This window comes from Salvelinus namaycush, chromosome 25, assembly GCF_016432855.1.
Source record: "Salvelinus namaycush isolate Seneca chromosome 25, SaNama_1.0, whole genome shotgun sequence".
NCBI lineage: Eukaryota > Metazoa > Chordata > Actinopteri > Salmoniformes > Salmonidae > Salvelinus > Salvelinus namaycush.
In genome coordinates this window covers 30,232,337-30,356,737 of record NC_052331.1, presented here as the reverse complement: position 1 = coordinate 30,356,737, position 124,401 = coordinate 30,232,337, and the positions used below count along the sequence as shown (strand labels likewise).

The window sequence follows — 124,401 nt, the reverse complement described above, 5'->3', positions numbered from 1 at the left end:
TTTGTAAATGCAGGAGACCGATAACTTAGCAGATGTAAAGTGTATTGGAAATGTATTGATTTAGAATTTGCACTCTTCAGTACTTATAGAGGACTACAATGGATAGAAATTATATTGAAAGTACACTATATAATCTACCGTTCAAAAGTTTGGGGTCACTTAGAAATGTCCTTGTTTTTGAAAAGCACATTTTTTTGTCCATTAAAATAACATCAACTTGATCAGAAAGAAACACAATGTTGACATTGTTAATGTTGTAAATGATTATTGTATATGTAACTGATGTGAAATGGCTAGCTAGGTAGCGGTGGTGCGCGCTAGCAGCCTTTCAGTCGGTGACATCACTTGCTCTGAAACCTTGAAGTAGTGGTTCCCCTTGCTCTGCAAGGGCCGCGGCGTGGAGTGGAGGCAGTTATAGCAGAAAAGGGGGGACCAACTCCATATTAATGCCCATGATTTTGGAATGAGATATTCGATGAGCAGGTGTCCCCATACCTTTGGTCATGCAGTGCGTCACTATATCAAATACAATTATTCTAATCTTACAATAAAGCATGAAATTAATTATTTAAAATCTAAAAATCTAATGCAGTGCTTTGCCAGGCCTGTTTGTGGAATAGCCTACTATTAGCACACAATTGGCAATGTTCCAATACCATCTAATAAAATGATTTCCTAGCTAATAACTGACAGTTGAAATGGCTGAAATAATCTTTGCAGTAATACTTTAAGTTCGGGCCCCTGGATTCTTTCTGACCATGTGACTTGACCAGGAAAAACTCTGGGTTCTAGGCAGCAGTAATTGTACTCTATCACAAGGACCTAGTTCTTCAGATTGCGTCTTTGACCAGCTCAAATTAAACGAGCGTCGGTGAACCACGTGGGGATTTTGTCTCGAATCTCAAAAACTTGTCTGAGCAGCTAAATCCTGGCCAAAGTCCTGTAGTGTACACCCGGCTTTAGGCAGAGACATCAGGAGTAAATTCCTAGAAATGCGTGGAAAGGCACACTTAACAAATCCCTTTAATGAGAGAATTCCGTTAGAGAGTGTTCCACAACTGAAGCTTCTGTACTGTTCAGCTATTAACAATGTAAATAGTCAAAACTAAATAACTAAGTGTGTTGCATGGAAAGATGCCCCTTCCAATCATTCTTCTTCACACCAAAAGGTATCTATACTGAACAAAAATATAAACGCAACATACAACAATTTCAAAGATTTTACTGAGTTACACTTCATATAAGGAAATCAGTCAATTTAAATAAATTCATTAGGCCCTAATCTATAGATTTCACATGACTGTGAATACATATCTGTTGGTCAGATACCTTAAAGAAAAATCAGGATCAGAAAACCAGTCAGTATCTGGTGTGACCATTTGCCTCATGCAGTGCGACACATCTCCTTCGTATAGAGTTGATCAGGCTGTTGATTGTGGCCTGTGGAATGTTGTCCAACTTCTCTTCAATGGTTGTGCGAAGTGCTGGATGTTGGTGGGAACTGGAACACGCTGTCATACAAGTCAATCCAGAGCATCCCAAACATACTCATTGGGTGACATGTCTGGTGAGTATGCAGGCAATGGAAGAATTGGGACATTTTCAGCTTCCAGGAATTGTGTACAAATCCTTGAGACATGGGGCCGTGCATTATCATGCTGAAACATGAGGTGATGACGGCAGATGAATGGCACGAAAATGGGCCTCAGGATCTCGTCATGGTATCTCTGTGCATTCAAAATACCATAGATAAAACGCAATTTTGTTCGTTGTCCGTAGCTTATGCCTGCCTAACCATAACCCCACCATAGGGCACTCTGTTCACAACGTTGACATCAGCAAATCACTCGCTCACACGACGCCATACTTGTGGTCTATTGTTGTGAGACCGGTTGGACATACTGCCAAATTATCTAAAATGACGTTGGAGGCGGCTTGTACAGAAATAAACATTAAATTCTCTGGCAACAGCTCAGGTGGACATTCCTGCAGTCAGCATGCCAATTGCACGCTCCCTCAAAACTAGAGACATCTGAGGCATTGTGTTGTGTACGAAAACTGCACATTTGAGTGACTTTTTTATTCTCCCCAGCACAAGGTGCACCTGTGTAATGATTATTCTGTTTAATCAGCTTCTTTACAGTGCATTTGAAAAGTATTCAGACCCCTTCACTTTTTCCACATTTTGTTACGTTACAGCCTTATTCTAAAATATATATATATACTCTACCATAAAGGCCTGATTGGTGGAGTGCTGCAGAGATGGTTGTCCACAGAGAAACTCTGGAGCTCTGTCAGAATGACCATTGGGTTCATGGTCACCTCCCTGACCAAGGCCCTTCTCCCACGATTGCCCAGCTATAAGAAGAGTCTTGGTGCTTACTGTGTTCTTGGGGATCTTCAATGCTGCAGAAATGTTTTGGTATCCTTCCCCAGACCTGTGCCTCGACACAATCCTGTCTCGGAGCTCTACGGACAATTCCTTCGACCTCATGGCTTGGTTTTTGCTCTGACATGCACTGTCAACTGTGGGACCTTTATATAGACAGGTGTGTGCCTTTCCAAATCATGTCCAATCAATTGCATTTACCACAGGTGGATTCCAATCAAGTTGTAGAAACATCTCAAGGATGATCAATGGGAACAGGATGCACCTAAACTCAGCAAAGGGTCTGAATACTTATGTAAATAAGGTATTTCAGATTTTTTTCATTATGGGGTATTGTGTTATAGATTGATGAGGGAAAATTGTTATTTAATCCATTTTAGAATAAGGCTGTAACGGAACAAAATGTGTTAAAAGTCAAGGGGTCTGAATACTTTCCCGAATGCACTGTATATGCCACACCTGTCAGGTGGATGGATTATCTTGGCAAGCGAGAAATGTTCACTAACCAGGTTGTAAGCAAATTTGTGCACATCATTTGAGAGAAATAAGCTTTTTGATCATTTCTGCAATCTTTTACAGTACTATGCAAAAGTTTTAGGCAGGTGTGAAAAAATGCTGTAAAGTAAGAATGCTTTCAAAAATAGACATGTTAATAGATTATATTTATCAATTAACTAAATGCAAAGTGAGTGAACAGAAGAAAAATCTACATCAAATCAATATTTGGTGTGACCACCCTTTGCCTTCAAAACAGTGTCAATTCTTCTAGGTACACTTGCACAAAGTTTTTGAAGGAACTCGGCAGGTAGGTTGGCCTTAACATCTTGGAGAATTAACCACCGTTTTTCTGTGGATTTAGGCAGCCTCAGGTGCTTCTCTCTCTTCAAGTAATCCCAGACAGACTCGATGATGTAGAGATCAGGGCTCTGTGGAGGCCATACCATCACTTCCAGGACTCCTTGTTCTTCTTTACAATGAAGATAGTTGTTAATGAATTTCGCTGTATGTTTGGGGTCGTTGTCATGCTGCAGAATAAATTTGGGGCCAATCAGATGCCTCCCTGATGGTATTGCATGATGGATAATTATCTGCCTGTACTTCTCAGCATTGAGGAGACCATTTGCAGAAATGCAGCCTCAAACTTGCAAGGAACCTTCACCATGCCTCACTGTTGCCGGCGACACTCATTCGTGTACTGCTCTACAGCCCTTCGGCAAACAAACTGCCTTCTGCTCCAGCCAAATATTTCACATTTTGACTCATCAGTCCAGAGCACCTGCTGTCATTTTTCTGCACCCCAGTTCCTGTGTTTTCGTGCATAGTTGAGTCGCTTGGCCTTGTTTCCACGTCGGAGGTATGGCTTTTTGGCCGCAAGTCTTCCATGAAGGCCACTTCTGACCAGACCTTTCCAGACAGTAGATGGGTGTACCAGGGTCCCACTGTTTTCTGCCAATTCTGAGCAGATTGCACTGCTGGACATCTTCCGATTGTGAAGGGAAGTAAGCATGATGTGTCTTTCATCTGATGCAGTAAGTTTCCTTGGCCGACCACTGCTTCTACGGTCCTCAACGTTGCCGATTTCTTTGTGCTTCTTCAAAAGAGCTTGGACAGCACATCTGTGTCATTTTGCTGTGCTCAGTCTTGCCAAGGTTTATGACTTTTGACAGTAAACTGTCTTCAGCCACCTCACCTTGTTAGCTGAGTTTGACTGTTCCTCACCCAGTTTTATTCCTCCTACACAGCTGTTTCTGTTTCAGTTAAGGATTGTGTTTCAACCTACATATTGAATTGATGATCATTAGCACCTGTTTGGTATAATTGTTTAATCATACACCTGACTATATGCCTACAAAATCCCTGACTTTGTGCAAGTGTACCTACAAGAATTGATGCTGTTTTGAAAGCAAAAGGTGGTCACACCAAATATGGATTAGATTTTCTTCTTCTGTTCACTCACTTTATATTTATCAATTAACTAAATGCAATCTATTAACATGTTTATTTTTGAAAGCATTGTTACCTTACAGCATTTTTTCACACCTGCCTAAAACTGTTGCACAGTACTGTATATCAGCTCATGAAACATGGGACCAACACTTTACATGTTGCATTTATATTTTTGTTCAGTGTACCACCATTTTTTGACATGCCACTTAATAGGAGTATATTGCTGCCTAAAGAATATTGCAATCATAACCGTCTAAAATGCTACCTAGACTCGTAAAGAGAAGCATGTCTACAAGAGCATATCTTCCAATTAGGTTAAATGATTAAGGGGTTTAGCAAGAGCTTAAGCAGAGTCTCATTTGGACAGGAACAGTTCTGGTTGAGTCTCTTAATGCAGAGACCCTCCCATCTTGGATTACACCAGACTCTTTAATCCACAGTGAAAGACATAGTACAACCTACTAGCCCCGCTATCAGTGTTACAACCACAGGAGGTTGGTGACACCTTAATTGGGGAGAACGGGCTTGCGGTAATGGCTGGAGCAGAATGGTATCAAATACATGAAAAACATGGTTTGCATGTGTTTGATGGCATTCCATTTGCGCCGTTCCAGCCATTATTATGAGCCATCCTCACCTCAGCAGCCTCCACTCTTACAACGATTAACACATGGCACAATTCAAGACTACAATTACTATTGACCCTGCTCATAGGTGTTTATCACAGGAAGCTGCTGAGGGGAGGACGGCTCATAACGATGGCTGCCATTACCACGAGCCAGTCCTCCCCAATTAAGGTTCCACCAACCTGTGTTAATTTTATGTTGCAGTACATTTGATACACACTGATGAATCTAGAAAAAAATAAAAATCATATAAAATAAATATCTATTGAAAGTCAGAAATTAATATTGAAATTAAGTTAAGTTATTGTGACACTATTGAGTAGTTTCACATAATTCATTTCATGTTTAAAATTAAATCAAGCTTCTCACAATTACACATTGCAGAGGTCTCAAAAGTATCAGACACAACTGTAATAAAAAAAAGTTAATATTACAGTCAATATTACACAGTAGGCACAGTCTTATGGCACTATGATGTCACAATGAGCTGAGTGTTCACTGCATGTGACATGATGCAAGTGGTGCTGTGTGAGGTCATAATGAGCTGAATGGTTAATAAGGACGATGGGGGTGTTGTGTGATGTCATAATGGGATGGAAGTTTGTACAAGTACACTGCCTTCAGAAAGTATTCACACCCTGGACTTTTCCCAAGTTTTTGTTGTGTTACAGGCAGAATTTAAAATTGATTAACTTGAGATTGTGTCACTGGCCTACACACAATACCCGATAATGTCAAAGTGTGTATTTGATTTACATTTATCATTAATTAAAAATGAAAAGCTGAAATGTCTTGAGTCAATAAGTATTCAACCCCTTTGTTATGGCAAGCCTAAATAAGTTCAGGTGTGAAAATTTGCTTAACAAGTCACATAATAAGTTGCATGGACTCACTCTGTGTGCAATAATAGTGTTTAACATGATTTTTGAATGACTACCTCTTCTCTAGACCCCACACAGAATTATTTGTAAGGTCCCTCAGTCAAGCAGTGCATTTCAAACACAAATTCATCCACAAAAACCAGGGAGGTTTTACAATGCCTCACAAAGAAGGGCACCTATTGGTAGATAACAAATCATTTAAAAAAGCAGACATTGAATATCACTTTGAGCATGGTGAAGTTAATAATTACACTTTGGATGGTGTATCAATACACACAGTCACCACAAAAATACAGGTGTCCTTCCTAACCCAGTTGACGGAAAGGAAGGAAAACGCTCAGGCATTTCAGGATGAGGCCAATGGTGACTTTAAAACAGTTACAGAGTTGAAAGGCTGTGATAGGAGAAAACTGAGGATGGATCAACATTGAAGATATTCCACAACACTAACCTAAACGACAGAATGAAAAGAAAGCCTGTACAGATTATAAATATTCCAAAACATGCATCCTGTTTGTAAAACTACTAAAAAGTTGGCAAAGAAATTAACTTCATATCCTGAATACAAAGCATTATGTTTGGGGCAAATCCAACACAACACATCACTAAGTACCACTCTTCATATTTTCAAGCATGGTGGTGGCTGCATTATGTTATGAGTATGCTTGTCATCGGCAAGGACTTGGGAGTTTAGGGTAAAAAGAAACAAAATAGAGCAAAGCACAGGCGAAATCCTAGCAGAAAACCTGGTTCAGTCTGCCTCCCAACAAACACTGGGAGACAAATTTCAGCAGGACAATAACCTAAAACACAAGACCAAATGTACACTGGAGTTGCTTACCAAGACGACATTGAATGTTCCTGAGTGGCCGAGTTACAGTTTTGATTTTAAATCAGCTTGAAAATCTATGGCAAGACATGAAAATGGCTGTACAGCAATGATCAACAACCAACTTGAGGTTGAATAATAAAAAAATCAAATTATGTGCAAATATTGTACAATCCAGGCGTGCAAAGATCTTAGGGACTTACCCAGAAAAACTCACAGCTGAATTCACTGTCAAATGTGATTCTAACCTGTATTGACTCAGGGGGTTGAATACTTATCTAATAATATATTTTTTTATACAAATGTTAGAATTTCTCTTCCACTTTGACAGAGTATTTTGTGAAATAGTTGACCATTTCTTTTTATCCCACCGTGTAACACAACAAAATGTGGAAAAGGTCAAGGGTTGTGAAAACTTTCTGAAGGCACTGTAGGCTGTGATGTAAGTCAAATCCATATAATTAGGAATTAATTTAATAGGATCTCTATAGTCAAATCTGTGTGGTGTCATAATGAGCTGAAATGTTCAATGTTTCCACATAATGATTCTTTGGTATAGAGATCACAGGCAATCCTGGAGACACCTGTGGACAAAGGCCCTCTCACGCTCCTCAAGCTGAAGAGAGCAACTCAAGTCCAGTAACCTTTTGGCCAGTGAGAGGAGGCTAGGGGCTAGTCCAGCCCTCAGAGGCCTTGGGTTGGAGGGGCAGCGCAGGCAGTGGTGGAGATGCCTAATGACCTGATGGACCCTTATCCGTCCAGCCAACAGAATAAACTCCTCCTTGGATATGGATGGACCTGGAGCCTGAATCATCCCCAGAGCCACTGGCTGTTAAGAATAATAATTTGTAAAAAAGGATTTTATAAGATTTCTAGTTGAATAATTGGGCAAAATGTTGATTTCCGCTTAAATATACACTCACCTTTCTGGTGCAAAATAGTTATAAATTGCTGAGGTGTAGTCACAATTGAGGACACAAGTTCAACTACAAAGTACAAATATTATGAAAAATCATATATTTTTCCCTATTCAACAAAAGTGGGGCAATAGCACTTGAAATGACTGACATGCTTTTAAATATAGTAATAATCAAATTATAAATGACTTAAGATTTCACATAACTGTAAATTAAATATGGTCAGTACAATATTTCATATAACCAAATACATTTTATAACTAACCCAAGATAAACCACAGTGGGAGCAAATTAATTATAGGAGTTGGGCAGAGCCAAGCATGATCTAGAGAGATCCCATTGGCGCATTCTAGCATGTATTTGCATATTTCCATTAGAGAACGCCTACTCTGAAGTGCGCTTGTGCAATAACGCAATTCGCCCTTGCACTCCTTAACACAATCTTTTTGAAACTTTGGCAAAGAGTAACAGTTTTGCAGACTTTACCAACAGATTCTAGTTTTTGGAACAGAAACTGAATTGAGATCAACATTTTCATCAACGATAACAATTGCATAATGTTGGACAAAATCCATCTCGCTCCATCTTCTCCCACTGGGTTTCCTCTCATCACCATATTTGGTGGTGAGTGGAAATACCAACCGGATGCTTCAGACTTTTACATTCAGTGAAAAATCTGTCTGTTTGTTCTATCTTTGACATAACTGCCAAAAGATCAGTTTCTCCTAAATGTCCAGTGAGCGATGCAGAGACACCATTCAAATGTTTGTTGACTCATTACAACTTCAGCTTTAAGGACTCAGTGATTTCCTCCATCCGTGACTAAGAGAAAGTGATCTTAGTTCAATTCTAATAAATTATTTCATATTTTTTCGTGTTGAGAGCTAAATCTGGCTGAAAATATCACAGCGAGATGAAACTAGTATTGTTGCATCCACTATATTCCACAGTTTCATACACTCTACTGCAAGCCCATTTGTGAGTTTCACAGACACAGGAAATCGTTCCCTTGTCTCGATAGGCCAGAAAATGTGACACATCACTGCCTATGCAAATGTCGGGCCTGAAACCTGACATTTCAAGTCAGCCCCGTGGAGAGGAGAGCAGAGAGGTGGGGCTTTCTTGCACTATAAGACACGGGACCCTACAACGTTCACAGGGCACTTTGTACACAAAAATGTCAGTCAGAACCAGTCCAGAACCGCTCAAAGTCCCCCAAATACATCTAAGAGGATATGTGTTGGTGTGGACAGGTGTATATGAATGAGTACATTTGTCAGTGTGAGTTGGCCTATGCTTACCTGCAAACAGGCCCCCACACTGAACTTGGCCTGTTGGCCAGCAGAAAGGAAGGACACAAACATGTGTTCCTGTCCCAGGACCCTCACCCCCAGGCTGCGGTTTAAAGACAGGAAGACCGGCCGCAGGGGGGTGGGCGTCTGGCTGTGGCCTCTCCAACTCCACCTTCTGATCCTGGCCCCCGCATCATTCAGACACTGACCTCCTGACGCGTCCAAGCTCAGCCTGGGACAGATACTGACGTTACGGACAAGACATTTTCCTGAATAAGTACACATTTTCTATTACAAATTACTAATCACAAAGAGTGTCCGTCTTACCAGACATTACCGTTGCCATGGTAACATGTGGCCCTGCCATCAGATTGGAATAGGGCCCTGATTGGCTGCCCAAGGGAGTGGTCATCGTGTACAATGCATACCCTTTCTCTTCCATCAGAGATTATGACCAGGGCCAAGAACCCAGAGGGATAGCTGTTTGGCATTATGATAAGGATGGACGATACAAAATTACATGATCATAGAGTTAAAATCTCCAACAATGAGTTAACTTATGTTGTGAAAGGATACAAAACCTGGGCAGAACCATCTGGGAAGACTGTGAGAAACTTGCTCCCACAGGCATAATACTTCTCCAGAAATTGTGCCCCATCCTGCCAACGCAATCCATATACAAAACGCATTGATCAGTTAAGATAACCTGTATTCATAAGTATTTTCAGGTGTGACCATCAGTGGCGTGTATTCATTGATGCCAAGGGAAGCAAGGCTTCCTCAAAATATTTGACCATAATTGATCATAATTTTCAGTCAATTCGCAAGTGGCTGAATCTCAGAGAAATCATCAGTGCGAAGGAAACAGCGCCCCCCACTGTCTTAGTATGGGTAACCATGTATCTGATGCTGTCTGGACCTAAAGAGTGTAACATGTCGCCACCGTACCATTTGATTGATTGATGCCAACAAGCATTTGGCCTCCCTTGATAAATTAAAAAATTAAAAAATTAGCCAATAAGCATTGAGATGAGCTCAACTGTGGGCTGTCCTGGTGTAACAAAACGCTCGCAAGGGAGGCCAGTTTGGATTTGGCTTCAGACCAATCAAATCACTTAATCACTTAATTTTTAGAAAAACGTGTCAGTTTCTGGTCTGCTAGTGTTGATCCTAAGCCATGGATGGAGATGGGGATTTGGACTTGTGGTTTTACTTAATTCTGTGTACAGGGCAATGATTTTGACGGTGACTCTGATCTAACCATAAATGAATATGTTGTGCCACTAGACTGAGACTATTGAAGCTTAATATGTAGCCTAGTAGGCTCACGTTAACTAGCTACCTAGCTAACTTAGTGGTTCATTGTTGCCCATGCAAGGCAGTCAGTCTCGCAAGCATTTTAGCTAGGTAGCCTATAACAACAAAAACTAAACGTGTACTGTATGACAGAGCCATAGACCGTTTTGACAACATGAAAAAGAGGAGGATCAGGGTATTGGCATTCAACTAGTCTACGAGTAGGGTGAGTCAACATGTTTTGTTTTACTTGCGCGAGCGTGCACACACACAGAGAAATCAGTACAGTGGACAGCCAGATGATATTTAGAAACATTGATTGGACTAAATTGTTTTTGGCATCTTAATTTTTTTTACTTTTAAGTATTATTAAACAAACCATATATAGCCTTGTTGATTTGATGGTGTTTAAATGTTTAAGTTGAAATGGTGCTGAATAGCGGAGGCAGTGTCTGTCTTTGTGCTGACTTGCGGTAACCCTGTAGTTGTAAATCAGTAGTTGTTTAGTAAACTGTCCAACATTAACTTGCTTGACCATGCTTCAGGTGATAACTGTTTGTATGTGTTAGGGTTCGTTCCTGTTTCCTTGTCAATCATTGGTTCATTGGTGAAATTAGCATTATGACAATATCTTTAATTAAATCATTCAAAAACCTTTAATGCAATTGCAGACTGAAGTTGACAATCAGGAACATAGCACGCATGTTTCAGCGTAAATTCTGCATCAAAGAAAAGGTCCCATGTTATTTTATCAAACCCGAAGTCCAGCCCTAGTGATGTCACTGCCTACATCATTACCTTTTACTCCTGAGACCAAAACCATGCCTACAAAGCTATATAAACAAGGCTTTTAGTGTTATCTAACAGCTTAGCAGTAAATGTCCACTCCGCAAAGTTGATTTATTGTGGAATGTCTGACTAGTCTTATCTCCTTCACTCCCCTGCAGAGTTCTGTCTCAGTCACACATTTCTCAGAGGGGTCTCCTTATAAGAAAGAGAGAGAACTATAAAACAACTGTGGAACAATTCTAAACCTTTATAATGAATATATATATTGTTAATCTGTAGACTAGGACCCTATAAATGTAAGGAGGAAGGGGTCTTATAACCCCTCCCCTTCTATTAATACAACATAAGCATAATCAATTATTCTAATACATCAAACATTTGTACAGCCCCAATCATGACCCCTAGGTGAACTTCTAACATATGCATAATTTGCTTTGTGGACTTCACCGGACAGATGTTGCTCTCTGGTTTTGTGATTAAACAAACATGTGTAGTTTAATTTATTACGCCGCTGTGTGACTTGTCTTTTTGTTGTCACGGCCTTATTGTATATCGCGGTAGCGTATGAACGAAAGGGTTATAGAGCAAACACAATTATCACAACAGAGGTTGTAATATGGCTTTTTTACTGGCTTGGCTTGGCTTCCTCAGGGATTTTACCCACGCACCTCTACTGGTGACCACATGATGACACTGTCCTCATGCAAACCTGTACACTAGAATCTCTGCACTTGTCTTGCTGCCTCATCCACCATGTTGTTATATTCAAAGTAAATGCAATAAAGGTTAAAAGTAATTTGTACCTGATGCGGAGAAATGCCAAACTCAAATGACTCATGGTCATAAAGGGGGTCTCCATTTTCTTTTTCCAGGTCCTCCTCAATCCCAGGATGTTGTGTAACAGTCCACTGTCCCTCTTTGGCTGTACAGGTGGACAGCTGGTAGCTGATGGTCCTAGAGAAGGGTGTGTCTATGAAACAGGACAGCAGGTCAATGACATTAAAACTCCATCAGTTTAAAGTTAATGGAAATGTATGGCTTTTAAAATATATATATTTATAAAAATGAACATCCTGAATGAACTTAAAGCAATTAATTGACCATTTCCACAGAAAACAGACTCATATTTAAATGTGTGTTTATAAACTGTTGCGTACTCACAGGTATCTGCAGATCGGAGGGTTGACTGTGTGTCCTGGTAGAGTCGCTCTCGCTCTTGCTCCTGCTTTCTGAGGAGGAAGAGGTGGAGTTTGCTCGTGATGTGCTGGATTTCAGTCCTAAATTCAAACTCCACCCATCCGGCACACAAGGCAAGCTCAATCAAGCACACCTGATTATGCTTATGGGATTGCAGACTATTCTTCCCAATCCCAACGTGTGGAGAACCATAGAGAGTCAGACACTAAGAAACTAATGGCAGATGATCCATTAGTAAGGAAAACCAATGATCCAATCATGTTCAGGCAGCAAGCTGCCTTAGTGGCACCCGTTTCCTAGACAGAGAATCAGACGCACATTTGTCCCTTATTTTGACCTTTCATCCATGACCCCTCATACCTGTGCTCCTCTCTGTCCCGGGCCTGGGCCTGCAGCTCCTCCTCCTCTCTGGTTGGCTGATTGTTAGGTGGGAGTGTTGCGTCATCCTCCTGATCAGGTCTCTGCAGGGCAAGCCACCTTTCATGGGCCAGCATGTCACACAGCTGCTGGTACTGGGCACAGCAGAAGATCTGTGTGTGTGTGTGAGGGCATGTGTGTGAGACAGATAATGAAAGAGAGAAATAGAGTAGGGTAGGGTGTGTGTGTGCATGCATACAGAGTGTGGGGAGGGGCAAATAGAGTGTGGGGAGGGGCATATCATAAAAATCATGTGTCATGCTTTGTTCCACTCTAATATTCCAAATCCCCTATTTAGGTGATGCTTGTTGCAGGGCGTTTCATTTTACCATCCATGACATTCAGCCTTACCTCAGGGTCCTCTGCAAATGTTGGGCCAAGTGGAGGCCTTGCTTTCTCTCCACAGTACTCACACATCACTGGAGAGTCCCTGAGAGGCTGGAGCAGGCCAACAGGGGCGTGTGATCAAAGATGATCACACAACTTACAATAATACAGAGTTATACACCGTCTCCAAAAATGTCTCAGTTGTGCTATTCACAATTTCTATGACATACTGCATATGGGTTGCACATTATATTCATAACATCACAATGCCAGTTGTATCCCTGAGTGGAAAACATCTTCCGAGATAGAAGAGCTGGGTTTGAGGGGCGATACTTTGTGACCTCTCATATTCTGATCATTAGTATCTGGCTGACACATGGAACTAATAAAGTAGACTATGAAGAGATTACGGAGACTATGGTGTGGTAGTGGACAGGTGGGTAAGGTGTTGTACCTCTGGGAGGATGTTCCTTGGGTTTGGTGCTTGGTCCTGGGACTCCCTCTTATATCTAAGAACTCCCAGAAAACCAGATGTGGGAGTTGGTGGACAATCAAAAGACTGTACATATTCATCTTGCAGCCCCTACAGAGAAAACACATAGGGAGAGAAAATAAGTAGTCAGGGAGAGAAGGAGAAAATAAGACCTGTCTTAAATTGTACGTTTCTCTTACATGGCCATCCATGAGCAAAAAGACTTCATTGGGTTCCTGCTCTAACCTAGAAGACTCATCATCTGAAAAATAGACAAATAGGCAACATAACCAATTCAGTATGATATGAGACAGCGTTCATACACAGTGTAAATATGTTGCCATTTATTTATTTTTATTTATTTACAAATTGTGAGTGATGTCTTCTTGCGACTTTGGTTTCAATTAGTGACATTGATCTCATGCATCCTGCTATAATCTCACCCACTCAATTGATCAAAGTTAAAACTAAGCCCAGAACTATACATCGAAGGATATCAAAAACTGTTCCACCTGTCTCTGTGTCTCGCACTTGCTCCTCTCCCTCACTGGGCAGAATAGTGACATCACCCTCACCGTCCATATGCCAGCCTTGATTTTGGGCACCTGCAACTTCAGCCTCCATTATTTCCTTTTCAGAAAAAGACAGAGGTCACAGAGGTAGACATTTACACACACACGGTCATGTATATGCCTAAACAAATTCATACACTCACCGCAGTGTTGTGCTTGTTCAGACAGCATGTAGCTCAACTTGCTGATGTTGTCAGTAACCGTGGAGATGAAATGGTTGCGTGGGGCTTTCTGGACCTAATATCTAACCATATTGCCTGACATTATACATTCCAAAATAAGAGACAGCAATAGCATGCTTAGTCCTAGCAGGTGGGTGGGTAAAAGTTAGGTGTATTATTGTTGTAATGTAATTTATGAAACTTAAAATCAGCAAGGCTGGTTTGAATGCTCGTTTAACTTAATCAATCAGCATAACATAATTCACTATTTTCTATTATACAGGACATAGTGGGAATGAATACAAAGGTATCATCATTAGGATAGCGTCTCGTTCTTTTCCTCTTTCCATTAGCCATGTACGGAATGTCATTCACCTATTTACCTTTAGCCTATAAACACAGCACAATAATGCACATTCTGTATGCTTTCCGTTTAACCTATGGGCTCATTCTTGCAATTATTACTTTCCTCTCTCAACCAATGGGTATAAACCTTTGGATGTATTTATATTTCATCTTACCCATGTTCTCTCACTTGCTGTTTTTCAACAACAGTTTCTGACAACCATCCACCTCCCCACCAATACTACCCTTAAGGCCCACATTTGGAACTCCTTACCCCTAGCAGGGGGATTTCGATGCCAGATTTCCTGCAAAGGGTTACCTGTCATCAGCATCTGGTTCCGTGGAGCATTCACCTGAGAGGAGGCCATACCCAAACTATTTAATAAAATACCGTATTACATTCTGTCCCTGTTATTCATAATAGTTAAGTCTGTACTCAATTGAATTGTGACTTATTGGGCCTGTATGACACATTCACAAACTAGCATTATTTTTTGGTGGGAAAAGTAACCTACCTGAATTTAGCTTCAGGTGTAGAAACACTTCATAAAAACGAGTGAGGCTACATTTAAATTGATTACATAGTAGGCTTACCAACTTCAGTGTACTACTCTGTGTCAAAATACCTGTTTGCTGTTGTGGTTAGGTAAAACGCAACTCGAACATGCAATTCTTATATTTTTAGGTAGTTGTATATCATCTAGCCACAACCTGCACCCCAATTAATTTCAGTGTAATTGCACGTGATTTAGATAACATGTTAATCACGCTTTCAAGCTGTGCTAAGGCAATTAATTAAGAACACAGGTGAGAATGATTATCCCGGCAGAATTCGATTGGCCAGAGAATGCCTATACTATAGCTGTGTTCGAATACCCATACTAATATACTGTATACTACATACTTAATGAGTATATACTACATACTATTAGTTCATTTTAGTATACTGTAGTAGACGAACAATATTCTTTCAGTTGAGCATACTAGCTCTTCGCCTGTCTACTGGAAGTTGATGATGTTGCTATGCAACCTCTTGCTAGCTAGTTAGCATAACAAATTACTAGTTAGACATCTTAAATTCTATCTGGGGTGCCAGAGTGCACTCATAAATTCAGCGCATTGTCAGCTTGTCAGTTTGTAAATTCAGAGCGTTTTGCTCTCGGAGCGCACACCGGATGCTCGGGAAGAGGATTAGGGTTGATTTGAGCGTTCTGACCTTACAACACAACTGCAGCCAAGCACCCAAGCTAACGTTGGCTAGCTTGCTAGCTACTTCCAGACACAAATGAGACCACTCTGACCATTTTACTTGCTCTAGCAGAGCTGGTTAGGCAGTTTTTATGTTATCCAGAGCGTTGGTGACTGACTGTGCTACTGGCAACAAGTTAATTACGCTTAGGTAGCTAGCTAACATATCGGTAATGATATGCTATGTGGTTCGTAGTTAACAAATTGTCAGACAACATAACGTGTGAGGTAACTTATTTTAAAAGTCATTACTTCATTACATTGTTCAACATTTTCTTAACGTTTGTCATAATTAGTTAAAGCAATGAATTTGTATACACTCTCGTTGTACGTTGTATTTTCTGCCAGAAAACGTATCTCAAAGTAAAAACAAATCAGAGTAGGGTTTAGAACAGGTTTAATTGTATTTTGGGAAAAGTTAAATCAGAATGAGTGGGCTTGTCCTGGTTAATTGTGTGTCTGAGGAACAGAGGAAGAGGGCAGTGGGTGTTATAAGAATCGAGTCACCCGTGGTATTGTGCTTCGAACTCCGGAGTAGGGCACCTGTTACAGTTGAAGTCGGAAGTTTACATACACTTAGGTTGGAGTCATTAAAACTCGTTTTTCAACCACTCCACACATTTCTTGTTAACAAACTATAATTTTGGCAAGTGGGTTAGGACATCTACTTTGTGCATGACACAAGTAATTTTCCCAACGATTGTTTACAGACAGATTATTTCACTTATAATTCACTGTATCACAATTCCAGTGGGTCAGAAGTTGACATACACTAAGTTGACTGTGCCTTTAAACAGCTTGGAAAACTCCAGAAAATGATGTCATGGCTTTAGAAGCTTCTGATAGGCTAATTGACATCATTTGAGTCAATTGGAGGTGTACCTGTGGATGTATTTCAAGGCTGTGGTGGTTAATTTCTGTATTATCAAACGAGGAGAGACAAACTTCACACAAGTCAAAGTTATACTTAAACTATATCTTTAATAATAAGAGCTTTGCAATAGCAATGACTTTCAACGATTCACCATTTTCTAATGATCCGTTGAGAGTGACAACACAATGGCTACTGAGATCTTTTATAGCAAAGATCCACCCCCTAGTCGACATAACAAACCACATATATTATGAACAGTTCACAAAGTGAGACTTTATAAATGAGAAAGGAGTATCCCGTAGCCAGATAGCATTCGCTATAAATTATCGTTCAGTTTGGTCCCTAAAACGAGGTTTTAATCTCGTTCCTGGTACTTCATAGCACAAAAACACCAACTCATCCAATGGCATAACTCAATTGTCAACTCTAGATACTCCCATCTCAAGTAAAACCCCTTCTTGACTCACTCCTGGACAAACTTCCTGGACAAACTCACTGAGGGGAGTGAGTCTCTAGGTCATACACTATCCCAGGATAAGTGCAACATCAGAGAGGACATACAATGGTTCCAGACACTGCCATATACCTCCCCTCAATGCCAAAGGAGGGAGTGACTTGCGCACAGACATTGTGGAGACAAGTAATTGGTTCCCCATTAATCATGCCATCCCTTCACATGGTTTAACAGATACATTCACATATGAAGACAATGTTCCCTCCTGTCCTCTTTCCTTTCTGATATTCTGCATGGCACCAAGGACATGTAAAATACAAGCCTGACCTCTCCCCTCTCTGGGCCCCAAGTGACTGAGCCCCAGCTGAGGGAAGAAGTGCAACTGCCAACACCAGAGTCTGAAGGAATACATTCTAATAACAAGTATATCACATAAACATATTATGCAGATAAGACATCTTAATTATCTATGTTACCCAACTAATTCTGATTCATCCACCACAAGGCCTACCTTCAGACTCCGTGCCTCTTTGCTTGACATCATGGGAAAATCAAAACAAATCAGCCAAGACCTCAGAAAAAAAATGGTAGACCTCCACAAGTCTGGTTCATCCTAGGGAGCAATTTCCAAATGCCTGAAGGTACCACGTTCATCTGTGCAAACAATTGTACGCAAGTATAAACACCATGGGACCACGCAGCCATCATACCGCTCAGGAAGGAGACGCGTTCTGTCTCCTAGAGATGAGCGTACTTTGGTGCGAAAAGTGCAAAACAATCCCAGAACAACAGCACAGTAAAACAACCTTGTGAAGATGCTGGAGGAAACAGGTACAAAAGTATCTATATCCACAGTAAAACGAGTCCTTAATCGACATAACCTGAAAGGCCGCTCAGCAAGGAAGAAGCCACTGCTCCAAAACCACCATAAAAAAGCCAGACTACGGTTTGCAACTGCACATGGAGATAAAGATCGTACTTTTTGGAGAAATGTCCTCTGGTCTGATGAAACAAAAATAGAACTGTTTGGCCATAATGACCAAAGTTATGTTTGGAGAAAAAAGGGGAGAGGCTTGCAAGCCGAAGAACATCATCCCAACTGTGAAGCACAGGGATGGCAGCATCATGTTGTGGCGGTGCTTTGCTGCAGGAGGGACTGGTGCACTTCACAAAATAGATGGCATCATGAGGTAGAAAAATTATGTGGATATATTGAAGCAACATCTCAAGACATCAGTCAGGAAGTTAAAGCTTGGTCGCAAATTGGTCTTCCAAATGGACAAAGACCCCAAGCATACTTCCAAAGTTGTGGCAAAATGTCTTAAGGACAACAAAGTTAAGGTATTGGAGTGGCCATCACAAAGCCCTGACCTCAATCCCATAGAACATTTGTGGGCAGAACTGAAAAAGCGTGTGCAAGCAAGGAGGCCTACAAACCTGACTCAGTTACACCAGCTCTGTCAGAAGGAATGGCCCAAAATTCACCCAACTTATTGTGGGAAGCTTGTGGAAGGCTACCCGAAACATTTGACCCAAGTTAAACAATTTAAAGGCATTGCTACCAAATACTAATTGAGTGTATGTAAACTTCTGATCCACTGGGAATGTGATGAAAGAAATAAAAGCGGAAACAAATCATTCTCTCTGCTATTATTCTGACATTTCACATTCTTAAAATAAAGTGGTGATCCTAACTGACCTAAGACAGGGAATTTTTACTGGGATTAAATGTCAGGAATTGTGAAAAACTTAGTTTAAATGTATTTGGCTAAATTGTATGTAAACTTCCGACTTCAACAGTATATCTTGACATTAAAATAAACAAAGAGATAGACAAGATGCTTTTCAAATTTATGTGGAGGAACCGTACCCATTACGTTAGGAAAACTGTTGGAATGAACACTTATGGGTGGGCTGAATTTTCTGGACCTTTATCCAATTTATCTTAAAAGTATTATTTAAAACAATTCCTAACAAGACCCACTTTTCTGTGGAACTTTATTCCTCATCATGTCTTCTCTACTTTTGGTGGCATTAACATGTTTGTTTGCAATTATAATATTGACAAAGTTCCAGTGAAACTCTTTCTTATCAGAAGGTTTTCTTGTCATGGTCCTTAATTTATAAGCATAATTTCTTTCCACACAGATATTATATCTGGACATATTGCATAAAAACACATCTTTATTTTTAGAATATTGGTTCTGAAATAATATCCTATTGTCACGCCCTGACCATAGAGAGCTTTTTATTCTCTATGTTGGTTAGGTCTGGGTGTGATTAAGGGTTGGTTATCTAGGTGAATTATATTTCTATGTTGGCCTGGTATGGTTCCCAATCAGAGGCAGCTGTTTATTGTTGTCTCTGATTGGGGATCATATTTAGGTAGCCATTTCCCCATTGTGCTTTGTGGGATCTTGTCTAGGTATAGTTGCCTGCGAGCACTATTTTGAGCTTCACGTTTCGTTTGTTCGCTTTATTGTTTTTGTTCTTTGAATTTTCTCTTCCTAATTAAAGGGATGGAAGCGTACCACGCTGCATCTTGGTCCAATCATTATGACGAACGTGACAGAAGATCCCACCACAAACAGACCAAGCAGCGTGGCCAGGATGAGCAGGTATCCTGGGCCTGGGAGGATATCCAGGAGGTAAAGACATCCTGGACTTGGGGTGAGATAATGGCAGGAGATGAAAGCCTTCCATGGAAGCAGACGCAAGCGGTGAAGGAAGGACAACGATGACACCGGGGTTCGGCGCCACGACGGAAGCCCGAGAGGCAGCCTCAAATTTTTTGGGGGGAGGCACACGGAGTGGTCAGCGAAGCCGAGGGGCGAGTCTGAGAGCGAAGAGGAATATCGGGATAGACTGAGCGAGGAGTATTGTGAGATAGTTGAGGGGAGTGATGAGGTAGAGTGGATGGTTTGGTGTCTGGAGCAAGACAGTCACTGTGAGGAGCGTGGGACCAGTCAGGCACCACGTTTTGCGGAGATACGAAATGTGTCTCCAGTGCGCATCCACAGCCCGGTGCGTTCTGTGCCAGCTCCTCGCACTTGCCGTGCGAAAGGGAGCATCCAGCCAGGACGGGTTGTGCCAGCTCAGCGCTCCTGGTCTCCAGTACGCCTCCTCGGTCCAGGATATCCTGTGCCGGCTCTACGCACTGTGTCGCCAGTGCGCCTCCACAGTCCAGTACGTCCTGTGCCTCCTCCCCGTACTCGCTCTGAGGTGCGTGTCATCAGCCCGGTGCCACCTGTACCGGTCCCACGCATCAGGCCTCAAGTGCTCCTCCACAGTCCAGAGTTTCCGGCGACAGTTCCCAGTCCAGAGTTTCCGGCGACAGTTCCCAGTCCAGAGTTTCCGGCGACAGTTCCCAGTCCAGAGCTTCCGTCGACAGTTCCCAGTCCAGAGCTTCCGGCGACAGTTCCCAGTCCAGAGCTTCCGGCGACAGTTCCCAGTCCAGAGCTTCCGGCGACGTTTCACAGTCCGGAACCTCCTGAGACGGTCCGCGGTCCGGAACCTCCTACGACGGAACCTCCAGCGGGGGTTCCAGGTCCGGAGCCTCCAGCGGGGGTTCCCGGTCCGGAGACTCCGGCGACGACCTACGGTCCGGAGTCCCCGGCGACGATCTACGGTCCGGTTCCTCCGGCGACGATCACGGCCCGGAGTCCCCGGCGACGATCCACGGTCCGGAGCATCCGGCGACGACCCACGGTCCGGTGTCCCCGGTGACGATCTACGGTCCGGAGTCCCCGGCGACGACCCACGGTCCGGTACTTCCGGCGACGACCCACGGTCTGGTTCCTCCGATGACGTGTCCACGAGCGGAGTGGGTACTTCGCCCCGCACCGGAGCCGCCCCCGATGGTAGATGCCCACCCGGACCCTCCCCTATTGAGTCAGGTTTTGCGGCTGGAGTCTGCACCTTTGGGGGGGTACTGTCACGCCCTGACCATAGAGAGCTCTATGTTGGTTAGGTCGGGGTGTGATTAAGGGGGGGTTATCTAGGTGAATTATATTTCTATGTTGGCCTGGTATGGTTCCCAATCAGAGGCAGCTGTTTATCGTTGTCTCTGATTGGGGATCATATTTAGGTAGCCAATGTGCTTCCCCATTGTGCTTTGTGGGATCTTGTCTAGGTATAGTTACCTGCGAGCACTATTTTGAGCTTCACATTTCGTTTGTTCGCTTTATTGTTTTTGTTCTTTGAGTTTTCTCTTCCTAATAAAAGGGATGGAAACATACCACGCTGCATCTTGGTCTAATCATTATGATGAACGTGACACCTATTTGTGAGCCAGCTTGTAAATGCAGAGGGTCTTTTACTTAGATGTAAAGAATTATCACTTTATAATATCCCTGTAACACCTAAAGATTTTGCAATTGATTTAGATGCCATTCCCTCATGTGTTGCTTTATTATTCAGGAACATGTGAAGACCTGACCCTCAGAACCAACCTTCAATTACCCCTGTTGACTCATTAGTAGGAAAGATTTGTTTTTCTTTTGGTCCATTCAACAACAATATAGATATAAGCATTTATTGGAATGGTTTTATTGATAATATCTGTTGGGAAAGAGTTGGGATGTCTCCTCACACGTACTGTACATACTTATTAACAAAATTAAGGACATTTATTTTTAAATTATGAATAAATATTATCCTGTCACCCACTATATGAAGAAGTAAAAAAATATATATAAATTAATATTGTACCTTTTGTAATGACCACCCAGAAACTGTGTTGCATCTTTTTTGGCATTGTATTCATGTAAGGAATCTGTGGCAAGACATCAGATGTATATTTGAACATATTTATGAAGATGTTACCCTATTATGGAGATATGTACTGCTTGGATGCTTTACCTACGATATAAATAATTAGAAACAATTTTTTAACTTTTTTAAGACAATTAAATACTCTACCAACAAAAAATGTTAGAATTATCAATTTGTGTATGTTCCTTAAGGTCTTTGTGTAATGTCTTATTGCACCCCCTAGCCCAACTGCCCTTTGTATATTCTTTAAATATACTTGTGTTCCCCGTGTATCTTTTGTATTGATTTGTTGTTAATAAAAAATAAAAGACAGCAAGTGAAGTTGAAGAAATGGTAGTGGTTGCACCAATGCCCAGAGTGAAAAAGCCTATTTGTCAACCAAGAGAAGCGGACATGCTGTATGTAAAGAAAGTGGATTTGTGGCGTTCATTGCAACTGTGATAAACTGCACGGCTCAAACAAATTGAATGTGATTGTGGCTGCGGCAGAAAAGTATCTGGGACTTCAGGAATTCACAGTGGAAGATTTAGAAGGGTTATGGGCGACAAGCTGTGCCGCCCTCCCTCCCAGACTCATGAGCCTGTGCAGGGATCAGACAGGGATCATTGATTTTAACCATTGTTCCTGTACCCAAGAATGCAAAGGTAACTGAACTAAATGACTATTGCCCCGTAGCACTGACTTCTGTCATCATGAAATGCTTTGAGATACTTAGGGGTGGCAGGTAGCCTAGTGGTTAGAGCGTTAGACTAGTAACCGAAAGGTTGCAAGATCGAATCCCCGAGCTGACAAGGTAAAAATCTGTTGTTCTGCCGCTGAACAAGGCAGTTAACCCACTTTTCCTAGGCCGTCATTGAAAATAAGAATTTGTTCTTAACTGATTTGCCTAGTTAAGTAAAGGTAAAATAAAACATGTAAAAAAGGATCATATCACCCCTACCTTACCTGTCACCCTAGACCCGCTTCAATTTGCTTACCGCCCCAATACGTCCACAGACGATGCAATTGCCTGCACACTGCCCTATCCCATCTGGACAAGAGGAATACCTATGTAAGAATTCTGTTCATTGACTATAGCTCAGCATTCAACACCATAGCACCCTCCAAGCTCATCATTAAGCTTGAGGCCCTGGGTCTGAACCCTGCCCAATTGGGTCCTGGACTTCCTGATGGGCCGCTCCCAGGTGGTGAAGGTAGGAAACAACACCTCCACTTCGCTGATCCTCAACACTGGGGTCCCACAAGGGTGCGTGCTCAGCCACCTCCTGAACTTCCTGTTCACCCATTACTGCGTGGCCATGCATGCCTCCAACTCAATCATCAAGTTTGCAGACGACACAACAGTAGTTGGCTTGATTTCCAACAACGACGAGACAGCCTACAGGGAGGAGGTGAGGGCTCTGAGAGTGTGGTGTCAGGAAAATAACCTCTCACTCAATGTCAACAAAACAAAGGAGAAGATCGTGGACTTCAGGAAACATCAGAGGGAGCACCCCCCTATCCACATCGACGGGACAGCAGTGGAGAAGGTGGAAAGTTTTAAGTTACTCTGCGTACATATCACTGACAAACTGAAATGGCCCACACACACAGACAGCGTGGCGAAGAAGACGCAACAGTGCCTATTCAACCTCAGACTGAGGAAATTTGGATTGTCACCTAAAACCCTCACAAACTTTTACAGATGCACAATTGAGAGCATCCTGTTGGGCTGTATCACCGCATAGTACGGCAACTGCACCGCCCACAACCGCAGGGCTCTCCAGAGGGTGGTGCGGTCTGCACAACGCATCACCGGGGGTAAACTACTTGCCCTCCAGGACACCTACAGCACTCGATGTCACAGGAAGGCCAAAAAGATCATCAAGGACAACAACCACCCGAGCCACTGCCTGTTCACCCCGCTATCACTCAGAAGGCGAGGTCAGTACAGGTGCATCAAAGCTGGGACAGAGAGACTGAAAAACAGCTTCTATCTCAAGGCCATCAGACTGTTAAATAGCCATCACTAGCACAGAGAGGCTGCTGCCTACATATACAGACTTGAAATCATTGGCCACTTTAATAATGTTTACATATCTTGCATTACTCATCTCATATGTATATACTGTATCTGAGTGTTGTCACCCCCTACTCCCACTCTAGCGCTCGAGGGTGCCAGGCTGCCCTTCATTACGCACACCTGTCACCATCATTACGCGCAGCAGCGCTCATTGGACTCAACTGGACTCCTTCCCTTTGTTGATTGCCCTGTCTATAACTGTCTGCTTCCCCAGTTGTTCCCTGTGTCTGCATTGATGTCGTTATTTTTCCCCTGTCCAGACGCTGTTCCTGTCCTGTTTCATGTCCGTTATTTATTAAATTTTCTCCCTGCACTCGCTTCCTGTCTCCAGCGTCGACCCTCACAATTCTATGCCGCTCTGACATTGCTCATCCATATATTTATATATTCTTAATTCCATTATTTTACTTAGATTTGTGCGTATTAGGCATTTGTTGTGAAATTGTTAGGTATTACTTAGTAGATATTGCTGGACTGTCAGAATTAGAAGCACAAGCATTTCGCTACACCCACAATAACATCTGCTAAACACGTGTATGTGACCAATAACATTTGATTTGATTTGAATAAGGTATTTTTATTGTATTATTTTTTTGCGTAAAAAAATGATTTAATCCATTTTAGAATAAGGCTGTAACAAAATGTGTAAAAAGTCAAGTGGTCTGAATACTTTCCGAATGCACTGTAAATCATTGGTTAATACAATAGAGAATGACAGAGGCCTCTAGTGGCCAAAAGGCTATATTAGCATGAGCAGCGCCAATAGGCTTTCACTATTTTACATAGTCAACTGGGTGGGACTTCCAACTTCATTGGCTCCTTGTGACCCTGTTTGAGTCATGTCCACCTGGGTCATCAGGAGGGGTCAGGTAATCGTGAAGAAGAAATTGTACTACTTCAAATTGAAGATGCTCAATAGATGCGGTAAAGGATATGCATACATTCAACAAATCTGATCTTATAGTGGATATTCGCTAAATCAGTCATGATTTATATATTGTAACAGGCCCACAATGTGGTTACTTAAGTCAGATTTTGATATATTTAGCTGTTTTCCTTGCATAACATGTAGAAGTTGTCTCTTTTCAGGTTTAGAAGTAGTGACTGCTAAATGCCAACTCTTCTTTGTATGTGTGCCATTATAGCCTTTGTGACATCATGGGCAGTGCCATAGATGCGGTAAAGAGGTCAATCAAACTCGAGCAAAACAATGGAATTGCCATTGACTGACCCCTCCTGATGACCCAGGTGGACATGACTCAAACATGGTCACCAGGAGGGATCAGCCAATGAAGTTTGAAGTCCCACCCAGTTGAGTTCGTTTGACCTCTTTGCTGCATCTATGGCGCTGCCCATGATGCAGTACTGTCAGTGTCCTGTCAAGCATATTCTACTTGATAAGCCTACCATAATGTGCAGTGCATGTGAGCAGGAAATTCTACAATGCGGATTGCTTGACTGAGGATTTTCGTTTGCAGGATAGCTTGACCGCAGTTATACACAGGGAAATATTAGTCCATTCGGAAGAGAATAGTTTATGGCTTGGGTGATTGGAGTCTTTAACAATTTTCTGGGCCTTCCTTTCGCTGATATAGAGGTCCTGGATGGCAGGAAGCTCGGCCCCAGTGATTTACTGGGCTGTCCGCACCCCACTCTGTAGTGCCATGCAATCGAGGGCGGTGTTATTGCCATACCAAGTCGTGAAGCAGCCAGTCAAGATGCTCTCAATGGTACAGCTGTAGAACTATTTGAGGGCCCATGCCAAACTTTTTCAACCTCCTGATGGGGAAGAGGCACTGTCTGAGCCTTCTTCAAGACTCGGCATGTGTGTTTGGACGATCAGCTCCTTGGTCTTATTGACATTGAGGGAGAGTTTGTTGCTCCAGCACCACATTGCCAGGTCTCTGACCTCCTGACTGTAGGCTGACTCATTGTCGCCGGTGATCAGGCCTATCACCGTCGTGTCGTCAGAAAACTTGATGGTGGTGTTGGTGTCGTACGTGGCCACACAGTCATGCGTGAGCAGGGAGTAAAGGAGGGGACTAAGCACACAGCCCTGTGGGGCCCCTGTGTTTAGGGTCAGCGTGGCGGAGGTGGTGTTCCTTCCTCTTACGCCCTGGGGTCGGCCCGTCGGGAAGTCCAGGATCCAATTGCAGAGGGAGGTGTTCAGATTGAGATTGTGTCTTCTATTGATCTGTTGGAGCAGTATACAAATTGGATTGGGTGTAGGGTGTCTGGAATGGTGGGGTTAATGTGTGCCATAACCAGCACCTCAAAGCACTTCGCGATTATACGTGGCATGAAGCTTTAGAGTTCTTGAACAGAAATGATGGTGGTCATCTTAAAACATGGGGATTACAGACTGGGAAAAGAGAGGTTGAAAATTACCAAGGATATGCCTGCCAGTTCTGCACATGTTTGAGAACGTGCCCTGGAATACCGTCTGGCCCCGCGCCCTTGCGGGTGTTGACCTGATTTAAAGACCTTTCTCACGTCAGCCTCGGAGAGTGGACCTCACACCTGGCATGATGTTGTGATTGTCAAAGAATGCATACAATGCATTGAGTTCGTCTGGTAGAAAGGCATCGTTGGGCAGATCACGGTTGGGTCTTCTGTTGTAATGGACTGCAGCCCCTGCCACATGCCCGCGTATTCCACCTCATTCCTATATTGTCCTTTTGCTCATTTGTTGAAACTGCGGAGGTCATAGCTGGACTTCTTGTACTTATTCCTGTCCTCAGCCGTAGCCTCAGTGTTGTTTATAATAGCTCTGAGCGATAGCCCTGTCCTTCAGTTTAGCGCCAATCAAGGGCTTTTGATTTGGGAAGCAGTGAACCCTCACTGTGTGGACAACGTCTTTGATGCATTTACTAAGCCAGTGACGGAGGTGGATAGTTCGTCAATGTTATCGGCGGAGTCTTGAAACATATTCCAATCAGCGCTAGCAAACCAGTCCTGTAGCATAATCTCTGATTCTGGTGACCATTTCTCAACGGAGAGAGTCATGGGTACTTCCTGTTTGAGCTTCTGCTTGTAAACAGGAAGCACGAGTACGGGGTCATGATCTGATTTGCTGAATGGTGGACGAGGGAGGGCCTTGTATGCTTGTTTGTGGGTAGAATAACAGCGGTCTAGGACTTTATCGCCCCTAGTAGTGTAGGAGACGTGTTGATGGAAGTTGGGCATCACGTGTCTTAGTGATGCAGATTTAGATGAATCTGCCAACAACCAGAAAAGCAGCCTCTGAATGTAGGTTTTCTGCTTGTTTATAGTCTTGTACAGTTTAAGTGCCAGCTTGTTATTTTTATTTTCCTGAGGTGGAACGTATATAACAGTAACGATAACAGCTTAAATCTCCCTTGGGAGGTAGAAGGGTCGGCATTTGACCATCAGGTATTCCAAGAAGGGTGAACAGTGGTACTTCCACACGCTGGAGTTGGCACACCAGTTGGTGTTGATGAAAAGGGACCCCCCCCCCCCCCGATTTCCCCGACTCCACTGTCCTTTCTGCTCGGTGAATGGAGAATCCATTGAGTTGGATAGCCAATTGTCCGAGAGACATGTTTCAGAAAAGCAAAGAATATTTCAGTTTCGAGAGTCCCGTGGGTAGCAGATCCGAGATCGAAGGTCCTCCATCTTATTATCAAGTGACTGTACATTAGCCAGTACAATGGAGGTGACCGGTTTTCCCTTCGCCTTAATCTCACTAGGATCCCCCCCTCTTGCCTCTGTAATGCCGGGGTTTCCTCTTGGGTAGCCCGAAAATTGGGTCGAAATTACAGAGAGTGCTCAGGGCAGATGAGTCAAAGTTGAAGCCGGAATTTGGGTAAGTAACTGCTGCTCTGATGTTCAAAAGTTCTTGTCGGTTGTTCTTGAAAATAAAGTAAAAATAAAAACAAAATAATCACAAAATAGCAAAGTTGGGTCGGAGTTTGCAAAACGGCAGCCATCCAGTACGGCGCCATCTTGCTATAATATGTTACATTTGGTATGGTTACATAAGACAGATGGTTACTTATTAAGGAAAAAACAAAAGGAGGATGGTTGGTTGTAGCTTACCCTTCTAACCTCAACCCCTTTTAGCTAACCCTAACCTTAACTCTTTAACCAAATTCCTAATCTTAACACAAACCCCTAGCCTAGCTAACGTTAGAAACTTAGCCACCTAGCTAACGTTAGTAACAACAAATTGGAATTCATTACATACTTTTTGCAAAGTCGTAACATATTGTACGTTTTGTAAAGTCTTAACCTTTGTACAGATTGCAATTCGAAACATATCATATGAATTGTCATTTGTGCCATATTATACAAAATTCATGATGGACATTCACAAATTAATACATACCATACGAAACATAACATAGTGTACTAAATGGAGGACGTCAGATTTACATACAGAATAAGAAATGCTCTGAGACCAGGTTGCAACATATGGCAGCCTAAAAGGTTCTATATAAAACCCTTTTGTAGGCTATATAGAACATTTTGGTTATTTGGTCGAAATGTTATAAACTTTCAGAAAAAGGTTCTATGTATCCTACAAAAGGGTTTTATATATTAGTGTGGCAAGTGATATAATAATTTTTTCCCCGAAGATTCTAGCCTAATTTACACTGACTGTATTGGGAATCTTTATTTCTAGAGATGGAAGGAACCTATCGCAAGGATTTTCACCTAACAACACGTGACTGTCATATTTGTTGACATGTAATTGGCTCAAACTCACTGAAGAAAAATAAATATGTTAGGAGGGGAATTGACTGCAATGCAAAGAATATTCAAACCGCGAGGGTGGTTTGATCGTAAGAATCTAACGCTACCATCATTAGCCCACAAAATGATGTTCCGATACTTATGTATATTCATGCTTTTCTCGTTAATTTCCCAAACTGATGTAAAGTCAGGCTCTGAAGGTAAGTAATGTTTTTACAAAATTAATTGGCTAGGGCTGTTTTGAGGTTCTGTTCTGATAGTCTATGTAACTTTTTAATTGAACTTGTTCGTTATAAGGAATACTGTAATGACCTGACTAGATCATAAAGTCGTTACAATACGATACAGAATATCTAGAACATATAATTAGATACGGAAGGGAATGGATTCTATAAATATACTATGTTTGCATCTATTCACATAGGCTACTGTCCACTGCATTATGTACACCATCAGCTACCCAAAATACCGGGTTTGGTATTTTTTAAATTGTTTTATGTATAGTAGGCAACTGAAAAACTAGAAAAATGACATTTTTGCATCACCTTTAGGCTACAAAACATTGGATTCTCAACTGATAAGGCGAAATATCCATTAATGTAAAACGAAAATGAAACCTAGAACAAACTCATTAACGTTAATTGCATACGTTTTATTTCACGCTTATATTATCATAGTCAAGCTTATTCTAACAGTTTATATTGTCGAGATGTTTATCTATTCAGACAAGAAATCACTTACATTTATTTTCAATTTCTCGAATGCACTAACTGTAAGTCTGCTAAATGACTAAAATGTAAATGTAGCCTATTATTTGTTCTGTTTTTTAATAAAATAGTTTTAATTATCATTCTCCCTTTCTCTCCCAACATCCTCTGCTCACAGAGGAACATATACTTGAGTACATGTACACTTTCTTTAATTCTTCCCACTATGAAGTTGTTGGTTTGTTGGATGGGGAACCAATGGATTTCTACAGCAGTGTTCTCAAGTCCCCTGTACCTAAAAAAATCTGGAATGAAAAGGAGAAAAGCTTTGGGAATCAGTACTGGCAAGACAGTATTACAAGTCGACAGAAGATTGATAAGTGGTTTTTATCCAGAGCTGAAGAACTGAAGATGCACATGACAAAAAATCAAAGTGAGTTGCAGCTATTATTTCATAGTTTACCATCTTTGCTTTATCAGCGTTGTTTTCATCCCTCTCATCTTTGTTGTAGGCGGTGCTATTGTGCAGATGAGGTTTGGCTGTAAGAACATCCCTGAACGCAACCCTGTTCACGATGAGGAAACCCTGTTTGCTGAGTTTGCCTATGATGGAGAAACAACAGTGAACTTCATTCATAACACAAATAAATGGTCTCCAGCAGATTATGCTGCTCAGTTAATTATAGACAATTGGAACAGAAAAGAGAGCATCAAATATAAAATATCCAACTTTCTGAATGTGGAATGTTATTCGGCACTCGATAATTTTCTGAAATTTGAACTCAATGCAACTCGGTACAATAACTCATGTGAGTGTAACTGTTGGTTTGTCATTGGTTTTGCATATTTATAATTTCATAAGCTGTTCCAGATGTATGTTCGTTCTTTCAGAACATTTTCATTTACATTTTGTCATTTAGAAGATACTCTTATCCAAAGCCACTTAGTCAGTGCATTCAACTACTGTATATCAAGTCATGTAATCACCAACTGTATGAATCACATTCTTATCACCTATCCCACTGTCAATCATATCTGTATTTATAACCTTTTTTTCCAGGTCTCATATTTATGTTCTGTAATTAACCATGTATTCTTATGTCTCTGCAATGTTGTAGCTGATCCACTTATCTACACTGTCCCTCGTGGCTCTCTAAAACCTGGGCACAACAACCTGACGTGTCTAGTAACCGGAACCTATCCCAGCTCCTCACCCATCGAAATGAATCTGTTTAGGAACAATGTAAACTTAACAGAGATGGAGGGTGTCCGTTCATCAGGGGTCAGACCTAACGAAGACAATACCTACCAGCTGAGAAAGACAGTGATGATTAACGCCTCCGAGTCTGAAGTGTATCAATGTGTGGTCAATCATAAAAGCTTCCCCGGAACACGGAAAAACACTTGGGGTAAAATGTTGTTTTCAATTCAATGTCTTGAAATTACTTCAAAGCATGGACACTGTGATGTTTATGAGCAATTCAAATGGTCTCTAAGGTCAGAATTAGTAAATGTTGGATAATTTTAGTGGACACCATTCAAAGATAATCGTTGGATTTTGTACACTTGTATAACAACTATGCAGAAACCAATGGAATGACTACTGTGTGTTCTTGTGTGCTTACAGAGGTGAAAAAACATTCAGAAGTGAAGAGTCAAGTGGAGGGATCACATCCAGCTTATATTGGACTATTTGTTTGCCTACTGGCTGTTTTTGTTTTTGTTGTTGTTGTATGGTTTTTCAAAAACAGACTGAGATCTGCGCGTAATGGACATTTGGCTGGTGAGTATAGTCTATTAAACCAAATGAATGTCAGCCTAACAGAAACAGAGACAAGGGTGCTCAACCGATGAATACAGTGCATTATATTAACCAAGGTACTAACCATGCTGGTTAATTACTTATTCTCTTTAGTTAGACTCATGTTTTGTTAGAAGTGTTAAAACACTGGCTTGATCAGAGCCATACAGACTCTTCTCCATGTGGAACCAAACATTGTATGATACTGTACATAGAACTTAGGTTCTAGACTAATGGGAAATGATTTTTCCCAGCTAATCCTGAAGAGAATGCTGCCCTGGGATCTCAAGATGGAGGGAGTTTGATTGGTGAGTTTCATTCTTGGGATAGGTGTCTCGTTTCCAGGACCTCTTTTCATTGTGTTTTAATGTCTTTGTGTATTGATTATTTTAGATCAAGGAGGTGAAACCACTTCTGGTAAGTATTCAATTCATGCGCAGTATTATTACATGAGGTCAATTAGAAAATGATAAACAACTCTTAACAAGTGGTGAAAATTAAATAGATGTGTGTATTCCCCTGACTATTTTCATTTTTTATTAGATGTGGGTATCCGAAAAAGAATAATGGCATAAAATGTTTTCTTTTCTTGGCTACTGTAGTCGATCTGTCCTCTGAGAGAGAAGTTCTTACAAATGCCCCCGATGCTGAAGGTGAAAACGGTGAGATCATAACTTCCTGGCCACGTAATGAAAGGTTATCTAGCTCTCACAAATAAAGCTAGATAAAGACAGAATAATATATACTTGTTGAACATAGCTATAGCCATAAGTATTGTGTGTTTTCATGGCCATCACTCACTGTTAATTTTGTCAAGGTCCTGACGTCAGAGTGTAGTATTCTCCTACAGGGCTTTTTGACGCATTGTCACGTTTGCGTCTAAACAAAAAAATGGCTTTATTAAGCCCTAACATACTGACCACACCGCAAAATAAATGTACACACATGTTATTCAATCATTGCATCCACACTGCTCGAGCGCGCCAACGAGCATCTGCGTAGCCAGGCGCTAAAATAGAACTTGGTTCTATTTGTGACGCTTGATACGCTACAAGTCCCGCCTCTCCCATCTCATTGGTTTTTAGGAGCATATACCCACATGGGTGATTGAATGATGAACTGAGGTCCACACGCCAGTCTAGTTGGTGGTGGTAATGCAACTTAAAGTTTGTTGCCAACCGTCATATCAAGAAGGAGGAGAGATTACTAGAAACAAACTCGGTTTACCCTTTTATCTGTGGACGACCTTGTGGGTTTCAGGTAAAATAACAACCCAATGTTTATATCCCAGGACAAATTAGCTAGCAACAGCAAGCTAGCTAGCTAAATTTCCATAAATTAAATTAAATTGCCCAAATTAATATAATTGGTTCAGAGTTTGTTTTGATATTTCAACCTGCGTGTCCTGATCGAGTCTAGAGTGGTTGGACAAAATCAACCTGCTCGCAAGGGTGGTCTAGTCAGCATGTTAAGCCCGTGATTTTCCTTCAGTACAGTACACTATACTACTATAATACTACTGTACTATACTACTAATATTGATTTCTGCCTTTGCTTATCATTTTAGATGAAGCCTATGGAAGTCGTGGAAGCTCTGGTGAGTATTACAGCACTAGCAAGGTTTCCATCCACTTGTTGAAATATTTAAGTGAATTATCTTCTACCTGCATAAAAAAAGATGCACATTTTACCAGCGGAGGTGTGTTTCCATCAAACTGTCTTGTTGCAGATAAAATGCCGTGGGTATTGATGCAGTGCACATATAAAGAACTTTGCATCATGTCTTCATGTCTCAAATAAAAAAAACGAAGTTCAATGTGTTTCCATTGCATTTTCAACTATACTGATGGTTTTGTCACAAATTGTGCTCTGATAAAGCAAACATGCCCATTCTGGTCTTGGTGCATGCTCGCTAGACAACATTTTGCGGAGAGGGTGTGCTACAATTCTGATCTTTTGCCTATTATGGGCAAAAGATCTGATCTGATTGGTCAAAAGTCCAATTTGTGGCAAAATATCAGAATTGGGCTGCCTGTGTGAACGCAGCCACGATGAGGTTATGGATAAGAATCATGTCACCAGCATAGCCTACAAATAATAATCCTTGATATTTAACCTATTGGAAATGACCATCAAGCTCATCGCCGTACACTTTCACAATCCTGTGAAGTTTATCTTAATTAATTTAATCTGTAGCCTATTTAACCCTTCATGCTTTTCCAAGTCATAGTGGGAGGACCACAGCATAGCATCGCATGACTGCAAATATACAACGATAAAGTTTTGCTGTTTTCCTTCAGGCCTGTCATGAATTTTTTTATCTGACAGGTTATTTATTCTTTACTTGCATAAAAATGGTTGGATGGGAACATAGTGTGAGGCATAATTAAATACACCACATCTTTGCATGAAAAGTGTTTTCTAATGTAGATGTTTGTCCCATGCTGCCAATCATAATAGTTCAAAATATAAAATAATCATCAACAAACATTTTTGGACTGACAGTCCTATTTTTTTATATTAGTGCTATAGTAGCCCACTAACAAATCTTTCTTCCATTCTCACAGATTCAGACCTGTCACAGATTCAACGAACCTAATTGGAATTCAACACAGTCACAGATTCAGACCTGTCACAGATTCAATGAACCTAATTGGAATTCAACACAGACCCAGCTGACAACTAGTACAGGGTCTTAAGTAGGTACTTTGAAACACTTTTATCCGATTGTCAATTTCCAAGCGTTTTACGTGCCAACTGAAGATAACCCAGAGTTTATGATTACGCGTTACCTCTGCCCGGGATCAAGTTACCAGAGGTAACTGACTACAAGAGAAGCCGCTCAACGCTAACATGGACTGACACACAATACAGTAAAGAATACTGAGGAAATGAAGGGCTTGTTAGAGACGTTTCCATGTGTTCTGATCGTTGTCTGGCTGTTATCACAGAGCTCATTACTAAGATGGTGATAGATATTTACAGAGCTCATTACTAAGATGGTGATAGATATTTACAGAGCTCATTACTAAGATGGTGATAGATATTTACAGAGCTCATTACTAAGATGGTGATAGATATTTGACTATGTATTTGTAATGTTTCTGTAAAGCAGGCTAGTTACGTCCCGTGTGGCTCAGTTGGTAGAGCATGGCACTTGCAACACCAGGGTTGTGGGTTCTATTCCCACGGGGGAGCATTATGAACAAAGTATGAAAATGTATGCACTTTCTTCTGTAAGCCGCTCTTGTCTCGTGAATGTACTCGGAATTACACGTCATGCTGTAATTGTCCCAAACTTCTTCGACTTGGGGACAGCTCAGGGATCAAGTATCAAAAAAAGAAGTTACAATTTTCTACTTTTTCATGTACTGTATATATTTTCTGCTATGATCAATTTAAATAAATGCTGTATAGCTTTAAACTCCCGATCTTTGACACTATCTCTGACCTCCCAGAAGGAAACTATATGTTCAAAGAACTTTTCACGTCAATGAATACATACATTTATTTAACCCACCACCATCCAGGATAATACAGATTTGTTCATACAGTAAAGTTAATTCTCATTAAATTATTTCCCCCTTTTTAAAATGTCATAAGTCATCTAATTACCGGCTTACACAGTGAATCTAATTACCGGCTTACTGAGACGTGGTTAAGGAAGAGTGTTTTGAATACTGATGTTAACCTTTCTGGTTATAACCTTTTTCGGCAAGACAGATCTTCCAAAGGTGGGGGAGTGGCAATCTTTACCAAGGATCACCTAAAGTGCTCGGTTGTCTCCACCAAGTCTGACCCCAAACAATTTGATTTGCTGGTTTTAAGCATTAAACTTTCAAATAGTTCTTTGTTGACTGTTGCTGGGTGCTATTGCCCTCCATCAGCACTGCCCTGTACCCTACCTGCCCTAAGCTCTCTCCTGGCCCCTTAGACTAAGTCTGAATTTGTCCTGCTAGGTGACCTAAACTGGGACATGCTTAAACCACCTGACCAAGTACTAAAGCAATGGGAATCCCTAAATCTTTCTCAGATTATTACCAACCCCACAAGGTATGACTCCAAACACCTAGAAAAGACTACTCTCCTCGATGTTATCCTCACAAATAACCCTGATAGGTATCAGTCTGGTGTTATCTGTAATGACCTTAGTGATCACTGTTTTACAGCCTGTGTTCATAATGGCTGCTCAGTGAAACGACCTGTCCTGATTTGAAATAGACGCTTGCTAAAAATCTAATGAGCAAGCCTTCCTTCATGAACTGACCTCTGTAAAATGGTATAGAATCAGCTTGATCCCCTCTGTCAAAGATAGAGTGCTATTGTCAACAAACACGCCCCCATAAAGAAAATGAGAATTAAAAACAGGTTCTGCCCCTGGTTCGACCGTGATCTTGCGGAGTTACCGTACTCCACCTTAAGAATTGCATTTGGCGAAAGGCTTGGCACACGCATACTCAGGCTGACTGGCAAGTGAGAAATAAGTGCACTCAGGTTATCTGGAAGGCCAGTTCTCTCTGTGGGTCTAACCCCAAGAAGTTCTGGAAAACGGTTAAAGACCTGGAGAATAAACCCTCCTCCTCACAGCTGCCCATGTCCCTTAATGTTGATGATCTGGTTATTACTGACAAGAAGCAGATGGCTGAGCCCTTTAATCACCACTTCCTTAAATCAGGATTCCGTCCAACACTTCCTCATCTCCCACCCCTTCTAATGTGACTATCCCCGATGCTTCTTCCTTTTTCCCCTACCCCGCTACAAAGTTTCTCCCTGCAGGCAGTCACTGAGTCCGATGTGCTAAAGGAGCTCCTTAAACTTGACCCCAAAAAAACATCTGGGTGAGATGGTTTAGACCCTTTCTTCTTTAAAGTTTCTGCCCCTATCATTGCCAAGCCTATCTCCAACCTTTTTAATCTCTCTCCTTTTTGGGGAGGTTCCCATTGCTTAGAAGGCAGCCACGGTTCGTCCTTTATTTAAAGGGGGAGATCAAGCTGATCCTAACTGTAATAGGCCTATTTCTGTTTTGCCCTGTTTATCAAAAGTGTTGGAAAAACTTGTCAATATCAACGGACTGGCTTTCTTGATGTCTATAGTATTCTCTCGGGTATGCAATCTGGTTTCTGCTCAGGTTATGGATGTGTCACTGCAACCTTAAAGGCCCTCGATATCACCATTGCCCTTGATTCTAAGCAATATTGTGCTGCTATTTTTATTGATTTGGCTAAAGCTTTTGATATGGTAGACCGTTCCATTCTTGTGGGCTGGCTAAGGAGTATTGGTGTCTCTGAGGGGTCTTTGGCCTGGTTTGCTAACGACCTCTCTCAAAGAGTGCAGTGTATAAAGTCAGAAAATCTGCTTTCTCAGCCACTGCCTGTCACCAAGGGAGTACCCCAAGGCTCTATCCTAGGCCCCACGCTCTTCTCAATTTACATCAACATAGCTCAGGCAGTAGGAAGCTCTCTCATCCATTTCTATGCAGATGATACAGTCTTATACTCAGCTGGCCCCTCCCCGGATTTTGTGTTAAATGCTCTACAACAAAGCTTTCTTAGTGTCCAACAAGCTTTCTCTACCCTTAACCTTGTTCTGAACACCTCCAAAACAAAGGTTATGTGGTTTGGTAAGAAGAATGCCCCTCTTCCCACAGGTGTTATTACTACCGCTGAGGGTTTAGAGCTTGAGCTAGTCACCTCATACAAGTACTTGGGAGTATGGCTAGACGGTGCACTGTCCTTCTCTCAGCACATATTAAAGCTGCAGGCTAAAGTTAAATCTAGACTTGGTTTCCTCTATCGTAATCGCTCCTCTTTAACCCCAGCTGCCAAACTAACCCTGATTCAGATGACGATCCTACCATGCTAGATTACGGAGACATAATTTATAGATAAGGGTGCTCTCGAGCGGCTAGATGTTCTTTACCATTCGGCCATCAGATTTGCCACAAATACTCCTTATAGGACACATCCAGGGAAGCAAACTAGTCACCTTTCGGCAAAATTCGCCATTTTTAATCCAAAATAGGTGACCTACATATTTTGTGTAGATCCGATGAGAAAAGGTTGGGGGGGGGGGGGGGGGGTGTTGGATCACTACTGGCTGTAAGCGAACGAGTGATGCGCGTTTGGAGCAATACTGGTTGTATTCAAGGCTCAGCCAATCGTTCACATAACAACAGAATGCAGCACGCAACTGAAGAGAGAAGAGACAACCAACTTGCTAGTTACAGCATAAGCGCGTGCGCCCTGAAAAGACAGCAGAGAGTAGAAAGGTAGTTTGTTAGTTACAGCAGCACTTCCCCTGGACGATAAAGAAGAGGTAGGTGAGAAACCTGACCACGGAGAAGGGGGTGATAAGGTGATGAAGCGTACTTCATGAGTAGTAACCGAAAAACAACTGTCATTTGGAAAGTTAGAGGTGAGGGAGAAAGTGTGATGGAACAAGTATTGTTAGCATTGTTAAGTGTCTTGCTAGCTGGATCAAATTCTCCGCTGGCTAGCCAGAGAAATGTTGAGCAACATTTGCCAACTTAACTGATCAAATAATTGAGTTTATGGTGTGAAAATTAGCTGGCTAATAAAGTCAGACAGGTAGCATTAGCTAGCTAATGTTACAACATATGAGTTAACGTTAGTAACCTAACCAATTCGCTATTGTAATAACTGGTATACGACCTCCTTGCCATTCAAGTTATAACGCATTAGTTGCTTACTGGACCTTGGCAATCTGTGTGAAATGTTAACTAGCTAACGAACAAACTACTATCTCTGAACTAATATTTCCCCTCTACAGTATGTGGTTAATTTTCAGAATGAGAGAATTAGGTGAAAATGAGGCATGGCTTGTTAAACAAGTGCATTCAGTGATCAAGTGTAGCTGGGCCTGGCTTAAGCTGGATGCCACTATAAAGGTGAGGTGAAAGGAACACCACACACTTTCCCTCTTTCAATACAGTGGATAAAAAAGGGTATGCCAGGTGTACTCTCTGCCTGAAAGAGATCAATTATGCCAACAAAGGGTATCATGCTCTGCTGGCACATTGTAGAACAGAAGTCCACAGGCAGAAAGTCTACAATTGTAATACTGTGCAGTGTAGCTTTTGCTTATGTTGTCTTGAACTTGACAGTAACACTTGTGTGTGAGTGAGGGGGGATTATACTTTTTTTTACTCAGTGAACATTATTTTTGCATGCATGTAGCCTTGTGCACTTGATCGATGTCTACTATAGAGGCCACTATAATAGAGTGAAAATAGAATGCCTGTTTGTTTCATTCCATTTCTACTTTAATATGTTTTTTCCCCAAGTGCAATATTTAGATTTGTGTGTGTGGTCACAAGTGTTCTATTATAAAGGCTGTCATGGTAACAAGCGTTCTATTATAAAGGCTGTCATGACTAACTGCAATATTAGTGTATTGTTTTTTCTCAGACTTGACTGTCATTTGCAGTAAAGTCTAGGCAAAAAATAACATTGGATTGCTTTACATTTTTTAGCTGTGAGTTAGGTTCACATTAACCACTTTTTATTTTACACACAGAGACTGATCATGTAGATCATATTCTTTGTTGTTTAATTAGTTAAAACCTGCATTTCCCCCTAGCAGGGATTTTTTGCGTGTTTCAGTGCAAACAAAAGTGTTACCTTTTTGGGCCCTCACCAGTTTGCATCCCTGCACATCACTGTACTCTATACTCCTCTGTAAACTGGTCATCTCTGTATACCCATCGCAAGACGGTTAGCCTGGAGCTAGCCTCGAGCTAGGCCCATCTCCCAGCTAGCCGAAGAGGTCCATCAGCCAATTCTTGGGCTACAATGCCTCTTTTGCCAATTGGCCTGGACCCTTTACTGCCGACACGGAGCCCCGCCGATCCATCACGACTGGTCTGCCGACGTAACCGTCCAGGGTGGTTTCAACAGGCGCTTCTGTTCCGACGTCCCTGGAAGCCCATCTGCTAGCCCCGGCCCGCTAGCTGTCTGAATCGCCATGTCTCCAGCTCGCCTAGCGTAGTAGCGACTACTGAATTGTCTCCCTGACTCATCTATTGCTACTCACTGGACCATATGATCACTCGGCTACACATGCCTCTCCCTAATGTCAATATACCTTGTCTATTGCTGTTTTGGTTAGTGATTATTGTCTTATTTCACTGTAGAGCCTCCAGCCCTGCCCAATATGCCTGCTAGCCCTTTTGTTCCACCACTCACACATGCAGTGACCTCACCTGGATTAACTGGTGCCTCTAGAGACAAAACCTATTTTATTGTCACTCAATGCCTAGGTTTACCTCCACTGTACTCATATCCTACCATACCCCTGTCTGTACAGTATGCCTTGAATCTATTCTTCCGTGCCCAGAAATCTGCTCCCTTTACTCTCTGTTTTCCGAACGCACTAGACGACCAGTTCTTATAGCCTTTAGCCGTACCCTTATCCTACTCCTTTGTTCCTCTGGTGATGTAGAGGTTAACCCTGCAGCCCCCTGCACCACTCCCATTCCCCAGGCGCTCTCATTTGTTGACTTCTGTAACTATAAAAGCCTTGGTTTCATGCATGTTAACATTAGAAGCCTCCTCCCTAAGTTTGTTTTATTCACTGCTTTAGCACACTCCGCCAACCCGGATGCCCTAGTGTCTGAATCCTGGCTTAGGAAGGCCACCAAAAAATCCAGAATTTTCTATCCCTAACTATAACATTTTCCGACAAGATAGAACTGCCAAAGGGGGCGGAGTTGCAATCTACTGCAGAGATAGCCTGCAGAGTTCTGTCATACTATCCAGGTCTGTGCCCAAACAATTTGAGCTTCTACTTCTAAAAATCATCCTGACCAACTTGCCCTCTAAATATACAGTACCTCTGCTGTCTTCAACCAGGATCTCAGCAAAAAAAAAAAAATGGAAATTCAGTACTGAGAGAGACTTGGTCTTAGTCATTTCTTCAAACAATCATCTTTATTTATTTATTTATAAAAATAAAAAAAATGTATCCCCTTTTCTCCCCAATTTTCATGGTATCCAATCGCTAGTAATTACTATCTTGTCTCATCGCTACAACTCCCGTACGGGCTCGGGAGAGACAAAGGTCGAAAGCCACGTGTCCTCCGAAGCACAACCCAACCAAGCCACACTGCTTCTTAACACAGCGCGCCTCCAACCCGGAAGCCAGCCGCACCAATGTGTCGGAGGAAACACCGTGCACCTGGCTCCCTTGGTTAGCGCGCACTGCGCCTGGCCCACCACAGGAGTCGCTGGAGCGCAATGAGACAAGGATATCCCTACCGGCCAAACCCTCACGACACTAGGCCAATTGTGCATCGCCCCACGGACCTCCCGGTCGCGGCCGACAGAGCCTGGGGGCGAACCCAGAAACTCTGGTGGCGAACCCAGAAACTCTGGTGGCGCAGCTAGCACTGCGATGCAGTGCCCTAGACCACTGTGCCACCCGGGAGGCCAACAATCATCTTTAATATAGATGAATTATTGCAATAATGAGAGCGTCAGCCCACCAGTCTTGACTGACTGTTAGGCTGAGAGTCTAGCCTTTACAGACGATGCACAGTTTTTATATAGCTGATAGCAAGATTGCTTAGTCAGTCACTTCTAACCTTCCCATAAGCCACCTTGGTTATCTACACAGGATGGTCTTTTACTTAGTTTCCCAGATGCCAGAAGATGAGACAATGAGGCATTGTTCTTAACTCTTCCAGGCTCTCTCTATATCAAGTCACACACACCACATCTTGTCTACAGAATGCTAGCTTTTACGTTTTTATCACCAACACAAGTCAATTGTCAGCTTCAAGCTATCTCTAGTAGAACCCATGTCCTCAACACCCAGACTAGCTGCAGGGTGCTAGAGTGGAGACCATAAAACACATCATTAGCAGGACAGAAATATCTTACTGTTCGTTAAGTGAATAATTGTTACATATCCAACAAATAAGGTGAATACATAATTTTTCCCTCACAGATCACTGCCTCATTGCCTGCGTGCGTAATGGGTCCGCGGCCAAACTCTCCCTAAAACACTTCATCGAGCAAGCCTTTCTAATCGACCTGGCCCGGGTATCCTGGAAGGATATTGACCTCATCCCGTCAGTAGAGGATGCCTGGTTGCTGTTTAAAAGTGCTTTCCTCACCATCTTAAATAAGCACGCACCATTCAAAACATGTAGAACTAAGAACAGAGAGCCGTTGGTTCACACCAGACTTGACTGCCCTTGACCAGCACAAAAACATCATGTGGCGTTCTGCATTAGCATCGAATAGCCCCTATATCCATCCTGCCCTGCCTTTCTAAAATCTTCGAAAGCCAAGTTAACAAACAGATCACTGACCATTTCGAATCCCACCGTATCTTCTCCACTATGCAATCTGGTTTCATAGCTGGTCATGGGTGCACCTCAGCCACGTTCAAGGTCCTAAACAGTATCATAACTGCCATCGATAAAAGACAATACTGTGTAACCATCTTCATCAACCTGGCCAAGGCTTTCGACTCTGTCAATCACTGCATTCTTATCGGCAGACTCAATAGCCTTGGCTTCTCAAATGATTGCCTCGCCTGGTTCACCAACTACTTCTCAGATAGAGATCAGTGTGTCAAATCGGAGGGCCTGTTGTCCGAACCTCTGGCAGTCTCTATGGGGGTGCCACAGGGTTAAATTCTCGGGCCGAGAATTGACGTCGCTCTTGCTGCTGGTGATTCTCTGATCCACCTCTACGCAGACGACACCATTCTGTATACATCTGGCCCTTCTTTGGACACTGTGCTACCAAACCTCCAAACGAGCTTCAATGCCATACAACACTCCTTCCGTGGCCTCCAACTACTTTTAAATGCTAGTAAAACTAAGTGCATGCTCTTCAACCGATTGCTGCCCTCACCCGCCCGCCCGACTAGCATCACTCTGGACGGTTCTGACTTAGAATATGTGGACAACTACAAATACCTAGGTGTCTGGTTAGACTGTGAACTCTCCTTCCAGACTCACATTAAGCATCTCCAATCCAAAATTAAACTGATTTTGCAACAAAGCCTCCTTCACTCATGCTGCCAAACATACCCTTGTAAAACTGACTATCCTACCGATCCTTGACTTCGGCAATGTAATTTACAAAATAGCCTCCAACACGCTACTCAGCAAACTGGATGTAGTCTATCACAGTGCCATTCGTTTTGTCACCAAAGCCCCATATACTACCCACCACTGCGACCTGTATGCTCTCGCTACATATTAATCGCCAAACCCACCTTCTCCAGGCCATCTATAAGTCTTTGCTAGGTAAATCCCTGCCTTATCTCAGCTCACTGATCACCATAGCAACAGCCACCCGTAGCACACGCTCCAGCAGGTGTATTTCACTGGTCATCCCCAAAGCCAACACTTCCTTTGGCCGCCTTTCCTGAAACGAATTGTAAAAATCACTGAAGCTTGAGTTTTATATCTCCCGCTCTAACTTTAAGCATCAGCTGTCAGAGCAGCTTACCTGTAACGGAATTCGTCCTCCTCATCTGAAAGGTCGGACCAATGCGCAGCGTGGTAAGTGTCCATTATATTTAATAACACTGAACACGACAACAATACAAAAATAACAAAGTGAATCGATAGGAAAATCAAAACAGTTCTGTGTGGAACACACAAACACGGAAGACAACCACCCACAAAACACAACAGAAAACAGGCTACCTAAATATGGTTCCCAATCAGAGACAATGACTAACACCTGCCTCTGATTGAGAACCATATCAGGCCAAACGAAAAACCTAACATAGAAACACAAAACATAGATAACCCACCCAACTCACGCCCTGACCATACTAAAACAAAGAAAATACAAAAGAACTAAGGTCAGAACGTGACATTACCGATCACTGTACCTATACACAGCCAATCTGTAAATAGCACACCCAACTACCTCATCCCCATATTGTTATTTATCCTCTTGCTCTTTTGCACCCCAGTATCTCTACTTGCACATCATCATCTGTACATCTGTCACTTGTTAATGCTAAATGTAATTATTTTGCCTCCATGGCCTATTTATTGCCTTACCTCCCTACTCTTCTACATTTGCACACACTGTACTTAGATTTTTCTATTGTGTTATTGACTGTACGTTTGTTTATGTGTAACTCTGTGTTGTTGTTTTTATCGCACTGCTTTGCTTTATCTTGGCCAGGTCGCAGTTGTAAATGAGAACTTCGTCTTAACTGGCCGACCTGGTTAAATAAAGGTGAAATAAAAATAAATAAAAAGACCCACTAATTTAGTGCTTATTTATAAAATCCTCTTGGCCTCACTCCCTCCTATCTGAGATATCTACTGCAGCCCTCATCCTCCACATACAACACCCCTTTTGCCAGTCACATTCTGTTAAAGGTCCCCAAAGCACACACATCCCTGGGTCCCTCGTCTTTTCAGTTCGCTGCAGTTAGCGAATGGAACGAGCTGCAACAAACACTCAAACTGGACAGTTTTATCTCAATCTCTTCATTGAAAGACTCAATCATGGACATTCTTACTGACAGTTGTGGCTGCTTTGTGTGATGTATTGTTGTCTCTACATTCTTGCCCTTTGTGATGTTGTTTGTGTCCAATAATGTTTGTATCATGTTTTGCTGCTACCATGTTGTATTGCTACCATGTTGTTGTTATGTTGTGTTGCTACCATGCTGTGTTGTCATGTGTTGCTGCCTTGCTATGTCATTGTCTTAGGTCTCTCTTTATGTGGTGTTGTGTTGTTTCACTTGTTGTGATGTGTGTTTTGTCCTATATTTATATTGTATTTGTTTTTTCTTTTTAATCCCAGGCCCCCGTCCCCACAGGAGGCCTTTTGCCTTTTGGTAGGCCGTCATTGTAAATAAGAATTTGTTCTTAACTGACTTGCCTCGTTAAATAAAGGTAAAATAAATAAAGACTTTTATCTCCAAGTGTATATGATATGATACACTTCCAACACACAATTTTAAACCATTCTGGTCTTGACTTTGTTTATCACTCGGAGGTGGTTTAGTCAATTGTTCTGTGAATTATGCTTATGTTTTTTTGCCAAAATAATGCCTAGGCTTTAGCTCAGCGGACTTACACAGTTATGTTTTACACTAACAACCTGGGTTTATACCCGGTTGGACTTTTCCCTCTTCCCTTGCTTCAATTCCACATTTTGTCCACTATGGGAGAATCTCAATTGCATACTCCTTGCGTCCTCTCGCCTTGCTTCCTTCTCAAAACCCATTGGAGGAGAAGGTCAGAGTGGCGGGACCTATGGATTTTCTCATCTTCTGGATTTTTCATCTCCTTTTGAGGAGGTGAGAAGAAAGGACACGAGGACTATGCCATTGAGATTCTCCCTATATTTAATACCGGTCTCTTCTTTGTCTTCATTGTCACCTCCAGTCTTATCGTTTCACTCCTGATGATACTGTTTGACTACACGGAGGCCCCTCTCGTTCACCCCATTCTGTCCACCACTATATATTTTCATATCCTACTCTACAGAACACACACACAGACAATTGAACATTGCTGTGTCGTCATCCCTGGAATTGAGTCACAAGAACTACGGAACATGAAGTGTCAGCGTCTTTGAAAGTCTAGCATAGATCAGGGGTGTTTGTCTTCGTGTATCTTTTCTTGAAAGTCTTGAATGTCAGCTGGTTAGTTGCCATAGGGCTTTGAGTCTCCGGCTCTAGTGATCCAAGACAGATGCTGGAGATGACTGATATCCTTGGGCGATCACACTACATCTCTCCCTGTATCGTCCAGAAGCGGTCTTTACATCCGGCTCAATGGTTTCACTCATCGCTGTACCTCGGTGGGTTGGCATTTCGATCACTAGTCTCTTCAGAAGCAAGTGTGTCTCTGCAATGACTGTAAGTACCATTTTTTGTGTTATTTTTGGCATGGGTAATAGATATGTGATGGCATGGCATGTCAGAATTACATTATATGGTTCCATGATACTCGCATGGTAATTTGATTGTTTACTGACCGTTCTCTGTCTTTGAGTAACACTGTCATAGCAACACTATATCGGTTCTCTGTGAGCCCTCACTCTGAAGGGATGTTTACATACAGTATGTTCAGATGGAGATCCGGTCAGCTTTTTGCTGCTCTCTCAACATCACATTAGATGTAATCACGTATGGGGGCCTATTTGTGAGCGACGTATGATGTTACACAAATGACATCAGAGCCTAGTGTAAACCTTTGCTGTGTTGCCTAATGAGAACATTTGCATACCAATAGCACTCCTTTATCCATCCTCTTCCTCTCAGGAAAATGGAGGAAAGGATGGAGATAAGAATTGACCTCTATCCCAGGCCTGCCTCAGGCCCCAACCAAGAATTCAGCCCCTCCCCCATGCTTGAACCAGGCTCTTTCCACAGTCAGGGTCATTTAATGGAGGACTTTGACATGGATGTAGAGGAAGAGGGCTACATGAAGAAGGTCACAGAGCAGTGGTGCGAGTGCAACAAAGATGCATGTGAGGAGATGGGGGAAGGAAGAAGAGAAAAGGGCAGAGGCAGGATGGTTAACAGTCTGAGCTGGGCTGAGGAGCTGCAGGACATTCTCATTCCTGTGGCTGAGGCTGACTGTCAAAGGAGAACAAGCAGATTATTCGACATCACTGTAAGTGCTCTCTCTCTCTCTCTTTATCTCTGTGTTATGATGGTGGTGATGAAAGGTAGAGAGAGTGTGTGTGTACAGATTGTCTAGTTGATGGCACTGTTTTTCTTTTAGTCCCTTCCACTCCAACAGACTGAATATAACACAGCATACCTCAGCCAGCCAGTGATAGAATAGAGTAAGCAATTAGCTGGAAACTGATCCATCCTTTGACCAATCAGAGGTCATGAGGAAGTGGGGTACCATTAAAGAGTGTTGTGACACATCTATCCCATCACTGGGTTTCAATTGTACCATGTGGACTAGTATTTCCTCTCCAACTCTTTTATAGTCACAGTATATCGCTAATAGATGAGGGGAAGTAATGGAGTATGACTCATAGGTTAATTAGTTTAATCAGCCACAGTGAGCCACTGCTGCATAGTGACACAGCAGCCTCTGTGTGCGTGTGCATGTGCGTGTGTGCGTGTGTGTGTGTGTGTGTGTGTGTGTGTGTGTGTGTGTGTGTGTGTGTGTGTGTGTGTGTGTGTGTGTGTGTGTGTGTGTGCGTGCGTGCGTGCGTGCGTGCGTGCGTGCGTGCGTGCGTGCGTGCGTGCGTGCGTGCGTGCGTGCGTGCGTGCGTGCGTGCGTGCGTGCGTGCGTGCGTGCCTTCTATGTGTCTTATGACTCACCACACGAGGAATGATGGTCAAGAAAGAAGAACAATTCTCTAGGAGGAAAACAAGCAAAGTGTACACTGAAAAACATACAGGAGCAGTCCAAAGTTTTGACACACCTATTAGCCTGGTCTCGCCACCATTGATTTTGTTTGTCTTCCATTCACTCCCATCCTAATTCTTTATCTATCTCAACATGTCCTTGAATTTCTCCCTTCACATTTTTTCATCATGCCATCTTTCCATGTCACGCTCTATCAATCATGGTGTTCCCATGGTGGAATGGAGAGATAGAACGATGGAGGTATAGAAAGACAGGGAGATTTGAGTCAGAAAAGGATATTCATATGATAGGTAAGATATATAAAAACCTCTATGTAACTGACAATCTCTTAGAAAAAAATATAAACTATTGGAATCAAGACTTAAAGATGTCTAATAATGGCACAATATTGAGGGAATATTGGAACATAAATAACGAAATTACAGTTAACGAAAACGTAAGCTTAGTTCAGTATACATTCATGTTTAAAATGTATTATAGAAAAGACGACGGCAGAGTCATGTCTTAATTGTAACACTAACAATGACTCAATAATCCATGCCTTCTGGGAATGCTATAAAGTCAAAAAGTTATGAGCCGAGTTAGAAAGTTGTCTGTCAGAAGTATTCCAATGTAAATCTACTTTGAATCCGTCTGTCTGTATATTTCAAGACATGGCATATGAGGTTACAGTGAGATACCCGATGGGTTGGACGATTCTGTTCTCGTCAATTCTCTTTAAAAATATATATACTTAACTGTAACTCTAGCAAATAATATGCTTCATTATCCTAATATTGAAAGAGTGTGGGTGACGGAGAGGAACAAAATGGTGCAATTTGAGGAGATAGGTGTGAGAACAGCTGGGTCTGGGCAGGTGTGAGAACAGCTGGGTCTGGGTAGGTGTGATGTCGTTTATGTTTGTCTGTTGTATTTTTTTTATATCTTTAAATAGGCAAGGCAATTAAGAACAAATTCTTATTTACAATGACGGCCTACCCCGGTCAAACCCAGACGACGCTGGGCCAATTGTGCGCCACCCTATGGGACTCCCAATCACGGCCGGATGTGATACAGCCTGGATTCGAACCAGGGACTGTAGTGACGCCTCTTGCACTGAGATGCAGTGCCTTCGACCACTGCGCCACTCGTGAGCCCTTTTACTTGTGTATGTTTTGTAATGTTAAAACATGTAAGAAAGAAAGAGAAAGAGGGGAATGGAGGATACAGAGAAAGAGAGAGATGGAGGATAAAGAGAAAGAGGGGAATGGAGGATACAGAGAAAGAGAGATTGAGGATAAAGAGAAAGAGGGGAATGGAGGATACAGAGAACGAGAGAGATGGAGGATAAAGAGAAAGAGGGGAATGGAGGATACAGAGAAAGAGAGAGATGGAGGACACAGAGAAAGAGAGAGATGGAGGGGAATGGAGGACACAGAGAAAGAGAGAGATGGAGGGGAATGGAGGACACAGAGAAAGAGAGAGATGGAGGGGAATGGAGGACACAGAGAAAGAGAGAGATGGAGGACAGAGAAAGAGAGAGATGGAGGGGAATGGAGGACACAGAGAAAGAGAGAGATGGAGGGGAATGGAGGACACAGAGAAAGAGAGAGATGGAGGGGAATGGAGGACACAGAGAAAGAGAGAGATGGAGGATACAGAGAAAGAGGGGAATGGAGGACACAGAGAAAGAGAGAGATGGAGGATACAGAGAAAGAGGGGAATGGAGGACACAGAGAAAGAGAGAGATGGAGGATACAGAGAAAGAGGGGAATGGAGGACACAGAGAAAGAGAGAGATGGAGGATAAAGAGAAAGAGAGAGATGGAGGACACAGAGAAAGAGAGAGATGGAGGATACAGAGAAAGAGGGGAATGGAGGACACAGAGAAAGAGAGAGATGGAGGACACAGAGAAAGAGAGAGATGGAGGAGCAGATAGCAGGTTAGAAAGCAGCAGACATGCTAAACAGTCACACAGAGGAGAGTAGTGGAGAGCGCCTACGTCTTTCCATCAGCTGAGCAGAATCTCTCCCCTCCCTCTATCCATCCCACTCCCTCCCCCTCTCCCTCTTCTTCCCCCCTCCCTTCTGCATGTAGCTGAGGTATATGAGTGGGTCTCCTGGGTCTGGCTCACTGCAGTGTATGGAAGGGTAGGGCTGCTGCCTGTATAATGTGCTGAAGAATGGTGCACCAGGAGAAACGTGTTTACCAGGTGTGTGTTTGTATGGTGTGTGTATGTTCTTGTAGTATAATGTGTTTACATGTATTGAAATACTGTATGTTAGGTTCATATAGCTATGTTAGGTTCATATAGGTATGTTAGATGAATCTGTGGGTTATGTATTTATGTGTGTGTGATTGTATCACACCAGGGTGTGTCCGTGCGTATATTTGACAAGATTGCACGTCTATTTCCGACTACATATATTAGCCTGTAGTTTTTGGTTTGCCATCCTGTCTGTGTATATTTCTGCTGTGTACGTTGTTTGGAGGTGTGCATTTCTGCGAATGTGCTGCTAGGTGTATGTGTACGTGTGAGGTATGTTAGTGTTTCGCCTATGTGGTGTGTACATTTTGGTGTGTACATTTTGGTGTGTACATTTTGGTGTGTACATTTTGTACAATGCGTGAGACTTTGTTTGAGAGTATGTTAATGCCATGATGGTCTATCTACCCAGTAAGACAGTACCTGGCTGTGTGTAGATGGTTTATCTACCCAGTACGACAGTACCTGGCTGTGTGTAGATGGTCTATCTACCCAGTAAGACAGTACCTGGCTGTGTGTAGATGGTTTATCTACCCAGTAAGACAGTACCTGGCTGTGTGTAGATGGTTTATCTACCCAGTAAGACAGTACCTGGCTGTGTGTAGATGGTCTATCTACCCAGTAAGACAGTACCTGGCTGTGTGTAGATGGTCTATCTACCCAGTACGACAGTACCTGGCTGTGTGTAGATGGTCTATCTACCCAGTAAGACAGTACCTGGCTGTGTGTAGATGGTCTATCTACCCAGTACGACAGTACCTGGCTGTGTGTAGATGGTCTATCTACCCAGTAAGACAGTACCTGGCTGTGTGTAGATGGTTTATCTACCCAGTAAGACAGTACCTGGCTGTGTGTAGATGGTTTATCTACCCAGTACGACAGTACCTGGCTGTGTGTAGATGGTCTATCTACCCAGTAAGACAGTACCTGGCTGTGTGTAGATGGTCTATCTACCCAGTAAGACAGTACCTGGCTGTGTGTAGATGGTTTATCTACCCAGTACGACAGTACCTGGCTGTGTGTAGATGGTCTATCTACCCAGTAAGACAGTACCTGGCTGTGTGTAGATGGTTTATCTACCCAGTAAGACAGTACCTGGCTGTGTGTAGATGGTCTATCTACCCAGTAAGACAGTACCTGGCTGTGTGTAGATGGTCTATCTACCCAGTAAGACAGTACCTGGCTGTGTGTAGATGGTCTATCTACCCAGTAAGACAGTACCTGGCTGTGTGTAGATGGTCTATCTACCCAGTAAGACAGTACCTGGCTGTGTGTAGATGGTTTATCTACCCAGTAAGACAGTACCTGGCTGTGTGTAGATGGTCTATCTACCCAGTAAGACAGTACCTGGCTGTGTGTAGATGGTTTATCTACCCAGTAAGACAGTACCTGGCTGTGTGTAGATGGTTTATCTACCCAGTAAGACAGTACCTGGCTGTGTGTAGATGGTCTATCTACCCAGTAAGACAGTACCTGGCTGTGTGTAGATGGTTTATCTACCCAGTAAGACAGTACCTGGCTGTGTGTAGATGGTTTATCTACCCAGTACGACAGTACCTGGCTGTGTGTAGATGGTCCATCTACCCAGTAAGACAGTACCTGGCTGTGTGTAGATGGTCTATCTACCCAGTAAGACAGTACCTGGCTGTGTGTAGATGGTCTATCTACCCAGTAAGACAGTAACTGGCTCGGTCTCCAGTGTGAGGAGACTAGAGGGGGTGGAGCGTTGGCTGCTTCCTCTACAATGGGAGCGTCCATCTGTGATTTATGACGTTACATCACAGCACCATCTCATCACTATGCGTGTGTGTGTGTGTGTGTGTACACATCTGATGTGGCACAGTCTACGAGTGGGCTTGAGGAAGTGTGGGTAGAGTCTAAATGTGTTTTTGTGTGTGTGTGTGTGTGTGTGTGTGTGTGTGTGTGTGTGTGTGTGTGTGTGTGTGTGTGTGTGTGTGTGTGTGTGTGTGTGTGTGTGTGTGTGTAACATACATGTGTTCATACGTGTGTGATGTCCCAAACTGTCAGTGGCCCTGAGGGATGTGGGCGCAGTCACAGACTGTAAACATAAAATTTGGAAAGGAAAATCATGTTTACTGTTGCATGATGCATTTCCATTGGATCTCTATCTGTGTGGTTGCAGGAGCAGGCCTCTATGAAGAAAGGATCTGTATGTCGACCTAAAAGCTATATGACACAAACAACCTGCCTAGGACACAATGTTCTTTGGATGTAGTGTGTGTAGAGTACAAACAGAAAGAACAGAAAAATAGAGATACAGGGAGATCAAAAGTAGTCAGACATGGGAGATGGGACAGACCAGGTAAAGAGAGGAAGAGGAGAGGAGAGAGTATATGAGAGCTAAGATGACAAAAGATATTAAAGGTGAGGACAAAGAAAGATGAGATAAAATCAATGCGAGGTGACTGGACATTTATCTCTGTGTGTTCCGCCTGGATGCGTTGCTCTTACCCTTCTCTTCACGACTCACTGAGTCCGCAGTGATTTAGCATCCCAGCAAGTCAGACTCCATTAAAACGCTCCGTCCATCCCTTCTTCTTCATCCTCCCTCCATTCCTCCACCCATCTCTTCTCTTTGTGTGCTTGTATGACCATACCCCAACTCTACATCTCTCTATTCCCTTGGTTTAAGCAATAGTATACTATGTGTTATTCGTTGTTATACTGACTATAGTTTTCACATTTTATTTAATTGGCCCACCTACTATATATTTTAATGTTGTAGGCTATATTTTAATGTTGTCCAGTCATCTTAGTTTTCTATGCCTCTTAAAAACGCCAATGAACTGTTTTTATCATCAGGGTTTTTACTTCAGGTTTATTGTGGTATTGTTGTATTATTGTACTGTGGTATTATTGGAGTATTGGTCTCTTCTATATGCCTCCACCAGGCCCAGAGGAATGACAGAGAGTCCATCAGGCAGAAGCTAGCCTTTGGCAGTTTCTATGACGACGAGGAGCCAGCCATCTACACCAGCTGCAGCAAGAATGGCATTTCCTCCCGGTGGGTTTGTCTGATGGTGATAATGCATGAGTATACCTGATAGTGTGCGTGTGTTCGTGTGTGCATGTGTCTGGCTGCTTGCTTGAGCTCTTTATCTGAAATAGGTAGGTTCATTTGTAATTTTGAGTTTAATTTAGTGTGTGTTGTAGTATTATGAAATATGGGATCGACCATAGTTTTAAAACAGTTTTAGCTGCTGCGGTATCAGTATGCGATAATAGCGCCATACTAAAAATATTGAGTCAGTTGTGTTGCACCCTTTCCACCACTAGATGGTGTGATGCTGTGGAGCTCAGTGAGTGTTTGACGTACTTTCTAGCGGAAGAGAACTAGGCACAGGTCTAGGATCAGCATTCCTTCTGTTAAAAACTGATCATCGTCTCTAGGGGTAGCCTCATTCTACTCCTTGAATAGAGAGCAGAGACGGTAGAGAAATCGATACACCCCACTCCCTATTTTTTATTTTTGGGGCAGGTCCATTTTGGTCTACTTATTTCCCCTGGGCAAAACATCTCACTGGCGAACGAGAGGGGACAATAAGAGAGTGAACGTTATTTATAATAAGGTTTACATGGAGAAAATCAGACCTCTCTGAAATAGAAATGGATAGCCCTCCCTTCAGCAAAACATATTTTCCCTAAACCCTCCCTGAACGCTTAAAAACAAATGACCCTCCCCTATTCAAAAAATAATAATAAAACATCAAGTGGATAGCAGAGAACATGCCTACCGTTTACTCTCACTTCTTGGACAGACCAGAGCCGTAGATATGCACTTTTAGAAACTGTTCTTTATCCTGTAAGCATTAGATGGCAGCACACAAATTTTGATAGAGCAAAGAACTGTGGGCCAGAAGGTTGTGGGTTTGCAGACCAACCATGGACAAGAGCAGGGGTGGAAATATCTCCTTTATAGTCAAAGCATTGCATGAATCTATCATCGTGTTTGCAGGTCCGAGAAAAAATAGCCTTTTATAAAAATGTCATGCCATGTACATATTAGCTGAATCTTTTTTATTACCACACAAATTACCGAAATTACAGGCTAAGAATGGACAGAGAGATAGGCCTGTGTGTTCATTTGATCATATTTCTTAATGCCAAATCAGTGTGTCGTGTTTGCAACGAAACTGTCCCTGTTTGCAAAATAATTTAATCTGAGATGTCATTAGGAATCTGAGCATGGTACCTTCAAAAATTAGGCCTATCTTTCCACCCCACACAGAGTAGGCCTACTGACGGAAAGAAATGTAAGCGTTAACTGCTGGCTAACGTTACTCTTCTTCCATGGCTTAACCCAACGAGAGAAGGTCACAAGTGTTTCCCTATAAACTGTCTGGGTTAAAACATACTCTAGGCCTGTTGTACAGGAAGTGAATACCTTCATCAATTGATAGTGACAGAATTATATTACTTCCCAAGCAAAGTCCATGTTTTGTCTCCTCGGCTATAGAAGGTTGTAGCTCAGCATCTGAATATCAAAGAAACAGGACAAAATATCCCCATATGCATCCGAGTCACGTCTTTTACAGCTTGTTTCTAGCATAAAGCATTGCGGGCTAAAGCACTAATGAGATCTGTTTTATTTTCTTCAAAACTAACAAGGGGTAGGCCTGTGCATTTTAAAATGTTCTTTAACTTTACAGCCCTTCACCGACACGGAGGTAGGCTATTTAAAGAGTGTATGGCGGGTGGAGGAATTGACCGACAAATCTATGGATATAGCAGCTTATAGCCTAATTTAGTCTGTAAAACAGGTAGACCGACCTCATATTTCGTAAATAGGAAGAAATAGGCTCCAACACAAAGCCCTCTTGTTGTTAGTAAAGTCTAACTAAAATTAAGACGGTTTAAATGAATTATGCCTACTGGAATTTGACTACTTTCAGCACCATGAGCGGTCCATTTCGGATTCATTGTGCTGCGGCTGCTGCTTCAAGTTTCAGCACCACAATGTACGTTACTGAAATCTGGCTTAATTATGATGTCAATAACTCTGATAAATGCATCATGGGCAAGAAACATATTGTTTTTATTCAATCAATTATAGTAGTAGCAAGCTATCAAAGTAGTTCTCTTCACCTTCGCGCTCTCCTCAAACTGAACAGAACATAGGCTATAGACTAGTCCGCACGCAAGATAGTGCATTTTTTTTAGACTAGGCCTAATCAACAATTCTTTTCGGGAGAAGCCTTTGACTCTACTCCTGAACTGCAACCGTAGGCCTACAAAGCACAGCAATTGGTTAGGCACAGAAAAACGTTTTTTGATCAGGAAGAGCAAACAGGCCGGGGCTCAGGGTTGTAATGTCCAATGCAGCCTAGTTTTATTTACACCATCCTAGCAGCTATCTTAGAAATACAACTTTGCTCTGTGCTTCTCCGAGCATGCACTTCGTAGCCTATAGGCTATGGATCATTTGATTGAGACCACACTAAATAGCCTATAGGCGCACTTGATATTGCACAGTCAGCAGAGAATCAGAGATGAGGGGCGGCATCGGGCACACATTGATATATATATCCTAATAAGCAACTGATTCTAAAACACTGAGAAATATAGAAATTCCATCAATTACAATGACAAAATACTAAACCCTCCTTTGACTGAAATGTAAAAAGCGATGACCCTCGCCCATCTTCCTCCAGGTAACCATGCTGTAAATTCTGATCCCTCCCTAAGTAGACCAGAGCCAGGTGTTACATCTCTCACGTGAGCATGCCAGATATTATGGAGGATCCATAAACTCACACAGGAAAAGCATGCTCACAGTACACAGAACCAAAATATTAACACAACAGTTTTGGTCCCATGTTTCATGAGCTGAAATAAAATTTCCCAGAAATATACCATACGCATAAAAAGCTTATTTCTCTAAAATTGTGTGCACAAATTTGTTTACGTCCCGTTAGTGAGCATTTCTCCTTTGCCAAGATAATCCATCCACCTGACAGGTGTGGCATATCAAGAAGCTGATTAAACAGCATGATCGATACACAGGTGCACCTTGTGCTGGGAACAATAAAAGGCCACTCTAAAATGTGTAGTTTTGTCACACAACACAATGCCATAGATGTCTCAAGTTTTGAGGCAGCGTGCAATTGGCATGTTGACTGCAGGAATGTCCAACAGAGCTGTTGCCAGAGAATTGGATGTTCATTTCTCTACCATAAGCTGCCTCCAACGTTGTTTTAGAGAATTTGGCAGTACGTCCAACTGGCCTCACAACCGCAGACCACGTGTAACCACACTAGCCTAGGACCTCCACATCGGGCTTATTCACCTGCGGGATCGTCTGAGACCAGCCACCCAGACAGCTGTTGAAACTGAAAAGTATTTATGTCTGTAATAAAGCACTTTTGTGGGGGAAACCTCATTCTGATTGGCTAGGCCTGGCTCTCAAGTGGGTGGGCCTATGCCCTCCCAGGCCCACCCATGGCTGTGCCACTGCCCAGTTATGTGAAATCCATAGATTAGGGCCGAGTGAATTTATTTCAATTGACTGATTTCCTTATATGAACTGTAACTCAGTAAAATCGTTGAAATTGTTGCATGTTGCTTTTATATTTGTGTTCATTATAATTACCAAGCCATTGAGCGAGTTACTTCTGGGCAACAACAGAACCACTGGCCTAAGGGATAGGGGGAAGTTTGGGATTGGCCCTTTGTCTGGAAGCAGCAGATGCCTTTTTAAAATGTATATTCATGTCAAAGTGTTAGTTTATCCTCCCTGAAATGAGTCATTTAAGCGGAGAAAATCCCACAGGGGGAGACAAGAAAATGTATAGAGAAAGACAGAGTGGCTTCCCGGAAAGCTACATTGTTTTCTCTGTTTTTCACCCAGTAACAGTAACACAAGAGCTTCATTCTAAAGGGCAAGACGAGAGTCACTGACTGTAAATGGCTGAACGGGGAAGCATACAGATGTAATAAGCATACAGCACATGCACACACTGATCAATGTAATCTTCTCACACTGACTTATAAATACTCATCAGCTCATAGCATAGTGCAAACACACAAAAACAAATGCACTATGTCACTTCAAATGACACAAATGTCACACTAAAATACTGTGCATTCACACGTAACCACTGAACCCACAAACCCAAAGCATACTACACCCTCACACTAGGTTTATGAGTATAGACACACAAGATTACGCCATGCCTTCAGAAACGGCAAGTCTCTCTGACGAGTGAACTTGAGTACCTACACATTTTCCTGGAAAAGGGGTTGGTGTTTATCCTAAATAAAGGGGATCGCCCCTTTTCAGTCTAGTTTAGGGAAGTGCTCATCTGTCTGTGGTCAAGCTACTGGAAATAAAGAAGTGTTGCCTCTTTCTGTCCACTGCTCCTATTGAACGTTCTCTAGTCACATGACCCTTAGTGGAGGTCAAAGTGTACCTACCGGTACATTGTAAGGTGGAAATTCCAACGCTAACAGGCTTTTAGGGGTTGAGTGCGGTTCCTATTCCAACTTTGAAGCAAGGAGTCTAGGTTTCAACCAAATTCTCACATCTTGTTTAGTGAGAGCTTCTTGAATGAATGACGTATGGACTGTTATGATGACTGAAAAGTCTTGCTTACTGAAGGTGACTGAGAGTCTGTTTGACTCGTCATCACTGTGGCTGAGAGATTTCAATGGTTCCAATTATTATGTAATTTTATGGGTCTGGTTGTTTAATTTACCTTTTTGTTATTGCTTGTGACAGTATATGATGTTACCAAACGAAACCGCACAATGCCCAAGGTAACATAGTAAACATAAATCCAGGACACTCAAGTTAGTATGATATGTTACTGTTGGTATGGTTGCATAAGACAGAAGGTAAATACAGCGAACTTCTAGCAACCCAAAGGTTGTGTGTTCGAATCTCATCATAGAAAACTTGAGCAGTTTAGCTAATTAGCAACTTACTACTTTTTAGCCACTTTGGAACTATTTAGCATGTTAGCTAACCGTTTCCCTAACCCTAACCTTAACCCTTTAACCTAACTCCTAACCCTAACCCCTAGTCTAGCTAATGTTAGCCACCTAGCTAATGTTAGCAACAACATTTCGGGAATTCGTAAAATATCATACGTATTGCAAATTCATAACATATTATATGAATTGCAATTCGTAACATATATAAATTGTAATTCATAACATATTATACTTAATGGATGATGGACATCCACAAATTAATACATACCATACGAAACATAGCATATCATACTAAATGGAGGGTGACCAATTCACGTTTACTGTGTTACGTTTACCCCTGAGTCCAAGTTGCACACAATCCCTTCTGCCCTCATTCACTCCCCTGTGTGGATCTGAGTGAAGGGAAGGGGAAAGGGGGATACCTAGTCAGTTGTACAACTAAATGCCTTCAACTGAAATGTGTCTTCTGCATTTAACCCAACCCCTCTGAATCAGAGAGGTGCGGGGTCACTTTCTTAATCGAAGGCTTGTTGTCGGGGGCTAGATTTTTCCACCTTTCCGGCTCGGGGATTCAAACCAGCTACCTTTCGATTACTGGCCCAATGCTCTTCACAGCTAGGCTACCTGCCGCCTCTATGACTAGGTTACTGGTGTAAAAGCAATAGCTCCACCTTTCATGTTTTTTGAAAGTCAGACCTCAGATTAGCGAAGGACAGTGAATGAAATGCAGCCAGGATTTGTAGGGGTTATATGGTTCAGGGGTAGGGTTATATGGATCAGGGTTGGGTTATATGGATCAGGGGTAGGGTTATATGGATCAGGGTTGGGTTATATGGATCAGGGGTAGGGTTATATGGATCAGGGGTAGGGTTATATGGAACAGGGGTAGGGTTATATGGATCAGGGGTAGGGTTATATGGATCAGGGGTAGGGTTATATGGATCAGGGGTAGGGTTATATGGATCAGGGGTAGGGTTATATGGATCAGGGGTAGGGTTATATGGAACAGGGGTAGGGTTATATGGATCAGGGGTAGGGTTATATAGATCAGGGGTAGGGTTATATGGATCAGGGGTAGGGTTATATGGATCAGGGGTAGGGTTATATGGATCAGGGGTAGGGTTATATGGAACAGGGGCAGGGTTATATGGATCAGGGGTAGGGTTATATGGATCAGGGGTAGGGTTATATGGATCAGGGGTAGGGTTATATGGATCAGGGGTAGGGTTATATGGATACATTTGGAATTGAGCGATTATCTCGCACCCTTCCTTCATCTAACTGTATGCCTCTCCCTCCTGCTCCCCTTTTTTTCAGACTGTGATTTGATTGTTCAATCTATCTCTCCCCCTCTCCTTTTCTATCTCCTGTCCCTCTCTCTCTCTCTCTCTCTCTCTCTCACTGTCAGGCCTCAAAGCGGTGTGAACCTGCAGGTGTGTTTTGTGAATGACAGCAACAGTGACAAGGACAGCGATGCAGAGGACAGCAGGACAGAGACCAGCCTGGACACGCCGCTGTCACCTGTGGTACACGCTAAAGATGTAGATGTGTGTGTGGCGTGTGTTCTCATTCACACAACTGATACTTTGGAACCTGACATAACAGGACTTAACAGGAGATAAATAAGCTAATTGACTGTGGAATGTGTGTGTGAGCACACACACCAATGTGTTTGTGTTTGATGACTATGAAGTATGCATGTATTTACATTACAATCTATGATTCTGTATAACTAGCATGTGTATGTGTACTTACTGTGGTGTATGTGTGCGTCCATCCAGAGCAAGCAGAGTTCATCCCTGTCAGACCGGGACACGGGAGAGGAGGACTCAGACCCCCTGGAGGATTGTGGCTTCTGGCGGGTGCAGCGGCGGCTCCAAGAGGAGGCACGGGTGGCCCTGGCGTTGGCTCGCCCTATGGCCCGCATGCAGGTAGAGGTGGAGAGACAGATCCAGATCCACCGCCGCTCGCCCGTCGCCGACCTGGTCAGTGTGTGTGTTCTAGACTTGTCATTTCTGATAAGTTGACTTGGCTGGAGGCCATGGTGCAGTCAGAATAACACATTTAATACCTAGGGTGGTGTAGCGGTCTAAGCCGCAGCTTAAGGCACACATGTCTAGTGTTGACATAGGTTAGAATCCAGGCTACTGCCCTTTGACACAACCTCTATCTTTCCCCATGTCAGAAAAATATGTATTTAGAATTATTCTGGGTACATGCATTTACATTCAATATGCAAGATGCGAGATCAAGTTACATCTTAGATGCAAGGGCATAGTACAAAATGAATAGCATGGTATTTCCGTTTACAGTTGTTGGTGTTAAAAGCACTTGCTAAAAAGCCCTAATGTAATGGCTAAGAAGCCAATTATTCTCAAGATCAGATGTTGGTTGAAATGAAACTGATACCACTTTCAGTCAAACAATGAGAACAATGAGACTTTTTCATGTTTCCTGGTACAGAGAGTGAAATTCTGCCATCTCAGCCAGTTCCACATTGGATTGTCATGAGTTCCTGAGGCCTTTGAGAACTCTTTCCTGTGTGATCTGAGGCCCAGGGTGATGGAAAAACACTTGTACTTCAAACCATTTTAACTTACACTACCGTTCAAAAGTTTGGGGTCACTTAGAAATGTCCTTGTCTTTGAAAGAAAAGCACATTTTTTTGTCCATTAAAATAACATCAAATTGATCAGAAATACAGTGTAGACATTGTTAATGTTGTAAATTACTATTGTAGCTGGGAACGGCAGATTTTTAAATGAAATATCTACATAGGAGTACAAAGGCCCATTATCAGCAACCATCACTCCCGTGTTCCAATGGCACGTTGTGTTATTGATCATTAGAAAACCCTTTTGCAATTATATTAGCACAGATGAAAACTGTTGTACTGATTAAAGAAGCAATGAAACTGGCCTTCTGTAGACTAGTTTATTCTGAAACTCATCGGTCTATTCTTGTTCTGAGAAATGAAGGCTATTCCATGCAAGAAATTGCCAATAAACTGAAGATCTCGTACAACGCTGTGTACTACTCCCTTCACAGAACAGCGCAAACTGGCTCTAACCAGAATAGAAGGAGTGGGATGCCCCGGTGCACAACTGAGCAAGAGGACAAGTACATTAGAGTGTCTAGTTTGAGAAACAGACGCCTCACAAGTCCTCAACTGGCAGCTTCATTAAATAGTACCCGCAAAACACCAGTCTCAACATCAACAGTGAAGAGGTGACTCCGGGATGCTGGCCTTGCTGGCCTTCTACGCTCGGAGTCGGGAAGCAAGTACAGGGAGTGAGTGTACAAACACAAAACTCAAACAACGCACCAACATGAAACAGAGTCAATAACACCTGAGGAAAGAACCAAGGGGAGTGACAGATATAGTGAAGATAATCAAGGAGGTGATGGAGTCCAGGTGAGTGTCATGAGGCGCCTGTGCGCTTGACGATGGTGACAGGTGTGCGGGATAATCAGCAGCCTGATGACCTAGAGGCCGGAGAGGGAGTATACGTGACATATTCCATTAAAAATCATCCGTTTACAGCTACAATAGTCATTTACAACATTAACATTGTGTACACTGTATTTCTGATCAATTTGATGTTATTTTAATGGACAAAAATTATGCCTTTCTTTCAAAAACAAGGACATTTCTCAGTGACCCCAAACGTTTGAACGGTAGTGTATGTGCAAGCAATTAACTTATAAGCACACAATTAACTTATGAGCAAGCAATTAACTTATGAGCACGCAATTAACTTATGAGCAAGCAATTAACTTATGAGCAAGCAATTAACTTATGAGCAAGCAATTAACTTATGAGCAAGCAATTAACTTATAAGCACGCAATTAACTTATGAGCAAGCAATTAACTTATGAGCAAGCAATTAACTTATGAGCAAGCAATTAACTTATGAGCAAGCAATTAACTTATGAGCAAGCAATTAAGCAGGTTACTCTTATTATGATTGCAAACAAAGATAAGTAGAATATGGCATCCGGATTGGGTTGTCCTCCGTCCTCAGTGTGTGTGTGTGACTTGTGTGTGTGACTATGACAGTGTGCGTGTGACTGTGTGCGTGTGACTGTGTGCGTGCAAGAGGCCTGACAGGTAGCCGGGGAGGGACAGTGCGTTTATTAGCCTCAGCCGGTCGACCTAGTAATTTACTGGAATAAACTTGGTAGTCGACTTAGTGCTTTTTTTGGAACAAGCTTTAGCACTTCTAAGAAATTGGTAGCTACCTAGATGTAGTGTAATTTTTATATTTTCCCCGCCCCAACGATTGTGGTGAATTAGTTGTAAATACGACCATACAGTCATTATGTGTCAGACCGAGCAAATTCCCCCCTGACTGGAGTTTCACTGAACTGTTGATGTGTGTGTCAGTACCTAAACAAACAATGGTGAGAGGATGGCATTTAACTCACCCCGGTCTAAAGAAACTGCTCTAAGATCAGGATAACAGAAAGGATTGAATTATTTGCATATACAGTGCCTTCAGAAATTATTCACACCCCTTGACTTTTTCCACATTTTGTTGTGTTACAGCCTGAATTTAAAATGGATTACATTGAGATGTTGTGTCACTGTCCTACACACAATACCCCATAAAGTCAAAATGGAATTATGTTTTTATTTTTTTATTTACCAATTCATTAAAAATCAAAAGCAAAAATGTCTTGAGTCAATAAGTATACAACCCCTTTATTATGGCAAGCCTAAATAAGTTCAGGAGTAAAAATGTGCTTAAGAAGTCACATAATAAGTTGCATGGACTCACTCTGTGTGCAATAATAGTGTTTAACATATATTTTTTTATGACTACTTCATCTCTGCACCCCACACATACAATTATCTGTAAGGTCCCTCAGTCGAGCAGTGAATTTCAAACACAGATTCAACCACAAAGACCAAGGAGGTTTTCCAATGCCTCGCAAAGAAGGGCACCTATTGGTAGATGAGTAAAAAATAAAATAAAAATCAGACATTGAATATCTTTGATCATGGTGAAATTGTTTATTACACTTTGGATGGTGTATGAATACACACAGTCACTACAAAGATACAGACGTCCTTCCTAACTCCGTTGCCAGAGAGGAAGGAAGCCGCTTAGGGATTTCACCATGAGGCCAATGGTGACTTTAAAACAGTTACATGTTTAAAATGGCTGTGATAGGAGAAAACTGAGGATGAAACAACAACATTTTAGTTACTCCACAATATTAACCTAAATGACAGAGTGAAAAGAAGGAAACCTGGACTGGAAAAAAATATTCAAAAACATGCATCCTGTGTGCAATAAGGCACTAAGGTAAAACTGCAGAAAATGTGGCAAAGAAAATGACTTAATGTCCTGAATACAAAGCATTATGTTTGGGGCAAATCCAACACAACACATCACTGAGTACCGCTCTTCATATTTTCAAGCATTCTGGTGGCTGCATCATGTTATGGGTATGCTTGTCATCAGCAAGGACTAGGGAGTATTTTAGAAATGGAATATAGCTAACCACAGGCAAAATCCTAGAGAAAAACCTGGTTCAGTCTGCTTTCCAACAGACACTGGGAGACATTCACCTTTCAGCAGGACAATAACCTAAAACACAAGGTCAAATATACACTGGAGTTGCTTACCAAGACGACATTGAATGTTCCTGAGTGGTCTAGTTACAGTTGTGACTTAAATCAGTTTGAAAATCTATGGCAAGACTTGAAAATGGCTGTTTAGTAATGATCAACAACCAACTTGACAGAGCTTGAAGAATTTAAATAATGTGAAAAATTATGTGCAAATATTGTGCAATCCAGGTGTGCAAAGCTCTTTGACATTAGAGAATTTTGTGCGTATTATTGACAACAAAAAAGACAATTAAATCCATTTCAATCCCACTTTTTAACACACACAAAATGTGGAAAAAGTTGGGGGCGTGAATACTTTTTGAAAGCACTGTAATCACCCTAACCCCAAAGGCCCAAATACAGTGCATTCGGAAAGTATTCAGACACCTTCACTTTTTCCACATTTTGTTACGTTTTAGAAATTTGTGTGATTTAAAAAAATATATTTTAAATGTATTTTTATTTTTCACTGAAATATCACATTTACATAAGTATTCAGACCCTTTACTCAGTACTTTGTTGAAGCACCTTTTGCAGCGATTACAGCCTTGAGTCTTCTTGGGTGTGACGCTACAAGCTTGGCACACCTGTATTTGGGGAGTTTCTCCTGTTCTTCTCCGCAGATCCTCTCAAGCTCTGTCAGGTTGGATGGGGAGGGTCGCTTCACATCTATTTTCAGGTCTCTCCAGAGATCTTCAATCGGGATCAAGTCCAGACTTTGGCTGGGCCACTCAAGGACATTCAGAGACTTGTCCCGAAGCCACTCCTGCGTTGTCTTAGCTGTGTGCTTAGGGTCGTTATCCTGTTGGAAGGCGAACCTTCGCCCTATTCTGAGGTCCTGAGCAGGTTTTCATTAAAGATCTCTCTGTACTTTGCTTTGTTCATCTTTCCTTTGATCCTGATTAGTCTCCCAGTCCCTGCCACTGAAACACATCCCCACAGCATGATGCTGCCACCACCATGCTTCACTGTAGGGATGATGACAGGTTTCCTTCAGACGTGATGCTTGGCATTCAGGCCAAAGAGTTCAATCTTGGTTTCATCAGACCAGAGAATCTTGTTTCTCATGGTCTGAGAGTCCTTTAAGTGCCTTTTGGCAAACTCCAAGCGGGCTGTCATGTGCCTTTTACTGAGGAGTGGCTTCAATCTGGCCACTCTACCATAAAGGCCTGATTGGTGGAGTGCTGCAGAGATGGTTGTCCTTCTGGAAGGTTCACCCATCTCCACAGAGGAACTCTGGTGCTCTGTCAGAGTGACCATCGGGTTCTTGGTCACCTCCCTCCCCAAATTGCTCAGTTTGGCCGGGTGGCCAGCTCTAGGAAGAATCTTGGTGGTTCCAAACTTCTTGCATTTAAGAATGATGGAGGCCACTGTGGTCTTGGGGACTTTCAATGGTGCAGAAAGTTTTTGGAACCTTTCCCCATATCTGTGCCTCGACACAATCCTGTCTCGGAGCTCTATGGACAATTCCTTCGACCTCATGTCTTGATTTTTGCTCTGAAATTAACTGTCAACTGTGGGACCTTATATTGACTGCTGTGTGCCTTTCAAAATCATGTCCAATCAATTGAATTTACCACAGGTGGACTCCAATCAAGTTGTAGAAACATCTCAAGGATGATCAATGGAAACAGGATGCACCTGAGCTCAATTTCGAGTCTCATAGCAAAGGGTCTGAATACTTATGTAAATAAGGTATATCTGTTATTATTATTTATTTTTTGCAAAAATTCCTAAAAAACTGTTTTCGCTTTTTCATTATGGGGTATCGTAGATTGAGGATTTAAAAAATTTTTTTTTTTTAGAATAAGGCTGTAACATAACAAAATGTGGAGAAAGTCAAGGCTGCACTGTATGTTGCCTTGTTTCTCTCTAAACATGACTGTACCTAATGTTCCCCTGCTTGTCTAGTTAATGTTCTAACGATGTCCCCATGTCTGTTTGTGTGCAGCTGCCCCACCTGCCCCATATCAGCGAGGGTCTGATGAAGAGGAGTCTGAGGAGGGGAGACATGAGGGACATGAGCCTGGGCCAGCTTCAGGTCATCACCAACGATCTGCACTCGCAGATACAGAGTGAGTACACACACGTACGTATGCACACGCACCACCGGAGGCTGGTGAGGGGAGGACGACTCATAATAATGTCTGGAATGGAATAAATGGAATGGTATTAAAACCCATAGAATGCATGTGTTTGATACTATTCCATTAATTCCGTTCCAGCCATTACTTTGAGCCCGTCCTCCCCAATTAAGGTGGCCCCAGCCACCTGTGGTACACACCCAATCTACCTTTCATCACCACCATCATAACTCTGTTGTTCCAGGGGCTATGAGATGTTAAGATAACGTTGTGGTGACGTTGCAGGCCTGAATGAGGAGCTGGTGCAGCTGCTGCTGATGAGAGATGAGCTCCATGTGGAGCAGGACGCCATGCTGGTGGACATAGAGGACCTGACCAGGTGAAGATCATATTGTACAGTACTGTGAACATAGAAGCACACACACATACATGCATTAAAGCACACACACACACACACACACACACACACACACACACACACACACACACACACACACACACACACACACACACACACACACACACACACACACACACACACACACACACACACACACACTTGCGCTCCAACACCCCTAATAGCACCACCATTAGGCCTCTGTAGTAACCTTAGTTCTGGAGGTCAAATGCCATGGAAAGTCTCAGCTAAAATACAATCTTCTGAAAACAAACTAGTCTTTTTTTTAAAGGATCTAATGATGATTTTTCATGCATTCTTTAATGTAACTGTTATTTGTTGTTCTTTCTTGTCACAGGCATGCTCAGAGCCAGCAGAGACACATGGCAGAGAAAACCCTCTCCAAATAAAACCCATAGTCACCTGTCCCCATCATCACCTATGTCACATGACAGCCACAACCAACTCAGAGCAGTGGTCAACAACCCTGGTCCTAGAGACCAATAAGGCATGCAGGGTTTTGTTCCAGGTCAGCACTTTCACACCTGATTTAACTGGTTAATACCTTTGATGACTAGGCAATTGGTTGATTCAGGGTTGTTTTAGTGCTGGAACGAAAGCCTGGACATGCTTTAACTCTCCAGAACGAGGCTTGTTGTCCACGGCTACAGAGGGACCAAACCCAACCAGGAGTCATACAAAGTCCTGAGTTTTAAGTGTTCAGGCAAAACTCCGGGCCCCAGTCATAAACCATGTGTCGTAGTGACAGTTTGATCACAGAAGATGACTAGGGTTCTGTTTGTTGCCCAGCTCAGCCAGTCATGGTGCTTTGTAGAATACTAAACACACATAGCTGTTTGTGCTGTTGCTAAGGAATTAGCTCCTAGGCTTCCCAGTGTATAAACATTGCGGCAACTACACAGATCTTGTATGAATAATGTAGACACACAAATAGATGTAGTACAGCTGTTGTTGCATAATTCCACCTGTTTAAACATTCTGATGTTTTGAAGCTCTACTGGTTGACCCTTGATTTTGCCAAATGTTTACAGACAGATTGCAATGACCTTATTTGTGTCTGCACTTTAAATTAAATGGAAGATAAGAGTCCTTTTGGTGTTTTTTGTGGCAGACTTCAAATAATGGGGGTGCTTAACTAATATTGATACCCATATGTTCAAAATATTAACATATTTTTAGGGCGCCACCAAAGGTCGGTATGTAATTCGATCCCTGCTTTGTGACTCAAATGCTACTCCACAGAAAAACGATGTATTTTAAGACAAAATATTATTGACAAAGTCAAATCTCAATGGTTAAGAACTAAAGATGTCTGAGCTGACTGTTCTTGACACTGGTAAAGTGATAGCTGGTCGGTCTGGGCTAAATAAAAAAACGTTGTTGAGCAGGAAAGAGACTTGGATGCCTTGTGGCCTGGTTCAAGATGACATCTATGTTCAGTATGATTAGTCCATCTTCAGCATTTAGAGAATGTCATTTTCCAGCAGCTCTTTTTTTAATTATTATTCTCCGTCGTATTATACTAATGTCCTTCAACTGTATTATGCTGCATTCTGAAAACGTTTTGTGTACAGAGATTAAAATTATAGATAAACGTTTGAAGTGTTTGCGTGTCTTTATTAGTTCAATGTTGTATGTTATGGTCAGTATTGATAGCCATCTGAACCAGATCTAACTGACAGTAGATGAGACAGTCCAAATGAATTAATGAATTGTACAGAAGGATGTTTGAGGGACCTAAGAAGGCTACATTAGCCTACATGTGCCTTATAAATATATATAAACACATAAAACCTATAAATACGAACCAAACTACAAATTGGATAAGGTTAGAGTAGCCTACTAGCTGTTTTCTTCTACGGGTGTTAACAATTACATCATTAAATTGGCATTAATGCTATGACATATCTGAATATAGGCAAGTGACTGTTGCATGTGTGTGCAAAACAGGCAGTTTCTTCCCTACTTTCTCATGTTGCACTACAATGCTCCAAACACTTTTGTAATTGAGTTTTGGCCATAGTGAAAGCCCATACTGAATCATTACCTAGACTTAGGCCTAGCCAACCACGAGAAAGCAGAGGAGGCGACCACATATTTTCTACCAAACTGTGAGAAACTGCTGTGGTTATAGTGGCCACAAACAAAACATCTAATACAACCAACTCAACTCCAGTTAATGTTAATTCCAGTTCCACTCTGGGAAAACGTTTCATTATATTGATATCGCTGGCATCTAGGAAAATTACACACAATGACATTGTTACCTGATTTACTTTCAATTTATATTTTCAAACATTGTTATTGTGGTAGGGAATTCCCTGCTAGGGCAAGTATAAAAACACTGAGAGATGAAGCAAGACACACAAAAGAATTAGGATAAACCAAGGATAAACATTGTTATTACCATGATGCCAAACGCCAAGCTTTGTGAGTAATCTATAGCCTATATCTCTTTCTCTTCTAACAAAATTATTGTTATAAAGTAGGTAGCCTATTTATTATTTGCTTAAAGTTAGAATAGGTCAGGTTATCTGAGAATATTTTTTTCCTGCATGAGAATATTGCAAAATCATCTAAAAATTATTGGCATATTATTGACAAATGTATTTGTATAGAAAGTTTAAGTTTTAAGTCTTTGTTCTACGTTGTTCTTGAACCTGTCAGATTTTGCCACTTGGCTGCTCTGGGTCGCGCTCACTTGTTCTCTCTGGCACGTGAACATGTCCAGCCCAGTGGTGTTGCGCAACCACCCGATAACTGACAACTGTCTTACTACTGCGCAAACACTACTTTGGAACATCACGGAGGCGCTTGCACAGGTGAGACACAGGCACATTTTCCAATACTGTTCTTAATGGTAGACTATTTATTTAATTCATATCTGTAGCCTATTCATTAAATTCGTATCAATACTAGGAACACCTGTTCAAAGGAATAAACTGCACGGACCAGGGTATGGAGTTGAACACGAGAACACAGACAGTGCAAGTGTGTGCGCCAAAAGTAAGAAAACAATCACATTCTTTGATCTGTATTCAAATTTTTCAGACAATAATGTGAATTTCCCTATATAAGGCTATATAAGATCAATGTTGAAAGCATTTGTTGAATAATCTATACTTTGTTTTATAGACCAAAAGCACTCAACAGCACTCAACATGTTCCAGAGTGACAAATGTAAAGTTTGATCAGGTAGGCTATTTGCCGTTGTCTATAAATTACATATTACTGTTGTTGCCCAGAGCAACAGTTTTTCTCATAAGAAATGGCATGTTTATTTCCAGTCTAAAGGGGGCAAATCTAACACACTGTCTGCCTGTATTGGTAACTTTTTTACATGTCATTTTTCCTGTGTATCACATAGGACAAGTGTCTGAGGAACATTGAGGAGGATCTGCGTTGTTATAGTGACATGCTACAAGCTATTGACCCTAAACTGCTTGGACCCAATGTGCTGCAGAACATAGGAGAGATTAAGGAGGTAATATCTGGGAAGAACTATGCCAAAATACTGAGGACATGACCTAAAAAATTTCCTTTTGAGATATTTCTAACACAACCAGTTTTGTATACGAAAGTCATTGTAGCTGCAGGTTTAGGATACACAAGTCTACTGACATATATTGCCTCTTCTCTCACCCTTTCATTTGCTTTCGTTTTTTAAACAGAACTGCTTCTCCTCGTCTTTGTTGGGAGTCTGGTCCTCTCAGCAGGTAAGAGATTCTCAAAAGCAACCGTGACTAACATAAAGAGGCCTTTCACGGACTCAGTCTAATTTTAGCAGGGATTACATTGGGATGTGGGTGGTGGAATTAATGGTCCCTAAAATATCTCCTAACCAAATATGGTCATTTGTATGTCAACTGTGTGTAACCAAATAGAGATAAAGTTAACTTGACACAGTGTACACTATGTTTCTTTTCAGGATACACAAGGTTGTAGGCCTACTCAAGGTACTGCTAACCAAAATTCCTTTGATGAAAGGGTACATCTGTGTAAAGTGCTGAAGGGGCTCCAGGTTCGCACCGTAACCATCAACAGAATCATTGGATATATTCATGCTGGGGAACACAATATGTAAGTTGGCATGTCATCATGGACCTGGCAGGCGCCTATGCGGTTGGAGACTATTCCTCATCACCATCATCGTCATCATCACCATTCTCTCAAGGGAAAAAGAATCCAGTTTTCATGACCATAACAAAGTTGCCTTGTCCTGTGGACAAGTGTTCTTTAATATTATCATCAAATAACAGTCTGATAAAGCTATTGAGGATTTACAATTTACAGGAGTCAAATATTTATGACTTAATATATAAGTATTTAATCTAAGTATTTATTTGTTGATTTTTTTAACTTGAAAAGCTAAATAATATTAAATGTGATATTTATTATCAACCTAATGGGTTGTATTATTTATTTGCCTAATTTATGATTTAAAAATATTTATTTTATACATATCAATATAACTTATTTCAATGTTTACACAGTTTTTGTTTAAACATCTCCAAAATAAAATACATTTAGCAATGAATTAAAATAGCCTAATGCCAGGTGTTTTATTTCTCTCTTTGTTTTCATGATATTTTACTCAAACTCTCTCTCGCTCTCTGTCTGTTTGTATGTGTGTGTGTGTTTTTTTTTTTTACTATCCTTGTGAGGACCAGAAGTGTTGGACAAGTGGGGACATATCACCAGTCCCCATTATTTTAGTCTTAGGGGTTAGGTTTAGGGTTACAATTAGGATTAGGAGTTAAGGTTGTGGTTAAGCCTGAAGGCACCTCCGTACCTTCAGGCTCTGATCAGGCCCTACACCCAAACAAGGGCACTGCGTTCATCCACCTCTGGCCTGCTCGCCTCCCTACCTCCGAGGAAGTACAGTTCCCGCTCAGCCCAGTCAAAACTGTTCGCTGCTCTGGCACCCCAATGGTGGAACAAACTCCCTCACGACGCCAGGTCAGCGGAGTCAATCACCACCTTCCGGAGACACCTGAAACCCCACCTCTTTAAGGAATACCTAGGATAGGATAAAGTAATCCTTCTAACCCCCCCCCCCCCCCCCCCCCCCCTTATAAGATTTAGATGCACTATTGTAAAGTGGTTGTTCCACTGGATATCATAAGGTGAATGCACCTATTTGTAAGTCGCTCTGTATAAGAGCGTCTGCTAAATGACTTAAATGTAAATGTAAATGTTAAGGTTAGAGTTAGGTTAAGGGTTAGAGGTTAGGGAAAATAGGATTTTGAATGAGAATAAATTGTTTGGCCCCCACAAGAATAATGTGTGTGTAGAATATTTTGCCATATATAGTCAATACATTAAACTGAGTTAAATAATGAGAAACCGTAAGATTTATTTCCAGGAAAATACACAGTGGTGACAACATATCACTGATTTGGGTGGTGGCCAAACCACACAATATGCTCGTTCTTGTAGGCCTACACTGGTCAATTATACTAATTTCACTTGGAATCATAGCCTACTGTAACTGTGTGCAATATGTGGGCGGTTATTTTGAGGACGAAGTGAAGACCAAAGAGAAAGTTCAGAAAATACCATACATTTGTGTAGGCGTATAGAATAAGCAGACATGATGACATGTAGCTTACTACTAGGCCTTTCTATACTCTATTATTTTCTTATTTTCGGGGGTGGTATGGTTTTGACTGAACACAGCCAAGTGACTCCCTCGCATTGGTCCTTTTTTCACTCTCGAGAAACGTGAGCCCGCATGCAGTCGAAAAGGCTGACTGACACATTGATCGAAAGTCAGAGTTTTGCATTCGGTTTGAGCTCACAAATGGCCTAATGTTCGGCTATATTGGCCTATGTTCTTCCCATTATTAGAGCTAGGCCAGGGCGAACAAGTGCAATAATAAGTTATCCTTCGGGTAATAAATGTCTTACCTCAATAAATTCAAACAGGTGTGAATTTATAAAGACTATGTTGACGAGGAATAACATGTCTATTTGTGGGCATTGGATGTTTTCGAACGATAACCATGGTAGGTTTATGTGATGGGCACGAGGACAAGGTTGGTACATTAGACTGCACCGTCGGTGAAGGGGTGCGGTTGGTCAACAATTTAATGGAGTTGAGAAGATGGCGAGTACAAAGCAGTCTATATTTTGTATATTTGTATTACAATTCCGAACGACATGCTGCCTGGCCATAACAGTTCAATCAAAAGCCTACAGACAAATATCAGTCATTTTCATTCAATGGAAGTGTACCACTGACACCCAGTGGAAGGTGCACGGTACTGTCAAAATAAATGCATTAGGTTACACAGGACTTTTTCATCTTTAATTAGCGCTGATTTGACACAGGTGCGGTAACCCCACCTGTTCTCAATGATTGGTCTATGCTTGGACATTTTTGTCATATAAATGTTTGTATTTCGGTTTAAGAAATTCAGTGGGTCTGCGAAGCCGCCAAAGTACATTCAGATTGCAAGGTCACAAATGGAGTTTCTGCAAAAATCTCCGTGGTTGGTCGCGACCCTCCTGTCAATTTCTTTACTTGCTGATTGTTATCAGCCTTTTAATCCTCGTGGTTATGGTTATAAAGATGCCAGTCTGGCCCAATCCTTTAAACCGAGTGCAGAGCCAACCAGTCCTCCTAGGACGAGAACAGTCCTCGTGAAGTGCCACGAAGATTCTCTTGAAGTCGTGGTGAAAGCTGACCTATTTGACATGGGCATTCTGGTGGACGGCAGCGATTTGCACCTAGGTTCCAATAAAATGGGTAGCAAGGGCGTTGAAGATTCTTGCAGTGCGGTTTCAACGGGGGAGGCTGAGTTTATCATCTTTGCCCAGTTGACCGCATGTGGAACCAAACTCGCAGTAAGTTAAGAATTTCTGCTTAATTTAAGTTAATCATGTCACAGATCTAGGCTAATTAGGTTCACGTATTACATTTTTTATACAAAGCTATGAGACTCTTGCAGGGGGGCTGAGCCAAAGGGCTATCTAAAGAATGTCCTGAGAACGCTTCCATGGACAGGAAGGTATCCATGGACTCCGCAGCTACAAATGGTTTCGTGAATCCATGGCTACATGGACAGAAAGGGGCACACCGCCCAAGGCCATGATAAACTCGGCAAAAAGAGAAACGTACCTTTTTCAGGACCCTGTCTTTCAAAGAATTCGTAAAAATCTGAATAACTTCACAGATCTTAATTTGTAAAATGTTTAAATGCCGTTTCCCATGCTTGTTCAATAAACAATTAATGAACATGCACCTCTGGTATGGTCATTAAGACACTAACAGCTTACAGATGGTAGATAATTAAGGTCACAGTTATGAAAACTTAGGACACTGAAGAGGCCTTTCTACTGACTCTGGAAAAACACCAGAGGAAAGATGCCTGGAGTCCCTACTAATCTGCGTGAACGTGCCTTAGGACTGCAGATGGGGCCAGGGAAATAAATTGCAGTGTCCATACTGTGAGACGCCTAAGACAGCTCTACATGGAGACAGGACGGACAGCTGATCGTCCTCGCAGTGGCAGACCACGTGTAACAACACCTGAACAGGATCGGTACATCTGAACATCCCACCTGCGGGACAGGCACAGGATGGCAACAACTGCCTGAGTTACACCAGGAACGCATAATCCCTCCATCAGTGCTCAGACTGTCCGCCATAGGCTGAGAGGCTGGACTGAGGGCTTGTAAGGCAGGTCCTCACCGGCAACAACGTCACCTATGGGCACAAACCCACCGTAGGACTGAGAAAAAGTGTTCTTCACTGACGAGTCATGGTTTTGTCTCACCAGGGGTGTTGGTCGGAATTGTTTTTATCGTCGCTGGAATGAGCATTACACCGAGGCCTGTACTCTGGAGCATGCTCGAGGTGGAGGGTTTGTTATGGTCTGGGGCAGTGTCCCAGCATCGGACTGAACTTGTCATTGCAGGCAATCAACGCTGTGCGTTACAGGGAAGACATCCTCCTCCCTCGTGTGGTACCCTTCCTGCAGGTTCATCCTGACATGACAATGCCACCAGCCATACTACTCATTCTGTGCATGATTTCCTGCAAGACAAGAATGTCAGTGTTCTGCCATGGCCAGCGACGAGCCCAGATCCCCATTGAGCACGTCTGGGACCTGTTGGATCGGAGTGTGAGGGCTAGGCCCCCCCCCAGAAATGTCTGGGAACTTGCCGGCGCCTTGGTGGAAGTGGGGTAACACCTCACAGCAAGAATTGGCAAATTTAGTGCGGTCCATGAGGAGATTCACTGCAGTACTTAATGCAGCTGGTGGCCACACCAGATACTGACTTGATTTTTGACCCCCCCCCCCCCCCCCCCTTCAGTGACACATTATTCAATTTCTGTTAGTCACATCTGTGGAACTTGTTCAGTTTGTCTCAGTTGTTGCATCTTATGTTCATACAAAGATTTACACTTAAAGTTTGAAAATAAATGCAGGTGACAAAACATTTTCTTTTTTTGCAGAATTTATATTGTTAGCCTAAGGTTTGTATTCGGGAGTTAAGTGTTTTAATATCTGCATATACACAGCAGTCAATGCTCAAATTGCAACTTGAGGAAACAAATTAGCTGAACTTCCTTTATGACTCTTCAAGCTGCACATGTAACACACCTAACCACTCCACCTCTTCCACAGTTTATGGAGACGGAGCTGGTTTATTCCAATATTCTCAGCTATTCACCTGTACCCTCTTCTGGTGTCGTCAGATTTGATTCGGCTGTGATTCCCATCGAATGCCATTACGGAAAGTGAGTTACCTGTAGTAAACATTGATAGTTACTATTTTGATATGTGTTTTTAAACACTGATGTGAATGTGTTTAGGAGGTATGCTGTTGACAGTGCTGCCCTGGCTCCCACCTGGATCCCCTTTACCTCAACAGTGACTGCTGAGGACTATCTGCAATTCAGCCTCCGCCTCATCACGGGTAGGCTTTGTTTTGTTCACTTCATTAAGTTGTACATTTTCAGTTATTCAAGGACCTTAAACTTTTCACACAAACATGTACTCTAGTGTGTAAGTTGCCAGCGTAGACCAGTGTCATGTTAGCAGCATAAACCATTTGATAATGTTTGCATCAATGGGTCAAATGAAGTGATCTCCTTTCAATGTGACTGGTGTATTATGTAAAATTCAAACATCAGGTATTAAACACTAGTATAAGCATCCCCAAATGGCTCTGTTGCACATGCTCATCCCCACCTTCTCTACAGATGACTGGCGCTCTGAAAGGGGATCAAATGCCTACTTCCTGGGTGAAACCATACACCTGGAGGCAGCTGTCACCATGGGCAACCACATGCCCCTCCGTGTGTATGTGGACCATTGTGTGGCCACAGCAACTCCTGACGCAGACTCCAACCCTAGACACAACTTCATAGAGTACTACGGGTAAGGTCATCTAGAAAGTATTGACTGGTGATGGTTGCTTCAGCTTGCCATAGTATAGTAGGATACATTTCCTGTCTCCAATGCTTGGCTGTTGGCTCACAACTGTGGTTGGGTAAACAACTGTAGAAAGCCATCTAGTTGGCTAATTCCATTCCCTAACCACCTAGCTCCCTGTCTTGCCTAATTAGATGCTTCACTGATGCCCAGCTGACCGGCTCTAATTCACGGTACATGCCCAGGGTCCAGGATGACAAGCTGCATATCATGCTGGATGCCTTCAGGTTCTACCAGGAGGATTCCAATATGGCAAGTGCCCACTCCTTTTATTTTTATTTATTTTATTTTTTGTCTTGTGTTCTGCACCTTTTTGGCCATTCTGATCTCCATTCTGTCACACCAGATCTTCATCACCTGCCATCTGAAAGCTGTCCCTGCCATGTTTTCTGTGAAATCAACGAGTCGAGCGTGCTCCTTCATTGAGAACAGGTATGAGATGGGGCATCCTGCCTCTTGTTAAAACCGAAATTTAGGATGGCTGCAAACATTAATGGGTTTCTTCATTAGCACTGCCAGGGGATTTCATTCTGTACAATATTGACTGTAGAAGTAGACCTTAAAAATAATTGTCAGGTTAATGGATGGATACTGTAAAGTATTTACTGTGCATGGCCTTAATGAGGGCAAGTTATTTAACTTTGCGCTGCAATCGAACCAGATCTTCACTCATTCCAGCTGGAGGTCAGCAGATGGGAACGACCAGGTCTGTATAAGTTGTGCAGTCTCCAAACGCTTTGCGGAGTCTATTGCCCCCATGACTACAACCAACACTAAGACTACTACTCCCAAACCAAATTCATCCAGTTTCCAGTTTCGCACAGAGCAGCTCCAAAAGGTTGAGCCCAGATCCAAAAAGCCTTACTCTGGTGACTGGAAGAGGGGAACGGACACAACAGGTGGGTTACGGATGAAGCAAAGCCAATCAGAGGCAACCTAGATGCATTGCATGCTTAGTATGTATTGGCTATTGCTCCAGACTATGCTTTTCTCCCATGTGACTTTTGGTTGCATATTTTAAGATTAACAGTTCAGCAATGTGCTCTAGCTAGAAAACAGGAAAAAGATTTGGAACACTTCTTGAACTGTTTGAATGTCATTGACAACCAATAAATGTTTTCTAAAATTAACTTGAGGTTTAGCTAAATCAGAATGTAATTTCAGAGTGGAGCAAGACTACCATCTTGGGGCCCCTGATTGTTGTCCCTACTAAGGAAGTTATCACCTTGGCAACGGTCTCCACGACACTCCGCTCAAAAATGACATTGGGTGAGACCGTAGACTCGGCAGCAGTCCATTCCAAAGAGCTGCAGGAAGCTACAACTGTTGTGCCAGCAGACATCTCTACGGCACCGGCGGTACTTGCAAAAGTGAAGGCAGGAAATGCACACTTTCTGAATGAGAAAGGCACTGCTGTGAACACCATGAAAGTCTTTCCAGTCACACAAGATGGCATCTCACTGGATTGAAGGGTGCTGTGCAGGAAGTCTACTGTGGAACTTGAACGCAATTGACTCTAGGATGGCAATTGACCAACCCTTGGCTTAAACCACTAACTAAGTTCTAGGTCCTTTTTAAAGAATTAATATGAATTCAAATTGTTTTGAAGAATGTTGTTGCTCATCTTCTGTTCCATTTCACATTACCATGGCCAATGCAAATAAATGTTAGATCCTTAGTTTGCTTATTTGATTTTGTTTTTAGCTATTCAGTTAATTTATCAGTTTGCATCAATGCTTGCCCCTGGATCATTAACAGTCAAGCAATAGGATTGTCAAATGATGGTTCTGGGGTGGTTTAGCAGTCTAAGCCGCTGCCTCTGGAGCACGTACAATGTTCTGCTGCCAGCATGGGTTAGTCTGACCCACTGCTCTCAGCACTCCAACCTGTCATGTAGCAGGTGTAAAATATGACTCGTATGTAGCATAAGGAACTGGAAGATTTATGAAATGCGTGACTCCCTGCATTCATGACCAAGCGTGAAGGTGGCATTTACCACATACGACTGGGCAAAATCTATTTAAATGCCCATCTAGTAAATACCAGTGGGAAATGACTCATTCCTGAGTGCTTAATTCACCTAAGGAAATTCCCTGCTTTTCGGGCAGTTGAAATTAACAGAACGCTTTAAGGTTATTGAACACAATTTATTTACACGCATGATGGCTGTACTTTTTATGGTATCTGCTTGTTGCCCATTAAAGCCATTTTATGCTTTAAATGTGCTCAAGGCTCTGTAGGGAGGGTGTGATGAAATGGCAGAGCCTCCGGAGGACATCAAGTGCCACATTGCTGTGTGCCTCCCAAATGTTGCAATGTGGATGTAACCGGTGTGAAATGGCTAGCTAGTTAGCGGGGTGTGCGCTAATACCGTTTCAATCGGTGATGTCACTCGCTCTGAGACCTTGAAGTAGTTCCTCTTGCTCTGCAAGGGCTGCGGCTTTTGTGGAGCGATGGGTAACGGTGCTTCGTGGGTGACTGGTGTGCAGAGGGTCCCTGGTGCGACCCCCAGGTAGGGGCGAAGAGAGGGACGGAAGCAAGATTGTTACATGGAGGGCTCTGCCTTGACTTGATGCTAGGTGGGGGTGGTAGGTCCTGTATAAACAAATTCACAAACAGCTCGGTGCAGTGCAAGACGTATGAATGCCCTGACTTCTGCAGAGGCCGTATCACTGTCAACGCAGACGGATTGACAATAGTGAATGTATTCAAATGGTATTTAGAACTTTCCAACTGGTAATTTCCACCTTCCCACTTGGTTACGAATGCAGCATTAGCACTGGTCTTTGGCGCGGACCCAGAAGTAATTTGATTTATTAGGATCCCCATTAGCTGACGCTAATGGCGACAGCTAGTCTTACTGTGGGTTGACACATGAAAAGACATTACAGATTGACTTTACAATTAACATATTTAAAACATGTTTTACACGCTATATATACGAAAGTATGTGGACGCCCCTTAAAATTAGTGGATTCGGCTATTTCAGCCACACCCGTTTTGAGAGGTGTATAAAATCGAGCACACAGCCATGCAATCCCCATAGACAAACATTGTCAGTAGAATGGCCTTACTGAAAAGCTCTGTGACTTTCAATGTTGCACCGTCATAGGATGGCACCTTTCCAACAAGTCAATTAGTCAAATTGCTGCCCCGGTCAACTGTAAGTGCTGTTATTGTGTAGTGGAAATGTCTAGGAGCAACATTGGCTCAGCCACAAAGTGGTAGGCCACACAAGCTCACAGAACGGGACCACCGAGTGCTGAAGAGCGTAGCGTGTAAAAATTGTCTGTCCTCAACACTCACTACTGAGTTCCAAACTGCCTCTGGAAGCAACGTCAGCACAATGATTGTTTGTTGGGAGCTTCATGAAATGGGTTTCCATGGCCGAGCAGCTACTCTGGAGCAATGGAAATGCGTTCTCTGGAGTGATGAATCCCGCTTCACAATCTGGAAGTACGACAGGCGAATTTGGGTTTGGCAGATTCCAGGAGAACGCTACATGCCCCAATACAAAGTGGCAACTGTAAAGTTTGGTGGAGGAGGAATAACGGTATGGGGCTGTTTTTAATGGTTTGAGCTAGGCCCCTTAATTCCAGTGAAGGGAAATATTAACGCTACAGCATACAATGACATTCTAGACGATTCTGTGCTTCCAACTTTGTGGCAACAGTTTGGAGAAGGCCCTTTCCTGTTTCAGCAGTACAATGCCTCTGTGCACAAAGCGAGGTCCATACAGAAATGGTTTGTCGAGATCGGTGTGGAAGAACTTGACTGGCCTGCACAGAGCCCTGACCTTAACTCCATTGATGAGATGGTTTTGATTGAGCTGTTTTGAATGAACTGCTGTACATTGAGCTACCGTACCACAAGAGTTTGGACTTCTGTTTTGAAGACATTGTTTATTTTTATAAAAGATACCGATGATAGGTGTAGTGTTGCTTCATGCGTGGTATGCGTGAAGCAACACTAAACCCATCAGTAGGCTAGTGCTTGTCAAGCAATAAAAAAAAAGAGCAATGGGCACTGTGTCCCGGTTTTGTTGCGTTCAAGCCCTTCCCATTGAGTAGTAGTTTGTAGGCTATGTATGTATCAAGGTGACATCTAGATGGTTATCAATATTTGTTATTTCTTGTGTAGGCTGCTATTCTACTTGAAATTAAATCATGGGAGGGGGAAAAAATGGCCACGTTAGCTACCGCCGGCGACACGACCGCAGCCTAATACCCAGTAGGAAACACTTCCCGTCCGCAGGCACGTTGATACATCACCAGTGCGCTGGTTGCAGTCTTATTGACTTGTCGTGCAGCCCAATCAGTCACGCAAAATGGTCTTGAGTGGCAACAATTCTGCCCAATTAGCTGATTCATTTTTCATACATACACACACACGAACACAGTTTGACACACCCACTCGCCCATATTCTGGTCGCCGTATTGGGCCGCCTCTACCCATACTTGGAAGTAACGGTGTGTGTTTATCTGCCAGGCGTTGCTGACGCCTGCCAGATCTTACAACGCCTGGATAGATTTTATTAAGGGTTATTAATCTGCGATTGCTACAGTCGTGGCCAAAAATAGGGGAACCCTTGCATTTTTGTCAAGTAACTGCAATCAAAATAACTGCAATCTGTTCTGGCAGTTTGGTCCACTCCAAACTGAGCAAACTGCTCTAGTTCTCCCAGATTTGAAGGGTGCCTTCTCCCAACTGCTGTTTTCAGATCCCTCCATACATTTTCAATGGGATTTAGATTTGGACTCCTTGATGACCACTTCAGAACAGTCCAGCGTTTTGTCTTGGACCATTTCTGGGTGTTTTTTGAAGTGTGTTTGAGGTCATTGTCCTGCTGGAAGACCCAATACCTTCAACGGAGACGCTTTCTGACACTGGTTCTGACATTGCACTCCAAAATGCCTTGGTATTCTCCTGATTTCATGATGCCATGCACACGTTCAAGGCACCCAGAACATCACTGGACCTCCTCAATGTTTGGCTGTAGGGAAGGTATTATTTTCTTTGAAGGCTTAATTTTGTTTTGTGTAAACATAGAGATGGTGTGCTTTACAGTATAGCTCTAATTTGGTCTCATCTGTCCACATCAAGGTCTCTGGAGATGAACTTGTAACCTTGAGATTGTCCATGCTTGGCTACAATCTTGTGTCTGACTTCCTCAGATAACTCTCTGGTTTTATTTATTTTCTCTATGCTCATTGCGGTACATACAGTGACACAAAACAGGAGAATGAGCCATTTTCTCTATTCAAACTGGTTGAATTAGTAATTTTACATTGCAGGCACCTGCAACTCACCACAACTGACAATAATATTGTCCTGGCCATTTTAGGATTTCTTTGTGAAATTAGCTAACATTTAGTAAATTCAGATTTTGTTTTGTTAAACTGCAAACCAAAGATATATATATACTGTATGTGGATACCAAAATATTGTTTTATTTCAACAGTTTTCCAGAAGAAATTGTGCATTATTTGAAAAAAGTGCAAGGGTACCAATACTTTTGGCCATGACTGTACATGATTTTTTTAAAGATTTTTTTTAACCTTTAATGAACTATATGTAGCCATTGATTCTTGGATAATATAATTTATAAATAATGGCTTATTAGTTCAACTGTATACACCATCAGAACCCAAAATATAATCTTGTTTTACGCCATTATTTGTAAACAATGAAATTGTAAACAAACACTGTATAGCTTCAAACATTGTTTAAACTATCATTTTGATCTCATAGCTGGTCAGTCCTTGCATCCATAGCTTTATCTATGAATTTGGGGGGTTACATTGGATTTCTCCAGCTTCGTCCCTAAACTATTTACGCAAAAGGTGGCGCAGAATCTGTTTTGTTTGAACTGCAGAATGCACCTTTAAGTCCTTGTCATGCAGGTTGTTGATAGCCTATGAATGGAGATGCAGCATTACTTCTTCCCATCGTTTCTACATTGCATGGAAGATTGGCCTGCGCTGTTTCTAATCCCCATGGAACATTGGCCTGCGCTGTTTCTAATCCCCATGGAACATTGGCCTGCGCTGTTTCTAATCCCCATGGAACATTGGCCTGCGCTGTTTCTAATCCCCATGGAACATTGGCCTGCGCTGTTTCTAATCCCCATGGAACATTGGCCTGCGCTGTTTCTAATCCCCATGGAACATTGGCCTGCGCTGTTTCTAATCCCCATGGAACATTGGCCTGCGCTGTTTCTAATCCCTATGGAACATTGGCCTGCGCTGTTTCTAATCCCTATGGAACATTGGCCTGCGCTGTTTCCACTCCCCATTTAACATTGGATGCTAGAGTGCTTGTTCTAAACAGGTAGACAATTGTCAAGAATGAGAACGTAAAAACAACACACATTTCTGTGAAAATATACTTTTGGGTAACCAAGATTAGTCTACTTCGTGACTGTTAAGTACCATAGGTCAGTGTACGCCCAAAACGGGTGTCAAGACCATGGAGAGCCAGCCACTCACGATAGCCGTCGAAGGCCTACGATAGGCTTGTTGTAGTTGCACCAGAGTTATCACTCATCTACAACAAGACCGAACATAAACTGTAGCCTATCGATTTCTGGGTTTATCATTACTGATCTTGAGTACAACTCAGACAACAAATTGATCTCTCCGTCCGCCGGCGCCAACTGTTTACCTGTAACAGTTACTGTATCTCATGACAACCCTCCAACAATTGGCCATTGGGTGCTCGCTAATGATTTAATAGCAGGCAGATAATTGCTCATTTGGATTTAATGCCCTGAAAGTGGACCCTGAAGTGCACTCCAAAGGCACTTAGTCTTTGGATGATGCAATGAGTTGACTATTTCAACAAAGCACATTTTAAAAGGCCCGTAGCCTAGATATGTATTCCAGTCAATACTATCTACAATGGTCTGGCGATGGTTGTTTTGAACCTAAAGAGAAAATTGACCAAAATAAACGCTCTATATGCATAAAAGGCCTAATTTGATTAACCACAACCAATGTTGTACCCTAGTGATGGAGGTCATCCGTTTATAATCAGACACAGAAATGACATTACAAGCATTTGGCTCAGTGAGCTTGCTATGTAAACACGTTCGGAGAGACAATATGGATGACAATTCCAGATTCATTTTTCAACACCGCATGTTCAGATGCTACGGCTCACCCAGTGCTATCGATCTATGGTTTTGGCTCATTGCACATTGCCTCTAGTAAACTATAGCGTACGTCGTTCCAACCAACTTGACATATTTACAATCAAAACAGAAGACTTCTAGCATTTTCTTTAAGAATAATGTGTCTTTATCTCAAAGGTCACACGCCGAGCTTTACATTTTTCTCCTTATTTGTTATAACCATTGGACATGCGCTCCGAAACTGTGGAGAGATCCTTTGCAGAGACGACCAAATATGCTGCGCGCACGGTAACGACAGTGTCGTCGTCGGCTGTTGCAGGCACACGGTTCACAGCACCTTCTACAACATCGCAATGGTTACGCGGAAACTCTCCGGGGTCCTCCTTTTGCTCCTTCTGTTTGCCCTGGGCTACTTCATTCAGCGGATTGCCTGCTCGAGACCCAGGCGACAGCTTGACAGCCATGATCCGCACCCGCTCCTCAACGGACGGATAACGGTATCTCAGGACCCGCTCCTGGAGAGCTACACATCGCATAGCCTTGCTACTGACCTAGCTCCCCCTGTCTCTCTACCCGCCTACGATGAGGTGAAGTACTTGCCAACATATGAGGAGACCGTGCGGGAGGGAGACAGAGGTCGGTTGGAGACCACGGAGCAAGCGGGACAAGAACAGGAACCGGACACGTCCACCTGCGCCTCTCCAACAGTATGTCATCGCTGAGAGAACCAGGCTAACTGACCTTCACTGTCAGCATAATGACGTTTGATAACTCTCACAAGTGTTGTTTAGAGCCTATTATGTTAAACTAACACAAATTAATCAAATCAGTCACTCCTGAGTTTTAGTACGCAAGAAGTGCCATATAGCCTTACGCAAAACTGTAATAGGTGTGAAAGAGGCCTTACATGTTTAGGTGGGGAAAAAATATAGCATGTAGGGAAGACATTTTATTAGATACAAGACGTATATATATTAGGTTATAGGTCTACATAAAAGATGAAAAGTGAATTTGACCATTTGGGGTGCTTTTTTACGCACTGCTCCCCAAAGTCCATAATGACATGTTCATTATTAGGTCTATAGGCGACTTAACATTATTTATGACCATATTTCTCAGAGGAAATAATCTGATACAAACGTATTAAACTTAGTTGGAAAAAAATGTCATAGGCTGATTTAAAGTCAATTGAATAGCTTCGTGGATTGATTTCGTTTCCATGTAGTCTATTGCACTGTGACAACCTTTTAAAGAAACACATTGATCATAGTGAAATGTGATCTTCATCCGTAAACAATAAAAACAAATTATCATCATTTGTCAATAACTTTTGACATATCCTATCATTGCAAACATTACAAACCCATTGACTTGACTGATTTTGATCGTAGATACTGCACTGTCTCTTTAATATTGTCTTGAACGTCCTCTGATGGTAGTTTGAGCAGGTGTGCCACCTTTTGGAAGCCCTCTATAAGCCCAGCACCGGTCACAGCAGAGCAGGGCTGAACGAACCAGTCCCGCTCAGCGCTCATCGTCCTCAGGTGAAAGCGCTCCGTTATCTCCGTGACGGATACGGCTTCGGGAAGGTCCTGCTTGTTGGCGAGGATGACCACAGGCAGACCCCGTAAGAATTCACTCCTCAGGGCGTGATCTAGTTCCCGCCGGGCCTCGTCCAACCGGCGCCTGTCGGAACTGTCCACCACGAACACCAGTCCAGCAGTGTCCTGATAGAAGCTCTTCCAGTAGTGCCTCATTGTATTCTGGCCGCCCACGTCCCACACGGTCAGAGCAACTGTCTCCCTCTTCTTTTTGGCTTCTATCATCTCCACATTGAAGCCGATGGTGGGAACGGTATTGACCGATTCGTTATATTTCAGTTTGTAAAGAAGGGTTGATTTCCCCGCTGAGTCGAGACCCAATAGGAGAACTCGGGCCTCGGGTTGGGGTCTCGATCCCCGCTGTCCCATGTGTGGTAAAGCGTAACCCGACTACTTGGCAAAGACGCAAGTCAGGGAGAGGCAGTGATATCACCTTATGTCACTGTTCTCTGCCTCGAGCTGCGGTGTTTACCCAGTGCGTTGCCTTTCTGTTACCAGGTAAGCGATTACATGCTACCTATAAACCTTTCGTTCACCGATAAGCAAGGGTCAAAGTATGTCCTATATGAAGCAAGATATGACTGTTGTTTGGTTAGGAACTTATCCACCAAATGAGCCAGTTTAGCGTGAATCAAATCAGTGCGCTGTTGACACAAACAATACAATGTGACACATGCGCAGGTTTAAAAGCCTCATGTTTTTATCACACTTCACATGTTAAAATCCTCCATGTGCATGGTATTTAACCTGCTCTAAAGACACATTGAAGCGTCACCTCGAATTGTTTGACCTTTACGTAAAGTTGAACAAAGTATACGCATGGAGACGAACGCACGCACCCTCTATATCATCAGATAACAGTATATCATATATATCATTATGTCATTCAGATGTACTTAAGGCCAAGGCAACCATTGGTTATGTCATGTATAAACTAGCCTATAGCTAAAATAATATATGGGCCATTAGGACACCATATAGAATATATTGCATTTTCCATTTCAATCTGACAGATACAGATACCTTAAATCACAATAAAACCATCAGGCAGGCAATATAACTTACATTATAGTTACATATCAAACAATGGAGAACAATTCCAAAGATGTTTAGATGAAAGAAAGAGAGAGAAATAAAGAAATAACACATTTTTGCTTGGTTCTCAGTTGCTGCCTGTAGCCTTCAGGCCTAGTATTACATTTAAACTAACTGGTCATATTCAGTTGCAACACAATCTCACACTCAATTAGTGCAAATATGTACAGAAAGTTTTTCAGCAGATTTTGTGCGTTTTTGTGTGGCTTAATTAGTGTGAAAATACAAAAAAAAAGTGTGACTTAATTCGTAGGAAAATACATTTTTTCAACTTCATTCATAGGAAAAATCATTTTTGGGGGGCAAACTTAGGAAAAATCTTTTGAAAGTTATTGGAGCAGTGCATTTTGGGCAGTGGTGTTCTACACTGCTTTTTTTGTCCCACATTTATTTATATATATATATATATATATAAAATGTTAACAACCCAATATTGTTAATCGACCAGGTTATCACTGAAATACTTATAATAAAATAGTAGCCTTATGTTTTCTTGTTTTTATTTATGCCAATTATGTTTTCTATGCTTGTTTTTGCTTAATACTATGGGATACTGGTGCTAGTCAGATTTTATGAGGGTTTCCAGATTGGAGTAAAAAGCTGTATTTGTCTGTTTTTTGTGGTATCGATAAAGGTATTTGATTGGAGAATGGGGATACATTTTCATGATTTGAAAATAATTCATCAATAAATGTGGGGAAACGGAATACCTGCAAAGAAAAATCTGTTTGGTTTAAATTCCCCTGGTGCAGCTGCATGGTATTTGCAACTATAACAAGTCTGGACTATGATCAATTAAGCCATATCATTGCAGTTGAACAGGTTCATGTAAAATAATGAATTATGTTGGTTTACACTTATGGCACTTCCAAGGCCGTTCCATGATGATTATTACCATCGTGTCAATCATGTTATGTACTTAGGCTATTGTAACAAGGCATTATAGGCCTACTGCCTCTGCCCAGAGGAATACTAGGCTTTCATGGTAATGGCCGTTAGAGTTAACTTTGCCACGTATGAGCCCTGTCTAGAGTCCCTGTTGAAGCTTTCACTTTCTTCTGCTACATTGGTGGCAGCGGTGGGATCACATCCAGCTCACGCCTATTTATGTGATCTAGTGTTGGGAAGCATTCTGTTTTCAACATTGTGTTGGGTGTAATTACATTGATATACTTAGTGAACAATGGTTAAGAAACAATGGGTGTGATGAATAGAAGTAGTAATTACAGGTGTAATCAAGCCTTACATCAAAGTTTCCCAAAGCTGAATGGAAAGTGTTATGCCCTGAACAGTTATTCAGAAGAACATCCTCTGTGACTGTCTCATTTAAATAAGTTAACTCACTAGTGTGGACCCAAAACAAACATATTTTACACATTTACAAACGACCTGTTTAAAGTGTTATTACAACCATGGTGTTCTGTTGTTACTGAAGCTTATACAGCTAATAACCTGACAATGATCCACATCATATGGGTAGGCAAATCATGTAAGTGTGTTATGCAGCAAAACACAACTATCATTTATTTAGGATGCAAACCAGTAATATGAATCACTGTTGATCCATCCTGTTCTGTTCTAATGAGATGGCTGTAGGATTTTCTACGGCCTTGAATGGAGGCCTTTCCCAGTCAGGAAGGACGAAGCTAGGTCCCTCTTGGTTCTCATTGGTGAAGACTGAACTGAAGTTAGGGGTTATATGTCAGACTCTCCTATACCACTTTGCCCAACATGTTATACCCCTGAGGTTGTAAATAAATCCTTTTTAAGGTGATATAACTTGTATCATTATTATAGGCCTGTGAAACCCATAGCCGAATGGCTTTCAGACTGAGAATTTCTCACTGGAAGTTGCTGCTGACATTGAACATAGCTTAGGGTTAGGGTATTTAATTCATTTCATACTCTCCTATGCCACTACTCCCAACATCCTATACCCCATAGGTTGTAAATAAACCCTTTTTAAAGTGATATAACTTGTATCATTATTATACTGTAGGACTGTGAACCCCATAGCTGAATGGCTTCAGACTGAGCATTTATTTATGGAGAGCAATTTCCGTTTTATAACAGGCAGTGTCCATTTATTTACAGTAGTGTGTTGGTTAATTATTGCTTTCTTCAGTGGAAATACAGAATGTGTATAAAAATGCCAAATATATCAAAAGCTGAATCAAGCAGAGATGTACGACTATTTAACCATGTTAATCATTACTGAAAAATGCAAACTACAAACATTTAACCAGTTATAGATAATGAATACATGACAACTAGACACAGATATTTGATAAATTATTCATACAAAATTCAAGAGTTGGCTATAACATGAGTACAAACAATGTGAGTGTGTGTATATGTGTGTAAATGCTCCTGTGTGTGTTTTATCATTTCTCATCATAAAAACGTATCCCCATTCCCCAATCAAGTATTTTCATCGATACCACAAAAAAACAATGAAAAAGTGGAGCCTTGTAACATAGAAAACAGTATTGGCATTAAAAAAAGAAAGAACATAAAGCTACTGTTATATTACAATTATTTTGGTGACAACCTGGTTGATTAGCAATATTGTGTTGTTAACACGTTACTTTTAAAAATATAAATGTGTGTCAATGTGAAATAAACAAAAAATGTTCCCATGTCATTGGATTTAGGATAAAAGCTGTGTGAAAAAATACGAAATTCCCTTAAATCCAATCCGTTTTCCACGTTGATTCAATGTCATCACATTTCATTATTTGGTTGAAATGTCATGGAAACAACGTTAATTCAACCAGTTTTTGCACGGTGGAATTTCTATCGTCAAACTGTAAATGCCAAAGGGTCCCATCAAGTTGCTGACTACAAATACAGCCCACCACTAAACAGAAACAGATGAATGTATTTCCAAACTCAGGCTGGAAAGAGAAAAAGACATACACGACAATCAAACCCTGGTTGTGTTGATTGATTTCGTTACAGTAGTTGGCTGGTAGCCAGACATGTCAAAAACATCTAATGAAAAGGTCAAGTCGAAGTTCATGGTTCTGGCTCCTGCCCTTGGCATATCTCTTCAGTTTTACTGATACCATTGTTTCCCTTACAAAAAAAGATTGCAGTCAGAGTGCAGTATAACTGCAGTATGCTGAAAATACTGCATCCAAATAATAGTTTTTTTTACCACAGTCGACCGCAGTTACTGCGCTTTTACAGTTTCAAAACTGCAATCTTTTTTTTACAAGGGTTGAGATGAGAAGACTAGTAACCTAAATAAATAAATAAATAATAATAATAAGTTTCTTTGCTGTCGTCAATGTAGACATAAATGTTCTCATCCACATGACGGCGGCATTGTATCTTTTTCTGCCAGCTGGTGGCCCAGGACTGCATGTGTGCCAAGATAATCCACTTTATCGAGCCTATTATGAAGTCCATTCCATAGGTTTTTAAATAGTTGACACATGAATTGTGCTTAAATATGTTTTCACTGAATAGGCAGGCCTATGAACATACTGGTTAAAATGAAACTTGCTCATGCTGGATAACACGTCAAAGAAAATGTAGGATAAATGTGCGCAAAGAACAATGGCACAATGAATGGACTAAATCGACTCCAGAGTGGAGGCACCTGATTAGGCTGTGCTTCCAAGCATGCATTTTCATCCACAAATATTAGATTAATTCATGATAATACAACGTTTGGTGTATTAACCTTAGGACAGTGGATGGTAGATAACAATCTGCTGGATAACAGAGAGAGTAATCAATCCAATGTAATCCTTTTTCTCACTGGTCAGTGCAAGGTGGTGCGGTCAAGCACATCCCCCTGAAATTTCTCTCAATCACTGATCTTCTGTCCATTTGAGAGACACACCGCACAAATACGCCGCAGCGATTACGCACGATTGCGCAGAAGCCCGAGATGCACCCTACTAGAGAAGGCTAAACTTTCTCATGAATAGAGACCAATTTAAAACCATAGACGTCCCTATTTTTCAGGATCTTGTATTTTTCTCTCTCGGCTTCATCCAAACTCCACCCGTCGGGTCATCCATTACATACACTAGTCCCGTGTCCCGGCGGCTGTAGTGCCATGAGTGGGGTCGCGTACTCCTCTCATGAATCCCGGCGTCATGAGAGAGGTCCGGCCTCTTCACCGTCTCTTGGAACCGGATAGTAAGGGCACGTGTGGAGCTTTCGTTCATTTTCTGATACACTGAATTGCGTTTCACGGGCGCCCGAGCACCAAAGCACTGGAACAGCTCCCACACCTCTACCACAGTCGGCTTGGATCCGCGCTGACCCATTCTTCAAAACTAATACCAAATTCACCTCAAAAGCAGATATGAGTCAGCTCCGGAAGAACCAAAGCTCAGATAGAGACCCTAATTGCAAACACACTCAAAGGTCCTGTCTTTCCTCACTTGTGCTGCTGTTTGCTACACACTTGTTACGCTTGGCCCAATGACCGAATACTTCTTATAGAAGCTCAGTATCCCAAATAATGAGTTTAGCTTTCCTGTAAGGCGGCGTTAAGTACAGTGACTTTGGTTTACGGAAAGCCTGTTGAATGTTACCACACCTCTCTGGCATTTTGCACATTCGATAAGACTATTTTACAAATGTAGACCTACATGCTATTCTAAGGCCGGTTCCACCTGGCACCGGCCGTCAGTTTTGACTTGGTCCCTAGCTTGCGCACTGTCTAGGCGACGCACGCCAGCAACTGCCAAGCCTCTGTAGCTAGTGGTAGGGTGTTTGGTTACTAGAGTTATAGCGCAGACAGAACTATTTGTGCCTGTGTCTAGCGGTCCCAGAAGTGTATCAACGACGTCATATGTTTTCTTTCTGGCTGTGATCTCACCAGCCCAAACATTCTTATGCTTGTTGTCATCATTGAGGATTTTCAAATAAAACCCAATCAATTGTTTAGTGCCATGACGTGACTGATGGGAGACGTATTCATCAATGTGTGACAATCCAGCACACTGGTGAAGCAAGAAACATGAATACAGAGATATGATTGTTCGGCTTGGTATGTGAGTGCGTCATTGTGGTTTCTCACGGGCCCCAGAGAATACTGCACAAATCTGTTTCTTGGCGGCCATACTTGGTTTGTAGGCTACAGAAAGGTCACATACACATTGCCATACATGAATAAGCAACAGAGGTCAGACAAATCTGTGACCCGTTTATTAATCCCTTTGCTGTATTATATGTTTTCAAAAAATTATTGGACTTATGTTACAAAGTAATTTACTGTGTTAAATCACAGAGTGCAGTGGTAGCTAAATAGACTGTTTGCACAGTCTTTCAAATTGGCTGTAATAACAAACAAAAACAGCAACATTTGACATGGTGGCATTGGATTTAATACTGACAGACTGCATTCAGCAAATTCATACATTTTGTGTTTGGCAGATTATATGAGTGACTTGTTGGTGAACTGTCTACAAGTGATGCTTGTTGCATTATCAACTTATGCATACTGTATGCACAGGTGAACAATAAACATCTGTGTATGTTTTGTTTTGACAATAAGATTAAAACTGAAAAAATAAATAAGGCAATTAAGGTACATTGTTAAATGATAAACGGTTTGCCACATCATAGGGCAGCAGGTAACCTACCTGTTAGAGCGTTGTGCTAGTAACTGAAAGGTTGCTGGTTTGAATACCCGACCAGACAAAATAAAAAATCTGTCGATATACCCTTGAGCAAGGCACTTAACCTTAATTTGCTCCAGGGGCACCATACTATGGTTAACCCTGTACACAACACCTATTCGGTGTATATGATAATATAACATACGTATATATATATTTTTTAATTCAAATGATGTACCTATGAAATAAATAACATGCTGGTCACCCCTTATACAAGTCAGTATTCAATGTCCATCCATGTCTGAGGACTCCAGGAGATAAAGAGGAAACCGACCACTAGGGACAACAGTCAGTGCTGTTCCCTTCCAGTAGGTTTGGGTTTTGCTAGGATGTTGTGAATGGGGATGGCGGGTGGGCGTAAACATCTGCATTTGGTTCCAAAAGTTGCATATTCGAATCCAGCGATAGAAAGCTGTTTTTATATTTTGGTTTTAAGCCTATCCCAAAACTTAATTCTGAAAGGTTAATGTATAACCGTAATAATTCTGAGTTAATGCCTAAACATTACCCTAACCTTAAAAATGTGGAGTTAATGCCTAAACCTTAAACACTTAGAAATTTGATGTTTGGAACTACTTCGAAATTTGACGTTTGAGAAACATGAATGAACGTCAAATTCTGAGGTGAGCCTGTGAGAGTGTTGGAAATACAGCTGTAATAGTAGTATTCAATACAGTAGTACACTTGTAAAACTAACACACGGGTGGCCATATTACTGGCAATTAGCCTTCCTGTTTCAGCTGTGTAGCCTTTAACTCAGTCGCCATGGGTAATGGTGCTTTAATAAGCAGTCTGAGATGCACCTCCCAGTCCGTACGATTCCCATGATCGAAGGCATCAACACCTGTGTGCTAAAATCCACAGATCTTTCCTAAACACGGATAGGCTAAACAAATGTCCTATACAGGTCCAGTACCATAATACAGTAACTTAACATCAGCCCTGTTACGACTATGTTGACGAAAAAGGCAAGGGCTGGAGCTAGATCAGGGTATAACTGCTCCTGTATATGACCAAGGACATTTTTATGGGCCGATGCTTAAGGGCTTATCATTCCACCAAAATGAAAAGTCTCAACAGGTGCTTTTTCTTTTACAATTTTCTTCAGGACAGTATCAGTCCTGTGACAGTACAATACACTGCAGCAGGGTGCGCAGAGAACACTAGATCAGTTTGCTGTACTGTTTGAGTCAGAGTCATCTTCTCAGTGATGAAGAAGAGGTGATCTCCAGTTGTGTGTTCGTGCCGAATGCCAATGTGTGAGACGGCAGATGGACGTGTGTATGTGTGTGTGTGTATGTGTGTGTGTATGTGTGTGTGTCAAGATGATCAAGCACTCCAGCTTCCGAGTTAAGGCCATAATTCAAGCAAAAATACTTCTCTATCCAAAAGTCATAGAAATGAAAAACAAACTACATCGTTTAGGATGTTGGTGTGGTTGTACGTGCGTTTCAAAGAGAATGCCAGGTATGCATGTTGCAACAGTTCCCAATCCTCCCCATTGATTGCTTGCTGCACTATCCATAATGGAGGAGAGTCTATCTATAACATAACAATAACAATGACCCCGTCACAAACGCGTGACCTCATCACCGCCTCTACTCCTCAGCCTTGCTCCCCACGGGGCCGCTCTTGAACTTGACCACCATGACGGTGATGTTGTCGGGGCAGCCGCGGTAGAAAGACTGCAGCACGATGCTCTTGGCACCGTAGTGCGGCTCGTCCAGGCGCTCGCGCACGAAACGCACCGCCTCCTCGTTGCTGAAGGCGTCCCACAGCCCGTCCGACGCCAGGATCATGAATTCGGGCTGCAGCTTGTCCAGGTCAAAGGTCAACACGTCGGGGTCGGGGATGACCACGTTGAGGTTCTTTAGGGGGTAGTCGCCCAGCGAGCGAGACATGGCCAGGATGCCCTGGACGCGCCACGAGCCGTTGAAGCTGATGAAGCCCCCTGGTGGTGAAGGAATGGAAGTGCAATGCCCTTTGATTAAACTCTCAGTAACTTTATTATCTCACACCGGGACATTGGTCATTGATTGTGTACACGGGAAAAAAGTGCAGACAGAGCAAGGGAATTTCTGTATCACAGTCAAATTACATTATATCTATGTTTTTATAGATATTCTATTTACCAAATCCACCTCAGCATATCAGTGCTTCCTATCATTTGTCAGAGCAAGTAATGTATTCAACTTCTCTTGCACTTCAAAAGAGGGCCAATAGGTGGTGAGTCAAGGCTGCAATCTCTCCCTTTGACACTAATTCATTCTAGTGATTCATCCTAGCGTACCATTGTGATCTGCTCAAGTATGGGAAACATTTTATGTCGTCATGACGTTATGCACTACCTTCCACAGCCGAGAAAATGGTATGTGTGTTTTGTTTCTGTGTTGAACACTAAGGGCCGGTTTCCTGGACACAGATTAAACCTGGTTCTGGACTAAGAAACAGTTCTCCAATTAAAGTGGTCTTTAGTTCAGGACTAGGGTTAATATGATCCAGGAAACCCACCCCAATGTGTGAATTCACTGTGTTGAGTTTAGCTCGGTTTGACACAAACACGTCTTTTTAACGTCCCCATAGCGTTGTGGTGCTGTTCACCCATGCTGGAGGTCCGCTAACCTGCCCTCTTGATCCTCTTGCGCTCCTTCAGCTGGTATGGCTTGTGGTCATGTGACAATGCCACAGCGTTTCCGTCCTTGTCACACAACACGCCTCGTGAGTCCCCAACGTTGGCCACCGTCAGCTCCCTGTCCGATAGCAGGGCCACCAGACATGTAGTACCTGAGAGAAGGAGACAGAGGTGATATTTCAATTTAAAGGGACGTTACATTCCAAAACCATAGATGATCTACACAAGCGATGGCCTGGGACGTGGGCTCATCTTGAGATAAGACTACTGTTATAATCTGAAAACATCTGAGTGTAATGAACCTTTAAGTTCATGTTTTTCACCTGTGATTCTCATTCTCAGAATACCACAAGTGTACCAAAGTCCGCTAACCAACCACAATACTGAGAGCCATACTGTATTTCCATCACAGCTATGAAAGTCCAGGTAACAGGAGTGAAGGCCCTAATAACGTATCTGACAAAGGTCTACCTTTTCATGTCCTCCTCCTCCATTGAAAAATCCAGTGATTTATAAGGTACTGTTTCCAGTACATTCATCTAATCCATTTCTCAGGGCTGACAATAAATCTCTCAGGGCAACAAAGCAGCTTTGTGTACTCCGTGACACTGACTTTGTGTCTTGACCTTCCAAAGGTTGTCCCCATGGAGACATTTCACCCCTGCCATAATAAATAATACTACATTTGATGTATACAGCTTTACTTTTAACAGACTATCTGTAAAAAGTACTATACATTTCCAAAAATGTTTTTTTCTCTCCCTTTAGACATAAAGTGATTAGGATTTTATAAAGAGGGTCAACTCTGACCTGTTTTAACCCTTGTGTTGTCTTAAGGGTAAAAAATGACCCGCCACTAACAGCAGAGAAAACTTGAATTTGATGACTTTTCCTAGAGTGACCCCAACATAAGAAAAAGTGTTTCATGTTTCAGTGCCCAGTGATTTTTTCTGATGTACAGAAGGAACAAGAGAACAATGATTTAGGACAGGAGGTATCTGAAGAAGAAGATAGGGAAGAATACAACTCAGAGCACGATGCATCATCTTCAGATGAAGAAGAAATCTCCCAAGCTGAGAGACATTTTTGTCAAAGAACAGCAAAATAACATGGTCCTTGTCACAATATGACAACCAGGGCAGGATGGCAGCACAAAATGTCATAAGGATGACCCCATGGTCCACAAGACATGCAGTTGCCCATGGCCAGGACATCTCCTCAACATTCTACATGTTCATCACACCAGCCATCGAAAATAATCATCCTGGAGATGACAAATTCATGGCATCAAGATATGGGTGGCCTGTGACGCACAATCCAGCTACGCTTGGAAGATGCAAGTCTTCACAGGGAAGCCTACCAGTGGAGGCCCGGAGAAGAACCAGGGGATGCGGGTTGTGCTTGATGTGACAAGTGGACTGAGGGGGCACAATGTCACGTGCGACAATTTCTTCACCTCTTATGAGCTCAGCCAGCAGCTCCTAAAGAGGAAGATCACCATGGTTGGCACAGTTAGAAAGAACAAGCCAGAGCTCCCCCTGCACTCCTCGCAACAAGGGGAAGAGAGGCCTTCTCATCAAAGTTGCCTTCACCCCCACCACCACTCTAGTTTCTTACCTCCCAAAGAGGAACAAGAATGTGGTCCTCCTGAGCACACTGCACAAAACGGCTGAGATCAGTGATCGTGAGGACAGGAAGCCAGCCATCATCCTGGACTACAACCACAACAAAGGAGGCGTTGACAACCTGAACAAGGTGATTGGAACATACAGTTGCAGGAGGATGACTGCCTGCTGGCCCCTGGTCATCTTCCATAACATCATTAATGTGTCCTCATACAATGCCTTTGTGATATGGAACACGATCAACCCTACCTGGATGCCTGATAAGCAAAATAAGAGGAGGGTGTTCTTGGAGCAGCTGGGAAAGGCACTTGTAAGACTACGCATTCAAAGAAGGGAGCGCCTCCCCCGCACAGCAGCCTCTGCAGCGCTTGTGAAAGCTGTTCAGTGGGCTGAATCTTGTCCTGATCCTCCTGAGGCTGCAGCTGGGGCAGGCAAGAGGAGGAGATGCCAATTCTGCCCCCCAAAGAAGGACTGTAAAACAAACACTATGTGCTGCACATGTGATAAATACATCTGCATAGTCTATGCACACACACTTGCATACTGTCCTACATGTGCTAATTAGAGTTGATTGATTTATGTTCTTCATATTTTTGTATCTATTATCTTATTTTATTCGTATTTATTGTTGTTGTTTATACACCTTGTGGGTGGGGGCAATGTTTAAAGAAATGGGAGAAGACTAGTATTTTGTAGTTGAATTCCTCATTGTACAGTATATAAGAATATATCACTATGTTGCCAAAAAAGTTCAAGACATTGTTTCCCTTCAATAAAATGCACTAAAAACTACTTTCTGCATATTTCTGCTACTTTCTGAGGCTATACAAGTGCTATCTCTTGCTAAGAAATGTATGTTTACACCTATGTAGTACCCTTAGCAATAATAATAATAATAATAATAATAAACCTTTACTTTAGTAAAGAAAAAAATGATGACAGGTGTGTTGTAATAAAAGCGAGTGGTGTCCACTGATTAAATGCAGTCTTTCTGCATTGTAAAGAGGCAAAACCCAGATATTCACAAAGTTTGTGATGAATGACAGGTTGTTTCTTCATGCAAAATAGATTTGGGGTTTAAAATTCGCCTCTCCCCCTCTGACCCATCTCTGTCCGTGTGTATCGGACTTAATGTCTTAACCAATCCGCAGTATTGCCACATTTTTCACCCGTCCAACCTCGTACTCATAAACATCTCAGAGAAGGAGTGCTGATCCAGGATCTAAAAGGCTAAACTGATCTTAGATCAGCACTCCTACAGTCCCTCACCTGCTTCGTCGTGATTGGCAGAGAGCTTGTCCACCATGTCTCGGTCTACAGCCAGGATACGCTGCTCCAGGATGCTGGGGTAGGAGGGAACACTCTCCCTCTTCTCCCTTTCATAGGACAGCAACTGCTGCCTCAGAGACTCCGGAAGGTGGGCCTTTACATAGTCCGCTGCAGCCTGTGAGAGATGGAGAGAGAGAGAGAGAGGGGAAAGGGGTGGGGGGGAGAGAGAGCAATATAAGTGTTTAGAAAGTTGTTCATCACGGTTTGGGTTGAATTTCAGTTATTTGACCGGTCAACTTTCTGATGATTGGTTGATACAATTCTGTGCTTTTACTTGTACAGCGGTACTGAATGCTTGTTTTCTTGCCTGTAGCCGAATGAATCCAGATTAAATGTTTGAACGAGGCACATTTATTTTTTCTGTTTTCAGCAGTGTGGTGAGCCTCCGATGCTGTAAATGACTGATAACCTGTGTTCTTGAGAAATAGTCTGTCTTAGTGCCCATATTTTGCAAGAATACAGCCAGGAGATAGCCGCCAATGTAAACAGAGACTATCAGACGTTTAGTTTAAAAATGGAAATTGTTCAATCTGAATTCAAAGTCCAAACAAGTTCTTTATCTTATAATACATTGACCCCAAACTACAAGTTTAAAACACAAAAAAGTATATTTGAAATACACACCAAAAGGCATGACACCAATGTTTTCTAGGACCTACCAGAGATATCCAAACAAAAGCTATACATAGTGCAAGACCAGAGAAATTATATTTGACGAGCACATTTTATACCGTATGTAGAAAGGGTTTCAATGTAGCAGGCTGTCTACAGATAATTAATGTGTCTACATACAGCACTGGGTGAATGGAGGCAGTATGTAAGAGATTTTAATATGTATGCTCAAATGCACACTTGGTGGCTTTGCTAATTTCCAATAATAATTAATTAATTAATAATGACTAATCAATTACCATGGGTCAAACCCGGTGGGCATGAAGGTTAACACTGGTTTCCAGTGCTGTTTAAAGAGACTGTCTGTTTCTCTTTATATATTCAAATTACTGTTACCTGAGTAAGAACAGTAAATATCCTTGGTTTTACTACACGTAGAAATGTGATTTTAGTTGGATTTAAAGAGGTGTATTTTCAGTATTTGACTAATTATTTCCAGTCTGATACGTGGAAAAGAAAACGGAGAAGGAAGGTTCGCCAGGTGTTCTGTGCTGAATTATTCAACAACCTCTCTTCCTCTCCATTCCTCCCTCCTTCCTGCTCTCTTTTTTAGCCCTTTTCATTATCTTCACTGCCTCCTTTCTCCTCAGATCATGTTCATCATATTGAATATTAATTCAGCTGCTGGAAGTTTATATATTTCATTATAGAAGCGTTCAAAAGTCTTAAAGACTTGAGACTCGACACACTCATGTCGTCGTTTGCATATTCTTACACTGCAATCAATAGTTCTTGTGTTTTAATCAGTCCTGTAATCAAGCCATCCAATTAACCGAAGCAGATGAGATATTAACGAACAAACTAATTTCACTCATGGTGATAATTGTAGGAGCAGATTGATTTGAGAGAGGAGCATGTAATGAGGAAGTGAAATGGAATAAAATAAATTATTAAAACAGTCTTCATTAGTCACCAGTGTGGGTAATCTCTCACTCTCTCTCTCTCTCTCTCTCTGAGTATAATCACTAATTCGTTAAATTTGTTTGGGAGGAACACAGGGAGCCTTGAATAGTGAATGTAAAGTTACCCATCCAAGAGCCCAAATTACTAAGCCATGTAAAAGTACATTCAGCATTCAACCTTTTTTCATTCAATTCAATATATATTTTGCATCTTGAAAATGTCTGACTTTGGTGATGAAGGCCATTAAACTGCGAAAAGATTGAAAAAGGATAGAGTTGAGAATTTGCTACATATTTGCAGTTTAAGGACACACTGCTCAGACAGAGACAAGCTGTTCTGTACACGATATTTGTTTAGGAGACATTTTGCTCCTTTTGATACCAGGGGACAAGCAAACATTTATTTTAACTCGCAGAAAATAATTAGGAAAAAAGCAATTGAGCATGTGTCCTCACATTTCCCACAAACCCCTCCTGCGACTTGAAGGCGGACTTCTACAGACTTGGGTAAGTGAAAGGTTCACACTGAAAAGGTGAACATTTAGTCCTCTGAGTGTGTTGGGTTTGGGGCTCTCTCTAACTAACACATCTCTGTTACTCCCAACACATGTTTGCCAAAAGAGCTCAGCTCAGGATAGGTTAATTCAACACTCACCCCGGCCCCTTCTGACAAAAAGTTCCACAACACATACCCATATGCATGCGCTTATAACTCATTCACTCAGCAACCTAGTCTACTGTGCATGTTTCTCTTGACGTGCCTCTGGCAGTACTCACAATGTTGTGGAACCTTCCCCTCGTGATTTCTCAGGAGGACCAGGCCTTCCTGGTGAACCAGTTCTACAATCAAGGGGGCCTGCCCGATGTAGGCATCGACGACTCCCTCCTGCAGTACTTTGGGCTCAACTCGTCGGTCGTGCTGCAGGACCACTCTGCCCAGCTGCTGGCCTTTGTGGGCAGCCAGGCTCCGTTCTACGTGGCCAGCCTGGATGCGGCTCTTGCCGGCCTGAGCAGTGTGCCCAACGCAGTGGGCATTGGTGCTCTGGTGGTCTCCATGATCTTAGAGATCAGCACAGCAGGTCTCGGGGAGCCCCAGCCAGACGCGTCCCACCTGCTCCGCCGTGTCTTTGCTGAAGAGAAAGTTTCAGCAGTGCGTGATCTGATGGAGGAGTACCTGAAGCTCCACCGGATGCACGTGGGGGCTAGTGAGCGCCTGCTGAAGGAAACGCGCCGCCTGGAGGCTGAGCTCAGTGTCCAGCTGACTCGTCTGAAGAACTCCATGCTGCATGACGGCCACATGAGCACGCGGGCACTCAAGCACTGGATCAACGGAGCCGCCTTCCACTCCCAGATGCTGGTGTACCAAGCTCGCCTGGAGTAGGACAATGGGACAGCTGCCCATGCAGCTCTGGGCTCCTACCTGCAGGAACTACACCCCCTGCTGGCCGAGTACAGGAGGTACAGAAGCTTCAGCCTGGAAATGGTGAAAGATTGGTATGTATGGTTCTTGTCACAAGAGGGAGCGAAGGAGGAGGCAGATGTGTTCCGGGGATTGTTGGCCATCATGTTCAGTTTGTGACAAAGAGACTGGGGAGTCACGAAGCATTCCACTCCTAAACAAAGATTCATGGTATCTACCAAGAAGCTATTGCCAACAGATCAAAGAGGCCTACATCAATCACACATTCTCAAACCACCACCAGATCACTGGTATTAAGGGTTATTTCACAGCCATCAAGGTGAACCTGACCAACCTTATAGCTCAGCGTGGCGTCTTCCATGTTCCCACACAACTGTCTCTAGCAAACCAAACCCAGGCAACATGATTGGAGTCGATTCACTGGTGTACAGATGTATAAGCATTAATAAAGATGATCAAGTTACCCAGAAACCCTTACTCTGTGACTGGATTTCAGATAAGAAGTTCTGACTTGAGCGTGTGTGTGTTTGTGTGTTCAGTGTGTTTGTGTTTTTTTTTGGGGGGGGGGGCTCTGATTTGTGTGTTCCTGGCAAAACTCCCACTGAGAACAAGGTCCGCCTTCATAGTCATAGCTCATGCATGTCACTGTCACCATGACCACAGGAAAGGTAACAGGATCACACACACACACACACACACACACACACACACACACACACACACACACACACACACACACACACACACACACACACACACACACACACACACACACACACACACACACACACACACACACACACACACACCAGGGGTGGTAAGGGGACAAGACAGGAAGGTTAAATATTTAATCATAGGATAGGAATAGTCTGAAAGTTCCAGATAGATATGTAAACAGCCTGCCCTTTCAGACTCCCTCCTACTTCCACTACACAAGGCCAAGGACGTCCCTTATCTTAAAGGTAAGGTACCATAAACGTAACCACATGTAACATATGGATTTGCATTGGAATATGCATTAAAAGTCCCAATGCAGTTACACCTCACTTTTGTATTTGTTTTAGTTATTACATAAAACATAGAATCAGAATTCTGAAAGCTGGAAAAAAACAGGCAAGCCAGCCTATTCCCTATAATGTAAACTGTAACAGAAATAACTTCAAATGTATAACTTCAAATTAAACCAAATCGATTATACTCATGATTACTGGTTTAATTTTCCGGAACTTACAAGCAAATACTTTATGTATGTATTGTTACTTGCAAGGTTGTTAGCCAACTAGCCTGCTAACGTTACATTGCTATCAACACCTAGCTTACAGCTACATTAAAGTAAACCAAAGTTTTCTAAATATATAACGGCATCTAACCAGTTATCAAATAATGTTACTGGTATATGCAGTTATCTTAGCCAGCAAGCCACCCAGCTAAAGTTAGTCATTTTAGCCTGCTAGCTAACCAGATAACTAGCCAAACTAGCCAACCACCACAGCCTAGTAAGCCAGAGAACAACTAGTCTAGCACAGAAAGGAACTCGCATTCCAAATCCTGCCTTCCTGTAACGGCTGTTGTCGGGAGAAGGAGAAGACCAAGGTGCAGCGTGGTAAGTATTCATAATACTTTTAATAAATACGAATACTTGAACAAAAAACAACAAAACAACAAACAAACAGTTCTGCAAGGTGCAATTCACAAAACTACCCAAACACAGGGTACCTAAGTATGGTTCTCAATCAGAGACAACGATTGACAGCTGCCTCTGATTGGGAACCATACCAGGCCAAACACATAGAAATACAACACACAGAACAAAACATAGAATGCCCACCCCAACTCACGCCCTGACCAACCAAAATAGACATAAAAAGGATCTCTGAGGTCAGGGCGTGACACTTCCACTGGTTATACTAAGCCATCAAAGCCCTCCTGGGTTAAATGATTACTGCATACAGTAGACGTGCGCAGGGTTCCCATGCTCGAAACTAATCGCTTCAACCTGACAAATCGTTCCGACTTCAAAGCTTGCTTCTCAGTTTTGAGCCACAAATGAGTCATAACCCCGTCATTGTGGGTATTACTGCACTATGTGGGTATTACTGTATTAGCTACAAACAACGGAAAACTACTACAATATTATATATTTTTTAAATAAATAAAAAACTACTACAATACTCACTCGACTACCGATACCAAATGCACAGGAGAAAAAGAGTTGCAGTTTTTCCGCATTATTTAATGTTTTTTTTCTTTGTATATGTACATAGTAGCTCACCAGCGCCAACACTTGGTTTGGAATGTAATTACATGCTAGCAAGGCTAGTAGCTACTAGCAGCCAGCTGGAACTAGCTAGGTAGCACCGGTTCTCCATATTTTATTTATTTTTTATTTCACCTTTATTTAACCAGGTAGGCTAGCTGAGAACAAGTTCTCATTTGAAACTGCGACCTGGCCAAGATAAAGCATAGCAATTTGACACATACAACAACACAGAGTTACACATGGAATAAACAAAAACATAGTCAATAATACAGTAGACAAAAATGAAAAAAAAAGTCTATATACAGTTAGTGCAAATGAGGTAAGATAAGGGAGTTAAGGCAATAAATAGGCCATGGTGGCAAAGTAATTACAATATAGCAATTAAACACTGGAATGGTGGATGTGCAGAAGACGAATGTGCAAGTATAGATACTGCGGTGCAAAGGAGCAAGATAAATAAATAAATACAGTATGGGAATGAGGTAGATAAATGGGCTGTTTACAGATGGGTTATGTACAGGTGCAGTGATCTGTGAGCTGCTCTGACAGCTGGTGCTTAAAGCTAGAGAGGGAGATATGAGTCTCAAGCTTCACTGATTTTTGCAGTTCGTTCCAGTCATTGGCAGCAGAGAACTGGAAGGAAAGGCGGCCAAAGGAGGAATTGGCTTTGGGGTTGACCAGTGAGATATACCTGCTGGCGCGCGTGTTACAAGTGGGTCCTGCTATGGTGACCAGTGAGCTGAGATAAGGCGGGGCTTTACCTAGCAGAGACTTGTAGATAACCTGTAGCCAGTGGGTTTTGCGACGAGTATGAAGCGCGGGCCAACCAACAAGAGCGTACAGGTCGCAGTGGTGGGTAGTATATGGGGCTTTGGTGACAAAACGGATGGCACTGTGATAGACTGCATCCAATTTGTTGAGTAGAGTGTTGGAGGCTATTTTATAGATGACGTTGCCGAAGTCGAGGATCGGTAGGATGGTCAGTTTTACGAGGGTATGTTTGGCAGCATGAGTGAAGGATGCTTTGTTGCGATATAGGAAGCCGATTCTAGATTTAATTTTGGATTGGAGATGCTTAATGTGAGTCTGGAAGGAGAGTTTAAAGTCTAACCAGACACCTAGGTATTTGTAGTTGTCCACGTATTCTAAGTCAGAGTTGTCCAGAGTAGTGATGCTGGACGGATGGGCAGGTGCGGGCAGTGATCGATTGAATAGCATGCATTTAGTTTTACTTGCATTTAAGAGCAGTTGGAGGCCCCGGAAGGCGAGTTGTACGGCATTGAAGCTCATCTGGAGGTTAGTTAACACAGTGTCCAAAGAGGGGCCAGAAGTATACAGAATGGTGTCGTCTGCGTAGAGGTGGATCAGAGAATCACCAGCAGCAAGAGCAACATCATTGATGTATACAGAGAAGAGAGTCGGCCCGAGAATTGAACCCTGTGGCACCCCCATAGAGACTGCCAGAGGTCCGGACAACAGGCCCTCCGATTTGACACACTGAACTCTATCAGAGAAGTAGTTGGTAAACCAGGCGAGGCAATCATTTGAGAACCTAAGGCTGTCGAGTCTGCCAATAAGAATGTGGTGATTGACAGAGTCGAAAGCCTTGGCCAGGTCGATGAATACGGCTGCACAGTAATGTCTCTTATCAATGGCGGTTATGATGTCGTTTAGGACCTTTAGCGTGGCGGAGGTACACCCATGACCAGCTCTGAAACCAGATTGCATAGCGGAGAAGGTACGGTGGGATTCGAAATGGACGGTAATCTGTTTGTTAACTTGGCTTTCGAAGACCTTAGAAAGACAGGGTAGGATAGATATAGCTCGTAGCAGTTTGGGTCTAGAGTGTCACCCCCTTTGAAGAGGGGGATGACCGCGGCAGCTTTCCAATCTTTGGGAATCTCAGACGATACGAAAGAGAGGTTGAACAGGCTAGTAATAGGAGTTGCAACAATTTCGGCAGATCATTTTAGAAAGAGAGGGTCCAGATTGTCTAGCCCGGCTGATTTGTAAGGGTCCAGATTTAGCAGTTTTTTCAGAACATCAGCTATCTGGATTTGGGTGAAGGAGAAATGGTGGGGGCTTTGGTGGGTTGCTGTGGAGGGTGCCGAGCAGTTGACCGGGGTAGGGGTAGCCAGGTGGAAAGCATGGCCAGCCGTAGAGAAATGCTTATTGAAATTCTCAATTACAGTGGATTTATCGGTGGTAACAGTGTTTCCTAGCCTCAGAGCAGTGGGCAGCTGGGAGGAGGTGCTCTTAATCTCCATGGACTTTACAGTGTGCCAGAACTTTTTTGAGTTTGTACTACAGGATGCAAATTTCTGTTTGAAAAAGCTAGACTTAGCTTTCCTAACTGCCTGTGTATATTTGTTCCTAACTTCCCTGAAAAGTTGCATATCACGGGGGCTATTCGATGCTAATGCAGAATGCCACAGGATGTTTTTGTGCTGGTCAAGGGCCGACAGGTCTGGAGTGAACCAAGGACTATATCTATTCCTAGTTCAATTTTTTTTGAATGGGGCATGCTTATTTAAGATAGTGAGGAAGGCACTTTTAAAGAATAACCAGGCATCCTCTACTGACGGGATGAGGTAAATGTCATTCCAGGATACCCCGGCCAGGTCGATTAGAAAGGCCTGCTCTCAGAAGTGTTTTAGGGAGCGTTTGACAGTGATGAGGGGTGGTCGTTTGGTCACAGACCCATTACGGATGCAGGCAATGAGGCAGTGATCGCTGAGTTCTTGATTTGACGTTGAGAAATAGTGCATTGTGCGTAGTTCCGAAGATATCCGGAAATAAATTCAGAAATATGTAAAAACACTAAAACATAACTGTTTGTAGTTATAGGTAACCAGATTGTGACTACAACTAAGTTACTGAGTCTTTGACCACACTGTGTTGTTACTAGAAATTCATGCTTCCTACCCTTTAACAGGATCTTGCCAATCTATTTAGATAACGTAGAGTGTATTTAAAATATATATATATATATATTTAACCGTTATTTGACTAGGCAAGTCAGTTAGGATCAAATTCTTATTTACAATGACAGCCTAGGAACAGTCGGTTAACTGCCTTGATCAGGAGGAGAACGGCAGATTTTTACCTTGTCAGCTTGGGGATTCGATTCGGTTACTGACCTAGCACTCTAACCACTAGGCTACCCGCCTCTAATCACTAGGCTACCCGCCTCTAACCACTAGGCTACCCGCCTCTAACCACTAGGCTACCCGCCTCTAACCACTAGGCTACCCGCCTCTAACCACTAGGCTACCCGCCTCTAACCACTAGGCTACCCGCCACCCCGTATTAGAATGTCATAGAGTGGAACTTTCAATGGTTGAAAGCAGGGATTGGAACCAGTTCAGGGTACACAACCGAAAACCGGAAAATACATTTTTTTCAAGGAACAGAAATGGTTAATAACATTCTGTTACGTTCAAGGCCTTTTCTTCTATTCCGACAAAAAAAAACGCCTATCCAAAGCCCTCACTCTGTCACTCAGAAAGTTATTCCAGTGTCTGCCTGCCAGCTGAAAATCTTTGCCTGTGTGTGCGCGTGTTTAGGCTACCTGCCCCTCCCCCCAAGGAAGTATAGTCTACTGTACTGGCGTTACCATAGTCTACTGTACTGACGTTACCATAGACTACTGTACTGACGTTACCATAGGCTACTGTACTGACGTTACCATAGGCTACTGTACTGACGTTACCATAGACTACTGTACTGACGTTACCATAGACTACTGTACTGACGTTACCATAGGCTACTGTACTGAAGTTTCCATAGGCTACTGTACTGACGATACCATAGTCTACTGTACTGACGTTACCATAGGCTACTGTTCTGAAGTTACCATAGACTACTGTACTGACGGCTACTTTACTGACGTTACCATAGGCTACTGTACTGACGGCTACTGTACTGACGATACCATAGTCTACTGTACTGACGTTACCATAGGCTACTGTACTGAAGTTACCATAGGCTACTGTACTGACGGCAACTTTACTGACGTTACCATAGGCTACTGTACTGATGGCTACTGTACTGATGGCTACTGTACTGACGTTACCATAGGCTACTGTACTGATGGCTACTTTACTGATGTTATCATAGGCTACCGTACTGACGGTACCATAGGCTACTGTACTGATGTTACCATAGGCTACTTTAGGGGTTCCCAAACTTTTTCACTCTGGGTTCCCCTTCCAGCATTGGGGAACATGTAGCGCCCCCTGCGCGTGCATGAGCCCCGTCTATTTTTATGTGCACAAGCACTGTTCATGATAAACTGTTCACACCTCTCTTGTTGGTGGAGAGAATTGTGCTGGTTTAAAGCTAATTCTCTTGCAATTCTATACATTTCGCCATGTCTAATGTGTATTGAAGCATGCATGAGAGCATCAGCTGTTACCCGGATGACTGTGTGATCATCCTCTCCGTAGCCGATGTGAGTAAGACCTTTAAACAGGTCAACATTCACAAGGCCGCTGGGCCAGACGGATTACTAGGACGTGTATTCTGAGCATTTGCGGACCAACTGGCAAGAGTCTTTACTGACATTTTCAACCTGTCCCTGACTGAGTCTGTAATACCAACATGTTTCAAACAGACCACCATCGTCCCTGTGCGCAAGAACATTAAGGTAAGCTGCCTAAATGACTAACGACGTCTATAGCCATGAAGTGCTTTGAATGGCTGGTCATAGCTCACATCAACATCATTATCCCAGAAACCCTAGACCCACTCCAATTTGCATACCGCCCTAACAGATCCACAGATGATGCAATCTCTATTGCACTCAACACTGCCCTTTCCCACCTGGACAAAAGGAACACCTATGTGAGAATGTTATTCATTGACTACAGCTCAGCGTTCAACACCATTATGCCCTCAAAACTCATCACCAAGCTAAGGACCCTGGGACGAAACACCTCCCTCTGCAACTGGATCATGGACTTCCTGACGGGCTGCCCCCAAGTAGTAAGGGTAGGTAAAAACACATCCGCCACACTGATCCTCAACACGGGGGCCCTCAGGGGTGCGTGCTCAGTCCCCTCCTCTACTCCCTGTTCACTCATGACTGCATGGCCAGGCATGACTCCAACACCATCATCAAGTTTGTCGATGACACAACAGTGGTAGGCCTGATCACCAACAACGATGAGACAGCCTATAGGGAGGAGGTCAGAGACCTGGCCATGTGGTGCCAGGAAAACAACCTCTCCCTCAACGTGATCAGGACAAAGGAGATGATTGTGGACTACAGGAAAAAGAGGGCCGAGCACGCCCCATTCTAATCGACGGGGCTGCAGTGGAGCAAGTTGAGAGCTTCAAGTTTCTTGGTGTCCACATCACCAACAAACTATCATGGTCCAAACACACTAAGACAGTCGTGAAGAGGGCACGACAAAGCCTATTCCCCCTCAGGAGACTGAAAAGATTTGGCATGGGTCCTCAGATCCTCAAAAGGTTCTACAGCTGCACCATCGAGAGCATCCTGACTGGTTGAATCACTGCCTGGCCTCCGACCGCAAGGCACTACAGAGGGTAGTGCGTACGGCCCAATACATCACTGGGGCCAAGCTTCCTGCCATCCAGGACCTCTATACCAGGTGGTGTCAGAGGAAGGCCCTAAAAATGGTCAAAGACTCCAGCCACCCTAGTCATGGACTGTTCTCTCTGCTACCGCACGGCAAGCGGTACCGGAGCGCAAAGTCTAGGTTCAAAAAGCTTCTACTCCCAAGCCATAAGACTCCTGAACAGCTAATCAAAGGGCTACCCAGACCCCTCTTTTACACTGCTGCTACTCTCTGTTTATTATCTATGCATAGTCACTTTAACTCTACCTACATGTACATATTACCTCAATTACCTCGACTAACCAGTGCCCCCGCACATTGACTCTGTACCGATACCCCCTGTATATAGCTTCGCTATTATTTTACTGCTGTTGTTTAATTATTTGTTACCTTTATTTTCAATTTTTTTACTTAACACTTTTCTTTAATCTTATTTTTTCTTAAAACTTCTTAAACCATTGTTGCTTAAGGGCTTGTAAGTAAGCATTTCACTGTAAGGTCTACTACACCTGTTTCATTCGGCGCATGTGACAAATAACATTTGATTTGATAACAGCCTAGAGAGAACTGCTAATTCAGCCAAAACATGATGCACATCTTGTTGAATAGCCAACAATTACAACTAAATTAAACTTCTCCCACAAAAGATAAAAGGTAGAGAGGATGAATCTACATGAATCTCAAATTTGATACATTTTTAAAATGGAAGACTTGAATACCTGTTACAGTGGTCACCAACCGGTCGATCTCCAAGCCATTCCTAGTCGATCACCAAACATTTCTGTAAAAAAACAACGATAAAGCCTTGCCTTCCTATTTTTTTTTCTTTTCGCTATGTTGGCGGTAGGTGCACTTGATTCAGCAGCCCTGTTGGCGGTAGGTGCACTTGATTCAGCAGCCCTGTTGGCGGTAGGTGCACTTGATTCAGCAGCCCTGTTGGCAGTAGGTGCACTTGATTCAGCAGCCCTGTTGGCGGTAGGTGCACTTGATTCAGCAGTCCTGCGCCGGGAAGGCAAAGACCATGACTAGAGAGAGACTAAATGAATACAACAAAAAGCTGCTGTTTTCATTAGTAAGTTCATGTTTAAGTTGTTATTCAGCACTGTCAACAATTTGTCAACAGTTTTATAAGACATAAAATGCATGTTCTCCGTAATTCCACTCACGCTACAACCAGCACTGCAGCTGCAATGAATGAGTATAGTAAAGTGTTTCGATAAGCTTGCGTTGTTAAAACTTGTTAGGGCTAGGGACCTTTTTCTGAATTTCCACCTGACTGACGTGCCCAAAGTAAACTGCCTTGTTACTCTGGCCCTGAAGCCAGGATATGCATATAATTGGTAACATTGGAAAGAAGATACTCTGAAGTTTGTATACATTTTAAAATAATGTAGGAGACTATAACACAATAGATAAGGTAGGAGAAAATCCAAAGAAAAACCAACCAGAATTTTTTTTTTTGAGAGCCCATGCTCTTCCATTATAACGTATAGGGACTAAGTTAAATCCAGCTCCCAGATTGCAATTCCTATGGCTGACATTAGATGTCAACAGTCTTTGTTCAAGGTTTCAGGCTTGTTTCTTCCAAAACAAGAAAGAATTCTGGGTTGTGATACAGGAACACAGAGCTGGAAATCAGTCTGTGTGCGCACGATGAAGAGGATGCGCACCTGCTAATATCACTTTTCTATTGAACATACCTCTTTCCGTATGAAATATTATAGTTTAATTACATTTTAGGGTACCTGAAGATTAAATAGAAACGTATTTTGACTTGCTTTAACAAAGTTTAGCGGTAGCTTTTTGGATTCCTTTCTCTGCATGTTGAATGAATGGATTACTCAAATCGATGGCGCCAACTAAACTGACTTTTGGGATATAAAGAAGGATTTTATCTAACAAAACGACACTACATGTTGTAGCTGGGACCCTTTGGATTGCAAATCAGAGGAAGATTTTCAAAAAGTAATATTCAATCACTATTTGTGAATTTATGAAACCTGTGCTGGTTGAAAAATATTTTGATGTGGGGCGCCGTCCTCAAACAATCGCATGGCATGCTTTCGCTGTAAAGCCTATTGTAAATCGGACAATACAGTTAGATTAACAAGAATGTACGCTTTTAACCGATATAAGATACTTGTATGTACTTAAATGTTTAATATCCATAATTTATTTATTTGAATAGTGTCACGCCCTGGCCTTAGTTATCTTTGTTTTCTTTATGATTTTAGTTAGGTCAGGGTGTGACATGGGGGATGTATGTGTTTTTGTAATGTCTAGGGGTTTTTGTATGTTTATGGGGGCAGTGTCTAGTATAGGTGTTTGTATGTCTATGGCTGCCGAGATTGGTTCTCAATTAGAGGCAGCTGTTGTTCATTGTCTCTGATTGAGAGCCATATTTAGGCAGCCATATTCATTGGGTATTTCGTGGGTAATTGTCTATGTCTATGTTGCATGTTAGCACTTAGTTTGTATAGCTTCACGTTCGTCGTTTTGTTAGTTTGTAAAAGTGTTTGTTTCATCTTCATTGTATTAAAGAAGATGTATTTATATCACGCTGCGCCTTGGTCCACTCTTTCACCTCACGACGATCGTGACAAATAGCCTTGATAGCTGTGATTAATTATTTGAATTGCGCGCCCTCCAATTTCACCAGAAGTTGTTGACAGGTGTCCCGCTGACGGGTTTTAGTAAGAAGTTTTAATAAAGGAATATTTTACTTTCTCTGGTCATAGGAGTAACAACATGAATTGGTGCATGAGGCAGAAATAATGCAATGCGACTTAAGTTTCACCATCAGCTGGAAGACTGTCTCCTTTTCTCAGTGGAGGAAGGGAGAGAGGAGGGACTGTGAGTCGGGTGAGAGGCAGCCTCACCGCTGCTCCCTCCCTCACCTCAGACTGACCATCAGATGCAGAAAAAAAAGTGAATTATTTTGCTCACTCAGCTGTGCCTCACAAGAAATACAACAAATGATCTATTACCAATGTCTTCATACACCTAAATTGTGGTAATATAATTTCAAAATGGTCAGAGGAACCACATTGGCAGGGAAATTCAAGTATTCATAGTCAATGATCATGCATTGGGCCTATAGCCTACTGCACAAACCGCATTGCTATATAACTGTTTTTAATTGGATAATGTTGAATAAGCTTACTTTTTTAAAGTCATGCAACAACAACAAAAATCTGAGTGGTAGATCTTGGCTTGCATTTTGACTCAGAAAGTGATCTTGACTCCAATGCTTCCCACAGTTGTGTCAAGTCGGTTGGATGTCCTTTGACCATTCTTGATACACACAGGAAACTGTTGAGCGTGAAAAAACAGCAGCGTTGTAGTTCTTGACACAAACCGGAGCACCTGGCACCTACTACCATACCCCGTTCAAAGGCACTTAAATCTTTTGTCTTATCCATTCACCCTCTGATTGGCACACATACCCAATCCATGTCTCAAGGCTTAAAAATCCTTTAACCTGTCTTCCCCTTCATCTACTCTGATTGAAATGGATTTAGTAAGTGACATCAATAAGGGATCATAGCTTTCACCTGGTCGGTCTATGTCATGGAAAGAGCAGGTGTTCTTTATGTTTTGTCCACTCAGTGTAAATCTTTTAGTATTTTGATTTGGTTTGATTTGGTGGAGATAGACACAGTCGCCATACTAAAGTGGCATCTGTGACTTCTAAAACACAGATGTGTAACAGTGTGTAATAGAGTAATAGTATTGCAATAATGTTTAATAGTGTTTGTGTAATAGCTTTGTTATAGTGTGTAATAGCTTTGTAATAGTGTTTGTGTAATAGCTTTGTTATAGTGTGTAATAGCTTTGTAATAGTGTGTAATAGTTGTGTAATAGTGTCTGTGAGAAAGAGAATCCTGGCTCCAAGCTCACTGTGGACACTGAATTGGCAGATGGCTCCCTAGACATGTGGTCTGAAGGCTACCTTGGGCATTCCCCGACCCTTGACAGTCAAAAGGAGAAAAAATGGTTCACACCATGTGCGACACACAAAGCCTCAAGACTGGTTCTTTGTGTGGGTTTGCAATTCAATTCCTATGTCTTTGAGCTGAGGACAACACACAAAAACACAGAGGGTGATTCTAGTTTCATCAAAGGGTAGTAGTGGTAGGCGACATACACAGGGCCTACTACTAAATAGTGAATAGGCCAGCGGAGAGACCCTGTAAACCGTACTGCAGAGGATTTAGATGCTGCCTACTCAACTTAAATTCTGGTCATGGTTAGGATGCCCCAAGACCGTGTGACTTTCAAAATGCTCTGTTTGCTAGTTTTATGTACCCTGAAAGCTGGGGTGGGAAGATGTTTTGTTAGGACTTAACTCTCTCATTCCAAATCCAATGAGGATGCTGTGCTGACCACAGATGCGAATGATGTTCAACAACATCCTTTGTGTTTTAAGCTATTATTTCTAATTAATGGTGATAAACATATAGGCCTCTTTTACTAGGCTATGGATTTGAGAGACACCTACCCAGTGGGACCCATCATTCAGGGCAAGTGGGGCCTGTTTTGAGACCCACCTGTTTAGCTAAAAAAATATGTAAAAAAATAATGGGTTGCCTGTTTTGCATGTTATTTTGGCATTAATATGTGTCACATAACAGTTCGCAAACGATGTAAAAACTAAATAATTTAGTTAATAAAGCTGCATACAAACATGGTCTCTTTTTTTGCTTTCTTGAGTAAGGCAGCTCCAAAATGCAGGTGTTTTAGCCTAGCTCAGTGATTTCTGTGGTGGTGGGTCAGCCAGCGGAAAATACGGAGTGTAGGGGTTGGTAATGTTCTCTAGTTGCGCCGTGATTGGCTCAGTGTTCTGTCACTCATGGGGACACTATTTCACCGCAAAATCTACGGGGAGAGCTCATAAATTCAAGCCCCTTGGGTGCTGCTGTAGATTTACATTAGAATTGCCCATCCAAGAAGGCTCAAGGTCATTGGCCACAGATATAATTACATCAAATCACGTTATATCTACCGTAGCTTTGGTTGGACTGATCATGTCAACATCATACTTTCAAAATCTTAGCTAGCAAGCTAGACAAGCAGTCATCTTCATGAATCAAGTTGACAATCTATTGGAAAATCCTTTTCAATCCTTGTCATATCAAGAGAAATTATAGATCAAATGTATTGGTGCTCGTCGGCCATTGGACATAAACATTACACAACAAGTTGTAAATCACAAATTCAACAATGAGTGGTTTGGAAGGAATCAGGGGCTAACTGTGAGTGTTGCAATCAGTAGCCTGCTATTCAGTGGAGTGGGTGTGTGGTCCAAGTCTGAGTTTAAGGTTCTCTTTTCCAACCTTACAAGGATAAACATTAATATGCCATGGGCCAGAAAAGGTTGAATACATTGGCCATGCTGTCAATCCAGCATTACTTCTGCTGCGCTCATAACAACTGGAAACTGGAAACTGGGAAATCTCATACTTCAGTGAGTTCAAGACAACTGGGAACTCTGGAAAAAAAATGAGCTCTGACTGGGAAAATAAGTTTTGAACGGTCATCCAACTCGGAATTCCAAGTCGGGAACTCGGGCCTCTTTCTACAGCTCCGACCTGAAGTTCACCGACGTCATCAACGTTTTTTTTTTTTCAGTTCCCAGTTGTCTTGAAAGCACCATAAATCCAGAGAATGGCAGTCATTGATTACAAAATTTGGCCACAAGAAGGACCGCCGCGCCAACTTCCTGTTCAAGCTTGCACAGCAGGTGAGTCCAAAAATTTATTTTATGCTGCTGCATAAATGGTGTAATATTCTGTAGCTAAGAAAGTAATACTAAGTGCATGTTGTGTAGTAAGCTGTTAGTAGCCCATGTGCCTCGCCCTAATAATTTGGTCCCTTTCCCCCTCATAACTCAGCCTACTGTTCTGACTTGGTGGTGCACATGTAGCCTATAGCCTGTTTTAGAGAAATGTCATTATCAAATATTGTAAGAGCTTTCATTGGCTGCTTATATGCCCCCTTTATTTATCCTACGGTTCTGACTTGGTGTACTGGGAGAATACTGTAAGAACGGCCCATGTTCTGAATTATTTTGCTGTACATTTCAGTACTGAACAAATAGTTATTGACTATGACAGTCCTAGCTCGGATTGCCTCTTATCCGCTCGTTGTTCCCTTATGCCATAGTTTGTACATCTCAACCACATTTGTTTAACTTTTCACGCCTCTCAACCCCGGATCCGGGATCACCCCCCACCCCCCCACACTGATTAGCATCGCTAGCATAGCGTCACAATTAAATAGTAGCATCTAAATATCATTAAATCACAAGTCCAAGACACCAAATGAAAGATACAGATCTTGTGAATAAAGCCACCATTTCAGATTTTTAAAATGTTTTACAGGGAAGACAAAATATGTAAATCTATTAGCTAACCACGTTAGCAAAAGACACCATTTTTCTTTGTCCACCATTTTTTCTCTCCACCAGTAGCTATCACCAATTCGGCCAAATAAAGATATTGATAGCCACTAACCAAGAAAAAACCTCATCAGATGACAGTCTGACAGTCTGATAACATATTTATTGTATAGGATAGGTTTAGTTAGAAAAATGTGCATATTTCAGGTAGAAATCATAGTTTACAATTGCACCCACCATCACAACTCGACTAGAATAAATACAGAGAGCAACGTGTATTACCTAATTACTAATCATAAAACATTTTCTTAAAAATACACAGCTCACAGCAATGGAAAGACACAGATCTTGTGAATTCAGACAATATTTCAGATTTTCTAAGTGTTTTACAGTGAAAACACAATAAATCGTTATATTAGCATACCACATATGCAAACGTTGATTCAAGCCAAAGAGAGCGATATCGTTATCATCGCCAAAATATATTAATTTTTTCACTAACCTTCTCAGAATTCTTCAGATGACACTCCTGTAACATCATATTACAACATACATATAGAGTTTGTTCGAAAATGTGCATATTTAGCCACAAAAAACCGTGGGTATACAATGACAATACTAGCAAAACTGGCCTGAAAATGTCGGGCGCCATCTTTGACAGTGATCTTGTCTAATGAATAACTATTCATAAACTTGACTAAAAAAATATAAGTTGGACAGCTATCGAAAGACAAATTAGTTCTTAATGCAATCGCTGAATTACATTTCTAAAATTATCCTTACTGTGCAATACAGGGTTCGCCAAGCGAAGCTATACCAAAAAAAATGGCGGAATATGCGTTTAACATTTTTCTACAGAACAACGATTTATCATCTTAAATATTTCTTACTATGAGCTGATCTTCCATCAGAATCTTGGGCAATGTATCCTTTCTCCGGTCTAATCGTCTTTTGGTCGAAAGATGTCCTCTTGTCCGTCGAAATGGCCACTAACGTTCGACCGGTACTGGAAACGTGCCCGGCGCTTCAAAGTGCATCACAAAGAAATGCCTCAAAATCGCACTAAACGGATATAAATTGCTATAAAACGGTTTAAATTAACTACCTTATGATGTTTTTAACACCTATAACGAGTAAAAACATGACCGGCGATATATAAGTGGCTAAACCAAAGCTTGGAAAGAGAGCCAGTCCGACGTCCTTCGTGCGTCAGGCGCAGCAGGAAAAGAAAGCCACTTCCGCCTTGTGCTCTTTTATACAGGCCCTGATTGCGCAATCGACTCCATTCAAATTGTCACCTCTTACTGACATCTAGAGGAAGGCGTGGGCAGTGTTTGTATCCTCATAGCATTTACAGGGACTTTAAAACTGACCTGGGACCAGAGGCCAAGATTTCTGAAATCTCACTCCCAGTCAGGAAAAGTGCTGTAGAATGAGTTCTGTTCCACTCAGAGACATAATTCAAACGGCTATAGAAACTAGAGAGTGTTTTCTATCCAATAATAACAATAATATGCATATTGTACGAGCAAGAATTGAGTACTAGGCAGTTTAATCTGTAGACCAAATTATGCTAATGCGAAACAGCACCCCCTATAGTGGCAAGAAGTTAAGCAAGTCATATCAGTTATGTTTTTTTAAAGGCAGTAAAGGAGGCTGAATGAACCGTTTCGCTGCCAGACAAGGCTCCGCTGATAGCCAGGTGTAGCGGTGGTAAGGATTCACTCCATGGTGCTGAAAAGAAAGCTCTGCTTTTGGGACAGCTTTATGTAGGCGCTAACAGTTTTAGTGCAATTAATGTATTGTTTAGTGTTGTGAGGTGGCTGCAGCTAAAACATTTGGGGAGTTTGCCCCATCAAGATTTACATGCTAAAATCGTCACTGCACCTACCTCACCACCGTGACCGTCAAATATCCCGAATATAGACGGGTGACTCTTGTTGGTGATGTCGGTGAGTACCTCGAATCGGTCCTCCATGTGGTCGCGCCGCCCCTGAATGGAGTACACTGCTACATTGTTGTTTTTGAAGTCCCAAGTTTTGGAGAACTCCGCATCTAGGACATTCAGGCCCCCCAACCTGTCGTTTTGCATCATCTCCGCCACTTTCCCCTTCACCATGTTCACGGCATCCCGGCTGGACTTGACGATGGTCTTCACCTCGTCCGTGTGGAAGAAGTAACTCCATAAGGCCAAGCTAATGCATAGCAGAAACAATGTCTCTGGCCTGAGGAGGAAATAACGCATGATCCGACCCAAAAGAGACAGCAGCGTCATTGTGTCTCCTATCATCACACGCAAGAAAACTGTTGACGGTTGCCCCTCTCGTGCAGGTCAATTCACTCCATTATATCCGTTCAAGGGAAAAATTTTAAACGTCCACCATCAATGTTTGATGTCAGAACTGCTATAAATATATGAAACTGGCTTTAAATTGTCAATGCAGGCTATTCCCAGCCTTAACGCGCAGCGGAATGTAACACTGAAGAGCGAATGACGAAAGCGGGCAGAGTCATTGACTTGAAAGACACAAGTGAGACTGTCTTGGCTCGCGAAATAACAGCTGGAGCACGAGGATTCGCCGACAAAACTCGTTATGAAGGCGCTGTCGTCTGTAGCCCATTGTAGGCTTCGCGAATAATGGGAGACGACTCACCGGAATGTGAGGAGGAGTTGTCACCGGGGCGTAGTAGGAGTTTCAGTTTCGGTGGCCTGTTTTTGCGGTGACCCCGTTTCTTGTGTGGGAAACGCTCCCATTGAGCCTCTACTCACCCGCATCAACAACAACCCCCTTGCGCACCCCCAGTCTTCAGTGATGACAGTGTGCGCAGCTGCTGCAGAACGTCCTATGATGGATCATGATCACAACAGCTGCAGCAAGCGAGGGTGTTTATAATAGTCTTAATATTCAGGATTTGTAATGTAGGTCTGTCTATAGCGTTCCTCTTTGCACATTTTATTATCAAATGTATTTTTTATTATTATTAGGCCTATTAAGCATATTCCACTGGTATCAGTTGTTAGTATTAGGATGGAACAAAAGCCTGCATGCCCACCATAGGCTGTCCGGGAAACGGTTGGTGACCATTGAATAGCCACTAACCTATAAACAGCACCCAAAGCACAACACGAAGAATATTGTAGCCCTCTGGCGGCTGACTCCAGTCCTATTTGATATTTTATTTATTTAACTAGGCAAGTCAGTTAAGAACTTAAGAACAACTTCTTATTTACAATGACGGCCTAGGAACAGTGGGTTAACTGCCTTGTTCAGGGGCAGAACGACAGATTTATACCTTGTCAGCTCAGGGATTCGATCTAGCAACCTCGCCCAACGCTCTAACCACTAGGCTACTTGCCGCACTACAATTGAGATGAAACAGAACTGGTCCCACTTTAAAACCTATGTATTTACATCGCAATTACATAGACACATACATTGCATATTGTTACATAACTCTTATAACTTATATACCAGTTTGTGGTTTGCACAATTTCAAAGATTTGCAAATAAGCTCACAGTGGAAATAACTGTAACCTAACCAATCATTCTCAAGTAAAGGGAGGTCTTACCACAGCTAATTTAACTATTCTAATAAACATTAAAAAATAATTCTGTACTTCCACAAACTGCAAACAAATTGTCACAGGCTAATGTACTATGCAACAATGTGACTGTGAACCTACACATTGTAATACTGGCCTATGCACCATGTGAATATAGTCTCTGAAACATAGACCTAAGAGCAACAGGAACATTGGTACATTGTTTTGGGAGGCAACCCCGTCTGTCTAGAGAGACTAATGTGAAAACACACTTTTTAGCACCACCACGTAATGTTATATGGGACCACATTATTAGGAAACTGTCATTGACATATTGGGGTGTCAAACTCAATTCCTAGAGGACAATTTTACACCACACAGTGGTCACACAGGCATATTCATCAGACATTCTCATTTGCAAGAATAACATCTTTAGGCAAGAGGCTCTACATATCAAATGTGAGCCTAGATTTTTTTGATAAAGGTCCCTCAATGTTAACTTCCTTCCTTTGGTCTAACTTATTCTCTCCCTCTCTGTTGCTTGAAGAACATAATTCCGGAAAGCCAAAATTGCATTATTTTGTTTAATATGTTTGGGCCTACCCCCACCTTGTAGTACATGGCTAGTAGACATTCAGAGACTGTAGTAAAAAAGCACATTGGGAATGTGATTAAAAATCCATGTAGGCCGACCCAAGGCTGGTACAAAAAATGTCTTACCCCAGGAGACTTCACCAGGTGACTATCCCATGAAATATATAGAAAAAGGAGCACTCTGTGTCTGCATTGATCATGAGTTTATTCATGGGACAAACAAGTCATATAGGAGGCTTTCATCTGATTCTTAAATAGGACCATAGATATAGAACATAGGAACATAAACAGTGCATTCGGAAAGTATTCAGACCCCATGACTTTTTACACATTTTGTTACGTTGCAGCCTTATTCTAAAATTGATTTTTTTTAAAAAAGGTCATCAATCTACACACAATACCCTATAATGACAAAGTGAAAACAGGCTTTTAAAAATGTTATCCAATTTATATAAATACCCCAGAAATACCTTATTTACATAAGTATTCAGACCCTTTGCTATGAGACTCGAAATTGAGTTCATGTGCATCCTGTTTCCATTGATCATCCTTGAGATGTTTCTACAACTTCATTGGAGTCCACCTGTGGTAAATCCAATTGATTGGACATGATTTAGAAAGGCACCCACCTGTCTATGTAAGGTCCCACAGTTGACAATGCATGTCACAGCAAAAACCAAGCTATGAGGTCGAAGGAATTGTTCGTAGAGCGCCGAGACAGGATTGTGTCAAGGCACAATCCAATTGATTGGACATGATTTAGAAAGGCACCCACCTGTCTATGTAAGGTCCCACAGTTGACAATGCATGTCACAGCAAAAACCAAGCTATGAGGTCGAAGGAATTGTTCGTAGAGCTCCGAGACAGGATTGTGTCAAGGCACAGATCTGGGGAAGGGTACAAAAACATTTCTGCAGCATTGACGGTCCCCAAGGACACAGTGTCCTCAATCATTCTTAAATGGAAGAAGTTTGGAACCACCAAGACTCTTCCTAGAGCAATTTGGGGAGAAGGGCCTTGGTCAAAGAGGTGACCAAGAACCCGATGTTCACTCTGACAGAGCTCCAGAGTTCCTCTGTGGAGATGGGAGAACCTTCCAGAAGGACAACCATCTCTGCAGCACTCCACCAATCAGGCCTTTATGGTAGAGTAGCCAGATGGAAGCCACTCCTCAGTAAAAGGTACATGACAGCCTGCTTGGAGCTTGCCAAAAGGCACCTAAAGGACTCTCAGACCATGAGAAACAAGATTCTCTGGCCTGATGAAACCAAGATTGAAAAACTTTGGCCTAGATGCCAAGCGTCACGTCTGGAGGAAACCTGGCACCATCCCTATGGTGATGCATGGTGGTGGCAGCGTCATGCTGTGGGAATGTTTTTCAGCAGCAGGGACTGGGAGACTAGTCAGGATCAAGGAAAAAATGAACAGAGCAAAGTACAGAGAGATCCTTGATGAAAACCTGCTCAAGAGAGATCAGGACCTCAGACTGGGATGAAGATTCACCTTCTAACAGGAAAACGACCCTAAGCACACAGCCAAGACAATGCAGGAGTGGCTTCGGGACAAGTCTCTCAATGTCTCTCAATGATCTGCAGAGAAGAATGGGAGAAACTCCCCAAATACAGGTGTGCCAAACTTGTAGTGTCATACCCAAGAAGACTTGAGGCTGTAATCGCTGCCAAAGGTGCTACAACAAAGTAAAGGGTCAGAAAAGCTCATGGAAATGTGATATTTAAAAAACATATATTTTTTTATATATTTGCAAATAATTCTAAAAACCTGATTTTGTTTTGTCATTATGGGGTATTGTGTGTAGACTGATGAGGAATAAAAACTATTTAATCAATTTTAGAATGAGGCTGTAATGTAACAAAATGTGGAAAAAGTCAAGGGGTCTGAATACTTTATATATATGGTATATCTCTATGTTTAGGACCCTGTCATGGGGCACCTATACAGCCTCAGAGGGGTGTGTTGTGTACCTATAGAGGAGGTGGTGTTGGTTTCACTGGCCAGGCCACAGCGCAGCATGCCAGTGGGCTCAATTGTCCAACTTCAAGCCACACCCAACGAGTGTCAAGGTAGAAAGTGGACATAATGCCCTCTGAGAGGAGTTGTAAAAGTCAGCAGTACTGGAGCTAGACAGCCCATCGTGCCGCTTTGTGGACAACGACTCCCACTGCTAGGGCGGAGAGACATGTATCTTGGCAGTATATCCATAATCTTTGGTTTCCTAAAGGTTGGTAGGATGTTGCATCAAGGTGGTCACTGGTCATGGAGGCTCGTTTGAGACATTTATCCCTTGTGTTTATCCCTTGTGTTGTGTTTAGGACCCTTCCACTTTGAGGTGGTGTCAGCGTGGTGTGGTCGTCCTGACGCCTGAGCGTACAGGTCCTGCCTCCATCTCATATAGGGTATGATGTATGATGATATAGGGTGATGCCCAGTTAAATAAATACATAAATTGTATTACTAACTCTGTGGTGTGTCTGTGTTTGTGGCAGCCATATATAAAAAACCAGCCAACTGTATATTATCCGTGTCGTCGTTCAGCCACGACACGGTGAAACATAAGAAATGACAGTTTTTAATGTACCGTTGGTAGGATACTCTCAAACGGAGCTCGTCCAGTTTATTCTCCAGTGATTGCAAGTTGGCCAATAGAATGGAGTGTAGAGACGGGTTACCCACTCGCCGACGAACTCTCACAAGGCACCTGGATCTGCACCCCTGTATCTCCGTCTTTTCTTCACGCGAAAGATAGGGATTTGTGCCTGGTCTCGGAGAAGCAGTATATCCTTCGCGTCAGACTCATTAAATAAAAAATCTTTGTCCAGTTCGAGGTGAGTAATTCCTGTTCTGATATCCTGAAGCATCATATCACAGAGACACAATGCAAAAGGAAAGAACGTCCTGTGTTGTATGTTATCCTAGAGCTTCATTACCATGTCCCTCAGTTTTTCACCTTGTGTCCCTGCCGACCGACCCACCCTTCCTCATATTCCCCAGTGTATCTGTCCCTTTGTCTCCTCTCATTGGTCAAGCTATGAAGCCCAGAGGCTAGCAGACACAATAAAAGGGGAGGGGTTTGTTGTTGGAACCACCAAATGCAGGGAATGGAGTGATCAGCAAACCATTTCATTTAAAGGTAAGCACTGAACGCTACATTTGAGGTAACTTTTTATATGAGGTAACTTTTTTTGTTTTGGCCAGTGCTCAGAATTGTTCATGAATTAATAGCTACTTGTTACTAAATGTGATTTACTACCTTCATCTATGCTCTCCCTCTCTTAGATCATCGCACACCAAAATCCGCTGACATGCACTCTCTTCGTTTGCTCGCCATTCTAATGACCCTGCTGGTGGTGGTCTTGACGGAAACCTTGTTGTCTGCAGCCAGACACACCTGCTGGCCCAAGCCTCAGAATACCAAGAAGTGCCGTCACGGAGGTGGCACTGGAGGAGGAGGTGGTGGAGTGGGAGGAGGTGGTTCACTGCCGGCCTGTCTGGGCTTCAGGCAGACCACCACCACAGAGTTCCAACCAGATGCCATGGTGCCCCCCGGGAAGGGCCACAGGGGAGAGGGGACCCCCAGGGCCGAGAGGAGAGAGGGGACTTCCAGGTAGACTAAAGAATATACATTGTGTTTATTTCAGTATAGGTTGACTAAAAGTATACATAGTACTGACCCCCCCCTCTCCTGACCCCTCCTGTCTCAGCCTCCAATATTTATGCTGCAGTAGTTTATGTGTCGGGGGGCTAGGGTCAGTCTGTTATATCTGGAGTACTTCTCCTGTCTTATCCAGTGTCCTGTGTGAATTTAAGTATGCTCTCTCTAATTCTCTCTTTCTTTCTCTCTCTCGGAGGACCTGAGCCCTAGGATCATGCCTCAGGACTACCTGGCATGATGACTCCTTGCTGTCCCCAGTCCACCTGGCCGTGCTGCTGCTCCAGTTTCAACTGTTCTGCCTGCGGCTATGGAACCCTGACCTGTTCACCGGACGTGCTACCTGTCCCAGACCTGCTGTTTTCAACTCTCTAGAGACAGCAGGAGCGGTAGAGATACTCTGAATGATCGGCTATGAAAAGCCAACTGACATTTACTCCTGAGGTGCTGACTTGTTGCACCCTCAACAACTACTGTGATTATTATTATTTGACCATGCTGGTCATTTATGAACATTTGAACATCTTGGCCATGTTCTGTTATAATCTCCACCCGGCACAGCCAGAAGAGGACTGGCCACCCCTCATAGCCTGGTTCCTTTCTAGGTTTCTTCCTAGGTTTTGGCCTTTCTAGGGAGTTTTTCCTAGCCACCGTGCTTCAGCACCTGCATTGCTTGCTGTTTGGGGTTTTAGGCTGGGTTTCAGTACAGCATTTTGAGATATCAGCTGATGTAAGAAGGGCTATATAAATACATTTGATTTACTGTAGTGGCTTGTGACCATGACTGTAGGCTGTGTGTGGTGTGCTTGCAGTTATATTGTCTTCATGGTATGTTCTCATAAATATCTCCTCATATCCCCATCCCTCATACCTTTGCTCTTCCCCTCCTTCCCCCTGTTTTCTTTCAGGTGTACCTGGAGTGAAGGGGGATGTTGGACTCATGAGACCTCCTGGACTGGATGGAATGGCTGGAGCTACTGGACTGGAAGGAGATAAAGGTAAGCTTGCCAATTCTCATATACAACTGTTAAAGGATGTAATCTGGGTTTATACATTTACAGTCCAAAGTGTGAGCTGCTATGCTATCTGTTATCTCATTCCTGAATACGTCGCTATCTGGTGCTGTTTTTTATCAAATCGCTAACTTTGATCTAAAATAGAATATTCATGCTTGAGACTGATATCTATCCTCATATGTTGACATGTTTCAGATACCAATCCTTCTCTCTTTCTTATGATAGGTGAGAAAGGAGATCAAGGAAACATGGGGATGCCTGGTGCTCCGGGGCTACTTGGGAGACAAGGAGAGAAAGGTCTACTCCCGAACAAGAACGACAACATCTTCACCGGCTTCCTGCTCTATGCCGACCCCACGGCCTGACCTATGACTTCGTCTGTGAACCCGGCTTGACCTCTGCATGAGCTTTATCTGACAACTTATGTTGACTGGATCGCCTCCAAACTCTTTTCACTACTCTGATAAATCATCTCTTTCAATATAGCTACTGCTACTAACTTTGTTCCTGCTTGTTGCTATCAAAATAATCTGACCAAATGCTTGCTGTATTTTGATGGTAAAGGCTGTAACACTTTATCCAGTGGTTCCCAAACTGTGGGAAAACATTTTCAGTGGTTCCCAAACAGTGGAAACACTTTTCAGTGTAAACTTAAATGACTAAAACCAAATAGAATGTATGTAGGAAAGATAATGGACCTATATATTTTTCAATAATAGCCTATAATCTTTGAGAATTTACAATCAACAAAATAGAGCTAGACAATCAGGCCCCCATTGATTTTGTTAAAATGCTTGAGCATAAGAACACCAGCCATGTCAACATTTGGAAATTAGTTAAAAAACAGAAAACAAATGATCTCAGCTCCATGGCAAAATGCATAGAATTGCAGGGAATTGACTTTAAAATTGCTAAATGTTCTTTCAGCTCCATGGCAGGATGTGTGGAATTGCAGGAGATTAGCTTTGAAACTGCTACATTTTCTTATCTAGATGCCAAGATAATATTTGTTACTTATTCTTTGGTCTGTGTATGTTTTTTTTATTTTTTAAAGTTCAACCCTTATGTTGGGTCACGACTCAAAAGACACCTCAATCGGTGGGTCAGTTTGGGAATCCCTGCTTTATACAACGCTTACAGTTTCTATCAATGCAATAAAACACTGCTAATACTTGAAGTGAAAATTGCTTGAATTTTGTGAGTTTAGGTCTGAACCTTTCTAGACTTTATTACGACTGATTTTAGTTTTGTCAACTGCCCAATCCCAGCTCTGCTTAGGGACAATCTCACCCATTACTACTTGAATGTGCTCCTAACAGTAAAAAGCCTTCATCATTGTTGTGCCATAGAAATATAGCTCCAAGGTCTGTGGGTGATGGTAAGTGATGCATGAATGCATTATGTTTTATAGCCTACTGATGTACTAGTCTACGGTCACCACCAAAATATATCTGACTGAAACATGCATGTTATTTCCCCCACCAGAGGGCACTGGGATATCAGTTTGAAGAGGAGGACTGAATGAGGATTGTATTAATTCTACAGTATCATGTAAAATGAATTTTTAAATACACAAAAATAATGTTGATATTTAATGCAAATGTAGAGGGAGAAAACACACACATGCTATAATTATTTATGTTACACCACCTAATCACAGATAGACACATACATTTAAATCAAAATAAAGCAGGTTTGTACTAGCACAATTCCCCCCGGCGGTGACCGTCAAGCTTCAGCCCTGTGACCTGTGATGTTGCCTCCCACCACTCAAGCCATTGTTTGATGCTACCAAGACAAACGGCTTCAGCTCCCATCCGGACTTCCTGATTTACTGTTTTTGTTTCATTGTTTAATGACTTGTATGTGTTGTATACGTAATTCAGGTTTTAGCTGCCATGTATCACGGCCTACATTTAATTGTATCAAAACTACTACTACTACAAAGGATGTGATATTCATAAAAAACTAAGAGGCCTTCTACAGTTAGAAAACATGATGTCACAAAGCAGCACTGTGATGTCACTGGCCCTCTTTTAGAAGAGTGAATCTCCATGTAAACTACAAGTTCTACAACATTCTAGAATACCGTAGCAATCACAGTGGCAGACAGAAACATTTGATTTCTATCAGTTCTCTACTGTGAGACCTTTGAGAAGTAACATAATGTTTATATAAAGATTGTCTAATCTTCACTTCATAGAGATGGTAAGGACAGATGGATGGGGAGAATCCTGCCCCTGAAGAGTCCCAATAGGGGAGCAGGATCATGACAAGCATCCTATAAGAGACCACCATGAAGATGTCAGTGAATCACCATCTCCTCCAATAACATCTTGCCAAGACGATCAGCTGGAAAACCAATATGACACCCAGTCAGTCAGCCTGCAAGATGTTCAAGTAGACTTCCAAAAAGATGTCAAATCACCAACAAGACATGCTGTTGAATGATCCAAAGCAAGTTGAAATACAGAATGATCATCAAGACATGCACCAGGATGTCCACCAAGATGCCATGCCAAATTACCAGCCTGACATGCAACAAAACCAACAGCAAGATTTAAGCGCTTCCCTTCCAATAATGATGGCTTTGTCACAGCATGGCTTAGAAGTCTGTAGATATCCTTCACTTCCCTTACAGACACCATCATCATGGGATGAACTAGAAGACTCAAGTGATTCCTCACCTCCTACTCTGGTTCCCATCTTCAGGGATAACTATGTAGAACTAAGTGATTCATCCAGTGTCAACGACTCATCTTGGTCAGCGAATCAGGGGGAATATAGCGACTCAGACTCTTCCACATCAGAAAGAGGGGAGCATATCAGCTATTCTGCCACACTGACGTCAAATAGTGAGGATGGTACAATTGATTTGGCCCCACTTCTACAAAAGAGGGAGTGTGGTATTGGTGAAGACTCCACAACCAATTCTGCTTCCATAATGCCTAAGAGCGAAAGAGATCTCAGCGATTTGGACTTCGACATCGGAGAGTGAGGCGGACATAATCGAAGCTGCCACCCAAACTGTCAGCAGAGATGCTTTTCCACTGGCTTCTGATGGCTTAACCAGGG

General features: G+C 42.4%; 6 protein-coding genes across 8 annotated transcripts; 4 read left to right on the top strand and 2 right to left on the bottom strand.

Moving 5' to 3' along the window:
- Positions 1–28,627: 28,627 nt before the first annotated feature.
- LOC120020460 (zinc-alpha-2-glycoprotein-like) lies at positions 28,628–34,521 on the top strand. 3 transcript variants are annotated; one of them, XM_038964141.1, is made up of 10 exons: positions 28,628–28,784; positions 29,470–29,724; positions 29,804–30,100; positions 30,410–30,700; positions 30,919–31,074; positions 31,347–31,400; positions 31,486–31,509; positions 31,695–31,754; positions 32,660–32,689; positions 33,660–34,521. In XM_038964141.1, exons 1-10 carry the CDS (start codon positions 28,637–28,639, stop codon positions 33,689–33,691), a joined length of 1,347 nt encoding a protein of 448 aa, XP_038820069.1. In that variant the 5' UTR covers positions 28,628–28,636; the 3' UTR covers positions 33,692–34,521. The 3 variants fall into 3 exon arrangements, with proteins under 3 accessions (XP_038820069.1, XP_038820071.1, XP_038820070.1); XM_038964143.1 differs by lacking the exon at positions 29,804–30,100; XM_038964142.1 differs by lacking the exon at positions 31,695–31,754.
- A 14,081-nt stretch (positions 34,522–48,602) lies between these two features.
- LOC120020728 (schwannomin-interacting protein 1-like) lies at positions 48,603–65,150 on the top strand. Its single transcript, XM_038964459.1, has 7 exons — positions 48,603–48,632; positions 51,599–51,711; positions 58,048–58,165; positions 58,421–58,624; positions 64,211–64,334; positions 64,629–64,722; positions 65,099–65,150. Exons 1-7 carry the CDS (start codon positions 48,603–48,605, stop codon positions 65,148–65,150), a joined length of 735 nt encoding a protein of 244 aa, XP_038820387.1.
- A 2,019-nt stretch (positions 65,151–67,169) lies between these two features.
- Positions 67,170–69,039, top strand: LOC120019809 (interleukin-12 subunit alpha-like). Its single transcript, XM_038963220.1, has 7 exons — positions 67,170–67,191; positions 67,429–67,583; positions 67,681–67,767; positions 67,897–67,956; positions 68,129–68,245; positions 68,433–68,477; positions 68,690–69,039. Exons 1-7 carry the CDS (start codon positions 67,170–67,172, stop codon positions 68,843–68,845), a joined length of 642 nt encoding a protein of 213 aa, XP_038819148.1. The 3' UTR covers positions 68,846–69,039.
- A 1,828-nt stretch (positions 69,040–70,867) lies between these two features.
- On the top strand, positions 70,868–75,147 carry LOC120019881 (zona pellucida sperm-binding protein 3-like). Its single transcript, XM_038963292.1, has 8 exons — positions 70,868–70,874; positions 71,336–71,610; positions 73,398–73,510; positions 73,586–73,689; positions 73,976–74,153; positions 74,342–74,454; positions 74,549–74,639; positions 74,886–75,147. The coding sequence occupies exons 1-8, from the start codon at positions 70,868–70,870 to the stop codon at positions 75,145–75,147; spliced, it is 1,143 nt and encodes a 380-aa protein (XP_038819220.1).
- A 7,164-nt stretch (positions 75,148–82,311) lies between these two features.
- arl14 (ADP-ribosylation factor-like 14) lies at positions 82,312–83,379 on the bottom strand. Its single transcript, XM_038963620.1, has one exon. It carries the CDS (start codon positions 83,307–83,309, stop codon positions 82,695–82,697), a length of 615 nt encoding a protein of 204 aa, XP_038819548.1. The 5' UTR covers positions 83,310–83,379; the 3' UTR covers positions 82,312–82,694.
- Positions 83,380–89,162: 5,783 nt separating this feature from the next.
- On the bottom strand, positions 89,163–115,298 carry LOC120020459 (protein phosphatase 1L-like). The gene is made up of 4 exons (XM_038964140.1): positions 114,397–115,298; positions 95,207–95,381; positions 92,303–92,464; positions 89,163–91,631 (listed from the first exon to the last, which is right to left on the bottom strand). Exons 1-4 carry the CDS (start codon positions 114,793–114,795, stop codon positions 91,279–91,281), a joined length of 1,089 nt encoding a protein of 362 aa, XP_038820068.1. The 5' UTR covers positions 114,796–115,298; the 3' UTR covers positions 89,163–91,278.
- Between the last annotated feature and the right edge of the window lie 9,103 nt (positions 115,299–124,401).

Excerpts from the sequence above, each read along its gene's own strand:
- arl14 (XM_038963620.1), bottom strand. The coding sequence starts at position 83,309 with ATGGGACAGCGGGGATCGAGACCCCAACCCGAGGCCCGAGTTCTCCTA.
- LOC120020460 (XM_038964141.1), top strand. The coding sequence starts at position 28,637 with ATGCAAAGAATATTCAAACCGCGAGGGTGGTTTGATCGTAAGAATCTA. Across the intron at positions 30,101-30,409 it reads AACTCGGTACAATAACTCAT|CTGATCCACTTATCTACACT; the intron begins GTGAGTGTAACT and ends GCAATGTTGTAG. Across the intron at positions 30,701-30,918 it reads AACACGGAAAAACACTTGGG|AGGTGAAAAAACATTCAGAA; the intron begins GTAAAATGTTGT and ends GTGTGCTTACAG.
- LOC120019809 (XM_038963220.1), top strand. The coding sequence starts at position 67,170 with ATGATGCCAAACGCCAAGCTTT. Across the intron at positions 67,584-67,680 it reads TCACGGAGGCGCTTGCACAG|GAACACCTGTTCAAAGGAAT; the intron begins GTGAGACACAGG and ends TATCAATACTAG. Across the intron at positions 68,246-68,432 it reads ACATAGGAGAGATTAAGGAG|AACTGCTTCTCCTCGTCTTT; the intron begins GTAATATCTGGG and ends TTTTTTAAACAG.
- LOC120019881 (XM_038963292.1), top strand. Across the intron at positions 71,611-73,397 it reads CATGTGGAACCAAACTCGCA|TTTATGGAGACGGAGCTGGT; the intron begins GTAAGTTAAGAA and ends CCTCTTCCACAG. Across the intron at positions 73,511-73,585 it reads ATCGAATGCCATTACGGAAA|GAGGTATGCTGTTGACAGTG; the intron begins GTGAGTTACCTG and ends GAATGTGTTTAG.
- LOC120020459 (XM_038964140.1), bottom strand. The coding sequence starts at position 114,795 with ATGATAGGAGACACAATGACGCTGCTGTCTCTTTTGGGTCGGATCATG. Across the intron at positions 92,465-95,206 it reads TGCCAATCACGACGAAGCAG|GTACTACATGTCTGGTGGCC; the intron begins GTGAGGGACTGT and ends TCCTTCTCTCAG. Across the intron at positions 91,632-92,302 it reads CAAGAGGATCAAGAGGGCAG|GGGGCTTCATCAGCTTCAAC; the intron begins GTTAGCGGACCT and ends CTTCACCACCAG.
- LOC120020728 (XM_038964459.1), top strand. The coding sequence starts at position 48,603 with ATGGTGCACCAGGAGAAACGTGTTTACCAG. Across the intron at positions 48,633-51,598 it reads AGGAGAAACGTGTTTACCAG|GCCCAGAGGAATGACAGAGA; the intron begins GTGTGTGTTTGT and ends TGCCTCCACCAG. Across the intron at positions 51,712-58,047 it reads AAGAATGGCATTTCCTCCCG|GCCTCAAAGCGGTGTGAACC; the intron begins GTGGGTTTGTCT and ends TCTCACTGTCAG.